This window comes from Ranitomeya imitator, chromosome 4, assembly GCF_032444005.1.
Source record: "Ranitomeya imitator isolate aRanImi1 chromosome 4, aRanImi1.pri, whole genome shotgun sequence".
Lineage (NCBI taxonomy): Eukaryota > Metazoa > Chordata > Amphibia > Anura > Dendrobatidae > Ranitomeya > Ranitomeya imitator.
In genome coordinates, this window is record NC_091285.1 from 688,997,047 (window position 1) to 689,141,225 (window position 144,179).

The 144,179-nt window shown below is 45.9% G+C and overlaps 2 protein-coding genes across 2 annotated transcripts; both read right to left on the minus strand.

The window, feature by feature from the left end:
- Positions 1-449: 449 nt before the first annotated feature.
- On the minus strand, positions 450-9,051 carry WRAP53 (WD repeat containing antisense to TP53). The gene is made up of 11 exons (XM_069767432.1): positions 8,990-9,051; positions 7,459-8,692; positions 7,198-7,296; positions 6,329-6,437; positions 6,166-6,254; positions 2,493-2,583; positions 2,001-2,133; positions 1,693-1,901; positions 1,141-1,244; positions 924-1,058; positions 450-760 (listed from the first exon to the last, which is right to left on the minus strand). The coding sequence occupies exons 2-11, from the start codon at positions 8,679-8,681 to the stop codon at positions 589-591; spliced, it is 2,364 nt and encodes a 787-aa protein (XP_069623533.1). The 5' UTR covers positions 8,682-8,692; positions 8,990-9,051; the 3' UTR covers positions 450-588.
- A 10,401-nt stretch (positions 9,052-19,452) lies between these two features.
- Positions 19,453-114,494, minus strand: LOC138674721 (uncharacterized). The gene is made up of 13 exons (XM_069762538.1): positions 113,593-114,494; positions 91,729-91,764; positions 91,078-91,159; positions 90,172-90,240; positions 88,838-88,864; positions 88,640-88,764; positions 84,858-85,107; positions 64,159-64,406; positions 59,045-59,123; positions 31,158-31,205; positions 30,475-30,593; positions 30,234-30,381; positions 19,453-19,696 (listed from the first exon to the last, which is right to left on the minus strand). Exons 1-13 carry the CDS (start codon positions 113,758-113,760, stop codon positions 19,587-19,589), a joined length of 1,509 nt encoding a protein of 502 aa, XP_069618639.1. The 5' UTR covers positions 113,761-114,494; the 3' UTR covers positions 19,453-19,586.
- Positions 114,495-144,179: the final 29,685 nt, after the last annotated feature.

Genomic DNA, 144,179 nt, shown 5'->3' on the forward strand with positions numbered 1-144,179 from the left:
GATATCAATGTATCATCTTATTCATCTTACTGTAATCTGCCGCCCATGTAGTTGGTTTAGGGGGCATGATCCTACTGACTGATTCCTTTAAAGGGCACCACGTACAGAAAAAGAACTCGGTGAAGTTGGAAAAATAGAAAGAAAATTGCCCTTGGACTTTACTCTTTATGCTGTAGCAGACATGCAGAAGGCGATTCCTTAATCTCTCAGACGTCCTGACACAGGTTTGGTGCATAATGGGTATTGTAGGTATGAAGAGTTGGGTTTGAGCTATATCTTTCCTGTAACGTGGGCGTAAATTGTGGCGCTCGGCCTCATGCTGCCCCCTGGTGGTGAGGCAGCAGAATACACTGCTCCCTAGCTGTCAGTATGGAGACGGTTCTTGCGTTTTGCTCCGGTGATGTCTGATCCCACGATCCCCACCCTGATCCCATATAGCACCACGCAGCTGTTTTGGAGCCTTTATTGTATTCAAAGTATAAACTATATACAGGGATATATATGTACAAAAGTTACACAGCCGTCTATAGGGGCCATCTGCGGCCCCCCATGTGACAGCACGGCGCCATAGTCCCGCCTGGTGCCCATCTACTTGGCGTCACTGCTGCCGCCTCCGCACCACCACAGCTGCAGGGCGTTTTCTCCGGCGCTGCTGCTCTTCGCGCTCGCCTCCGGCGGGGACTCGTCTCCGCTATCTTCAGACTCTGGGAACCTCCGCTGTCCGGATGAGGTCGCCAGGATGGGCAGAGATGGGTGAAGGCTGCGGGCAGGGACAGGAAAACGATCAGTTATTGCTGCGGATCACAGGAGAGCAAGCAGAGATCTTACAAAACTACAATGATCAATGCTGACCCCTACTAGCCAATATGGGAATTACTGCTGTATGTGCAGCATTAAAGGGCCGGTATCAGGTGTGGTCTCACCTGATGCCGTTGACGCAGTCCTTCTGCGCCTGGAATTGCAGCACCGGTAGTAATACGCCGTCTTCGGGGGGCGATATCATGTCCCACACAGAGACCACCCCCTGCGTGTCCCCACTGACCAGGTACCGGCCGGAGCTGTGAGGAGGAGGAGGGGACATGTTAATGACATGATCTAAGGCGACTGCGAACAAATAGCCAATGGGGCGGAGCCACTCACCTTTCCACGTCAAAGTACATCCTCTGGTTGGTGGTGACGTTGCGTCTCAGGGAGGTCAGCACCTTGCCGGGGTGACGGACGTCCCAGCACAAGATCTCGGGGTCCTGCAAGGGGCCGCTATTAATACCTGCCCAGTGTCATCACAGATGAACCTATGGGTACCGGCCCTTTAAGCTAGATACGGATGACATGTCTTTCTTAAAGGGCCAGTAACCCTAAAGCTTATAATAGTGCAGCAGCAATATATGAGGAGTGGTATATAGAGAGCGGGCCGCATATGGCTGATAACAGGAAAGCGGGGGGGGGGGGGGGGGGGGGTGGTCGTCAGCTTCAGTAAATCCTGTAATGGCCGATAACATAGAGCAATAGCATGCAGGGCAAATGAAGTCTATTGTCCCCTGTAATCAGCCACTTCAGAATGCAGGACAGGTGAATACAGTGATCCTCTGCCCAGCGTGGCTGATAACAGGGAATAGATGACACATAAAGGGACACCAGAATTTGATGCAGATTTAAGTCACTAATCCGTCTAAGAAAAGAAGAAGAATTTACCTTTCTGCCTCCGGAGAACACGCAGCGGCCGTCGGCAGAGAAGAGCAGGTGGGTGACGCCGCCGGCGGGGCCGTGCAGGACGGCGAGCGTCACCCCCTCCTGGTAGGAGTAGAGGCCCACACAGCGGGAGTACGAGCCGCAGGCGTAGATGTCCTGAGCGGGGCTGAAGGCCACACAGGAGATGATCCCCGGCTGCCCCAGCTTCTTCTCTGCAGGAGCACAGAGACCAGGCATTATGCGGGCGGAGGCCATATTACCTGCGTACGGCCGCCAGCACAGCCTCCACCCACGGGCGGAGAAACACTTACGGAAAGTGGGGCGACATTCACAGTCTCTGCCGGGACGGGACGTGTCAAACACCCGAACCATCTTATCAAACCCGCAAAACAGCCGAGACCCGTCAGGAGAGAAACACAAGGAGTGCGCGGCGGAGAGCTCATCCTGAGGAAGACGAGAGAGCGGACATTATACAGCCAAGAGCAAAGGTTATCACCCCGCAAAACACAGGAGCAGCTACGAGTCTCCCCCCACAGGGCAAGAGACAGGAGGAGCTACGAGTCCCCTCCCCCAGCGGGGCGACAGACAGGAGGAGCTACGAGTCTCCTCCCCCTGCAGGGCAAGAGACAGGAGGAGCTACGAGTCTCCCCCCACAGGGCAAGAGACAGGAGGAGCTACGAGTCTCCTCCCCCAGTGGGGCGACAGACAGGAGGAGCTATGAGTCTCCTCCCCCTGCAGGGCAAGAGACAGGAGGAGCTACGAGTCTCCTCCCCCTGCAGGGCGATGCAGTCGGTGGCACGTACCAGATGGTTGTAGGCCCGGTATGACGCCCTGAGGTCTCCGGTGAAGGCGTCCCATACATGGATGGGGTTGTCTCGGCTGCTGCTGGCGACACTGTGGAGATATTATAGTCAGTATACGAGACAGTACAGGGTATTGTATGCTGACACATTGTCACAAATCCCCAGCTGGAGTGCAGGACCAGCAGCCACTGACAGTAAGCAGAGATGGGGTCCTGATATGGGGTCACATGGCCACTGACAGGAGCAGACAGTACTGCCCTCCGCAGGTTGCACATGAAGCATTGGGTAGTAGAGCGCCACCTCCAGGTCACTGCAGGTTTTATTGCGGCTGCTCGTTCCCATATCCAGGTCAATGGGTGAAAGAAGAAAAGAAAAAAAAGCTTTTGTTCCTCCCGTACAATCAATTCTTACTGAAGACATGGGGGACACAGGAACGCGGGTACACACCACCACCAGGAGCGAAACCCTGCGACCCGGTGGTCACCAGGAGCGAAGCCTCCCAGGTAAGGACCCTGAGAGACATACCACAAAGCTGCTGGTATGGAGAGGCCTGTAAGAAGTCCAGGACCAGGTGAAGGTTTCGGGGCTCCACCAGCAGCTGGTATGGGCTGGACTTAAATCACAACTGGATGGGTAAAGTGCATTGAAGAAGGATGGAAGAGACAGAAATCTGCTCCTCACTGGTATCAAGATTGAGGACAAAATCCAGTAAGGACTAAATGAAAGTATCATGGTAGTGGAGACCATGTTGTTCACATGTCCAGGTACGAGGGTGGAGCGGATGAGCTTGGTCTGGATAATAGAGACAATGTATCCTGTACAACCGCACCGATAACCATAAGCAGATCGGCGAGGCCAGTCCGGGGTTATGGGAATAGCTGGATTGTCCTCCACCTCGGTCTACTTGAAGACGTGGGCCAGATGGGGGAAGAGATGAGATAAAGCAGAGAATTCTTCCCAAGCTGTGCCTAGAGTTTGCAATATGAAGGCTCAAGGGTCCTGGTGCAGACAGGAAACATGTCAGGAGCCCTCCACCGATGACCGATCTGGCTGAAGATCTTCAGGAGACATCCTGGGACTAGAATCTATTGCCTGAGAAAATCCAGAGCCCATCTGTCTCCTCCAGAGATATGGTCTGCAGAAAGAGCTGCCTAGCAGAGTACCCCCTTCATGGTTGAGGAGCTTATTGTGCCCTTTTGGTGGTTCCAGTAAGCAACCACAATCAAGTTGTTGGTCTGGAATCTGGTTGACCCAGAAGAAGGGAAGACTAGAAGGAGAGAGCTAGAAAAATGGCTCCCAAGAAAGCTCATCTGGAGTTCTGTCTCCTCCAGGATAGAGGTCCTGAGTGGTGTGGGAGGAGAACATGGCCAACCAGTCAGAAATGGGGGAGGACTGACTTGCCCCAAAACAGGGACGGGACAGTGAGCCACCAAAGGAAGACTTTGCAAACTTTTAGGGGACGGCGGATGAAACTTCAAGGAATCTACCAATTTGTTCCATCGAGACAGAATGGACCCAGAAGGTGAAGTGTATTAAATGGAGCATAAGGGACATCTATGCACACAGGACAATCCTGCGAAATTGGATGTAGAAAAGATACCCAGGATCAAATGGATAAATGATTGTCCCCCAAAAAAATGACTATGCCAAAAAGAGTGATGAGAAACATTTCGAGGAAAATCCATGTGTCGTACAGAACGAGACAACTGCAGATGGTTGAAGATCCAACCGTAGAAAGTCCAAGCTAATACGAAGACCGGACAGACTCTCCTCATAAGATGGGGCATTCACCAGGTGAACGTCTCGATTGGCGATGGCAGGTACCACACAGGGAAAGGCTCAAGTTGGGCAAAACCTTCATGCTAAGAAACATATAAAAGTTGGAGAGCTTGGTGTTCTTTGGCCAAGTGTCCCAGTAGGGTTAAGACTTCAATGAAGGACCGCTGGAGTAAGAAGGGCAAGAGGTTTTCTTACCACTGTTGGAGAAACAATAGGGAAAAGACAGAAACTTTTTAAACATTCTGGGGAAAGGGGCAACTTTTTCTGCCGCTAGCGTCTGAAAGTATCTTCTCCAGAAGACAAAGAGTCTACTTCCAATTAAAGTAAGCCAGGTGAGAGCTTCCCTGGATGCTGGTCCCCTGATCTGAGCCAAATGGAGAGGTGAGCAGCAACAAAATTAAGGGCCACCATGTAGAATAGGAGCACAGTGGTCGCCTTAGTCATGTGGCAGACCTGTAGGTCATCAGAGGACCACCATGGGAAAAAAAGGGAAAGAACGTCAAACCGCTTAGTTGATGGGTGCTTCCATTCTTTGAAAGTCATCAAAGTCCTTCTGGTTGAGAACACTGACCATGTTAAAAGAAGAATACCAACTCTTGGGAAGGGGAGATGGATTTTCATACAGAGAGTGGCGAGTTTCCCTTACTGCTTGGGTGAGGTCTTCAGGTCTACGTGGCTGAGGCCAGCTTATCCATCCGTAAGGCTGGGTTCCCATTGCGTTATGGGACCGCGTTAAACGGACAGCGTTGCACGGCGAAATTAACGCCGTGCAACGCGGCCGTTAACGCACCCATTCACGCTAATGGGAACGCGCTTCACTAGCGCGTGCCATGTTCGGCACGCGCTAGTGACGCGCCGGTGATTCCTGGCGCGCCGCGGACGCTGCTTGCAGCGTCCGAGGCGCGCCCGCGGTCCGTTTCCCGCTCTCGCAGATCGGGGATCTGCGAGAGCGGGGACGTTACCGCGACCCCGACCGCAGCCCCATAGAAAACATTGCGTTAGTGCAATCCGTTTAGCGCTAGCGGATTGCGCTAACGCAATGTGATCCTAGCCTAAGAGTTTTTGCAGTGAGCGCAGACTGAATGAATTGCCGCTATGGTGGACCTCCCTAAGGGAGATCATCAAGTTGAGTGCACTATGCCTTGAGCCTGAAGAAGCTTTAATGGATAGAAAAAAAAGCAGAGGGGGCTACCTAGGAGAGAGAAAAGGGCCTAACTCAAGGGGACACTTACCAGAAACCTGTCTTATCTGTCAAGGGAGGCAGAGTGTCAAATGGCCAGAACGCAGCAGGAGCTCTGGAGAAGATGGTGGAGGAGAGATCTGGCAGCACGAGAGGTCACTCAGCCAAAAGTTCCCGCAATTAGGAGGCACGCCACCTTCCAACTAATGGTGAGGGGAAGGAGTGGCCCTCGGCCCATATACTCAAGAGAATGTAGAAATGGAAGCCAGTAGGTTGCATAGATATTGGGTCACCTCAGGCACGGAGGTAGTCAGGAAGGTCCTCACTGGAGGAAAAACTGTTATGATGGCAAGAACATGCAAGGTGCGGACAATCCAGAGCAAAGGAGGTGAAGAAGATGCAGAAGTAATGGGGAAAAGGAGGTAGAGGAGATCACAGGAGAACTGTGGCCTTGCACTACCATGTGCACACCTGTCCCTCCCTACGGGAAAGACAGAACCGGCGGCACAGTGCGAGACCCACTAGTGCCGAATCCACGCTGTGCCCCCAATGTATTCAGTGAGAACCAGTATTTCTCCAGAATGGGCTGCCTCGTAGTCATGGACCCCCCTCCAGCATCCTCCAGATCTGGGACGACCCCCCCAGCATCCTCCAGATCAGGGACCCCCCAGTACAGGACTAGTCCGTCACACCTAACCACATACTGACACTTACAAGCAGGAGGCCGGGTCACAAGAATTCATCAGAGGGAACCAGCAATAGTCGTAAATGGTGTCCCCCTCCGACATGCGGAGGACCGGGCCCTGGAGAGGAGAGGAATGTAAGTGTACAGGGCCACATTGGCCGGTGACGGTGCGCTCCGCCCCGGACGTCGTACCATCTCCGGCAGCAGGTCCCATTCGGCAGAGTACAGCTCCGGAGGGAGGTTATAAATCCGCAGGATGTTGTCATCGCTGTTGGTTAATAGACAGGATCCGTCCGGAGCCCTGGGGGGAAGAACACAACAAACATCATGTAAAATCCAGAGTAAAAGTGTTCTCACAGCTCCGCCTACCAGACTCCTAAGTCCAGGGGGCGGAGACAAGGCGACCAAACAGGAGACTTTTTATGTGCTCCAGGCGCCATCATCAAGCCCCCAGCAGACAATGGCTTAAAAAGAACTCCAGCTCACCACCAGACATGACTAGTGAGGTCTGTGAGCCCTGTAATCTGCAGTGAGGTGACACACACCGACCGTACTGGAGTCCCCCGATACATCACATGTCCGGTATCACACCCCTCCCCCATGTGCCCTCCGATGAGCCCCCCCACCGTGTCCTTAGATGAGTCCCCGACCCTCGTGTCCCTAGATGAGCCCCCCACCCCCGTCTCCTCAGATGAGCCCCCCTCCCCCCCCGTCTCCTCAGATGAGCCCCCTCTCCCCGTCTCCTCAGATGAGCCCCCTCTCCTCAGATGAGCCCCCTCTCCTCAGATGAGCCCCCCTCTCCCCAGATGAGCCCCCCTCTCCCCGTCTCCTCAGATGAGCCCCCTCTCCTCAGATGAGCCCCCCTCTCCCCAGATGAGCCCCCCTCTCCCCGTCTCCTCAGATGAGCCCCCTCTCCTCAGATGAGCCCCCTTCTCCCCAGATGAGCCCCCCTCTCCCCTGTCTCCTCAGATGAGCCCCCTCCCCCCGTCTCCTCAGATGAGCCCCCTCTCCCCCCCCGTCTCTTCAGATAAGCCCCTTCATATCCTTAGATGAGCACTCACCACTTGCAGCCTTTCAGGAAGTTCTCGGGGACGGCGCTGTACTCTGCCCACGCTCCTGTCAGTGCCCATGGCGGCTGGGAGAACTCGTACTGCACCGGCCTGTAAGAGACGACCACGGGTAAGCAGGGGAGGGGCTAGCGTGTGGGCAGAGGGCGGGGCCTAACAGCCTCTAAACTATTAGTCATTCTTTCTTAGAAACAGATGACGCCATCATGTGTCTAGGACAGCGGGGCGACGGCACTGGGTGGAGCCCCTCCATACCTGCCGATGTCCTCGGGGGTCTCAGGGGGGTGTGTGGCCCCATCTTCCTCCTCCCGGCACTCATCACACACCGGCTCTGTCTGCTCCAGGCAGGACTTCTTGGTTGGGGGCTCCTCGTCCTCCATATTTGCATCGGCCGGGTCACCGGAGCCATCCCCGCGCTCCTCTCCACCTCTGGTCTGACAGTCCGGACTCTCCTCTGCGCTCCCTGCTCGCCCCTCGGTCACTGCTGTCTCAGCCTCCTCTCCTGCCAGCCGAGCCTCCCCCATGATAAGCTCCGGATTATCCTCCGCACTCCCCGCTCGGTCTTCAGTCTTTGCCGTCTCAGCCACCTTTCCTGCCCGCCCGACCTCCTCTCCTGCCGGCCCAGCCTCCCCCATGATAAGCTCCGGATTATCCTCCGTGCTCGCCACTCGATCTTCAGTCTTTGCTGTCTCAGCCATCTTTCCTGCCCGCCCGACCTCCTCTCCTGCCGGCCCAGCCTCCCCCATGATAAGCTCCGGATTATCCTCCGTGCTCCCCACTCGATCTTCAGTCTTTGCCGTCTCAGCCACCTTTCCTGCCCGCCCGGCCTCCTCTCCTGCCGGCCCAGCCTCTCCCATAAGCTTCGCATTATCTTCCGTGCTCCCTGCACTGTGCTCAGTCGTTGCCATCTCGGCCTCCTCTCCTGCCCGCCCAGCCGCCTCTCCCATGATAAGCTCCGGATTATCTCCCGCGCTCCCCGCACCGTGCTCAGTCATTGCCGTCTCAGCCTCCTTTCCTGCCCACCCGGCCTCCTCTCCTGCCTGCCCGGCCTCCTCTCCTGCCCGCCCGGCCTCCTCTCCTGCCAGCCCAGCCTCCTCTCCTGCCAGCCCAGCCTCCTCTCCTGCCAGCCAGGCCTCTCCCATGATAAGCTCCGGATTATCTTCTGCGCTCCCCGCACCGTGCTCAGTCGTTGCCGTCTCAGCCTCCTCTCCTGCCCGCCCGGCCTCCTTTCCTGCCCGCCCAGCCTCTCCCATGATAAGCTCCGGATTATCTTCTGCGCTCCCCGCACCGTGCTCAGTCGTTGCCATCTCGGCCTCCTCTCCTGCCCGCCCAGCCTCCTCTTCCATGATAAGCTCCGGATTTTCCTCCATGCTCCCAGCTCGGTCTTCAGTCGTTGCCGTCTCGGCCTCCACCTCTGGGGCCTCCTCCACATTCACCTCAGCCTGTCCCTCCATACTGACGGCTACTCCCCCGTCCATGCTCACACGCCCTGTCAGGAGTCACAAAGTTAATAAGATACATAGAGACCCCGAAATGTAAGCCTTATTTGTGAACAGGGCCCTTGTCGCCTGCAGTAACCAATCAGAACACAGCTTTCATTTCCCACACAAATCCAGCACAATGAGAGCCGTATTGTGATTGGTCGCCATGGGTGACAGACAAGGTTTGTTGACCCCCGCCCCTTTAGAATTTCAATCACTGCTCTTTTCAGGAGCTCTGCTTGCTGTCAGTGAACACATATTCCCAGAGGAGACTCCTCACACTGCGCAGCTATGCAATCACTTACCCGCACACGATCCATGTGCAGCGCGAGGCTAAACAACACACCGGAGACACTTCCGCCCACCACACTCACTGACCAATCAGCGCGCAGGAAACAGGAGGAGGCTAACAAGCGTCCAACAGCAACGAGCCATGCTCAAACAACAGCGAATAAGCACCAAGGGGCGGAGTCTGCTACAGAGAGGTGCGGGAAAAGAGTTAACCAATCAAAAGGCTCAATGGTTTACGTCTTCATTACACCGGATGTTATCAATGTTGGCCGGAAGTTGTTTAGCGGCCATGATTGTTTTGGGAAACATACAGCGTGAGAACTGAATATCTGCGATAAATCATATAGGAAAACATTCTAGGCACTCACAAGTAGGAAAGCAGATGCCATGGGTATCTAATCCTCGCCTGTGTGATACTGACTGCTGAGCCGTGTATCTAATCCTAACCTGTGTGATACTGACTGCTGAGCCGTATATCTAATCCTATCCTGTGTGATACTGACTGCTGAGCTGTGTATCTAATCCTCTCCTGTGTGATACTGACTGCTGAGCCGTGTATCTAATCCTATCCTGTGTGATACTGACTGCTGAGCCGTATATCTAATCCTCTCCTGTGTGATACTGACTGCTGAGCCGTGTATCTAATCCTATCCTGTGTGATACTGACTGCTGAGCCGTGTATCTAATCCCATCCTGTGTGATACTGATTGCTGAGCAGTGTATCTAATCCTCTCCTGTGTGATACTGAATGCTGAGCCGTGTATCTAATCCTATCCTGTGTGATACTGACTGCTGAGCCGTGTATCTAATCCTATCCTGTGTGATACTGTCTGCTGAGCCGTGTATCTAATCCTATCCTGTGTGATACTGTCTGCTGAGCCGTGTATCTAATCCTATCCTGTGTGATACTGTCTGCTGAGCCGTGTATCTAATCCTATCCTGTGTGATACTGTCTGCTGAGCCGTGTATCTAATCCTATCCTGTGTGATACTGACTGCTGAGCCGTGTATCTAATCCTATCCTGTGTGATACTGTCTGCTGAGCCGTGTATCTAATCCTATCCTGTGTGATACTGACTGCTGAGCCGTGTATCTAATCCTAACCTGTGTGATACTGACTGCTGAGCCGTGTATCTAATCCTCTCCTGTGTGATACTGACTGCTGAGCCGTGTATCTAATCCTATCCTGTGTGATACCGACTGCTGAGCCGTGTATCTAATCCTATCCTGTGTGATACTGACTGCTGAGCCGTGTATCTAATCCTATCCTGTGTGATACTGTCTGCTGAGCCGTGTATCTAATCCTATCCTGTGTGATACTGACTGCTGAGCCGTGTATCTAATCCTATCCTGTGTGATACTGACTGCTGAGCCGTGTATCTAATCCTATCCTGTGTGATACTGACTGCTGAGCTGTATCTAATCCTATCCTGTGTGATACTGACTGCTGAGCCGTGTATCTAATCCTATCCTGTGTGATACTGACTGCTGAGCCGTGTATCTAATCCTATCCTGTGTGATACTGACTGCTGAGCTGTATCTAATCCTATCCTGTGTGATACTGACTGCTGAACTGTGTATCTAATCCTATCCTGTGTGATACTGACTGCTGAGCTGTATCTAATCCTATCCTGTGTGATACTGACTGCTGAGCCGTGTATCTAACCCTATCCTGTGTGATACTGACTGCTGAGCCGTGTATCTAATCCTATCCTGTGTGATACCGACTGCTGAGCCCTGTATCTAATCCTATCCTGTGTGATACCGACTGCTGAGCCGTGTATCTAATCCTATCCTGTGTGATACTGACTGCTGAGCCGTGTATCTAACCCTATCCTGTGTGATACTGACTGCTGAGCCGTGTATCTAATCCTATCCTGTGTGATACTGACTGCTGAGCCGTGTATCTAATCCTTTCCTGTGTGATACTGACTGCTGAGCCGTGTATCTAATCCTATCCTGTGTGATACCGACTGCTGAGCCGTGTATCTAATCCTATCCTGTGTGATACTGACTGCTGAGCCGTGTATCTAATCCTATCCTGTGTGATACTGTCTGCTGAGCCGTGTATCTAACCCTATCCTGTGTGATACTGACTGCTGAGCCGTGTATCTAATCCTATCCTGTGTGATACTGTCTGCTGAGCCGTGTATCTAATCCTATCCTGTGTGATACTGACTGCTGAGCTGTATCTAATCCTATCCTGTGTGATACTGACTGCTGAGCCGTGTATCTAATCCTATCCTGTGTGATACTGACTGCTGAGCCGTGTATCTAATCCTATCCTGTGTGATACCGACTGCTGAGCCGTGTATCTAATCCTATCCTGTGTGATACTGACTGCTGAGCCGTGTATCTAATCCTATCCTGTGTGATACTGTCTGCTGAGCCGTGTATCTAACCCTATCCTGTGTGATACTGACTGCTGAGCTGTGTATCTAATCCTATCCTGTGTGATACTGACTGCTGAGCTGTGTATCTAATCCTATCCTGTGTGATACTGACTGCTGAGCTGTGTATCTAATCCTATCCTGTGTGATACTGACTGCTGAGCTGTATCTAATCCTATCCTGTGTGATACTGACTGCTGAGCCGTGTATCTAACCCTATCCTGTGTGATACTGACTGCTGAGCTGTGTATCTAATCCTATCCTGTGTGATGCTGAGCTGTATCTAATCCTATCCTGTGTGATACTGACTGCTGAGCCGTGTATCTAATCCTATCCTGTGTGATACTGACTGCTGAGCTGTGTATCTAATCCTATCCTGTGTGATGCTGAGCTGTATCTAATCCTATCCTGTGTGATACTGACTGCTGAGCTGTGTATCTAATCCTATCCTGTGTGATACTGACTGCTGAGCTGTGTATCTAATCCTATCCTGTGTGATACTGACTGCTGAGCCGTGTATCTAACCCTATCCTGTGTGATACTGACTGCTGAGCCGTGTATCTAATCCTATCCTGTGTGATACTGACTGCTGAGCCGTGTATCTAATCCTATCCTGTGTGATACCGACTGCTGAGCCGTGTATCTAATCCTATCCTGTGTGATACTGACTGCTGAGCCGTGTATCTAACCCTATCCTGTGTGATACTGACTGCTGAGCCGTGTATCTAATCCTATCCTGTGTGATACTGACTGCTGAGCCGTGTATCTAATCCTCTCCTGTGTGATACTGACTGCTGAGCCGTGTATCTAATCCTATCCTGTGTGATACCGACTGCTGAGCCGTGTATCTAATCCTATCCTGTGTGATACTGACTGCTGAGCCGTGTATCTAATCCTATCCTGTGTGATACTGTCTGCTGAGCCGTGTATCTAACCCTATCCTGTGTGATACTGACTGCTGAGCCGTGTATCTAATCCTATCCTGTGTGATACTGTCTGCTGAGCCGTGTATCTAATCCTATCCTGTGTGATACTGCTGAGCTGTATCTAATCCTATCCTGTGTGATACTGACTGCTGAGCCGTGTATCTAATCCTATCCTGTGGGATACTGACTGCTGAGCCGTGTATCTAATCCTATCCTGTGTGATACCGACTGCTGAGCCGTGTATCTAATCCTATCCTGTGTGATACTGACTGCTGAGCCGTGTATCTAATCCTATCCTGTGTGATACTGTCTGCTGAGCCGTGTATCTAACCCTATCCTGTGTGATACTGACTGCTGAGCTGTGTATCTAATCCTATCCTGTGTGATACTGACTGCTGAGCTGTGTATCTAATCCTATCCTGTGTGATACTGACTGCTGAGCTGTGTATCTAATCCTATCCTGTGTGATACTGACTGCTGAGCTGTATCTAATCCTATCCTGTGTGATACTGACTGCTGAGCCGTGTATCTAACCCTATCCTGTGTGATACTGACTGCTGAGCTGTGTATCTAATCCTATCCTGTGTGATGCTGAGCTGTATCTAATCCTATCCTGTGTGATACTGACTGCTGAGCCGTGTATCTAATCCTATCCTGTGTGATACTGACTGCTGAGCCGTGTATCTAATCCTATCCTGTGTGATACCGACTGCTGAGCCGTGTATCTAATCCTATCCTGTGTGATACTGACTGCTGAGCCGTGTATCTAATCCTATCCTGTGTGATACTGTCTGCTGAGCCGTGTATCTAACCCTATCCTGTGTGATACTGACTGCTGAGCCGTGTATCTAATCCTATCCTGTGTGATACTGTCTGCTGAGCCGTGTATCTAACCCTATCCTGTGTGATACTGACTGCTGAGCTGTGTATCTAATCCTATCCTGTGTGATACTGACTGCTGAGCCGTGTATCTAATCCTATCCTGTGTGATACTGTCTGCTGAGCAGTGTATCTAATCCTCTCCTGTGTGATACTGACTGCTGAGCTGTGTATCTAATCCTATCCTGTGTGATACTGTCTGCTGAGCTGTGTATCTAATCCTATCCTGTGTGATACTGTCTGCTGAGCCATGTATCTAATCCTCTCCTGTGTGATACTGACTGCTGAGCCGTGTATCTAATCCCATCCTGTGTGATACTGTCTGCTGAGCCATGTATCTAATCCTCTCCTGTGTGATACTGACTGCTGAGCCGTGTATCTAATCCTATCCTGTGTGATACTGTCTGCTGAGCCGTGTATCTAATCCTATCCTCTGTGGTACTGTCTGCTGAGCCGTGTATCTAATCCTATCCTGTGTGATACTGTCTACTGAGCAGTGTATCTAATCCTATCCTGTGTGATACTGACTGCTGAGCCGTGTATCTGATCCTATCCTGTGTGATACTGACTGCTGAGCTGTGTATCTAATCCTATCCTGTGGGATGCTGACTGCTGAGCTGTGTATCTAATCCTATCCTGTGTGATACTGTCTGCTGAGCCGTGTATCTAATCCTATCCTGTGTGATACTGACTGCTGAGCCGTGTATCTAATCCCATCCTGTGTGATACTGACTGCTGAGCCATGTATCTAATCCTCTCCTGTGTGATACAGACTGCTGAGCTGTGTATCTAATCCTATCCTGTGGGATGCTGACTGCTGAGCTGTGTATCTAATCCTATCCTGTGTGATACTGTCTGCTGAGCCGTGTATCTAATCCTATCCTGTGTGATACTGACTGCTGAGCCGTGTATCTAATCCCATCCTGTGTGATACTGACTGCTGAGCCGTGTATCTAATCCCATCCTGTGTGATACTGACTGCTGAGCTGTGTATCTAATCCCATCCTGTGTGATACTGTCTGCTGAGCCGTGTATCTAATCCTATCCTGTGTGATACTGACTGCTGAGCCGTGTATCTAATCCTATCCTGTGTGATACTGACTGCTGAGTAGTGTATCTAATCCTATCCTGTGTGAACCTGTCTGCTGAGCCATGTATCTAATCCTATCCTGTGCGATACTGTCTGCTGACCTGTGTATCTAATCCTATTTTGTGTGATACTGACAGCTGAGCCATGTATCTAATCCTATCCTGTGTGATACTGTCTGCTGAGCAGTGTATCTAATCCTATCCTGTGTGATACTGACATTTGAGCCGTGTATCTAATCCTATTCTGTGTGATACTGACAGCTGAGCTGTGTATCTAATCCTATCCTGTGTGATACTGTCTGCTGAGCCGTGTATCTAATCCTATCCTGTGTGATACTGTCTTCTGAGCCGTGTATCTAATCCTATCCTGTGTGATACTGTCTGCTGAGCCGTGTATCTAATCCTATCCTGTGTGATACTGTCTGCTGAGCCGTGTATCTAATCCTATCCTGTGTGATACTGTCTTCTGAGCCGTGTATCTAATCCTATCCTGTGTGATACTGACTGCTGAGCCGTGTATCTATTCCTATCCTGTGTGATACTGGCTGTTGAGCTGTGTATCTAATCCTTTCATGTGGTTGAGTGGAACAATTGATCTGATGCCGCTCTGCCAGTATTCCACCAGTTGATGTGAGGACAATAAAGTGTATATAGACGCCATCTTTATTTATCAGCGTGTTTGGAAGCATTTAACATTTCTTTCTGACAAACCACTACACTCTCTTCTTCTTCCTTTATACTTTTATTGTCTTCTCTTTTTGAGAACTCAATTTTGTCTTCCTAAGAGCCATCTTTTCCACGGTTGGATACAGTCATGGTGTCCATGAGGACAGTGTCGCCTGTACTTTACTCCTCCACTTTGGCATTAGCTGATTTCCATCCAGGATAGCACATATGTCACTTTGTGATTTTACAGCGAGTCGTTTCGCTATCATGCACTTTCTGGCTAACGTCCTTCTAGACTGGGAATATACAACACGTCTTTCACTGGGAGGGCTAATTTCTGTCTGATTTTTCACTACACCAAGAGGCTTCTGAATATTCAGGATGGCATGTCATCTGTGTGGCTCTTTTACCCCCTGTCTTTTCATCGCCTGGCAATTATTGGGTGGAATGATTTAGCAAGGCTCCATACACGGCCACTTCAAAGTTAGGAAGCAACGCAAACAAGCCCACTCCGGAAACGCCAGGTGAAAGTTCAGAAGCCACTTCTGATTAGTTGTGCTTCTTCTGGCCTGTTGTGAGTGTGTCCTGTGGAGTTGTGATGCTCAAATGCCTGGGAATTTTTCAAAACAGGCTGCATGATGAAAGGCTTTTCAACAGGTGACCCAGCGGAGGATTCTCCAGGTGACCCAGCGGAGGATTGTCTAGGTGACCCAGCGGAGTATTGTCCAGGTGACCCAGCGGAGGATTGTCCAGGTGACACAGCGGAGGATTGTCCAGGTGACCCAGCGGAGGATTGTTCAGGTGACCCTGCGGATGATTGTCCAGGTGACCCTGCGGATGATTGTCCAGGTGACCTTGCGGATGATTGTCCAGGTGACCCAGCCGATGATTGTCCAGGTGACCCAGCCGATGATTGTCCAGGTGACCCAGCTGATGATTGTCCAGGTGACCCAGCCGATGATTGTCCAGGTGACCCAGCGGATGATTGTGCAGGTGACCCAGCGGATGATTGTGCAGGTGACCCAGCGGATGATTGTGCAGGTGACCCAGCGGATGATTGTGCAGGTGACCCAGCGGATGATTGTCCAGGTGACCCAGCCGATGATTGTCCAGGTGACCCAGCCGATGATTGTCCAGGTGACCCAGCCGATGATTGTCCAGGTGACCCAGCCGATGATTGTTCAGGTGACCCAGCCGATGATTGTCCAGGTGACCCAGCCGATGATTGTCCAGGTGACCGAGCCAATGATTGTCCAGGTGACCCAGGGGATGATTGTCCAGGTGACCCAGCGGATGATTGTCCAGGTGACCCAGCGGATGATTATCCAGGTGACCCAGCCATTGATTGTCCAGGTGACCCAGCCGATGATTGTCCAGGTGACCCAGCCGATGATTTTCCAGGTGACCCTGCAGATGATTGTTCAGGTGACCCAGCCGATGATTGTCCAGGTGAACCAGCCGATGATTGTCCAGGTGACCCAGCCGATGATTGTCCAGGTGACCCAGCCGATGATTGTCCAGGTGACCCATTGCTCTTTCAGATTATCAGAACATGGGTTAAATCTGTGGTTGAGAACTCGGTGAAGAAAAGAAATTTCTGAGGGAGTAGTACGTCCTATTCTAGAAGAGGGGATTCTAGCTCAGAAGATGAGATCTCAGTTTGTGGTGAAATCCTTAGCAGCGATTCATCTGCCTCTTCCGACGAATGATATGGTCGTTCTGGCTTTCTGATAGACACTGAAACATTACTTAAATCTGTTGGATCAATTATGAATGAAGACGTACCTAAGGAATCCCGGTCAGTCCATGATACGATGTTTAGTGGGCAAGAGGACCGGAAACGTTTAGTCTTCCCAGGGCGTTCTATCTCTTCTTAAGAAGGAATGGAGAAAGCCTTGATTTGGGGTTGTCTGATCTGTATTTCACTGTAAAGGTTCTTCAGGATTTGGTCACTCTCTAGAGTTTTTCTTCCTATGTTACTCTCTCTATGGTGCTGTCAGGAAAAAGATGATTTTTTAGAACCATAAAAGCACCTTCTCCTATACCCTTCCTGGTTGTTGAGTGTATTCCATCTCCATTTGGAATGTTTCAGCTCCTTCCTTAGATGTTCAATATGATATAGACCAGGGATCATAGAAGCCACTCCAGGAGAATCCAATGCTTTGCTCTTAGCCATTATTAGATGTTTTGAGCTGTGTTTTTGGTCATCATCGTGTTGGAAGAACCATGACCTGTGACTCAGACCAAGCTTTCTAACAATAAGTAGTACATTTTGCTCCAGAATGACTTGGTAGTCTTGAAATTTATTTGTACCTTGCACAGATTGAAGACCCCTTCTGCCAGATGTGGCAAAGCACCCTCAGAACATAATTGCGCCTCCTCCATGTCTCCCAGTAGGTACAATGTTCTGGTTTTTAAACACATCACATAGGGATTATATACATTAGTTAGGACTGCACTATATGGGTATACCTTGACGATTGGTGGAGCAGCTTAGTATACATTTTTTTTGCAAAAAAACATAACTAAATACCCTGTTTTTTTCCATCTTTTGACTATCACTTGCTTATTACTGTGATTTTTTTTTTAACAACAGTATTTTTGACCTCACTGTGCTCTTTTGTGTCTTCAAGTTTCTTGGTGGTGTGTGAACAGGTTCCTACAGACTTGTTCAATGTGCAAGTAGCCCATGTGTTTCTGGTTCTATAATTGTTCTCTTGTTTCTACAAGACTGGGGAGTCCACCACTCCTTATGGGTCATTTGCATCAAAGCTGTTCCATCCAGCATGTCCACATGGATATTCCCTCTCTGAACCCTGCTTATACAGGTACTATACAGATGATCAGGTTTTTAAATACATCAGATAGGGATTATATACATTAGATAGGACTGCGCTATATGGGTATACCTTGACGATTGGTGGAGCAGCTTAGTATACTTTTTTTGCAAAAAAAGTATCAATAAATACCCTGTTTTTTTTAATCTTTTGACTAGCACTTGCTTATTACTGTGATTTTTTTTTACAACAGAGTATTTTTGACCTCACTGTGCTCTTTTGTGTCTTCAAGTATGATGATGCGTCCATATAGCTATTCAAGTAGGAGAATGTGACGTTTCTGGTTCACTGATGTCTTATATGATGTCACAAATTTGTTTGAGAAAAAGTGACATTTGTGAAAATGAGAAAACGCAAATGTAGTAATACATAAAACATTCCTGGTGGGGGACTCCAATAATGCCACCCCTGTGACCCCTAATGCTTATCTACCACCATGTACATCAATGGTGGTCACTGAGATATGGCGACAGACTAATATACTGTAATAGGAGGCGTATACGTTATATCCCCTCAACCTCCAGACCAACATCAGGATGTGAAGAAGCAAGTTTTATTTTTTGTATTTTTATTGTTCTAAAAACATAATAGAAATATAACTATTACATGTAGTGCAAAAGTGTATGACAATAGGACAGTAACAGTGACTGCAGGAGGAGCGTTAGACTCATAGCTCCCCCTGTCTGTATCACCCCGCAGGGGGCGGGGACTCATAGCTCCTATCTGTATCACCCTGCAGGGAAGGAGACTCATAGCTGCTCCTATCTGTATCACCCTGTAGGGGGTGAGAACTCATAGCTCCTCCTATCTGTATCACCCCGCAGAGGGAGGAGACTCCTAGTTCCTCCTATCTGTATCACCCTGCAGGGGAGGAGACTCATAGCTCCTCCTATCTGTATCACCCTGCAGGGGAGGAGACTCATAGCTCCTCCTATCTGTATCACCCTGTAGGGGGTGGAGACTCATCGCTCCTCCTATCTGTATCACCCTGCAGGGGGAGGAGACTAATAGCCCCTCCTATCTGTATCACCCTGCAGGGGAAGAGACTCATAGTTCCTCCTATCTATCACCCTGTAGGGGAGAAGACTCATAGCTCCTCCTATCTGTATCACCCTGCAGGGGGGGGAGACTCATAGCTCCTCCTTTCTGTGTAACCCTGCAGGGGGCGGAGACTCACAGCTCATATTTGTATCACCCTGTAGGGGGAGGAGATTCATAGCTCCTATCTATCACCCTGCAGGGGAGGAGACTCATAGCTCCTCCTATCTGTATCACCCTGCAGGGGAGGAGACTCATAGCTCCTATCTGTATCACCCTGCAGGGGGCGGAGATGCACAGCTCCTCCTATCTGTATCACCCTGCAGGGGGAGGAGACATAGCTTCTTTCTGTGTAACCCTGCAGGGGGCGGAGACTCGGAGCTCCTATTTGTATCACCCTGTAGGGGGAGGAGATTCATAGCTCCTATCTGTATCACCCTGCAGGGGGTGGACACTCAGCTCTTCCTATTTGTATCACCCTGCAGGGGGCGGAGATTCACAGCTCCTCCTATCTTTATCACTCTGCAGGGGGAGGAGCTGCATAGCTTATTCTGTGTCACCCTGCAGGGGGAGGAGCCTTATAGCTCATTCTGTGTCACCCTGGGTGCCAAGGATCATACTCATCGCTCTCTTTTTGTACCTCTCTGCAGGAGGAGAGTCAGAGTCGTTATTTGATTTTTATTTATGCTGCTCTGTGATATTTTTATCCCATTTCTGGATATTTGTCCTTATAAATAGTTTCCTGTTGGCTGAAGCTTGGCAATCCTGTGGCAGTCTGCAGGGACGGCTATAATTTCACAACACCAAGAAATGTGGCTTGACTGCTGACATCCAGACTGGCGTTTCTCCGTGGTATTACCAAAGTGATTGACTGTCCTTTGACCAGCCTGAAAACACCTGAAAGAAAGCAACGTATACATTTACATAATGTAAATTTACATACTATACTGGAGATGATCGATTTGATGCAAATCTAATTTGTGACAAATTTTATGAAGATTTCCTCTCACTAGATTTGAGCGATTTGCTAATTGATTTGATAAAATTATGCTTGTCGCCATTTTACATATTTCATAAAGTTGCATCAGTTACGGAAGGCTCACATGACCCCAAGCATGGCTGCGCAGGCTCCTCCATAACGCCAGCAGCTATCGCATCACATGGTATAAAACAGACAATCAGTAGAAATTACCTGAATAAAAGCCGAGACAGGGAATGCAGCTGACATTTTCGAGTGATTTAGCCGAGTGAGCGTCCACACTTTATGACGGATCCCACCACCCTCCCCTTATGCTGACATCACTTACTCTGCACCTCATTTTGGTTTCCAGGTCTTGTTCACACAATCACCATCCCTGACTGAACTGACAGTTTCCTCAGTATGAGAAATGTTTTGAGCTCCTTGCCCGAAACTCCCTCTCCCACCCACATGATTCCGACCATGAGATTTGCCCTTACTCAAAGTTCTATTATTGCCCTAGCTATTCCCTTACCACAGCTTACAGAAGCACCAACACAGCTAGGCATTTGAATCTTTTCTTCTGCCTCCACTGGCACCATGTCACCTGAGCACTATGTTGAACACTGACTCAAACTGATACTGTCACTGCCAGAGATAACATTATCTTGATGAGCCAATAATTCCATAATGCTCTTTGCTTCTGCCCCACTAATACACTTGCTGTAGTCACAATTTGTCTCCTTTGCCCTGCGTTTGGTAGTACTTCTGCCTGTGTTCACGGCTGTGAGGGCACAGCATTTTATCTTAATTAAGCAGTTGTCTATTTTCAGTAAGCCAGGAGGAATGGACTTATCTATAAGTTGACTTTTGAATTTATGCGTTTGTTCTTCAATTGGTCAAAAACCATACACTGCTGTCATATGAGTCTTAAACGTTGATTTTTGATATTTTTCTTCAAATTATTTTTAATGTTTGCCTCTTATATCATCTTCTACAACTTATTGTCTGCTATCTTTGCAAGACAGTTAAGGTACCTTCACACATAACGATATTGTTAACGATATCGTTGCTATTTGTGACGTAGCAACGATATCGTTAATGAAATCGTTATGTGTGACAGCGACCAACGATCAGGCCCCTGCTGGGAGATCGTTGGTCGCTGAAGAAAGTCCAGAACTTTATTTCGTCGCTGGACTCCTGCTGACATCGCTGGATCGGCGTGTGTGACACCGATCCAGCGATGTCTTCACTGGTAACCAGGGTAAACATCGGGTAACTAAGTGCAGGGCCGCGCTTAGTAACCCGATGTTTACCCTGGTTACCATGCTAAAAGTAAAAAAAAACAAACACTACATACTTACCTACAGCCGTCTGTCCTCCAGCGCTGTGCTAAGCGCGGCCCTGCGCTTAGTTACCCGATGTTTACCCTGGTTACCGGCATCGTTGGTCGCTGGAGAGCGGTCTGTGTGACAGCTCTCCAGCGACCAAACAGCGACGCTGCAGCGATCCGGATCGTTGTCGGTATCGCAGCGTCGCTTAATGTGAAGGGGCCTTTATACATGGTCATTGAACAATGGATGTTTGCTTATGATGTTGAATGACCGTCGTGTGGGTCCTGTGGCTTGTTGAACTGCAAAACACAGGAGTAAAAACTATGCAAATTGATTAGTCAAACATTGCGTGTTAATCTCATCACATCTTCCTCTTGACCTCTGGATTCTCACTTGAAGAACAACAGTTGTGAGCTATATAAGAGGAATATGCCTCTAACAATGTACATCCAGACAGCCAAGACATCCAGATAGCCAAGAAATCTATAGATCCAAAGCACCAGGTACTCTTTACAAAAACCACAGCTAGGAACACTCTTCAGGATAGCTGCCAGATCATGGCTCCATCACAAGGGACACAGATTTGACATCCTACAGGATGCCAGCTTAGGGAACCACAGCACCGGCTGAAAGAATACAGAAATGCTCCATTGCCCATCACTGAACCATGGATACCTTTGGGGTAGTCAGGATTTGAACCCAGTGGTCACCTGAGCCCCATGGATACTTTTGGGAAAGCCAGGAGTGTGACCCACCGGTCACCTGGCTCCATGGAGATGTTCGGAGAAGCCAGGTTGTGACCCTCCGGTCACCTGGCCTTGTACCTCAATGGACTGTCAGTGTCCTCCTAAGCTTGTCGTTGCCTCCTCTCTGTGCGTGCCACAGGTGGGGTAATCAGCTCTGGAAAAGCTGAAGTCACAACTGCTTTTATCCCAAAGAGTCAGTTGAAGGGTGACACTCTCTAATGTGCACCATTTTGGGAATTTTGCTGGGACTATTCTATGTGTTATTTGCCTGTTTTGTGTTACAGTAAAGTATTGCCACACTGTTTTACCCTCACTCTGCTGTTTGAGCAGCGTTGCACCCAAGGGAAAAGGAGAGCGGGCACTCGGTGGGATGATCCCTGGTCCATGCGGTTTTGGCTAGCTATGGCACCCGCTAACCCCCATGACTTCATAGTGGGGCTTCTGCTGCTGTCAAATTCTAAGCCATAGTATGTTTTTTTTTTTTCCATTTCACACTACCACGCCTATTGCCATTACCACTTTTTCTTCACCATTCATTTTGTACAATATAATAATTCACATCTTTTCAACGCCAATTATTCTACTTTTGCAAAAAAGGACATAAGAACAACTAGGCAGGTAGGTACACTTACAGAAAAGAAAATGAAAAAAAGCAGTCTCTTGCCACAAGTAAGCAGATTGTCTCCCAATAACACTGATTTGGTATTTGTGGGGGTAAAAAGCTTGTTGATGCTTTCTAGTGCATTAAGTATGAACAAAAAATGTAATAGTAATGCAGGACAGATGCCAGCTTCCTAATATAACAGATCAATCATACAACGTCTGGCTATGCTGTTGGCACCTCTCCGATTTCTCTTCCCCAATCAACTGTATTATTCCCTTATTCAATCTTATCAAATGTATTATTCCTTACTACTCTCCTCTTCTTCACTGCCGCAGTTGTACAGCACATTACTGTTTGGAGTGTTTGTACACTGCTTTAGTCCTTTCTCTCCATATCTCTATTGCTGGACTCTATATGTTGAAACCTTTCACGGTGTAATAAAGACTACAACTTATTTGCAAAGGGGTGAGTGTCGCATTTTCTTCTATTTTGCATTCAACTCACTTTTACTATAATGCTGAGCACCAACTACCCGTAATTGTGCAAAGCTGCATGCTGGTTTTGTACACGGATCCACCATCCAATAGTGCAAACTGCCCTGGTTCCGTTCATTCATTCTTCTTCATGTGGATACCAGACATATTTGGACAGTAACACAAGCTTTGGCAATTTAGCTGTTTGCCAAAACATATTCTAGATATAATTATATAATCACTATGGGCATAAAGTGCAGACTCCCAGCTTTGCGACTCTTCACATCCTAATTGAAGTAAGAGTTTAGGAATTGCAGCTCTTTAATATGTAGCTGCTTCTTTTTAAAGTGACCAAAAGTAGTCAGACATTTATCTCTTCAATGGGCTGGAGCTGGAGGTTACATTTGCATTTGGAAGCTGTTGCTGTGAACCCACAACATACGGTCAATGGAGCTTTTGAAGAGAAACAGACCATCATTAGCCTGAAAAAAAAAAGAAATCCATCTGAGAGGTTGCAGAAATGTTAGGAGCTGCCAAATGAACAGTTTGGTACATTGTGCAAAAAAAAAGAGTGCCCTGGTGAGCTCAGGAAATCAAAAAGCACTGGACATCCATGAAAGACAACAGCTTTGAATGATCGCAGAATCCTTTCCATGGTAAAGAAAACTTTCACAACATCCACCCAAGTGAAAAAGACTCTCCAGGAAGAAGGTGCTTCAGGATCTAAGTCTACCATAAAGAGAAGACATCATGAGAGCAAATACAGAGGGGTCACCTCAAGGTGCAAACCATTAATCAGCCTTAAAAATAGAAATGCCAGACTTTAGACTTCTAACAAGTCAGCCCACTTCTGGAATAGCAAAAGTATGATCAGCTTGTACCAGAATGATGGGAAGAAGAAAGTATGGAGATGGCTTGGCACGGCACATAATCCAGAGCACAGCACATCCTCTGTAACACATGGCGGAGGCGGTGTGAGGGCGCGGGCATGTATGGCTTCCAATGGCAATTAAGGCAGAAAGAGCCACAAATAAGCAAAGTGTCACACAGGAGGAAACCCAACGTTTCGTGTCTTCCATGGCTTCCAGATTTCAGACTGTCATTGCTGCAAAGGATTCTCTGCAAAGTATTAGACATTTTATTCATGGTAAAGGTCATTTGCCCAATTGCTTTTGAGCCCTTGAAATGAGGAGGATTTGTAGAAAAATGAGTAAAATTCCTAAATGTCTCATAGGATATTTTTGTTCAACCCCTTTAAATAAACCTTAAAGTCTAACCTTCAATTGCATCTCAATTGTGAAATTTTAGAGCAAAAATAGCAGAGGTGAAATCATGAAGATTCAGTCACTGCCCAAAAAACTGTAACTGTGTGTGTGTGTGTGTGTGTGTATATATATATATACAGTGGGGCAAAAAAGTATTTAGTCAGTCAGCAATAGTGCAAGTTCCACCACTTAAAAAGATGAGAGGCGTCTGTAATTTACATCATAGGTAGACCTCAACTATGGGAGACAAACTGAGAAAAAAAAATCCAGAAAATCACGTTGTCTGTTTTTTTAACATTTTATTTGCATATTATGGTGGAAAATAAGTATTTGGTCAGAAACAAACAATCAAGATTTCTGGCTCTCACAGACCTGTAACTTCTTCTTTAAGAGTCTCCTCTTTCCTCCACTCATTACCTGTAGTAATGGCACCTGTTTAAACTTGTTATCAGTATAAAAAGACACCTGTGCACACCCTCAAACAGTCTGACTCCAAACTCCACTATGGTGAAGACCAAAGAGCTGTCAAAGGACACCAGAAACAAAATTGTAGCCCTGCACCAGGCTGGGAAGACTGAATCTGCAATAGCCAACCAGCTTGGAGTGAAGAAATCAACAGTGGGAGCAATAATTAGAAAATGGAAGACATACAAGACCACTGATAATCTCCCTCGATCTGGGGCTCCACGCAAAATCCCACCCCGTGGGGTCAGAATGATCACAAGAACGGTGAGCAAAAATCCCAGAACCACGCGGGGGGACCTAGTGAATGAACTGCAGAGAGCTGGGACCAATGTAACAAGGCCTACCATAAGTAACACACTACGCCACCATGGACTCAGATCCTGCAATGCCAGACGTGTCCCACTGCTTAAGCCAGTACATGTCCGGGCCCGTCTGAAGTTTGCTAGAGAGCATTTGGATGATCCAGAGGAGTTTTGGGAGAATGTCCTATGGTCTGATGAAACCAAACTGGAACTGTTTGGTAGAAACACAACTTGTCGTGTTTGGAGGAAAAAGAATACTGAGTTGCATCCATCAAACACCATACCTACTGTAAAGCATGGTGGTGGAAACATCATGCTTTGGGGCTGTTTCTCTGCAAAGGGGCCAGGACGACTGATCCGGGTACATGAAAGAATGAATGGGGCCATGTATCGTGAGATTTTGAGTGCAAACCTCCTTCCATCAGCAAGGGCATTGAAGATGAAACGTGGCTGGGTCTTTCAACATGACAATGATACAAAGCACACCGCCAGGGCAACGAAGGAGTGGCTTCGTAAGAAGCATTTCAAGGTCCTGGAGTGGCCTAGCCAGTCTCCAGATCTCAACCCTATAGAAAACCTTTGGAGGGAGTTGAAAGTCCGTGTTGCCAAGCGAAAAGCCAAAAACATCACTGCTCTAGAGGAGATCTGCATGGAGGAATGGGCCAACATACCAACAACAGTGTGTGGCAACCTTGTGAAGACTTACAGAAAACGTTTGACCTCTGTCATTGCCAACAAAGGATATATTACAAAGTATTGAGATGAAATTTTGTTTCTGACCAAATACTTATTTTCCACCATAATATACAAATAAAATGTTAAAAAAACAGACAATGTGATTTTCTGGATTTTTTTTTCTCAGTTTGTCTCCCATAGTTGAGGTCTACCTATGATGTAAATTACAGACGCCTCTCATCTTTTTAAGTGGTGGAACTTGCACTATTGCTGACTGACTAAATACTTTTTTGCCCCACTGTATATATATATATATATATATATATATATATATACACATGCATAAATATATCAATGTATCGTTGAGATGTTGATGTACCTAGAATGAAGGCTAGAGCTGTCCAGCTACCATACCTTATGCCACATCATAGTTCTAAGAAGACCAATGTATCCATCCCCATTGAAGGCTTTTTCATAGTGTTACCCACCCCATGGTGTTCAGACCAATGTCTATCTTTTATCAAATCCAAGACAAAAGCAGGACTCGTGGCTGATGAGGTCAGACCTCCATTCCGGTCTCCATTGCCATCTTGCTTTGCACCATGATAGCCTTTTAGATCGATTGGCTTGAGGTCAGTAGAGCACCTGTAGCTGGTCGTCTAGCTCTTAACCCAATAACTTGCAGATGCCTCCTGATAGTTTGTGTAGACACTGTCTGATGCCTTAGACTTGGTATGTGGCCTCCAATTTCACTTGGAGTACAGAAAGGATCAACCATGGAACCAGCGTTACGACCATTTCTTTACAGTGTCCAAGAAGCCATTTTTCAAAACGACAATCTTAGAATCATAGAATGTTAGAGTTGGAATGGACATCAAAGGTCATCGTGTCCAACCCCCTGCTCAATGCAGGATTCACTAAACCATCTCAGATAGATGTCTATCCAGCCTCTGTCTGAAGACTTCCATTGAAGGAGAACTCACCACCAGCCTGTTTCACTCATTGACCACCCTCACTGTCAAAAAGTTTTTTCTAATATCTAATTTGTATCTTCTTCTCCCTTTCAGTTTCATTCCATTGCTTCTCGTGTTTCCGTGTGAAATACCTGGACGCATGTTGCTGGAGCTACTGTGAGCAGCGTGTGTTGCCCAAACACTCTCCCATGGCTGTAGCATCTCCAAATTGTCTCTCATCGAGAACATCTGGAACGTTATTGGAAAGTGATTACACAGGAGCTGCCAGCAGTGGATCTTGATGATTTGCCCAAGTGTATTCAGTAGTACAATCTTCCTCAGACGACCATTAATAACCTCATTGATAGCAGCTGAGGCTGGAAGTGCTGGGATTTCTGCCCTTGGCGCTCATACATGATACTGAATAAATTGAGATGTTTTTTACATTTTGTTTCCGTTTTTTTCATCATAATTCCACCACTTTTCCTTTGCTGAGTTGCAATTTCAACGTTGAGGAATGTATATACACAATACGTAGAATGCCGACCAATTCAAGTCTAACCTTCGAAGAATTTTTTTTTTTTTGCTGCTCCGCCGTTCTGCATTGTGCTATTTTTTAAATGTGTCTTGTGTATTTTAAGTTGTTTTTTTTTTAATTCCGGATTATCAATTTGTTTAGTAATAAATAAATATTTCTATGGCTTTATAGGATTGGCTGCAGCATGACAAGTCCTGGTTTGGAGATATGTGTCACCTGGGTGGTTAGCCTCAGTGATGTGAAGCCCACAAATTCAGGCTCCAGCACCATTATTGCTGAGGTCCGGGTTTTAGGACCAGCTGTAAGAGTTGGGTGGGACTGGCTGCTCCCATATCTCCAATCAAAGCTTTGGAGCCCATTTAAAAGGAAGCTGACCTGTCTCAGATGTGGTTTGTGTGTGGAGGGAGAAAGACCTTGTTTTTGTGGCTCAGCCAGAGTCTGTGAGTGAAGGACTGACATTTAAACGGGTGAGCCCATGCTCTTTATGGACTGTTTATTTTCTGTTTTGGTTCTGTTGTACCTTTTGGGTACAGGAGAGGCTGCTTTGTTTTGACTTTATCTGGAAGTCTATGGAGATAATAAACTTCACTGGTTTTGGATCCGATCACATTGCTTGCCTGCGTGAATGCTACTGATTACCAAAGAGCTTGACCCCTAATAATCTACATTTATATCTTTTTTAGTTTTTGGCTTGATATATGGTGGGCTTATCCTTAAGAAGACTGAATCTGGTCATAGCTATAAGATAAATGGTAATCAAACCTCTCAATTTCAGCAGGATTGTCAGAAGATCTTATGCCATTTGGACCTCCCAATCCTACCACCGGCACATACTACGTGATCTCTGCATGCTTGGCCCAGTCCTCTGGAAACTGTGATTGGAAGGATTTAAGAGACACAATACGATTGTAACCAACACATGGACCAAGAACCTACCCGATTGTAACCAACACATGGACCAAGAATCTACCTGATTGTAACCAACACATGGACCAAGAACCTACCCGATTGTAACCAACACATGGACCAAGAACCTACCCGATTGTAACCAACACATGGACCAAGAACCTACCCGATTGTAACCAACACATGGACCAAGAACCTACCCGATTGTAACCAACACATGGACCAAGAACCTACCATGGAGAAGCCCTATGTCACAAGAGAAGATACTTAGGCAAACAAAGCCAGGAGTCCAAAATGTTATGAGTATTTTTGCTGGTTGTCCTTCATGTCCTACCCTTATCCCCTCCCTAACAATGGGACATAATAGTATGTCAGTGCAGTTGCTGTGCCCTCTCCATAAACAGCAGTTGTATACTGTTTTACACAGAGATTGCAGGGTGCCAATGTTTTGCCATCTCAGCCGGGATCCTTCTGTGGGCCCTGATAGCTGCCATGTTAGTCCTCCCGTGAAGGCCGTGCTTCCAGGACTCTATGGTTTTTGCTACATACTGCTGTGACGTGATTTTGGAGTATATAGAACAAGCAATGAGACAATTGCTGATTCAAGTTCCCTATAGGGCAAGTTGAAGGCGGGAGAAAAAGGTTTTAAAAATATATACAAAAAAAGAAACGCACACCTATTCTTCTTTTACAAATCAAGATAAGGAAAACAAACACATGCTGTACTACAGTGCCTCTAAATGTCGAAGTATGAAAATGTAAAATTATATACCCCTTATGATAATTGCTGTAAAACAAAAAGGTCAGAATTGACTTTTTTTCGTCACAGCTGACCTAAAAAATGCAATATAAAATGAATAAATATGTCTCTTGGAAGAAGGGGAGTAAAAAACGAAAGTGCAAAAACTAAAGTTGTCCATGGCAAGAAGGGGATAAAGTATTATTTCGAAATAAGAGATGAGACATTCCACAATTGGGGCTACCCTTGACTGCTGTACCCTTCTCGTGGTACGGGCCAATATGATACCGTAATACTATTCCATGTATCCTGTTTTCAGTAATCCACTTGTTCCCCGCTTAGATGACAATGTCTTTTGAACCTGGCTTAACAGTGGCTACTTCAAAATTGACCATTTTGGAGCAGGACATACCTGGCCTTCAAAGGACTATCACCTTGGCATTTCTTCCCCACCCACTCTGGGATCATGGATAGTGGGCCAGCTGTCTCATTTTTTCCATTCATTTCCTCCCAGACTCTTTTATAATACAAACCAAACGACTTTTGAGACAGCTCGCTTGAGTTTGGGTCCTTTAAGACATATTCTATCCTTATCTTATTCCTAGCTGATAGACCCTCCAGACTAGAGACAATGGGAGGATGACTTGGGTCTCTATCGAAAGATCAATGGAGTCAAATTTTCTCTTTGACACATAAAGCGTTGCTTTGCTCTCGTTTTCACGTGGTTCGGTAAAACTGCTATTTCGGTGGTATAGAGTCCCAACTCGCCTTTACTTTATTTTTCCTGAAGCCAACTCCATGTGTTGGAGATGTGGAGATGAGGAAGGTGATCTACTATTGTACATGTTTTTGGTCTTGTAGGCTTCTCGCTCCTTTTTGGGAAAAAGTGGAACTGGTGATACCCAGGATCACTGATCTTGCGCCTGACCTGAATCCTGCCCTCGTTCTTCTCAATCACTGTGAAATCCCTCTAAAAATATGTAAGCATTCTATACTGAGGCACTTAATCGAGCGTGTTTCCCTTTGTCCTGGAAAAAAAAATCCATTCCGACAGTCTCCCTCTGGTTCGCTGAAGCAAATGAAGTAATGTTGATGGAGGAACTCAACATCACATTCAATTATTCCTATGACCGCTTTTATAAAACTTGGCTCTTCAAAAGGAACTTGAAGAAACAAATCTTCTGTCAAGCCTACAATTTGCAGTAACCACCAAACCACTACATGACCAGCTCTGCCCTCACCTACTGTATCCTCACGCATCCCTTGTAGATTGTGAGCCCTCGTGGGCAGGGTCCTCTCTCCTCCTGGACCAGTCGTGACTTGTATTGTTTAAGATTATTATCCTTGCTTTTATTATGTATACCCCTCCTCACATGTCATGAATATTGGCTGGAATTAAGATCTTCTCCCGAATACCGGGCCCACATTGAGAAAAACTAAATTAATAAGTATGGGATTGCAAGATAAGAGTCTTACCAGATGTGTAGCAGGTATTAAATGCCAAACTTTTATCCCCTGGCATACTTTGAACGCAACGGAGAAGAATATTGCTGCCTTTTGAGTCTCCATCTGTCTGCTGTAATACTATATGACCCATGGTGTACGTCGTATCCGTGTAAAACACCTAGGAACGAAGCAAGAGATGCAGAACTTTGGTATGGAGATGGGCAGATTGAAAAGGAATCATGGCAAAACATGGGACTGGGTGGTGTCATACCTGGCTGTAAATTGAGTATATCCCCGAATGCTTCACCTGAACACTTTTGCCTTCAGACTCCAACGATTTACCCTCCTGTAGAGACACTTTCCAAGATATTTCTGTACAGTCCTGGGAGTCTGAGGCAACAGAAGAAGGAAAAAAGGTATTAATGAGAAGGTCCATTTAATGAGAACATTTGACATCACCTCAGAAGATATTTTTTACTGGGAATGTCCATTCAGACAGAAGTCCTCAACCAGTGACTCTCTGGCTGTTGTAATTGAAGTCCCATTTAAGCTGTCATGCTCAAAGTTGAGGTTTTAGAGCACTAGAGAAAATCACTAGTTGGACAACATTTATTGAAGGAAACAAAGTGAATTGACCAATTTCCTTGAAATATGAACAAGCAGAATTAAGTTGCATCTTATTTTGGTAATACGAGAAGATCTCATTAATTGGAGAAGAAGAATTTGGAATAAAGGTATGTAAAGGTTAACGACAGGAGGTCAACCTGTCAGACAAGAAGAATGAAGACCATGATAAAACATGACTAAAAAGACCCAAATGAGAGACAGAGCATTCTAGAGAATGACGTTAGTCTAAGCGAGCCGGCATGACAATAAAGTTTTTACATATAATCTTTCATCTTGCGGTGTGAGGTAAAAAACAGCAAATAGTTGAAATTCCTAAGATTATCTCACCATTGGAATATATCGACTGTGGTACCAGATGAAGGAGAGAACGATTTCCTGAAAGAAATAGCACAATATAGGGTGACCATGCAGAAGAATATTGTCCCAGTTCTTCTTCATCAACTCTTAGAATTAGGGTTATTCCCATCTTCTCTAATTGATAGCAGGAGGTCCCAGTTTCTGGTCCCCTAACACAAACAATTTGAGATCATGGAGCTCCCATCGATTCGACCACCCCAAGATATCACCTATCTTGGTGTGAGAACAAAATCCTTGAAGGTTAGATCTGCAGAGTTAGATTTTTTTTTTCGAGGTCCATGAGTGGGTGGCTTAGATAAGACAAGAACCTATATTTCGACTTTGCCTCCTCTCTGGTTAATCGGGAGCATTTCCTATGATGTCAGCATGCTATAATGGTGCATATGGATAGGTATACAAGCTGACGGATCGTATGGTAGCCATTATCTCTCCTTTCTATTTAGAGATGAGTTTTGGTTAGAGCAGAGATTGACCGGAACCTGCTAAAGCTCAAGAAATGTCATCATACTCATCAGCAGTATAGGGTGGTGGGGGCCACAGGGGCACATGCCCTGGTCAAAAAATTAAATGGGGGTGCAAAATTTTGTTCCACCCATTTCAATGCTGATATTCCTTGGAGTGGCACGAGGGCACAACGAGTGACTGCCTGGGGGCCAATGAACAAAACAGTTAAAGTTTGTCATCTGCTGCTGCATTCTGCATAGGCACCAACCAAAATAACAAAGCTCTCAGTATGGCGGAGTGTGCTTTGTTATCTTGGCAACTACCTATGCAGAGCACAGCAGAGATGCAGAGATTGATATCTCGACTGCTGCGAACTGCTTATCCAGTAATTGGGCTGACAAAGAGGAGGCAGATACCTGCTGTGGGAGGTGTCCCAAAAATAAAAGTTGCCACTTAAAAAAAACACTAATGTTATGTTATAACACTAATGTTATCATAAACGTTAAGTTTTTACATACTTTTTTTAACATTAGTTTAAGACTAGGGTTAGAGATATGACTAAGACTAGGTTTAAGACAAGGGTTAGGGTTAATGTTGGCTGTTAGGGATAGTGTTATGGTTAGGGTAGTGTCATATAAAATATTAAGACCCCTAAAGCCACTAGTGAGGGCGCATTCAACCTCCTCTCTCCTCCTCTCTCACACAGATTTCCAGTAAGGAAAATGAGCTTACATTCTAAAACTCCTTGGTGTAGAATTGTACAATGGACGAAGGGAGGTAGGATATTCCATATAGATGGGAAATGGCAAATCAAATCAAAATTCCTCTTGAAGCCCCGACTCTCTTGTGGGGTCAGGTAATTAAGACAGGATACCTATTGTCCCATCCAGGAAGAACTATTGGTCCTCCAGGATGAAATTACTATGGTGAAAGAACTTCATCCAGACTTGGTGTTTCTAACAAAAAGTTATGAATATTGGGGTTTGTATAGATCAGATATTGATGGGACATACAGTACAGACCAAAAGTTTGGACACCCCTTGTCATTTAAAGATTTTTCTTTTTCTGTATTTTCATGACTATGAAAATTGTACATTAACACTAAAGGCATCAAAAATATGAATTAACACATGTGGAATTATATACTTAACAAAAAAGTGTGAAACAACTGAAAATATGTCTTATATTCTAGGTTCTTCAAAGTAGCCACCTTTTGCTTTGATGACTGCTTTGCACACTCTTGGCATTCTCTTGATGAGTTTCAAGAGGTAGTCACCGGGAATGGTCTTCAAAACAATCTTGAAGGAGTTTCCAGAGATGCTTAGCACTTGTTGGCACTTTTGCCTTCACTCTACGGTCCAGCTCACCCCAAACCATCTCGATTGGGTTCAGGTCTGGTGACTGTGGAGGCCAGGTCATCTGGCGTAGCACCCCATCACTCTCCTTCATGGTCAAATAGCCCTTACACAGCCTGGAGGTGAGTTTGGGGTCATTGTCCTGTTGAAAAATAAATGATGGTCCAACTAAATGCAAACCGGATGGTTGCCGCTGCAAGATGCTGTGGTAGCCATGCTGGTTCAGTATGCCTTCAATTTTGAATAAATCCCCAACAGTGTCACCAGCAAAGCCCCCCCACACCATCACACCTCCTCCATGCTTCACGGTGGGAACCAGGCATGTAGAGTCCATCCGTTCACCTTTTCTGCGTCGCACAAAGACACGTTGGTTGGAACCAAAGATCTCAAATTTCGACTCATCAGACCAAAGCACAGATTTCCACTGGTCTAATGTCCATTCCTTGTGTTCTTTAACCCAAACAAGTCTCTTCTGCTTGTTGCCTGTCCTTAGCAGTGGTTTCCTAGCAGCTATTTTACCATGAAGGCCTGCTGTACAAAGTCTCCTCTTAACAGTTGTTGTAGAGATCTATCTGCTGCTAGAACTCTGGGTGGCATTGACCTGGTCTCTAATCTGAGCTGCTGTTAACCTACGATTTCTGAGGCTGGTGACTCGGATAAACTTATCCTCAGAAGCAGAGGTGACTCTTGGTCTTCCTTTCCTGGGGCGGTCCTCATGTGAGCTAGTTTCTTTGTAGCACTTGATGGTTTTTGCCACTGCACTTGGGGACACTTTCAAAGTTTTCCCAATTTTTCGGACTGACTGACCTTCATTTCTTAAAGTAATGATGGCCACTCGTTTTTCTTTACTTAGCTGCTTTTTTCTTGCTATAATACAAATTCTAACGGTCTATTCAGTAGGACTATCATCTGTGTATCCACCAGACTTCTGCACAACACAACTGATGGTCCCAACCCCATTTATAAGGCAAGAAATCCCACTTATTAAACCTGACAGGGCACACCTGTGAAGTGAAAACCATTCCCGGTGACTACCTCTTGAACCTCATCAAGAGAATGCCAAGAGTGTGGAAAGCAGTCATCAAAGCAAAAGGTGGCTACTTTGAAGAACCTAGAATATAAGACATAATTTCAGTTGTTTCACACTTTTTTGTTAAGTATATAATTCCACGTGTTAATTCATAGTTTTGATGCCTTCAGTGTGAATGTACAATTTTCATAGTCATGAAAATACAGGAAAATCTTTAAATGAGAAGGTGTGTCCAAACATTTGGTCTGTACTGTACATTTTCAACTTCAGGACTAATGAGGGAAGAATATGTATATGTTTTCATAACTGTGACACCTGCCTATGAGCACTAAATCAATAGCGGAATCAAGATGTTAATGTTCGGAATTTCATAAAATCCTGAAGGGCTGAGAACATACCATAACCCAGCCCACATAAGGTCATCAAAGGTGGTGTGGGTGCAACTCAGGTGCTGATAAAAAGTCAAGGTGAATTATGATCTGTGTTCATGTAGAGAGATACATATCAGTGTATGCATGATCTACGTGCACTGGACATTTTTCAATCCAAGTGCTCTCTTTAGCTAATCCAAATAGTCTATATAATCAGCGTAAGTTTCTTTGTTAATCCTGTTTATTTCATGTAATTGTATATGCTGTATTATTTTGTCCCCTTTGTAAAATATTTTGTTTATTTTTTATTAGAAAAATACACTGCCTGTTGTTTTGGATTAAATATAAAACTTAATAGTTCTGTTCCTTTCATTCTGTAAACCGCACTGCGAGGCTGTGAGGGGATCATATGCAAGGGACAATATGTATCCCCCAGAATGCGGACGGAGTCCTATTAAACCCACTGGAGTGCCTTATGTTCATAGCAGGACGCCTGTGAGTCACAAGGCAAAATAAAAGTAAGTGTGGACCTTGTGAAGGATTACCCCTTCCTACCACGTCACCAATCCGTGACGTCACTACACAGGCCCAGCTCTCCGGCGCCCCCCTTTGTCTCTCAGGTCAGTAAAGGAACTGCACCTAGAGCAAATGGCTGCCGGGGAGACTGCCCTGTTACCCACACTGGGTATTCTAAGATTCGCAATCAGAGTAAAAGGATCAGCCCAAAATTAATTTATGATTTAATTGCCTTAAGGGCGCACTAGATAATTACAAGAAATATACAATCACAATATATCAAGAGTTACAGTCAGAGTACAATATAACAACAATAATACAAGGCTTAAAGGTATAAAGCTGGAGGTCAATTTACCAGGTTGAAGGTCGCTCGTGAAAGCTGGGGGGGCGCAGCATTCCGCAGGTCCAAATCTTAGTTGCCGGGCAGCCCCCAGAAAGCATGTGCTTGCTCCCCTCTGGCTGGCATACCCTGTTCCTTAAGATATCATCATCATGTTCTTCTGTGGAGTGAGAGCCTCCCAGTGACCTTCAGCTCTTCTTAAACCTGGCTGTGCCCCCCACCTGCAGCTGGGTGGGCTTAGCAATCTCCACCCCCTCTGCCTCCCTGCAAGATTTATTCCAATATCTAATAAATGGGATAACTTCCCTCAGGATGAGCGGATCAGCACACGGGCAGTACCAGCGCCTGTGGTTTGTTCTGCCGGTCGTACTGGGATCAAACCTGGACCCATTCGGTCCCTGTGGGAGGCTGATCCCTATATCTCGGGTTTCAGACCTCCCACCGCCACGGGAGTCGCACTGTTAGATGCACAATTTCTTTAGGGCAAGGAGAATATTTTTTATGAGCCTGTACCTCGGACGATGCGTTCATAATTCACAATTCCATGTTAAAGACGGTTCGGCTGGGCTGCCATAATAGATGTGTATCCAGTGGCCACTTGGCATGCGTGTTTTAATTAAGCCCCCAAGCATTTCCAAGCCCCCTGGTGGCGTGGTTTCCTCATGGAGCTTTGAAATACCGTCTACATTTTACACTGAGCTCAGCCCGTTAGCATACTAATAGGAACCTTATTCATCAGAAAGGTTGGGGCCAAAAGCACTCGCTGCAGACCTGTGACCAGGAGACAAAATGGAGTCACGCCAATCTGTAGTATGCCTGTCCCAAGATGGCGGCTGTTCCCTCATCACAGACCTGGTCAAGCTATTTGGCTAAGGCAATGTTTTGGAAATCTCATTAAGGGCTTTTATTTTTGGAGAGAACTACAGGATGGTAGTGGGACGGTTCACTCTTACCAGCTGGCTTTTACAATTTGCCCATGGCCACAGATTCCATTTAAAAACATTGTGTCACGGATCCCTTATCCGTGGTGTCACTTATTCGTCACGTGCCCACTCTCACACGTGACTTTGGGTTGTGCCTGCAAGGGTTAATCTATCTCCCCACTCTCAGTCCAGCATTCAACCTCTGTCCTATGCTGTAATGGGAGCATAAATCACACACCGACCCAGGCCACACACCAGCTCATACACGCTGCCACCACTCATGGAATACACGGGCGATGAGTCCTGGAACTAACAATACTAATAAAAATATGTCTATCACTCATAAGGCTCACAGACCTTAGGCTATGGATTATTTTAGAACATTCAAAGTTCAACTTGTTAAAGTTTTATACTTTAATAACAGAAGGTTCAATGCTTACAATAAGAAAAGGTATAAAAATATGATAATAAAAAAGACATACAACTTATGCACAACAGTATCAAAATAAACAGGAGAAACTTACAGAAATTATCTAACTGGTAGTTACTTTCTGCTCCCTGAGGGTAGGAAGAATGTAGATTGGATCACACCAGCTTCTCAGGCTGCCCCCATCATGTGAACCCAATTCTCTGTCTGCAGCCTAAATTTATAACTTTGGTCTGGAGGTCAGGTTTCTAGACTGGCCCCCCAGGTTAATATCATAATTGCGGTCTGTTTGATTGGGCACGGCCGCTCTACTAATGAATATATATTATTTTCCTCTGGAGACACTTGTGAGATGGTTCCCAGGAATAGGTACCTCAGGCCGCAATTAGCATCTCCCCTCCAAGCACTAGGGGGTGTCAAGTGTTCCTTTCTTCTTGACCTTGGCCAGACCTCCTAGCGAGATATGGAGACACAATTTCTACTAGTCCCAAGGAAGTACCTATTAACACCTAGGTGCGACTTGCCTTCAGGGCAGATGTTACATTATCACTAGTCACACATAACCCTAGACATATGTCACTACACACATAGATATATATACACACATTTCACCACACATTATCACTAGTCACACATATAACCCTAGACATATGTCACTACACACAGATATATACACATATTTCACCACACATTGCTTTGAACTTTCCTGTGGTCCTTGCTTATGTGTCACACTGCACCAACCTCGCTGCACTTCATATGGTGGAGAATGCGGGCAGTGTGAACTGAGGCATACCCAAAGCCAGCTACATGTCGGTTATTAAGCCTGCAATGCTACAGCTCAAGTCTGATAACAAAATGGAGGAAATACTAATTGCACACTCCCTTGGAAAAAGCTTAAACGCAAAACGCACGTCAGGGATGCCACAGTCATTTAAAGGTACAGTACTCACTATCTTTACTTCCATTCCTCAGATTTCCTATCCCTGTTCCTTACTATCATGCCCCCTTTTTTTGCTGTATACACCATAATTAGGCACTAATTGAAAACTTTTTCATATTTTTTCTGTGGCTGAATCATGTGGAGACAGTTACCATTATAGGGATTGACAATGTAATATATCTAAAGATATTACAAACACTGTCATGGGGCTTGTTATATTTGGACTACTTCACTATGTATGATATATAAAAAAGAGTTTTGGAAGCTTCATTGCTCCACAAATTTATAAATATTTAATCTTCACTCGAATTCTAATAGCAGCTCCATTCTTAAAGGTGATGATTCACCTGTAATTTGTGAACCTTTTTTTGGCTGTTTTTTTGCATATTGCTGTCCCCATACTAACTGATTTTACATTGAATCTTTTAATATTATATCGATAAAATTTTTCATGTAATTTTACGGCATATAGCTTCCGGTCTATTTTTTTGATTTATGTAATGTTTGGAAGTGCCATGGATCTAGGCATGGTATACACTCTTTGAGAAATACTAAAGCAGTTGGCCCTCACCCAGCAACGGCAGCAGGAGCAGCAGCAGACAAACAATCTGTTGAAGCAGCAGTACAAAGTCCGGTCAGCGCTGAGGAAGATGAGTCCTGAGGACAATATGGAAGCCTTCCTCACCGTGTTCAAACGCACTGCAGAGTGAGAGAGCTTCCGTTTTCCCAGTGGGCTGAAGTGGTGGCCCCCTTCCTGACGGTAGAGATGCCTGGAAGGCCTACTTTGACCTCAGTCGAGATGAAGCCCTGGACTAGTTGAGACGTGAGATCTTTGCCAGACTGGGGGTTAATACATATGTGTGGCCCCAATGGGTAAATTCCATTGGTCATTTGAGGAGTCTCTTCCTGCCAGGTCTCAGGCATATGACTTGTTACAACTGGTAAAAAAATGGCTTCAGCCCGAGACCTTAACCCCTTACCAAATGGTGGAGAGAGTGGTGGTCGACCGGCTAGTACGAACTCTGGCAGCCGCTATAAAGCAATGGGTAGGCCAAGAGTATCCTGGCACCCTAGACCAGTTGGTCAACCTGATTGAGTGATATATGGCCCCTCAGGACTTTATATGGGACTCTGCTCCACTACGGTTATCACGTCGAGACTCGGCAACCCAGGAGCCTGGGAAAGGTCCACGACCCTCTGCTGGGGCCAATCGGGACCGAGCCTGCACTAATGGGGTAACCTGGAGTGAGAGTGACACTAAATCGGCCACAAGGTCCAGTTGTGCTGCAGCTATTAAGTGTTGGTGGTGCCAAGGGCCAGGACATGTGTCTGCCAACTTCCCCCTGACAGCTGAACCCATGGACTTCGGGTATACTCGCCGTATGTCGATTTACGCCGAGGCCATTTTCACCGTGGATCCTTACGTCTGTAATGCTCGCTCCCAGACTGGATGGCGCGAGCGTGGGATTGTGGCCCCACTGTGCCACAAACCAGACTACCCTGGAAAGGGCGTGACTAAGCAGCTACTTTGGTGTTCACTGGAGCAACTGATGGTGAGGTCAGGCTGGTGCGACAGGTAGCTGCCAGCTACCACTCCAGGGAGGTGTCTGGCTGTAGCAGCTGGTCCTACTAGGGGACGAAACACTAGTGTCAGGTGCGAGAAAGTACGGATGAGCATGACTGGTACTCTGGCTGGCAGGCGGGCACGGCTGGCACTCTGGCAGGCAGGTGGGCACGGCTGGCACTCTGGTAGGCCAGCGGGCACGGAACATACTGGAGGAATCAGGATGGTAATGGGTAGGGCAGGAACATAGGCAGGTAAGAGTAGGGAACAGATAGGAACCAGTTCAGACTGGAGGGACAGGAACTGTTAGGAACCAGTTCAGACTGGAGGGACAGGAACTGCTTCAGGAGACACGGGAACACAGGCAGGTACGAGTGGGATAAGGGAACGAGTAGTAACCAGCACAGACTGGAGGGACAAAGAGCCACGGGGTGTAGGGCGAGAGCAAAGCAGAACTGCAGGATGCAGAGGACAGAGCAGGACACGGAGAGCAGAGCAGAACCGCAGGATGTGGAGAGTGGAGCAGAACAGCTAGAAGCGGAGAGCGGAACAGAACCACTGGATGCAGTGAGCAGAGCGGAGCAGAGCCGCAAGTTGTGGCGAGCTGAACAGAGCAGAGCCACAGGTTGCGGCGAGCATACGAGAGTAGAGCCGCAGGTTGCGTCGAGCGGAGCAGAGCGCAGGTTGCACAGAGCTGCTGTTGCAGTAAGCAGAGCTGAGCATAGCTGCAGGTTGTGACGAGCAGAGCCGCAGGTTGCAGCGCAAAGACCAAAGCTGCTGGTTGCGGAGGAAAGAGCAGAAGGAGTGATCACAAGGAAACGCACAGCAGGATAGGAAAGGCTACAGACAGGGATACAAATGGACACAGGCATAGGACTTAGTTCAGACAGGGTCAGGTACGGGATAAGGTACAGGAACAAGGATTCAGACCAGGGTATGCAGCCACCTGGGAGGCAGAAAGGAGAGACACAGGAAACAGGTACAGACCAGGGTATGCACCCCCTTGGGAGGCGGAAATGAGAGATATGGCAAGACAGGACCTGGCAACTCAGCAGCAAGGGACTGACTGAAAGAGATTGTTGCTCAGGCATCCCCCTAGGGGTGGAGATGCCACATGCTGGGAGGGCACTTAGTGGCCAAAAAGACGCAGGAGCGCATGTTGTGCCGTTCTTTTTGGCCTGGGGTCTATTCTGAGGTGCAGAGGTACTGTGATATGTGTCATGATCCCAATGGCAGGGGATCACTAAAGGACAAGCACAGATACAAACAAGCTCTAGGGCGATGGAACCTGAGCTGACCGCGACCCTGAACCTAACACACAAATAAAAGTAGCCGGGGAACGTGCCTACGATGATCCTAGACGTCTCGCTCCAGCCGAAGATCTAACTTCCCCTATTAGAAGAAACACAGACCTCTCTTGCCTCCAGAGAAATACCCCACAGAAATAGCAGCCCCCCACATATAATGACGGTGAAATGAGAGGAAAGCACATACGCAGTATGAAAACAGTTTCAGCAAAATGAGGCCCGCTAAAGCTAGATAGCAGAGGATACAAAAGTGAACTGCGCGGTCAGCGAAAAACCCTTCAAAAAACCATCCTGAAATTATTTGAACTCATGTGCCAACTCATGGTACATGAGGAGCAATTTCAGCCCACTAGAGCAACCAGCAGCAATAATCACATATCTGCAGGCTGGACTAAAAAACCAAATAAAGCAAAACACCAAAACAGGAAAATCCAAACTTAGCTTGACCAGAAGGTTCTAGGAGCAGGGAGCAGAGGTAACAAGACACACTGGATACATTGATAACCGGCGAGGAAATGCCAGCAAAGCCAGGTTAAATAGGAAACTCCCATATCCTGATGGAACAGGTGGAACCCAGAGACCCAGGAAAGACAAGTCACCCAGTACCATCAGTAACCACCAGAGGGAGCCCAAAAACAGAACTCACAACAGTACCCCCCCTTGAGGAGGGGTCACCGAACCCTCACGAGAACCATCAGGGCGACCAGGATGAGCCCTATGAAAAGCGCGAACCAAATCATCAGCATGAACATCCGAGGCAACCACCCAAGAATTATCCTCCTGACCATAACCCTTCCACTTGACCAAATACTGGAGTTTCCGTCTGGAAACACGGGAATCCAAGATCTTCTCCACAACATACTCCAATTCTCCCTCCACCAGCACTGGAGCAGGAGGCTCAAGCGAAGGAATAACAGGTACCTCATACTTCCGCAACAACGACCGATGGAACACATTATGAATAGCAAACGATGCCGGGAGATCCAAACGAAACGACACAGGGTTAAGAATTTCCAAGATCCTATAGGGACCGATGAACCGAGGCTTGAACTTAGGAGAAGAGACCTTCATAGGAACAAAACGAGAAGACAACCACACCAAGTCCCCAACAAGAAGTCGAGGACCCACGCGGCGACGGCGATTAGCAAACTGCTGAGCCTTCTCCTGGGACAACTTCAAATTGTCCACCACATGACTCCAAATCCGATGCAACCTATCCACCACCATGTCCACTCCAGGACAATCAGAAGGTTCCACCTGACCAGAGGAAAAACGAGGATGAAACCCCGAATTACAAAAGAAAGGAGAAACCAAGGTAGCAGAACTAGCCCGATTATTAAGGGCAAATTCGGCCAGCGGCAAAAAGGTAACCCAGTCATCCTGATCATCAGAAACAAAACACCTTAAATAAGTTTCCAAGGTCTGATTAGTTCGTTCAGTCTGGCCATTCGTCTGAGGATGGAATGCAGACGAAAAGGACAAATCAATGCCCATCTTAGCACAGAAAGTCCGCCAAAATCTAGACACAAACTGGGATCCCCTGTCAGAAACGATGTTCTCAGGAATCCCATGCAAACGAACCACATTCTGAAAAAACAGAGGGACCAACTCAGAGGAGGAAGGTAACTTAGGCAAGGGTACCAGATGAACCATTTTAGAAAAGCGATCACACACAACCCAGATGACGGACATTTTTTGAGAGACAGGGAGATCCGAAATAAAGTCCATGGAAATGTGCGTCCAAGGCCTCTTCGGGATAGGCAAAGGTGACAACAATCCACTGACCCGAGAACAGCAAGGCTTAGCCCGAGCACAAACCTCACAAGACTGCACAAAAGAACGCACATCCCTCGACAAGGAAGGCCACCAAAAAGACCTGGCCACCAAGTCTCTAGTACCAAATATTCCAGGATGACCTGCCAACGCAGAAGAATGGACCTCGGAGATGACTCTACTGGTCCAATTATCCGGAACAAACAGTCTCTCAGGCGGACAACAATCAGGTTTACCCGCCTGAAACTCCTGCAAAGCACGTCGCAAGTCTGGGGAGACAGCAGACAAAATCACCCCATCCCTAAGGATACCAGAGGGCTCAGAATTTCCAAGGGAGTCAGGCACAAAACTCCTAGAAAGAGCATCCGCCTTCACATTCTTTGAACCTGGCAGGTATGAAACCACAAAATTGAAACGAGAGAAAAACAGTGACCAACGCGCCTGTCTAGGATTCAGACGCCTGGCAGACTCAAGGTAAATCAAATTTTTGTGATCAGTCAAGACCACCACACGATGTCTAGCACCCTCTAGCCAATGACGCCACTCCTCAAATGCCCACTTCATGGCCAAAAGTTCCCGATTACCAACATCATAATTCCGCTCAGCCGGCGAAAACTTTCTAGAAAAAAACGCGCATGGCTTCATCACCGAGCCATCGGAGCTTCTCTGTGACAAAACCGCCCCCGCTCCAATCTCGGAAGCATCAACCTCAACCTGAAAAGGGAGCGAAACATCTGGCTGACGCAACACAGGAGCAGAAGAAAACCGGCACTTAAGTTCCTGAAAGGCCTCCACAGCCGCAGGAGACCAATTAGCAACATCAGCACCCTTCTTAGTCAAATCCGTCAAAGGCTTAACAACACTAGAAAAATTAGTTATAAAACGATGATAGAAATTAGCAAAGCCCAAGAATTTCTGTAGACTCTTAAGAGATGTAGGCTGCGTCCAGTCACAAATAGCCTGAACCTTGACGGGATCCATCTCAATAGTAGAAGGGGAAAAAATATACCCCAAGAAAGAAATCTTCTGGACTCCAAAGAGACACTTTGAGCCTTTTACAAACAAGGAATTGGCCCGCAGGACCTGAAACACCTTCCTGACCTGCTGAACATGAGACTCCCAGTCATCAGAAAAAAACAAAATATCATCCAAATACACAATCATAAATTTATCCAGATATTCACGGAAAATATCGTGCATAAAGGACTGGAAGACTGAAGGAGCATTAGAAAGTCCGAAAGGCATTACCAAATACTCAAAATGGCCATCAGGCGTATTAAATGCGGTTTTCCACTCATCACCTTGCTTTATTCGTATAAGATTATACGCACCCCGAAGATCAATCTTAGTGAACCATTTAGCCCCCTTAATGCGAGCAAACAAATCAGTCAACAATGGCAAAGGATACTGATATTTTACGGTAATCTTATTCAAAAGACGATAATCTATACAAGGCCTCAAGGAACCATCTTTTTTGGCCACGAAAAAAAAACCTGCTCCCAAAGGGGACAAAGATGGACGGATATGTCCCTTTTCCAAGGACTCCTTAACATAATCCCGCATAGCAGTATGCTCTGGCACTGACAGATTGAACAAACGACCTTTAGGAAATTTACTGCCTGGAATTAAATTTATAGCACAATCGCAATCCCTGTGAGGAGGAAGCGAACTGAGCTTAGGCTCCTCAAAAACATCCCGATAGACAAAAACACAGGAATCTCAGAAGGAGTAGATGAAGCGATAGAAATCGGAGGTGCATCATCATGAACCCCCTGACAACCCCAGCTTAACACAGACATCGATTTCCAGTCAAGGACTGGATTATGAGTTTGTAACCATGGCAGACCAAGCACTAGGACATCATGCAAATTATACAGTACCAGGAAGCGAATCACCTCCTGATGAACAGGAGTCATACGCATGGTCACTTGTGTCCAGTACTGAGGTTTATTCATAGCCAAAGGTGTAGAGTCAATTCCCTTCAAAGGAATAGGGACTTCCAGAGGCTCCAGACTAAACCCACAGCGATTGGCAAATGACCAATCCATAAGACTCAGGGCAGCGCCTGAATCCACATAGGCATCGACGGAAATGGATGATAATGAACAAATCAGAGTCACAGACAGAATGAACTTAGACTGTAAAGTACTAATGGCAACAGACTTATCAACCTTTTTTGTGCGTTTAGAGCATGCTGATATAACATGAGCTGAATCACCACAATAAAAGCACAACCTTTTTTTCCGCCTATAATTTTGCCGTTCACTTCTGGACTGAATTTTATCACATTGCATTATCTCAGGAGACGGTTCAGACGACACCGCCAAATGGTGCACAGGTTTGCGCTCCGGTAAACGCCGATCAATCTGAATAGCCATAGTCATAGACTCATTCAGACCAGTAGGCGCAGGGAACCCCACCATAACATCTTTAATAGTTTCAGAAAGGCCATCTCTGAACCTTGCAGCCAGGGCGCACTCATTCCACTGAGTAAGCACCGACCACTTCCGAAATTTTTGACAATAAATTTCTGCTTCATCTTGCCCCTGAGAGAGGGCCAACAAAGCTTTTTCAGCCTGAATCTCTTGGTTAGGTTCCTCATAGAGCAAACCCAATGCCAGAAAAAACGCATCCGCATTAAGCAACGCAGGGTCCCCTGGTGCCAATGCAAATGCCCAATCCTGAGGGTCACCCCGCAGGAAAGATATAATAATCTTGACTTGCTGAGCAGGGTCTCCAGAGGAGCGAGATTTCAAAGAAAGAAACAACTTGCAATTGTTCCTAAAATTCAGAAAACGAGATCTATCTCCAGAAAAAAACTCTGGGACAGGAATTCTAGGTTCAGACATAGGAGCATGTACAACAAAATCCTGTATATTTTGAACCTTAGCGGCAAGATTATTCAGGCTGGAAGCCAAACTCTGGACGTCCATGATAAACAGCTGGGATCAGAGCCATTCAAAGATTAAGAGGAGGAGGAAGTAGCCACGCTGCAATAAGGCTAGGCAGCAAACTCTGAGGGAAAGAGAAAAAAAAAAAAAAAAACCTTCCTCAGACTACTTATCCTCCTACTTCAGCCAATACAATTAACACTTTGTGGGCCGGTTATACTGTCATGATCCCAATGGCAGGGGATCACTAAAGGACAAGCACAGATACAAACAAGCTCTAGGGCGATGGAACCTGAGCTGACCGCGACCCTGAACCTAACACACAAATAAAAGTAGCCGGGGAACGTGCCTACGATGATCCTAGACGTCTCGCTCCAGCCGAAGATCTAACTTCCCCTATTAGAAGAAACACAGACCTCTCTTGCCTCCAGAGAAATACCCCACAGAAATAGCAGCCCCCCACATATAATGACGGTGAAATGAGAGGAAAGCACATGCGCAGTATGAAAACAGTTTCAGCAAAATGAGGCCCGCTAAAGCTAGATAGCAGAGGATACAAAAGTGAACTGCGCGGTCAGTGAAAAACCCTTCAAAAAACCATCCTGAAATTACTTGAACTCATGTGCCAACTCATGGTACATGAGGAGCAATTTCAGCCCACTAGAGCAACCAGCAGCAATAATCACATATCTGCAGGCTGGACTAAAAAACCAAATAAAGCAAAACACCAAAACAGGAAAATCCAAACTTAGCTTGACCAGAAGGTTCTAGGAGCAGGGAGCAGAGGTAACAAGACACACTGGATACATTGATAACCGGCGAGGAAATGCCAGCAAAGCCAGGTTAAATAGGAAACTCCCATATCCTGATGGAACAGGTGGAACCCAGAGACCCAGGAAAGACAAGTCACCCAGTACCATCAGTAACCACCAGAGGGAGCCCAAAAACAGAACTCACAACAGATATGTGTCCTGAGTGCCAGCTAACCTCACCCACCGCAAACTACTGGAGTCCGTTGGTATCTCTACCCATTATAGAAGTACGTTTCAAACGGATTGTGATGGATCTGGTAGTGCCGATTGTAAAATCAGCACAGGGCCACCAACATATATTATTGGTCGTAGACTGCACCACCTGTACCCATAAGCCATTCCGCTTTGGCACACCTTGGCTAAGCTTATCTCCCGGGAGTTTGCCATGTTCTGTCACCTTGGGCTACCGAATTAGATCCTTACTGATCAGGGGACTCCTTTCATGTCCAAGGTGACAAAGGAACTGTGCAAGTTTCTCAAAATAAAACAGTTGCGCACGTTGGTGTATCACCCCCAGACCAATGGACTAATCGAGCGCTTCAACAAAACCCTCAAATCCATGTTGAAGAAGGTAGTTTCTAAGGATGGAAGGGATTGGGACATGTTGCCCTATTTGATGTTCACGATTCTTGAGGTACCACAGACTTCCACAGGATTTTCACCCTTTGAGCTACTGTATGGCAGGCATCCTAGGGGTCTACTGGATATAACCAAAAAGACATGGGAGCAGGAACCTACGCCACATAAGAGTGTCATTGAGCACGTGGCCAATATGCAGGACTGGATTGCAGCGGTCGTGCCGATAGTAAAAAAGCATTTGTTGGATGCTCAGGCAGCACAGGGTCGCATATATAACAAAAAGACCACGGTCCGCTCCTTTAAAGAAGGAGATCGGGTTTTGGTTTTGGTACCCACTGCCGAATGCAAGCTTATGGCCAAGTGGCAAGGGCCATATGAAGTTTGGGAAAAAGTGGGGGGAAGTAAACTACCAAGTTTACCAGCCTGGGAAAGGAAAACCCAAACAGTGGTATCATCTCAATCTTTTGAAAGTGTGGAAGGATCGGGAGTGTATGCTTACAGAAGCGACTTCAGATGTATCATCTAGGGACCATCCGATATCGGCCCGGACAGAGGCTGAGTGAGCAGTAAAGATAGGAGACACACTCTCAAATCAGCAGCATTGAGAGCTGCGGAAATTAGTACAAGAGAATACGGATGTATTTTTTAAACTATCCGGTCGTATCTCTGTCATCCAGCATGACATGTCAACCAGCCTCATGTAAGGGTGCAAATGAAACCATACCGTGTGCACGAGGCCCAGAGACAAGCCATCGCAAGTGAGGTAAGACAAATGCTCCAGCTAGGAGTAATTGAGGAGTCCCGGAGTGACGGTTCTGTAATGATATCTGTAAGCTGAACGAGGTGTCGAAGTTCAACCTTTATCCAATGCCCCGGATGGATGAGCTGATTGAGCGACTGGGGCAGGCCCAGTACTTTACCATACTCGATCTCACCAAGAGTTACTGGCAGGTACCTCTCATGGAATAAGCAAAGGAGAAGACCGCCTTCATAACACTGGAAGGTCTGTACCACTATGTCATCTTGCCCTTTGGACTACATGGGGCACCAGCCACATTCCAGAGGCTGATAGACATATTCCCCATTGCAGCAGTAGTGAATTCGCTCAGAGCCGCAGGCTTGACGGCGAATGCCAAGAAATGTGCGATAGGGCTTAAGGACGCCTGGTATTTGGGATACGTGATCAGCCATGGGGTTATCAACCCCCAAATAAATAAAATCGAGACCATACCGAACTGGCCTCGACCTTTTACCACCAAACAGATGAGAGCGTTTCTGGGCATCATCGGGTATTACCTAAGGTTTATACCTAATTTCTCTGGGAGAACAACACTCCTAACCGATCTCCTAAAGGAAAAAAAAAATCGGTCATGGTGCGGTGGAACCCTCAAGTGGAGGAAGCATACCAGTCTATGAGGGTGGCGCTGTGTGGACAGCTCGTCCTCATCAGCCCCAACTTCAAGAGAGAATTCATCGTGGAGATGGATGATTATAACATGGGCCTAGGAGCGGTCCTGTCGCAGGAGGTGAACAGAGACGAACATCCGGACACATACCTAAGTAGGAGATAGGGGGCAGTAGGACACTGTTCATGACAAAAATATATGAGCGTGGTGGGTAGCTTGACCCCCTCTGATGTCATCTTTGACAAATTGGTGGTAGCGGTGGGATCTGCGTGGTCTCTCTGGTGTCCTGCCCTTGATAGGTAGTAAAATATAGCGCTGCATTATTTTATCTTAAAATTTGTTTAATGGTTCAACTGTCTTTTCCTGCCCTGCCCGGGGCACTGGTAATCCAAGCCATGCCAATGATACCCCTAAATAAAAATGTGCTCAAATGACTGATTTTGGTGGGTGTCACGATTCACACCGTTTTTTTTTTGTTAGGGAGTTATAAGGGTTAAAAGTTGACCAGCAATTTCTCATTTTTACAACACCATTTTTTTAGGGACCAAATCTCATTTGAAGTCATTTTGAGGGGTCTATATGATAGAAAATACCCAAGTGTGACACCATTCTAAAAACTGCACCCCTCAAGGTGCTCAAAACCATATTCAAGAAGTTTATTAACCCTTCTGGTGCTTCACAGAAATTTTTGGAATGTTTAAATAAAAATGAACATTTAACTTTTTTTTCACAAAAAATTTACTTCAGCTCCAATTTGTTTTATTTTACCAAGGGTAAGAGAAGAAATTGGACCCCAAAAGTTGTTGTACAATTTGTCCTGAGTACGCTGATACCCCATATGTGGGGGTAAACCACTGTTTAGGCGCATGGGAGAGCTCGGAAGGGAAGGAGCGCCGTTTGACTTTTCAATGCAAAATTGACAGGAATTGAGATGGGACGCCATGTTGCGTTTGGAGAGCCACTGATGTGCCTAAACATTGAAACCCCCCACAAGTGACACCATTTTGGAAAGTAGACCCCCTAAGGAACTTATCTAGATGTGTGGTGAGCGCTTTGACCCACCAATGGCTTCACAGAAGTTTATAATGCAGAGCCGTAAAAACAAAACAAAAATTTTTTCCCACAAAAATTATTTTTTAGCCCCCAGTTTTGTATTTTCCAGAGGGTAACAGGAGAAATTGGACCCCAAAATTTGTTGTCCAATTTGTCCTGAGTGCACTGATACTCCATATGTGGTGGGGAACCACTGTTTGGGCGCATGGAAGGGCTCGGAATGGAAGGAGCGCCATTTGGAATGCAGACTTAGATGGAATGGTCTGCAGGTGTCACATTGCGTTTGCTGCTATGATTAGGTAATTCAGAACCACAATGGACCTTGAAGTTCAGCGCACACAAAGTGACCTGACATTTACCAAAAACATATGACGAGCTCTGAGACGTGGAAACTCTGCTGACCGCAATCCCTAATCCTATCACACCACACTAGAGGTAGCCGTGGATTGCGCCTAACGCTCCATATGCAACTCAGCACAGCCTGAGAAACTAACTAGCCCTGAAGATAGAAAAATAAGCCTACCTTGCCTCAGAGAAATTCCCCAAAGGAAAAGGCAGCCCCCCACATATAATGACTGTGAGTAAAGATGAAATACAAACACAGAGATGAAATAGATTTAGCAAAGTGAGGCCCGACTTACTGAATAGACCGAGGATAGGAAAGATAGCTTTGCGGTCAACACAAAAACCTACAAACAACCACGCAGAGGGGCAAAAAGACCCTCCGCACCGACTAACGGTACGGAGGTGCTCCCTCTGCGTGTCAGAGCTTCCAGCAAGCAAGAAAAACCAATATAGCAAGCTGGACAGAAAATATAGCAAACAAAAATAACATAAGCAGAACTTAGCTTATGCAGGATAGACAGGCCACAGGAACGATCCAGGAGGAAGCAAGACCAATACTAGAACATTGACTGGAGGCCAGGATCAAAGCACCAGGTGGAGTTAAATAGAGCAGCACCTAATGACTTAACCTCATCACATGAGGAAGGAAACTCAGAAGCCGCAGTACCACTCTCATCCACCAAAGGAAGCTTATAGACAGAACCAGCCGCAGTACCACTCACGACCACAGGAGGGAGCTTGGCCACAGAATTCACAACAGTACCCCCCCCTTGAGGAGGGGTCACCGAACCCTCACCAGAGCCCCCAGGCCGACCAGGATGAGCCACATGAAAGGCACGAACCAGATCGGCAGCATGGACATCAGAGGCAAAGGCCCAGGAATTATCTTCCTGACCATAACCCTTCCACTTAACCAAATACTGGAGTTTCCGTCTCGAAACACGAGAATCCAAAATCTTCTCCACAATATACTCCAATTCCCCTTCAACCAAAACCGGAGCAGGAGGATCAATAGATGGAACCACAGGTGCCACGTATCTCCGCAACAATGACCTATGGAACACGGTATGGATGGAAAAAGAAGCTGGAAGAGTCAAACGAAAAGACACAGGATTAAGAACCTCAGAAATCCTATATGGACCAATGAAACGAGGCTTAAATTTAGGAGAGGAAACCTTCATAGGAATATAACGAGATGACAACCAAACCAAATCCCCAACACGAAGTCGGGGACCCACACAGCGCCTGCGGTTAGCAAAACGTTGAACATTCTCCTGGGACAAAGTCAGATTGTCCACTACATGAGTCCAAATCTGCTGCAACCTATCCACCACAGTATCCACACCAGGACAGTCCGAAGACTCAACCTGCCCTGAAGAGAAACGAGGGTGGAACCCAGAATTGCAGAAAAACGGCGAAACCAAAGTAGCCGAGCTGGCCCGATTATTAAGGGCGAACTCAGCCAAAGGCAAAAAGGACACCCAATCATCCTGATCAGCAGAAACAAAACATCTCAGATATGTTTCCAAGGTCTGATTGGTTTGTTCAGTCTGGCCATTTGTCTGAGGATGGAAAGCAGAGGAAAAAGACAAATCAATGCCCATCCTAGCACAAAAGGCTCGCCAAAACCTTGAAACAAACTGGGAACCTCTGTCAGAAACGATGTTCTCTGGAATGCCATGTAAACAAACCACATGCTGGAAAAACAACGGCACCAAATCAGAGGAGGAAGGCAATTTAGACATGGGCACCAAATGGACCATCTTAGAGAAGCGATCACAAACTACCCAAATGACCGACATTCTTGGAGAGACGGGGAGATCCGAAATAAAATCCATAGAGATATGTGTCCAAGGCCTCTTCGGGACCGGCAAGGGCAAAAGCAACCCACTGGCACGAGAACAGCAGGGCTTAGCCCGAGCACAAATCCCACAGGACTGCACAAAAGAACGCACATCCCGCGACAGAGACGGCCACCAAAAGGATCTAGCCACCAAATCTCTGGTACCAAAGATTCCAGGATGACCAGCCAACACCGAACAATGAACCTCAGAGATAACTTTATTCGTCCACCTATCAGGGACAAACAGTTTCTCCGCTGGGCAACGGTCAGGTCTATTAGCATGAAATTTTTGCAGCACCCGCCGCAAATCAGGGGAGATGGCAGACAAAATTACCCCCTCTTTGAGAATACCCGCCGGCTCAGACAAACCCAGAGAATCGGGCACAAAACTCCTAGACAGGGCATCCGCCTTCACATTTTTAGAGCCCGGAAGGTACGAAACCACAAAGTCAAAACGGGAGAAAAACAGCGACCAACGAGCCGGTCTAGGATTCAACCGTTTGGCAGACTCGAGATAAGTCAAGTTTTTGTGATCAGTCAAGACCACCACGCGATGCTTAGCTCCTTCAAGCCAATGACGCCACTCCTCGAATGCCCACTTCATGGCTAGCAACTCTCGATTGCCAACATCATAATTTCCCTCAGCAGGCGAAAATTTCCTGGAAAAGAAGGCGTATGGTTTCATCACCGAGCAATCAGAACTTCTCTGCGACAAAACAGCCCCTGCTCCAATTTCGGAAGGATCAACCTCGACCTGGAACGGAAGCGAAACATCTGGTTGGCACAACACAGGGGCAGAAGAAAAATGACGCTTCAACTCCTGAAAAGCTTCCACAGCAGCAGAAGACCAATTGACCACATCAGCACCCTTCTTGGTTAAATCAGTCAACGGTTTAGCAATGCTAGAAAAATTAGCGATGAAGCGACGATAAAAATTAGCAAAGCCCAGGAACTTCTGCAGACTCTTCAGAGATGTCGGCTGAGTCCAATCATAAATGGCCTGAACTTTAACAGGGTCCATCTCGATAGTAGAAGGAGAAAAAATGAACCCCAAAAATGAAATCTTCTGAACACCAAAGAGACACTTTGACCCCTTCACAAACAAAGAATTAGCACGCAGGACCTGGAACACCATTCTGACCTGCTTCACATGAGACTCCCAATCATCCGAGAAGACCAAAATATCATCCAAGTATACAATCAGGAATTTATCCAGGTACTCTCGGAAGATGTCATGCATAAAGGACTGAAACACTGATGGAGCATTAGAAAGTCCGAATGGCATAACCAGGTACTCAAAATGGCCTTCGGGCATATTAAATGCTGTTTTCCATTCATCGCCCCGTTTAATACGCACAAGATTATACACACCACGAAGATCTATCTTGGTGAACCAACTAGCCCCCTTAATCCGAGCAAACAAATCAGACAGCAGCAGCAAGGGGTACTGAAATTTGACCGTAATTTTATTTAGAAGGCGGTAATCAATACAAGGTCTCAGCGAACCATCCTTCTTGGCCACAAAAAAGAACCCCGCTCCCAATGGCGACGATGACGGGCGAATATGACCCTTCTCCAAAGACTCCTTCACGTAACTCCGCATAGCGGCGTGCTCAGGTACAGATAAATTAAACAGTCGACCCTTAGATAAATTAAACAGTCGACCAGGAATCAAATCGATAGCACAATCACAATCCCTATGCGGAGGTAGGGCATTGGACTTGGGCTCATCGAATACATCCCGGTAATCAGACAAGAACTCTGGGACCTCAGAAGGGGTGGATGATGAGATAGACAGAAATGGAACATCACCATGTACCCCCTGACAACCCCAGCTGGACACAGACATTGATTTCCAATCTAATACTGGGTTATGGACTTGTAGCCATGGCAACCCCAACACAACCACATCATGCAGATTATGCAACACCAGAAAGCGAACATCCTCCTGGTGCGCAGGAGCCATGCACATGGTCAGCTGGGTCCAATACTGAGGCTTATTCTTGGCCAAAGGCGTAGCATCAATTCCTCTCAATGGAATAGGACACTGCAAGGGCTCCAAGACAAACCCACAGCGCCTAGCAAACTCCAAGTCCATCAAATTCAGGGCAGCGCCTGAATCCACAAATGCCATGACAGAATAGGAAGACAAAGAGCAGATCAAAGTAACGGACAAAAGAAATTTCGACTGTACCGTACCAATGGTGGCAGGCCTAGCGAACCGCTTAGTGCACTTAGGACAATCGGAGATAGCATGAGTGGAATCACCACAGTAGAAACACAGCCCATTCAGACGTCTGTATTCTTGCCGTTCAGCTCTGGTTAAAGTCCTATCGCACTGCATAGGCTCAGGTTTATGCTCAGATAATACCGCCAAATGGTGCACAGATTTACGCTCGCGCAAGCGTCGACCGATCTGAATGGCCAAAGACATAGACTCATTCAGACCAGCAGGCATAGGAAATCCCACCATGACATCCTTAAGGGCTTCAGAGAGACCCTTTCTGAAAATAGCTGCCAGCGCACATTCATTCCATTGAGTGAGCACGGACCACTTTCTAAACTTCTGACAATAAATCTCTATCTCATCCTGACCCTGACACAGAGCCAGCAAATTTTTCTCTGCCTGATCCACTGAATTAGGTTCGTCGTACAGCAATCCGAGCGCCCGAAAAAACACATCAATATTACATAATGCAGGATCTCCTGGCGCAAGGGAAAATGCCCAGTCTTGAGGGTCGCCACGTAATAAAGAAATAATGATTTTAACTTGTTGAACTGGGTCACCAGAGGAGCGGGGTTTCAAAGCCAGAAATAGTTTACAATTATTTTTAAAATTCAAAAACTTAGCTCTATCTCCAGAAAATAACTCAGGAATAGGAATTTTAGGTTCTAACATAGGATTCTGAACCACTAAATCTTGAATGTTCTGTACTCTTATAGTGAGATTATCCATCAAAGAGGACAGACCCTGAATGTCCATGTCCACACCTGTGTTCTGAACCACCCTGATGTAAAGGGGAAAAGAAAGACAGAACACAGTGCAAAAAAAAAAATGGTCTCAGAACTTATCTTTTCCCTCTAATGAGAAGCATTAGTACTTAGGCCTCCAGTACTGTTATGATCAGGTAATTCAGAACCACAATGGACCTTGAAGTTCAGAGCACACAAAGTGACCTGACATTTACCAAAAACATATGACGAGCTCTGAGACGTGGAAACTCTGCTGACCGCAATCCCTAATCCTATAACACCACACTAGAGGTAGCCGTGGATTGCGCCTAACGCTCCCTATGCAACTCGGCACAGCCTGAGAAACTAACTAGCCCTGAAGATAGAAAAATAAGCCTACCTTGCCTCAGAGAAATTCCCCAAAGGAAAAGGCAGCCCCCCACATATAATGACTGTGAGTAAAGATGAAATACAAACACAGAGATGAAATAGATTTAGCAAAGTGAGGCCCGACTTACTGAATAGACCGAGGATAGGAAAGATAGCTTTGCGGTCAACACAAAAACCTACAAACAACCACGCAGAGGGGCAAAAAGACCCTCCGCACCGACTAACGGTACGGAGGTGCTCCCTCTGCGTCTCAGAGCTTCCAGCAAGCAAGAAAAACCAATATAGCAAGCTGGACAGAAAATATAGCAAACAAAAATAACATAAGCAGAACTTAGCTTATGCAGGATAGACAGGCCACAGGAACGATCCAGGAGGAAGCAAGACCAATACTAGAACATTGACTGGAGGCCAGGATCAAAGCACCAGGTGGAGTTAAATAGAGCAGCACCTAACGACTTAACCTCCTGAGGAAGGAAACTCAGAAGCTGCAGTACCACTCTCATCCACCAAAGGAAGCTTATAGACAGAACCAGCCGCAGTACCACTCACGACCACAGGAGGGAGCTTGGCCACAGAATTCACAACAGTTTGCAGAGCCCCTAATGTACCTAAACAGTAGAAACCCCCCACAAGTGACACGATTTTGGAAAGTAGACCCCCTAAGGAACTCATCTAGATGTGTTGTGAGAGCTTTGAACCCCCAAGTGTTTCACTACAGTTTATAACGCAGAGCCGTGCAAATAAAAAAAAAAACTTTCAACAAAAAATTATTTTTTAGCTCCTAGTTTTGTATTTTCCCGAGGGTAAGAGGAGAAATTCGACCCCAAAAGTTGTTGTCCAATTTGTCCTGAGTACGGTGATACCCCATATACGGGGGGGAACCACCGTTTGGGTGCATGGGAGGGCTCGGAAGGGAAGGAGCGCCATTTGGAATACAGACTTAGATGGAATGGTCTGCAGGCGTCACATTGCGTTTGCAGAGCCCCTAATGTACCTAAACAGTAGAAACCCCCCACAAGTGACCCCATATTGGAAACTAGACCCCCCAAGGAACTTATCTAGATGTGTTGTGAGAACTTTGAGCCTCCAAGTGTTTCACTACAGTTTATAACGCAGAGCCGTGAAAATAAAAAATCTTTTTTTTTCCCACAAAAATTATTTTTTAGCCCTCAGTTTTGTATTTTCCCAAGGGTAACAGGAGAAATTGGACTCCAAAAGTTGTTGTCCTATTTGTCCTGAGTACGCTAATACCCCATATTTTGGGGTAAACCCCTGTTTGGGCACACGGGAGAGCTCGGAAGGGAAGGAGCACTGTTTTACTTTTTCAACGCAGAATTGGCTGGAATTGAGATTGGACGCCATGTGGCGTTTGGAGAGCCCCTGATGTGCCTAAACAGTGGAAACCCCCAATATAACTGAAACCCTAATCCAAACACACCCCTAACCCTAATCCCAACAGTAACCCTAACCACACCCCTAACTCTGACCACCCCTAATCCCAACCCTATTCCCAACCGTAAATGTAATCTAAACAATAACCGTAACTTTAGCCCCAACTCTAACCCTGACTTTAGCCCCAACCCTAACTGTAGCCTTAACCCTAGCCCCAATCCTAACCCTAGCCCTAACCCTAACCCTAGCCCTAACCCTAGCCCTAACCCTAGCCCTAACCCTAACCCTAACCCTAATGGGAAAATGGAAATAAATACATTTTTTTAATTTTTCCCTAACTAAGGGGGTGATGAAGGGGGGTTTGATTTACTTTTATAGCGTTTATTTAGCGGATTTTTATGACTGGCAGCCGTCACACACTGAAAGACGCTTTTTATTGCAAAAAATATTTTTTGCGTTACCACATTTTGAGAGCTATAATTTTTCCATATTTTGGTCCACATAATCATGTGAGGTCTTGTTTTTTGCGGGACAAGTTGACATTTTTATTGGTAACATTTTCGGGCATGTGACATTTTTTGATCGCTTTTTATTCCGATTTTTGTGAGGCAGAATGACCAAAAACCAGCTATTTATGAATTTCTTTTGGGGGAGGCGTTTATACCTTTCCGTGTTTAGTTAAATTGATAAAGCCGTTTTATTCTTTGGGTCCGTACAATTACAGCGATACCTCATTTATATTTTTTTATGTTTTGGCGCGTTTATACGATAAAAACTATTTTATAGAAAAAATTATTATTTTTGCATCGCTTTATTCTCAGGACTATAACTTTTTTATTTTTTTGCTGATGATGCTATATGGCAGCTCGTTTTTTGCGGTACAAGATGACGTTTTTAGAGGTACCATGGTTATTTATATCCGTCTTTTTGATCACGTGTTATTCCACTTTTTGTTCGACGGTATGATAATAAAGCGTTGTTTTTCGCCTCGTTTTTTTTTTTTTCTTACGGTATTTACTGAAAGGGTTAACTAGTGGGCCAGTTTTATAGGTCGGGTTGTTACGGATGCGGTGATACTAAATATGTGTACTTTTATTGTTTTTTTGGTTTTTTTTATTTAGATAAAGAAATGAATTTATGGGAATAATATATATATTTTTTCATTATTTACGTTTTTTTTTTTTTTTTTACACATTTGGAAATTTTTTTTTAACTTTTTTACTTTGTCCTGGGGGAGGGCGGGGACATCACAGATCGATGATCTGACAGATTGCACAGCACTCTGTTAGATCAGCGATCTGTCTGAGAGCAGTGCAGGCTTACCAAGCGCCTGCTCTGAGCAGGCACTTGTTAAGCCACCTCCCACCCTGCTGGATCCGGATGCCGTGGCCATCTTGGATTCGGGCCTGCTACAGGGAGGGAGGTAAGGAGACCCTCGCAGCAACGCGATCACATCGCGTTGCTGCGGGGGTCTCCGTGAAGCCCGCAGGGAGCCCCCTCCCTGCGCGATTCTTCCCTGTACCGCCGGCACACCTCGATCATGTTTGATCGCGGTGTGCCGGGGGTTAATGTGCCGGGGGTGGTCCGTGACCACTCCTGGCACATAGCGCCGGATGTCAGCTGCGATAGGTAGCTGACACCCGGCCGCGATCAGCCGCGCTCCCCCTGTGAGCGCGGCCGATCGCGTATGACGTACTATCCCGTCGGTGGTCATATGGGCCCACCCCACCTTGACGGGATAGTACGTCATATGTCAGAAAGGGGTTAACACAAATTTGTATAATGCTCGTATCTCCGCTACAGAACATGTCAGAATCCCAGCACACCCCTCATTCTTCTTATTTTACAATTGGCTTTCTATTGGTACCAAGTTCGGGCTAGTTGGCGCACACAGTTCCTGAGAAATCCGTACTGTTTTACCTGTTGGAATTAGAGGCTCGCGCTTACAGTGGCTGATAGATCCGCCGACGGAGATTCGCAAGATGGTCTTATTATTTTCCTAGCCCAAATTGTTGGCCCAATATCTCACTATAACAGGACAAAGAACCGCATATCTTGAATGGGATATTAGACTAGCTGCACAACTGTCTACTGCAGCTATAGCGGACGTAAAAATTCCTCTTCTACACAAACATTCCAGCAAGCAAAACACAGAGTGAAGGGGGGTCAACGCCCACCCTATATGTGCTGGCAAGAGAAACTAAAACTTATATTATACATTATCCTCACAGTGGGGTTGGTGAACAGTAGTGATGAGCGAATATACTCGTTACTCGAGATTTCTCGAGCACGCTCGGGTGTCCGACGAGTATTTTTTTAATGCTTGGAGATTTAGTTTTCCTCACCTCAGCTGAATGATTTACATCTCTTAGCCAGCTTGATTACATGTGGGGATTCCCCAGCAACCAGGCAACCCCACATGTACTTACGCAGGCTAATAGCTGTAAATCATTCAGCTGCGGCAAGAAAAACGAAATCTCCGAGCACTAAAAAATACTCGGAGGTCACCCAAACGTGCTCGGGAAATCTGGAGTAATGAGTATATTCGCTCATCACTAGTGAACAGTAATGGTGGAAACCCAACCCAACAAGCCTCCAGAAACAAGGATTGAGCATGTGTTATATGTTTCATAACGCCCCATCGTTTCTCCCTTGAAGATAAGCAGCTACCAGAGGAATCACATAAAGGCTTATCATCGTATTGAAGTAAGCCTACACACCAAGCTAATTTTCTAATCCAACCCTGCACAATTATGGGGTAATTTGAGAGGAGTTAGTGGCAGCGAAAAGGCATTTTGTGGACCGCTATCTCATGTGTATAATCTCTCAAGTATGTCAGATGCTCAATTAGTGCTAATTGCGAGCTTGTCTCTGTGCCACGATGCACTTTAGGCTTCAATAAACACTGCTCCATCTGTGGATGGACATTGAAGCTGTCGTCCCGTGCTCGGAATCGTTATCCTGTTTAGTCCGTGAGATCTTTGTATTCGTTGGCACCATGACACGGAAACATCTGACGGGATTTGATGTCTCTATAACAATACTCCTTACTGGCTTTTAGCTGACAATTTTGTTTTATGTGATGGTTGCACAACCTCTTCTGCGTGCCAAGGGGAAGAATGAAATGTGAAAAGAAAATGTTAAGCCGTGAACTATGAGGAAGAGCATAAGCACAAGGCAAAAACATCCTGCCTGTCATCTCACCAGCGTCTCTCCGTTTTTTGGTTCTCGGGACGTCTCTCTTTTGCCGGGAGCAGAGTTGAGTCTCACAGAGCCTTTGAACCTGTAATGGAAATGGACCTGTAAAACACTGATAACTGGTCTACTTGCTAAAATAATCCATTAGCAGATCCCCGACACATTAATGTGCCCATAGACATTCGGCAAGATTCAACTGACAATCTTCATGGGGCCCACTCCTTCCGAAAGAAGGATTAGGTATGTTGGACCTCAAAATGCCTAATCCCATCAACTTATGCTAGATATAAATGTTAGTCGACAGGTAAATGGATATTCCCATTTTTAGATGTTTGGATATGCCATCAATATCTGATAGAGGTGGGTCTCATCCATGAGAGTTGCATCTATCTCTAGACCAGGGACAAGGGCATGTGTGTAACTCTCACCATTCACTTACATGAGAGTTACTGACTTTTGGGCTCCAAACACCACCGCATGTGATGTCCTGACCCACGAGACAAACATTCTGACCCATGCAAGAAAGAGGAGCCTAGTTGGCAGAGGAGGAGCTGGGAGTGAGGAGACATGAGTACGCATTATTAGCTGGTACTAACTGGGTGTGATGTTGTCCTTCGAAAATACTTATGGCCTTGGTAAATTCGAGTATTCATAACTGGAATCCAGTGGCAGTGTCTGATCGAATTTCCTTTGAAGACCAGAAGAATTTTCCCCAGAGGTTATAAGTAAATTGTCTCTTCAGAGAGGAAGAGGACTAGAACTCTAGTGCCACGTATTGGAAGTAGCAAACCTAACAGTCAATGTCGACTCTTTAACGAGCCTTGTCACATGAACTAGGATAATAGCCAAACCAGAATCTCAATTTGCAGACACTGTGTTTCGGGGTACTGCCCCTCGTCAGTGCAAAGTGGAGATCTGGTTTGGCTGATTGAGAGGCGTGCCAAACCAGATCTCCACTTTGCACTGACGAGGGGCAGTACCCCGAAACACAGTGTCTGCAAATTGAGATTCTGGTTTGGCTATTTAGGGGCTTCATAGCAAAAGGGGTGATTACATACGCACATACCAATTTTTAGCTATTTGAAACCATAAATGTAATGTATGCCAATATTCTTCTCACTTCACCAATTTAGACTATTTAATGCTGATGCATCACACAGAAATCAGATTACAAAAATATTTACACACAAGTAGGTAAACAGCCAAGGGGGTGAATACTTTCGCAAGACACTGTATAAATTGTTAAAAAAAACTTTTATCAGCTCATTATGGGAAGGAATATAAGAAAACTAGCAAATCTACCATTGCTTTTTTTTGCATCTTTCATTGAGCTTTCATTGCTCATATTTTGTGGTAGTGGTGACTTTTTTGATCACTTTTAAGCTCTTTGGGAGGCAAAAATGCACAAAAATAACAGCAATATTATATATATATATATATATTTTTTTTTTAAAACATCGATCTCCGAAAAATCTAATTGTCATGTTCTCTTTATTCTGACAGTAGTTTTTTATTTCATATTGTCACTTTTGCAAAAGAAAATCTTTTTTTTTTTTTTTTGAGTCAACACATTTTTTTCTTGCACATCTTTTCGTATATGGATCTATATGTGGACGTGTGTTTTTGTAGGACAAGCTGTACGTTTTTCTGGTACGATTTTTGGATTTACGAATGACGGATCAATTTTTATTTATTTTTTGGTGTAAAAAAATCATTCAATCTAGACTAGGTTTTTTCTTATTTTAATTTTTTGACATATGACCTTTATTCTATATAATAATACATATAATTGCGGTGACTCCCAATTTACTGCTACCTTTGCACAAGAACAGTCTCTTTTTGCGCCATCGTACAGAGAGATCCCTACGTTTTTCATCTTTCCCTTTATTGAGCTGTGTGTTTTTCGTGGAATGATCTGTAGTTTTTATTGGTACCATTTTGGGACACCTACGACTTTTCGACTCCTCCTTTTTTTTAGGCAAGATGAACCAAAACTGCAATTATGGCATAGTTTTTCTTTTTTTTTTTTTTTAACATTGTTCCCCGTGAGAGAGAAATAATAGTATAATGTTGTAATATGGGATTTTCTTTTAATTTTTGCAATTAAAAACGAAAGGGGCTCTCTCATGCTTGTTAGAATGGTGCGGATGAGCGCATGTTTGACCACTGCTCCATTCATTCCCAACGGGGCTGCCGAGCGCTGCTTTTACCGGCAGCCCCATAGAAAATGATTGCAATGGCAGTAGGGGCATCCTCCCTGCCGATCGGTGCGGGTTCCAGTGATCAGACCTCCACTGATCCCCTTTGGAGGACTCGTCCTATCCTGCATTACACGGAGAGACCACTGGGACACTGAGTGATGCTTCATTTGCCCTGCGGAGGCACTGCAGGGAAACTGAACACAGAATCTTAGGTGTGCCAACAACCTACACTTGTGATCATACCATTGTCGAGGGACGCTTATTAAGTAGCAATTATAGAAAAGTGGAGAAATACTTTAAGGCTTTAATGGGATAAGATACTAATAATATATTATTACTAATATTATTTATATATTATGCCAATAATATATATACAGTCATGGACAAAAATTTTGAGAATGAGACAAATATTAATTTTTCCAAAGTCTACTGCTTCATTTTTTCTAATGGCAATTTGCATATACTCCTGAATGTCAGAGTGATCAGCTTAACAGCAATTACTGTACTTGCAAAGTCAATATTTGCCCAGAAAATGAACTTTAACCCCCAAAACACATTTCAACATCATTGCAGTCCTGCCTTAAAAGGAGCAGCTAACATCGTTTTAGTGATTGATCCATTAACACAGGTGTCGGTGTTGATGAGGACAGGGCTGGCGATCAATCAGACATGAATAAGTAAGAATGACATCACTGGACACTTTAAAAGGAGGCTGGTGCTTGGTATCATTGTTTCTCTTCAGTTAACCATGGTTATCTCTAAACACGTGCAGCCATCATTGCACTGCACAAAAATGGCCTAACAGGGAAGAGTATCGCAGCTACAAAGATTGCACCTCAGTCAACAATCTATCGCATCATCAAGAACTTCAAGGAGAGAACTTCCATTGTTGTCAAAAAGGCTCCAGGGCGCCCAAGAAAGACCAGCAAGCGCCAGGACCGTATCTTAAAACTGTTTTAGCTGCGGGATCGGACTACCAGCAGTGCCAAGCTTGCTCAGGAATGGCAGCAGGCTGGTGTGAGTGCTTCTGCTCGCACTGTGAGGCGGAGACTCTTTGAGCAAGGCCTGGTTTCAAGGAGGGCAGCAAAGAAGCCACTTCTCTCCAGAAAAAACATCAGGGACCGACTGATATTCTGCAAAAGGTACAGGGAGTGGACTGCTGAGGACTGGGGCAAAGTCATTTTCTCTGATGAATCCCCTTTTCGATTGTTTGGGACATCTGGAAAACAGCTTATTCGGAGAAGAAGAGGTGAGCGATACCACCAGTCTTGTCTCATGCCAACTGTAAAGCATCCTGAAACCATTCATGTGTGGGGTTGCTTCTCAGCCAAGGGAATTGGCTCACTCACAGTCTTGCCTAAAAACACAGCCATGAATAAAGAATGGTACCAGAATGTCCTCCAAGAGCAACTTCTCCCAACCGTCCAAGAGCAGTTTGGTGCCCAACAATGCCTTTTCCAGCATGATGGAGCACCTTGCCATAAAGCAAAGGTGATAACTAAATGGCTCATGGAACAAAACATAGAGATTTTGGGTCCATGGCCTGGAAACTCCCCAGATCTTAATCCCATTGAGAACTTGTGGTCAATCATCAAGAGACAGGTGGACAAACAAAAACCAACAAACTCTGGCAAAATGCAAGCATTGATTATGCAAGAATGGACTGCTATCAGTCAGGATTTGGTCCAGAAGTTGATTGAGAGCATGCCAGGGAGAATTGCAGAGGTCTTGAAGAAGAAGGGTCAACACTGCAAATATTGACTTGCTGCATTAACTCATTCTACTTGTCAATATAACCTATTGGTACTCATAATATGATTGCAATTATATTTCTGTATGTGATATAAACATCAGACAAACACTAATAAAAACCAGAGGGCAGCAGATCATGTGAAAATATAATTTTGGTGTCAGTCTCAAAAATTTTGGCCATGACTGTATATATATATATATATATATATATATATATATATATATATATATATATATATATATATATATATATATACACAAAATAATATTACTAGCGATGTGAATATAATAAGTGTCTAATGTATGATTTTCATTTTTATATATTTTTTGCTAGTGTTTTGTATGGTGATTTTAATTAGTTTGAATATTAGCATTAGTATATTTCCTACAATCACATAATAAACTTTGTAAATGGTATTTTATTTATATATATTATTTTTTAAACTGTAAAGTATTTATTATTATTAGTATTATTATATGATTGATTCACTATAATGTTTCATCAACATTATTCTTATTTTTTTGTTTTATTTTTGTATTTTGTTTTTGTTTGTTTTTTATTATGAGACAACAATGTAAACTTTTTAGATACTTTTTTTTTTCATAAAATTTATTCTCGTTTTCGTTAAATTTAGTGCTGTTGTTTTTATCAAATTAAATTTTTAACTAACGGCTATTTTTTATTACGCCACAATATTATGTTTGTGTTTGTTCCTAGTAATGATTTTGTATTTTTAGTACATTATTCTTCTTGGTTTTTATATGTTTAGTCTTAGTTTTTAGTAGTTATTGCTGTTGTTATTGCTATTATTATCGCTGTGCTTCTTTTTATTCGCTATGTCTTTTATCATTATTATAATTACCAGCTGTCGACATTGTATTTTATTACAGAACCGTCAGAGCAAATTTCCCCATTTCCTGTGCTCTCGAATGTTAATATTTGCTGGAGATGACCTATCAGTTACAAGCAGATTATATTACAGCCAAGTCCTACGTAATATTAGATAATGGAGTCATTATGCTCCGTTCATAGCGGCTCGTACAAACGAAGCATTTTCACTTGGCAGTCATCAATAGATGCCTGGATTATTTCTCCGCAAAAATTTGTGAAAACAAATCTGGAGAATGACTACCTTCTAAGCAGAAGATCCTGAAGAAGACACTTACCTCCAGCCTGGACTGCTCCTTACTCTTCTGAAATATAGAAAGTTCTTTCTGCAGCTCCCCGAGATGAATGGATTGGTAGACCAAAGCAATTAGGCAAAGGAGAACCCCCAACCAAGACCCTGTCCCACCCCACAATCCCCGCACCAAGGTTGGAACTGCGTTGACCGTCATGGGGTGAGACATGACGTTCTTGGCAATCAAGTGGACAAATTCTCGATAGTAGGAAGGTATTGAGAAGGCAAAGTTAGCTCATGACCTGGAAATTATTGGATTAATCCATCAAAAAAACAAACAAAATCCCGGTAAAATTGGTGGTGTAGAATGTTCTCCGAAGACGAGTAGGAATGAGACACCCAAGGTTTGTGCCGGAAACCATGAAAGAAGAGAAACAAAACTGAGCCGAAAGAGTGAAAGTCAGTTAACGAGCAATGAAACTGAAACTGTCTGGCACAAAAAAAAAAATGGGATTACCCGAAATGATAAAATGTAGAGAGGGGAGAAAGTGAAATGTTCTCGAAAGAGTCAGAGGAAGAGCGATATATGGTGCAATGCTACAGACTCAAGATGCTGAGGAGACCTGACAAGTCCAACACCGGGCTCTGGGAATGGACAGAAGACCTCCCAATCGCCTCCCCACGGGGAGTTTCCGATTGTCTCTCATTAAAGCGATATGGTCGCGTTCCTCGTCCTTTCACCTCCATCAATCCACTATATCCAAGGAGCGCAAGGAGTTAAATGACTCACCAGGAAAATCCGAATATGCAAAGCAGGTAATTTTTTTTTTCCCCGAGAAAGGCAAAGCTCTGCCGAAGGCGATCGCTCCTGCCAAAAAATATGGTCATAAGATTTAGGTAATGCAAGGATTAAGTGTTGTGGACGCAAGGTGTGACGTCCATTCAGCGAAGTGCCAGCTCCGAGGACGAGACACGAGCGAGGCACCAAGAGAAGTAAGTGATGTTCCTACTTTATCGTGTTATGCATCCTTTCCATCTTCTTTATTACACTGTTATACTTTATCATTATATATACTTTTCACTCTATCTTTATGATATTTTTATTATCTGTTTTTATTTTTTTTTACTTTATTTTTACACTGCAGAACATTAATTTTATATTTTTTATCATATTTGTAGTTTATCGTTACTTTTTTTTACTATATAAAACATATTTTAAATTTGTTTTTATTATATTTTTATTTGTTGTATATTTTATTTATTTTTACTATATTTTTATTTACTGTATTCTGTAGATATATAATTTTTAATGTACAGGGTGGGCCATTTATATGGATACACCTAAATAAAATGGGAATGGTTGGTGATATCAACTTCCTGTTTGTGGCACATTAGTATATGGGATGGGGGAAACTTTTCAAGAAGGGTGGTGACCATGGCGGCCATTTTGAAGTCGGCTATTTTGGATTCAACTTTATTTTTTCCGATGCAAATAGGGTCATGTGACACATCAAACTTATTGAGGATTTCACAAGAAAAACAATGGTGTGCTTGGTTTTAACGTAACTTTATTCTTTCATGAGTTATGGGCAGCATTTTGAACACATTTTATCAGTGGTCATAAACTTGTAAATAACTCATGAAAGAAGAAAGTTACGTTAAAACCAAGCACAGCATTGTTTCTTTTGTGAAATTCTCAATAAGTTTGATGTGTCACATGACCCTATTCCCATTGGAAAAATTAAAGTTGGATCCAAAATGGCTGACTTCAAAATGGCCCCTATGGTCACCACCCATCTTGAAAAGTTTCCCCCTCCCACATACTAATGTGCCACAAACAGGAACTTGATATCACCAACCATTCCCATTTTATTTAGGTGTATCCATATGAATGGCCCATCCTGTATTATGTAGGTATTTTATTTACTGTGTTTTACAGTTTTTTTAGAAAAATATTTAGAATTGAGAGTCCTCAGTGGTTGATACCTTTTAATGGCTAACTGAAAAGATGGTAACAAATTGCAAGCTTTCGAGACCACACAGGTCTCTTCATCAGGCAAAGACTAAAAGAAATTCTGAAGAATCACATATTTATGCACAACATGGCATAGAAAAAAAAAGGAAAAACCATGGATAAGACAGGTGACATGAAGCAGAATTACCATGGGTGATAAACAGTTATGTCCATAAATATTGGGCCAGTTCTTAGATGTTGTAATGAGGGGCAAGTTCCTTAGTTGATGTAAAAAGACGTAAATCCGTGCGACACATTCATTCCTGCATTAACAGGAGACTGGCACAGCAATGGGAAGTAAAATGGCCCCACAGTATGCAAATCTTTTCATGGCCAAGCTTGGAAGCGACTTTTTGTCCTCATGTCCCATCAGGCCTCTGGCGTACTACCGCTACATTGATGACATTTTAATCATCTGGACGGAGTCTGAGCCGCAGCTAAAGACGTTCCATGAACAGTTTAATCAATTTCATCCTACCATCAACTTGACACTCAACTACTCCGGCACTGAAATTAACTTTTTGGACACCATCATTAAGCTGCAGAACAATAAAATAGAGACATCCCTGTATCAGAAGCCAATCGACCGCCCAACATACCTTAAATGGGACAGTTTCCATCCAAAACACATAAAAAACTCCACTGTCTACAGCCAAGCCATCAGATACAATCGCATATGTTCCAACCCAATGGATAGCGATGAACACCTGGGTCGCCTCAGAAATACCTTTTTGAATCAGGGCTACCATCCAAGAACAATTGAAAATCAGATCACAAGAGCCACCAGAATATCAAGGAATCACCTCCTACATTACAAAGCTAAAGAAGAAAATAACCCGGTACCTCTAGTAGTTACCTACAATCCAAATCTGGAGGCGCTAAGTGGAGCTACATGGAAATTACAACCTTTACTGCAAAAAGATGCCTGATTACAATCCATTTTTCCAGACCCCCCCACTGCTGTGTTTTAGGCAGCCCCCAAATCTAAGAAGCTCCTTGTCCTCTCCCACAGCTGCAGGAACCTTTCCTTGCAATCAGAAAAAATGTAAAACCTGTCCATTTATAATGACCACGGACAAGATAAAGATCCCCAATTCACATCAGGACTACAAGATCCCAGATACTTTCAGCTGCGTCACTTCTAATGTGGTGTACCTAATTATTTGTACTAAATGTCCAACTGGGGGTCTGTATGTGGGGGAGACAGGGCAAAAGCTTAGAACAAGAATGAATTCTCACCGCCATACAATAAGAGAAAAAAGAATGGATCTACCTGTGGCAATACATTTCTGTCTCCCAAATCATAACATTATGGACATGAAATTACTTGTGTTAAAAGGTAACTTCAAATCTCAGAGAGACAGAAGAGTCTGGGAATATAAACTGATGACGACCTTTGACACTCTCAGTGCAGGAATGAATGTGTCGCATGGATTTACGTCTTTTTACATCAACTAAGGAACTTGCCCCTCAGACTATGAGGAGTCATCACATCAGAGACCCTAATCACAGGACAATAAAACAATCCTTATCTAAGAACTGGTCCAATATTTATGAACATAACTGTTTATCACTCATGGTAATTCTGCTTCATGTCATCTGTCTTATCCATGGTTTTTCCTTTTTTTTTTCTGTGCTATGTTGTGCATAAATATGTGATTCTTCAGAATTTCTTTTAGTCTTTGCCTGATGAAGAGACCTGTGAAGTCTCGAAAGCTTGCAATTTGTTACCATCTTTTCAGTTAGCCATTAAAAGGTATCAACCACTGAGGACTCTCAATTCTAAATATTTTTCTATTTTTCTATCTACTGGCTAACACGGTACCAAGATACATATCTTTACAGTTTTTTTTAGACATTTTACATTTTTATTTACTGTATTATGTAGATATTTTATAGATTATACATTTGTATTCACTGTGTTATGTAGATATTTTATATATTATATTTTTATTTACAGTACTTTGAAGATATTTTATAGATTTTATATTTTATTCACTGTATTGTGTAGATATTTTATAGATTTTATATTTTATTCACTGTATTGTGTAGATATTTTATAGATTTTATATTTTCAGTGTATTTTGAAGATATTTTATATTTTTATTTACTGTATTACTTTGTTATATATATTTATATATTTATAATACTTCAATAATTCCCAACCAAAGCCGAGGAAAATTATCTTTCTGCTGTGATTTATACACGAGGGTTCTCCGCAGCGCACACCCCTAGATGATGTCCATAAGGCACAGGGTGAATCTCGGTGTGTTCTTCAAAATGCACAACCGTTATAAAGTGGGATGCAATTTTTGCCAAGTTTGGAAATTGTTGGCAAATTGTAAATGTGAATTCCTGAACCAGTGGGATCTTTCTTGCAGGTTAAGAAGACTGGTTATCCTACAAGGCAATGCAAAATTGTAGTGGACTTTGATGGCTGATTTAATATTGCACTCTGTACCTTTAAATAATCAATAGTAATAAATTTGAAGTTGTGTTGGACAATGCACCTATGAGAAAACTGCTGTATTCACTATCAGAAACCTTGTAAGGTACGTGATGTGGAGCATGTAATTATAGTGTAATAACCTTATAATCCAACTACCCAAATTGCATCACTGATCCTGAATTACCTCCTGTAGATCTTTTTGTCACGATTCACACCGTGACCGTCACCCCCACGTCACGGGTCGGGGTGACTTTAGGCCAACAGACGGCTATCACGTGCAGGGGGGCTTATCTTAGTTATCCCTCCACTCCACAATGTGATAAAAAAACACACACAACTGCACGAACTGCAGGGATTTATGTATATGCCACTTACAGTTCCACTTGAAACTTGCAGCTCTCTGGTGCCCCCCTTTACTCTCAGGTCAGATTAGGTACTGCACCTAGGGTAATTAGTTGCCAGAAAGGCTGCCTGCTATGTACTGGCTATTGGGCACGCTGCAGCGACGCGATTAACTACTCCCACTCGGGCAGGAACAATAATTATCAACGCTGCAGTCGCTACAACGACACCCAAAGGCCCGCACACAGTATGCCGCCACCAGCTTCGTTTAAACGGGTCCGAAGCTACCCCAAAACAGTAGCGTAATTCCCTTCAGAAGACTTAGGGTACGTTTTAGAGCAGGAAGAACGAATCTAGTATTAAATATTATACTCCGTCAAAGGTTTCAGGCAGTGTTTATAAACAGTTATATAAAGATGTTACAATATGAGACAATTGAAAATATGTACAGAGGTAATTATAAAAATAACAGGGGTTAAATGAGAAATAACACTTACATGTGTTCAGAGCATTGCAGGCAACCAGGCTAGGTCCATATGTCCCAATGCATTAGGACTGGCAGTCAGGGCTTCCCAGGTAAAAACTCAGACTCACTCTGAGGGCTGGGCAAAGTGGAGTCACTTAAATAACCACAGCCTGTGACATCACCAACAGGGCTGGTTTACTCAGACCCTCCTCTATCTTCAGCCTTCTAGTTTTCTCCAACAATTCTTATAATTTGTGTATTTTCGGTCCAGAACATGTCAGAATCATAACACACCCAGCATTCCCCTTATTTTAACATTGGCGTTCTAAGGACACCAAATTTGAGCTGGATGCGATGCATTGTTCCAGAGAAATCCATACTCTGTCCCTGTTGGAACTAGAAGCCCGCGTTTACCGTGATGGATAGATGCGCTGATGGACTTTAGCAATATGTATTTAAAGGGACTCTGTCACCTGAATTTGGAGGGAACAATCTTCAGCCATAGGGGCGGGGTTTTCGGGTGTTTGATTCACCCTTTCCTTACCCGCCAGCTGCATGCTGGCTGCAACATTGGATTGAAGTTCATTCTCTGTCCTCCGTAGTACAAGCCTGCACAAGGCAATCTTGCCTTGCGCAGGCGTGTACTATGGAGGACAGAGAATGAACTTCAATCCAATATTGCAGCCAGCATGCAGCCGGCGGGTAAGGAAAGGGTGAATCAAACACCCAACAACCCCGCCCCTATGGCTGAAGATTGTTCCCTCCAAATTCAGGTGACAGAGTCCCTTTAATATTCTCTTAGCCCAAGTCATTGGCCCAATATCTTATCATATTAGAACAAAGACCCTCATGGATTTTGGACAACTTCTATACCAGTTTCTGCTAGTGCAATTGGGAGGGGGACGAGTAACTTTCTTCGAGCCTGGAATTTATGGACAGGGCAATAAGACCCCCTTATACACATAGATTCAGAAACACAGAGGGAAGGGAGGGCTGTTTAGCCCGCAGCATGAGTTTGACAGGCAAACTCCAAAATCATATTATATTTCATACAATCTCGTGACAGCCAACTGATAGTTCAACCAGAAGAGCTCAAGCCCCTCCGGCCAAACAAAGCTGACATCATACTCAGGTGTGGAATAGGGATGTATCAAGGCATAGATGTCAATCACCCTGAAGCCCATCCTCAGCAGGAGCTCCTCAACTTTAGACCTTGGAGGACACGCATCACGACCACAACCCTCTGCGCTGGCTAAACGCCATGTGTGGATCCAACGGCAGGTTGCTGTGCTGGAGCCTTGCCCTTTAGCAATTTGACTTCACCATTAAACACAAAGTGGGCAGGGAGCATGGGAATGCAGATGGACTGTCCCACCAGGGTTAACCTACTGATGTGCGCATGGAGGCATACCATGGGGTTCTACCTCCCTAGCGCACACCAAAATGGGGAGGTGTCACGATAGGGTATGAAATATCATACAAATAGTTTCTCTTGTTAGCAGGCTGCCGGCTAAAAAGCCCCCCTTCCCTTTCACTCAGCCAAGAGCTGCCGTGTCAATGTACTGGGGGGAGTTTTATGGCCGAAAGGTATTTACGACTAGGCTCAAATCTTCCTCTAGCCGAGAACTGTTTAGAAGTGTCTAGAAGTTTCCAGAAATCCATGGAAGTTCTTTGTTCTGTTTTTGTAAGATATTATGCAAACCGTTTACGTTAAGAACACGAAAATATATATTCTTACTCTCCCTCGGTGGATCTGCCCATCCCTCTAAACACGGGCTTCTAACTCCATCTGGTAAAGAAGTAGGGATTTCTCTGTAAATATGTATCCCAGATAGGACATATTTGATCTCATTAGAATGCCCACGTTAATCCGAGATGAATGCTGGGTTTGTTATGACTATGACATGTTTTGTAGCGAAGTTATAGAAAGTAGATAAAATAGTTTAAAGTTTAGTTAGACTGAAGAGGTAGGAGGAACGAGGTGATCCAACCCCTTTCTGAGATGTCACAGGCTGAAGCTATAACTGTCTGCCAAGATCCCCAGCTCAGTCTTCTTCTTCTTGTCTTCTCGTGGAGAGCCCTGAGCACGTCCAATGAACTGGGACGTATGGTTGCCTGCAATGCAATGAACTGAGAACATGTGAGTGTTATCTTTTCTCCTTTAATCCCCTTTATGTTATAATTACCTTGTACATATTTGCAATTGTCTCATTTGTAACATCTTTTTATATAAACACTGCCTGAAACTTTTGATGGGGTATATCATTTAATATTAGTTCGTTCTCGTGTTCTAAACCGTACCCTAAGTCTCCTGAAGGGAAATACGCTACTGTTGTTTTTGGGTTAGCTTCGGACCCGTTTAATCGAAGCTGGTGGCAGCGAGAGTGTGCAGGCTTTTGGAGTAATGTTGTAGCGACTGCGGCGTTGATAATTATTGTCCCTGTCTGAGTGGGAGTAGTTTATCGCATCGCTGCAGCGTGCCCAATAGCCAGTACATAGCAGGCAGCCTTTCTGGTGACTAATTACCCCAGGTGCAGTACCACATCTGACCTGAGAGTAAGGGGGGTGCCAGAGAGCTGCAAGTGTTAAGTGGAACTGTAAGCGGGATATACATAAATCCCTGCAGTTCGTGGTATATTGCAGAGCAGTGGGATACCTAGAATAAGCCCCTGCTGTAAACTAAGAGGTCAATAGCCTTGTGTGTGTTTTTTTCATCACATTGTGAAGTGGAGGGATAACTAAGATAAGCCCCCCTATACATGTGATAGCCGTCTGTTGGCCCAAAGTCACCCCGATCCGTGACGTAGGGGTGACGGTCACGGTGGGGATTCCTGACAAATTGGTGGCAGCGGTCAGGGAATCCTGACAAATTGGTGGCAAGGCAGTGGGATATTAGAGCATTAGTGATTTGGTTTGAGCAATCATTCCTCTCACTAAAAACTTGCAAAGTTCTTGCGAGGACTCTGCGCAAATAAGTTTGGAGAATGAACTCAGTGTTTTATTAGTCTTGAGACAATTGTGTACTGGTAATTATCCCCTCCCTTTCTCTTCGTTTTTCTATCCTATCTTTTATTTGGCAACCATGGCTGGGAAAGGAGAAGCCTGGTACGCACAGCAGAAGAGGGACACTCTGGCTGGGATATGCATGTACCATGGCCTGAACTCCCAGGGAAAGACCAAGATTCAAATGGTGCAATTTGAAGCAGACCAAGCCAGGTCACAGAGCCCAGAGGCCGCAGAAGCCAGCACAAGTGAACATGCTGCTGCAGCAGAGGTCCAACCACTGAATATGGGCTCTACTGGCAACCAGGGGGCGCAGACCTCCTCCTGCAGCTGGCTCTGCATCAAGGCTCCGCAGATGACCTAGAGAGATGTCTGCAGCTGATCCAGCAATACCAGCGAGCCGAGCGGGAGGCTGAGAGAGCCGAGCACCAAGCCCAGCGAGCACATGAACTGGAGATGCTCCGGCAGGGGGGGATGCCCTCCACCGCCCAGAGACGTGAGCCCAGCAGCGCTCAGATACCTAAGCCCCGGCCCAATCACTTTCCTGTTATGGAGAAGGACGGAGACTTGGACACTTTTCTGCGGGCCTTTGAGAAAGCCTGCAGACAGTACCGGCTGCCTACAGATGAATGGGCACGATACCTGACACCAGGGCTGAGAGGCAAAGCTCTGGAGGTGTTTGCTGCCCTCCCTCAAGAACAAGATGGAGACTATGAGGCCATCAAGCAGGCCCTGATAGCAAAGTACCAGCTTACACCTGAGGTGTACCGTAGAAAGTTCCGGACCCTCCAACGTGGCCCACACGACAGTTACAGTGATGTGGTGCATGGACTGGGGACCCACTTTGACCAGTGGACCCAAGGACTGTCAGTGACCACCTTTGCACAGCTGCGAGACCTGATGATCAAAGACCAGTTCTTTCATCTTTGCCCAGCTGAGGTGCGACAGTTCGTGATGGACAGAGAACCCAAAGACGTGACGAAAGCCACGCAGATTGCCGATGCCTATGAGGCCAACCGTAGATCGGAAGCGCGGAAGCCAGTCACCACCAGCTGGAGAGGGGGTAAGCCTGCAACCAACGCCAGTACTCCTGCCAGCCAACACACCAGAGGTCCTGGCCCTGTGGCCAACAACACCAGACCTACCACCGACCCTCGCCTGTGTTTCCACTGCAATCGACCTGGTCATATCAGTACCTACTGTCCAGCCAAGCAGAAGAACCCCTCATCCAAGGCCCCAGGGCCTAATGCAGCAGTTCTTTTGGTGGGTGGTGTGGTTGGGAGGGTGTGTGACAACGTACAGCACGTCACGGTGGGAGGCCATGTTGCTACAGGCCTCAAGGACACCGGGGCTGAACGAACCCTCATCCGACCCGAACTGCCGGCCCCTGAAGAAATCATTCTGGGGAAAACCTTAACTGTCACGGGGATTGGGGGCATCAGCTGTCCCTTACCGATGGCCCGGGTTTATATTGATTGGGGTGCTGGGAGCGGGGTGAAGGAAGTGGGGCTGTCTGATAATTTGCCCACTGATGTTTTTTTGGAGACTGATTTGGGGAGGATGGTTGCATACTACGTTCCTGACACCCCTCCCCAATCTGCTAATAAGGGTAACGTTAACCCTGATGATGATGATGATGATGGGAAATCGCATGTGTTACCTGACCATGCCTTATCTTGTAATCATCTAATAACCATTTTTTCCCTAGGATTGATGGTGAAAATGTTGTACCTGTGCCAACTGAACCTGATAATGATTTTTCTGTGAAGGTTAATGTGTCCATAGGTACAGGCGTGCCCAGCCACATCGCTCTGCGGAGTGAGACGGCTGAGGAACCCCTAACAGGGGCAAGTGTCGGTGCTACAGGAAATGGGGAGATGCATGGGAACCGTGAGAAAGGTGATGCCATGAAAGTGACCAGTGCCACCGAGGAAGGTAACTGGCCCATAAGTAGCACTGCCCCTGGAGTGTTGGGGGTGGATGGGGAGGTAGAGCCCATAGCAGCGCCGGCTGATGGGTCTGTAGAAATCCCCGGGGAGACAGCCTACGTAGCTGCTGTCACCCGCAGTCAGAGTGCCCGGAACGCAGATGCCTGTCGGCCTTCCGGACCCTCCTCAGTCACCAGTGTGACTGAACCAGAGGTGGACACAGAGCAGGTCCAAGAGGGTTCCCGTGGGGAATGGACCCTGACATCGCTTCTGGCTTCCCCTAGCCAGGAGTTTCAGGCCGCTCTGCACACAGATGCAAGCCTAGAGAGTTTGAGACAACTCGCCGGGACGCACTTCTACGAGACTGATAAGGAGAAGGTGTTCTGGGAACGAGGAAGGTTGTACCGGGAGACAGTACCCGGAGAATCACAAAAGGAGTGGTTGAGGGAAAGACAGCTGGTCGTCCCGCAGCAATTCCGGGGTGAGTTGTTGCGGATTGCCCATGAGATCCCGCTAGCTGGACACTTTGGGATCAGCAAAACTAAGGCCCGGCTGTCTCAACACTTCTATTGGCCTAAGATGGGGACAGATGTGTCAAACTACTGCCGCTCCTGTATCACTTGTCAAAGAGTGGGGAAGGCGGGGCCTGCTCTTAAGGCTCCCCTGATTCCTTTAGCAGTGATAGAGGAGCCTTTCCAGAGGATCGCGGTGGACATTGTGGGCCCGCTGGCCGTCCCCAGCAGCTCTGGAAAGCGATATATCCTTACTGTGGTAGACTACGCTACCCGGTACCCAGAGGCAGTAGCTCTGTCGTCAACTAGGGCAGATAAGGTGGCGGATGCCCTGTTGGCCATCTTTTCACGTGTCGGATTTCCGAGGGAAATGCTTACTGATCAAGGGACCCAATTTATGTCTCGCCTAATGCAGGCTCTCTGTAAGAGAATGCAGGTGAAGCACCTGGTATGGAGTGCGTATCACCCACAGACCAATGGCTTGTGTGAACGCTTCAATGGTACCCTCAAACAGATGTTACGCATGCTGGTTGAGACTCAAGGGCGCGACTGGGAGCGGTACCTCCCACACCTGCTGTTCGCTTACCGAGAGGTTCCGCAGACCTCGACGGGGTTCTCTCCCTTCGAGCTCCTGTATGGCAGGCGAGTCCGGGGACCCCTTGGGTTGGTAAGAGAATCCTGGGAAGAGGAGCCGAACCCTTCTGAAGTGTCCATAGTGGAGTATGTCATGCGCTTCCGTGACAAGATGCAGACCTTGACGCAGTTGGTGCATGACAACATGACGCAGGCTCAGGCTGACCAGAAGCACTGGTACGACCAGAACGCCCGAGAGCGGACCTACCACGTGGGTCAAAAGGTGTGGGTGCTGGTCCCCGTACCAACGGATAAGCTTCAGGCAGCCTGGGAGGGCCCGTACGTCGTCCACCAACAGCTCAACCCGGTCACCTACGTGGTCACGCTTGACCACGCTTGGGGTAGGCGAAAGGCCTTTCACGTCAACATGATGAAGGCTCATTTCGAACATGAACCTTTCGTCCTACCGGTCTGCAGCGTGCCCGAAGACGGGGAGGAAGACACCCTCCTGGACATGCTGGCCCAAGCCAAGGCCAATGGGTCCATCGAGGACGTGGAGGTAAGCGCCTCGTTAACTGAACCCTAGCGGTTGCAGTTGCAAACCACACTTGAACCCTTCCGGGTCGTGTTCTCCAACCGACCTGATAGGACTCAGTTAGCAGTCCACGAGGTGGACACCGGGAATCACGCCCCACTACAGCGAACACCCTATCGAATCTCTAACCAGGTGCAGCAGATTATGCGCCAAGAGATCGATGAGATGTTACAGCTGGGGGTGATTCGATGGTCAAAGAGCGCGTGGGCCTCACCTGTAGTTCTCGTGCCAAAGAGAGACCAGACCACCCGGTTCTGCGTGGACTATAGGGGGCTCAACGCCATCACAGCCTCTGTCGCGCACCCAATGCCGTGCATCGAGGAGCTGCTGGATAAGTTAGCTGGCGCAGATTACCTAACAATAATGGATCTGAGTAGAGGATACTGGCAGATTCCCCTGAGCCCCGAGGCGCAGGAGAAGTCTGCCTTTATCATGCCCTTCGGACTGTACGAGTCCACGGTCATGCCCTTCGGCATGAAGAATGCCCCTGCCACTTTCCAGCGGATGGTCAACCTCCTGCTTCAGGGACTGGAGAAGTACGCCGTGGCGTACTTGGATGACATTGCCATCTTCAGTTCTTCCTTGGAGGAACACCTGCAGCATCTCGAGGAGGTGCTCAGGCGAATTCACCAAGCAGGACTGACTATCAAGCCAGGAAAGTGCCAGATGGGCATGAGGGAGGTTCACTACCTGGGGCACCGGGTAGGCGGAAACACCCTAAAGCCAGAGCCTGAGAAAGTGGGCGCAATCGTGAACTGGCCCACTCCCGTGACCAAGAAACAGGTGATGTCCTTCCTGGGCACTGCAGGGTACTATAGGCGCTTCGTACAGCACTATAGTAGCCTGGCAAAATCTTTGACGGACCTCACCAGGAAGAAGCTACCCCACATCATCAACTGGACAGATGGCTGTGAGGGGGCCTTCCAGGTGTTGAAAACCGCACTGTACAACGCCCCTGTGTTGAAAGCAGTCGACAGCAGTCAACCGTTCTTGGTGCAGACCGACGCCAGCGAGTTTGGCCTTGGTGCTGTGCTCAGCCAAGTTGACTCGGAGGACCAAGAGCACCCCGTGTTATACCTTTGCCGAGGGAAGTGGCCTATTCCACCATCGTGAAGGAGTGCCTGGCCATAGTCTGGGCCCTGCAGTGCTTGCAGCCCTACTTGTACAGTCGCCCCTTCTCTGTGGTGACCGACCACAACCCTCTGCGCTGGCTAAACGCCATGTGTGGATCCAACGGCAGGTTGCTGTGCTGGAGCCTTGCCCTTTAGCAATTTGACTTCACCATTAAACACAAAGTGGGCAGGGAGCATGGGAATGCAGATGGACTGTCCCACCAGGGTTAACCTACTGATGTGCGCATGGAGGCATACCGTGGGGTTCTACCTCCCTAGCGCACACCAAAATGGGGAGGTGTCACGGTAGGGTATGAAATATCATACAAGTAGTTTCTCTTGTTAGCAGGCTGCCGGCTAAAAAGCCCCCCTTCCCTTTCACTCAGCCAAGAGCTGCCGTGTCAATGTACTGGGGGGAGTTTTATGGCCGAAAGGTATTTACGACTAGGCTCAAATCTTCCTCTAGCCGATAACTGTTTAGAAGTGTCTAGAAGTTTCCAGAAATCCATGGAAGTTCTTTGTTCTGTTTTTGTAAGATATTATGCAAACCGTTTACGTTAAGAACACGAAAATATATATTCTTACTCTCCCTCGGTGGATCTGCCCATCCCTCTAAACACGGGCTTCTAACTCCATCTGGTAAAGAAGTAGGGATTTCTCTGTAAATCTGTATCCCAGATAGGACATATTTGATCTCATTAGAATGCCCACGTTAATCCGAGATGAATGCTGGGTTTGTTATGACTATGACATGTTTTGTAGCGAAGTTATAGAAAGTAGATAAAATAGTTTAAAGTTTAGTTAGACTGAAGAGGTAGGAGGAACGAGGTAATCCAACCCCTTTCTGGGATGTCACAGGCTGAAGCTATAACTGTCTGCCAAGATCCCCAGCTCAGTCTTCTTCTTCTTGTCTTCTCGTGGAGAGCCCTGAGCACGTCCAATGAACTGGGACGTATGGTTGCCTGCAATGCAATGAACTGAGAACATGTGAGTGTTATCTTTTCTCCTTTAATCCCCTTTATGTTATAATTACCTTGTACATATTTGCAATTGTCTCATTTGTAACATCTTTTTATATAAACACTGCCTGAAACTTTTGATGGGGTATATAATTTAATATTAGTTCGTTCTCCTGTTCTAAACCGTACCCTAAGTCTCCTGAAGGGAAATACGCTACTGTTGTTTTTGGGTTAGCTTCGGACCCGTTTAATCGAAGCTGGTGGCAGCGATAGTGTGCAGGCTTTTGGGGTGATGTTGTAGCGACTGCGGCGTTGATAATTATTGTTCCTGCCTGAGTGGGAGTAGTTTATCGCGTCGCTGCAGCGTGCCCAATAGCCAGTACATAGCAGGCAGCCTTTCTGGCGACTAATTACCCCAGGTGCAGTACCACATCTGACCTGAGAGTAAGGGGGGCGCCAGAGAGCTGCAAGTTTTAAGTGGAACTGTAAGCGGGATATACATAAATCCCTGCAGTTCGTGGTATATTGCAGAGCAGTGGGATACCTAGAATAAGCCCCTGCTGTAAACTAAGAGGTCAATAGCCTTGTGTGTGTTTTTTCATCACATTGTGAAGTGGAGGGATAACAAAGATAAGCTCCCCTGCACATGTGATAGCCGTCTGTTGGCCCAAAGTCACCCCGATCCGTGACGTAGGGGTGACGGTCACGGTGTGAATCGTGACAGGGGGCATTATACTGTGTGAGGAGGACAGTGGGGGCATTATACTGTGTGAGGAGGGTAGTGGGGGCATTATACTGTGTGAGAAGGGCAGCCGGGGCATTATACTGTGTGAAGATGGCAGTGGGGGCATTATACTGTGTGAGGAGGGCAGCCGTGGCATTATACTGTGTGAGGAGGGTAGTGGGGGCATTACACTGTGTGAGGAGGGTAGTGGGGCATTATACTGTGTGAGGAGGGCAGTGGGGGCATTATACTGTGTGAGGAGGGCAGTGGGGGCATTATACTGTGTGAGGATAAAAATAGATGTTCCATACCGTTCATTATTGCTCCATAAGATGCTCCATTTAAAGCTGTGCCACATATAATGCTCTGCACCTTTCATTATTGTCCCATAGCTGTGCCATATAGTGCCCTGCACCGTTCATTATAGCCCCATAGCTGTGCCATATAGTGCTCTGCACCGTTCATTATTGCCCCATAGCTGTGCCATATAGTGCTCTGCACCGTTTATTATTGCCCCATAGCTGCCCCATATAGATTGCTCTGCACCGTTCATTATTGCCCCATAGATGTACCATAGAAAGCTGTGCCATTGCTGCTGCTGCTGCAATAAAAAAAAAAAGCCATACTCCCCTTTCTTGCTTGCAGCTCCTCAGCGTCCCGTCTCGGCGTCTCTCTGCACTGACTGATCAGGCAGAGGGCGGCGCGCACACTATACGTCATCGCGCCCTCTGACCTGCACAGTCAGTGCAAGAGGACGCGAAGACAGAGCGGCGCCCGGTGGGTGGAACGCGGACAGGTGAATATGACATACTTACCTGCTCCCGGCGTCACGCTCCTTCTCCCGGACAGCTGGTCTTCGGTGCCGCAGCCTCTTCCTCTATCAGCGGTCACCGTTATCGCTCATTAGAGAAATGAATATGCGGCTCCACCCCTATGGGGGTGGAGTCCATATTGATTACTTTAATAAGTGGTCCCACGTGACCGCTGAACAGGGGAAGAGCTGCGGCACCCGGAGACCGTGGGACTGCAGGGACAGCGCCAGGAGCCCCGGAAGCAGGTGAGTATGCCTCAGCGCCCTCTCCCCCTCACCCGCCGACCGTGACTCGAGTATAAGCCGAGAGGGGAACTTTCAGCCCAAAAATTTGGGCTGAAAATCTCGGCTTATACTCGAGTATATACGGTACATTACATTACTGATCCGGAAGCTCCCCGTTTCACCATTCAGCCCATGCACATAAATCTTAGCACCGCAGTCATGATGACATCACTAGATTGATTCTTATTCTGCACACAGCACAGACTGTAGCCATTCATTATAATGTGCGAGGAGGGCAGTGGGGGCATTATACTGTGTGAGGAGGGCAGTGGGGGCATTATACTGTGTGAGGAGGGCAGCCGGGGCATTATACTGTGTGAGGATGGCAGCGGGGGCATTATACTGTGTGAGGAGGGCAGCAGGGGCATTATACTGTGAAAGGAGGGTAGCGGGGGCATTATACTGTGTGAGGAGGGCAGTGGGGGCATTATACTGTGTGAGGAGGGCAGTGGAAGCATTATATTGTGTGAGGAGGACAGCGGGGACATTATACTGTGTGAGAAGGACTGTGGGGGCATTATGCTGTGGGAGGAGGGTAGTGGGGGCATTATACTGTCACAGTATAATGCCCCCACTGCCCTCCTCACACAGTATAATGCCCCCACTGCCCTCCTGAGGAGGGCAGTGGGGGCATTATACTGTGTGAGGAGGGCAGTGGGGGCAGTATATTGTGTGAAGAGGGCAGTGGGGGCATTATACTGTGTGAGGAGAACAGTGGGGGCATTATACTGTGTGAGGAGGACAGTGGAAGCATTATACTGTGTGAGGAGGACAGAGGGGACATTATACTGTGTGAGAAAGACAGTGGGGGTACACTGTGTGAGGAGGGCAGTGGGGGCAGTATACTGTGTGAGGAGGACAGCGGGGACATTATACTGTGTGAGAAGGACAGTGGGGGCATTATACTGTGTGAGGAGGGCAGTGGGGGCATTATAGTGTGTGAGGAGGGCAGTGGGGGCATTATACTGTGTGAGGAGGACAGAGGGGACATTATACTGTGTGAGGAGGGCAGTGGGGGCATTATAGTGTGTGAGGAGGACAGTGGAAGCATTATACTGTGTGAGGAGGACAGAGGGGACATTATACTGTGTGAGAAAGACAGTGGGGGCATTATACTGTGTGAGGAGAGAAGTGGGGGCATTATACTGTGTGAGAAGGACAGTGGAGGCATTATACTCTGTGAGGAGGGCAGTGGGGGCATTATACTGTGTGAGGAGGGCAGTGGGGGCATTATACTGTGTGAGGAGGGTAGTGGGGGCATTATACTGTGTGAGGAGGGCAGTGGGGGCATTATACTGTGTGAGGAGGGTAGTGGGGGCATTATACTGTGTGAGGAGGGCAGTGGAAGCATTATACTGTGTGAGGAGGACAGCGGGGACATTATACTGTGTGAGAAAGACAGTGTGGGCATTATACTGTGTGAGGAGGGTAGTGGGGGCATTAGACTGTGTGAGGGCAGTGGGGGCATTATACTGTGTGAGGAGGGCAGTGGGAGCATTATACTGTGTGAGGAAGACTGGGGACATTATACTGTGTGAGGAGGGCAGTGGGGGCATTATACTGTGTGAGGAGGGCAGTGGGGGCATTATACTGTGTGACGAGGGTAGTGGGGGCATTATCCTGTGTGAGGAGGGCAGCGGGGACATTATACTGTGTGAGGACAGAGGGGACATTATACTGTGTGACGAGGGTAGTGGGGGCATTATACTGTGTGAGGAAGGCAGCGGGGACATTATACTGTGTGAGGACAGAGGGGACATTATACTGTGTGAGGAGGGTAGTGGGGGCATTACATTGTGAGGAGAGCAGTGGGGGCATTATACTGTGTGAGGAAGACAGTGGGGGCATTACATTGTGAGGAGGGCAGTGGGGGCATTATACTGTGTGACTAGGCTAGTGGGGGCATTATACTGTGTGAGGAGGGCAGTGCGGGCATTATACTGTGTGAGGAGGGCAGTGGGGGCATTATGTGTGACGAGGGTAGTGGGGGCATTGTACTGTGTGACGAGGGTAGTGGGGCATTGTATAATGTGGGGGTCATGGTTATGGCATCATACTGTATTGAGGGTCATTATGGGCACTATATAATGTCTGTGGGACCTATGGAGAAATAATGTGGGAATTCACGTGTGTGGAGGCACCTTTAGGGCATGATATTGTGTTCTCGGTCTGTGGTGACATATTATTGTGTTGTGGGGCACCGTGTAGTATCATACTGTACATGTAGGGAGGACTGCGGGGGGTAAATTGTGTGGGGGACTTCACTGCCAGGTTATCAGGCTGAGTGTGGGGGGCATCATACTCTATGGGGACCAGGACAGAAGCATCTTTGTGGGGTGAGAAAACAAAGGGGCTTCAATAGAAGCACCATTTCTTTGCACGTAAAAAGTCACTTATTAAAAATTGAATGAATCCTCATCTTTCAAGCATTTAAAAAACACATCCCCCAATATTACACCAACAAAGTTCTTTCGAAAGTCCTGGCATGCTCAGACTGACCTGCAGAATAGTGTTTTCAAGCCCTTACATCTCTTTGTAGGTGTCAAAATCAAAACTCAAAAAGCAATTGTGAAAAAGGTGATCTTTTTACCTCTTCGTCGCCCCCAAAAATCTAATCAAATTTATAAAAAAAATAAAATGGATCAATTTAGAAAATTAAACTCACCCTGCAAAAAAAAAGCCCTTATGTCGACTGAAAAAAAATGGCTTTTGAAATGTGTAGTTGAATAAAAAAAAATAGAAAATTGTGCTTAGAGGATACTTTTTATAGATTTTGTAGATATTCTGTATTGTACGAGCCCAATACAATGTTTTAATAATAAGCAATGCCAAAACCTGACCGTGACCCCAGTATAAAATGTATTTTTATTTGACAGTGATCAGTGTTATATAAATGCAGACAGTATTGGGTTATGACCTGTACAGATAATTATAAATCGGTGGTGAGGAAGAGTTCACACAGTCTGTAAGATTTGGAGTAAGGTTTCAGTGAAATCAAGAAAATTGTTCTACATAAAGTCCACTTGTTCTTGCCTAAATCAAACCTGTAGGCACTTTGTGATCCCCAATGTTCAGTGCACATACTGAACCCTGTTTTCCTGCAGTAAATTGCACTTTGTATGAGTAAGCTGCATGTTGTCTCTGTAGAGTTGTTGAGTTTGGTCTTCACAACAAAGGAATTTGGTCAGAACACCATGGCCATAGGATCAAATGCCAGATCATTGAGAAAATTAGGTAGAACTATCCTCTTAAAACCCAACTTTATTGTGTTTGAGGCGCTCAACTCATTCTTAAAGACTATAATTGCTTGGAAGAGTTTAAGGCTTCATTGAAAAGTCAACTAAGTCATGGAAACCAGACTCATCGAGAGGCTTGAAGGCCAAACCTCAAGACAGGAGAGGAACACTGTTTGGGTGTGGGTCGACTGGACTCCTCAATGATCTAGCACAACATTCAGAGGTGTTCTACTTTATGTTAAGGAGAACATGGACTAGTAGTCGGCCATGTCATCTTGATGCTGTTTGGGTTTATGGACCATTTGTTCACGAATCACGTAGACATCTTCAGATGTGTGTAGGCTTGTAAGTTCTGCTTTATTCGATCAAGAGAGTCATTATTTGAAGATACAATGTAAAGATAGGAAAAGGATCACTGGTTGTATCATTGTGGGTCAACAGGACTCCAGTCAATGGTCCAACACAACAATCTACTTAATAGGACCGAAAAAATGGATTAGTAGTTGACTATGCCATTTTTAATGGTGTTTGGACTGATGGATTGTATTGTTCGCAAATCTTCTAGACATCTTCTGTTGTGTGTAGACTTGTAAGTTCTGCTCTCTTCAATCAGTAGAGTCAGGTAAGTCATGATCTAGAGACCAAACCTAAGAAAGGGAAGGTATGACCAGAGCCCTGTCGAACCATGGTGACCATACAATGAATACTCTAACACAACACACAGAGGTGTTCTACTGTATGTGACCTAGAACATGGATTAGTAGACGACTATGGCATATTGATGGTTTTTGTGTCAATGAGCTATTTTGTTTGCAACTCTTATAGACATTTTCTAATGTGGGTAATCTTTTAAGTTCTGCTTTCTTCAGTCAAGAGAGTCAAGTAAGTCATGGCTTGACAAACCAACCTAAAGACAGTTGAGGAACACTGATCATACTGTTACCTTGGGTTGACTGGACTCTGGTCAATTATATAGAACAACATATAGAGGTCTTCTACTCTACATTCCTAGTATATGGACAAATAGACTATGATATATTGATGTTTTCTTGATAGATGGACTGTCTCAATGACAAATCTTGTACACATCTTGTCCATTCTACTTTCTTTCACCAAGAGAATCTTGGATACCATAGTCCTTAATAGACTTGAAGAAAACCCAACCTTAAAACGGGAGGAACGCTAAACATATGGGCGCCATGGGTTGATTGGACTCTGGTCAATTGGCTAACACAACACTTAGAGGGGTTCTATTGTATGTGACAAAGAATATGGACTAGTAGTTGACTATGGCATACTTTCTGGATCAATGGGCTGCTTGGTTTACATATCTTGTAGACATCTACTGATGTGGGTAGTCTTGTTAGTTCTGTTTTCTGGTCTTTTTTTATCGTAACTGTCTCAGCTTCCTGCAAACAGCAATATTTCCTGTAGGTTTTTACTTCTCTTTCTTTATGATGTATGTATCTGTGGAAAGTTCTGCTTTGTTGTTGACTCGGGATTTTCAGTGGCTGGTAACATCATAGTCTTTGTTTGTGGCATGAAATGTATCTTTGTTTAAAATCGAGAGGTTGGAACTGTCTATATATCCTCCTGTTGAGAATATATACACAATTCATTTCCATAGTGGTTTTTGGTGGTAGCATTGACCTCCAGAACCAGGCATATGGTGTAATAATGAGCAAGGGTAAGGAAAGTGCTCCTGGTTTTCCTTACCCCACCAAACCAACGTTCTCAGTGAACCTGGAAAAGACCAAAGTATGTGAGGAAATGGTCTATCCTCAAGCTGACTTTGGGAAGAGTTTTGATGCGGAGGGAATTGCCGGGACGCAGGATCACAAGCCCGGAAACACTGCAGGTCTTCAGTGTGGGATCACGGATGCTGGCGGCAGTAGTAGAAAACTCTTGCAAGCAGCGAAATATCAGTTTGCTGTCTAGAAGTAGATCCAACTTGATGTAGCTGCTTCGGTCCTCATTGAAGTGCACCTTGGAAGGAAGGAGAAGGAAGCTTAACTGGAAAACATTAAGACCAATGGAAGGACAATAGTATGTGACTGAAGAAGATGTAGACCATGTCGGAAAAAAGTTTGTGAAGATACCACTTCAGAGATTAGGAGTATGTGGTAGATCGATAAGATAAGGAGACTATTAGAAGACACTGTGAGCATTCAGACATCACTCATGATTACACACGAGGAGAGGAGAAAAAGATGCTCTCTAAATAAACAAAAATGTCGAATGTCTTCTGTTATCAGCCGGCCAGTACAATATTTAATTATTTTAAGTTTCTATTTATCTCCCACAAAACCACACATTCCTGACTTGTTTTTTACCCATTTCATAATCCAACTTGCATGCCCTGTGCACACTTATTCAAAACCTCAACTTCTCCACACTCAACCACATTCTCCAAATGATTCACATCACAAAATCATCTCCTCTTGTTTTCTGTTCTTTGACCCTACAGGTGTCCATACACTTTAGATGTGATTCAGCCAAAGTCAATAATTTTGGTGGGAATCGGTGATCTTCCAAGTCAACGTCACAGCAGATATTGGTGAAAGGGGGATCGAGTATGATAGATTTCATCTTGACTGAACCTTAGAGGCTAGGTCAATGCCAAAGTAGTCCAGGAGGAAATGTAGAAGTCAAAGCAACTGAAGTGTTCATAGAGGATTCTCGAATAGAAAAAGGAGTCTAGAGGGGACAGAGATGTTTGAAGGAGGTATAGGAGTCTGAACAGGATTTTGACAAAGACGAATTTGGAAGGGAAAGAAGAGTCTATAGATGACATGGGAGTATGGGGGATATATACGTGTTTGGAGAGAACAGTGCTTTCTGGAGGGGACACAGAAGTCTGAAGTGGACAAGGGAATCTTGGGGAACAGAGAAATCTAAAGGGGACAAAGGAGTCTGGAGGATCAAAAAAGTATGGAAGGGATGGTCGTGTATGGAGGGAATAGGTAAATCCTGGGAGTTATGTATTTCTGGAGGGGTCAGAATTGTTAGAGGGGCTGGGAAGTCTTGAAAAGATTGTAGTCTGGAGGGTATAGAGAAGTCTGGAGAAGTCTCCAGGGGACTGGGGACTCTGGAGGGCACAGAGTAGTCTGGAAGGGACTTACATGTTTAGAGGGGACAGGAAAGTCAGGATGATACTGAAGTCTTGAAGGGGCTGAAAAGTTTGGAGGGGACAGAAGTGTGTGAATAAGGACACAGCTGTCTGGAGGGGCAGAGGGGTCTGGAGGGGACAGCTAAGTCTGGAGGGGATAGAGGATTCTAAAGGGGATTGCGGAATTTGGAGAAAACAGGTGTGAAGGCTACAGAGTTTTGCGGGGACTCAAGGATATGGAGGGGGACAGAAGGGACTGAAGGCAAGAAAGTCTGGAGGGGAGAGAGCAATCTGGAAACGAACTGGAGAGTCTGTAGGGTACAAAGTAGTCTGGAACAGGACAGAAAAGTCTGGGGGGAGCAGAAGAGTCAGGAGGTGATAGAGTAGTTTGGAGAGTGCAGAGAAGAGACCTGACTTTTGGGGGGAGAAAGGGATCTGTAGGGGCAAACAAGGGTGTGAAGGTGATTGAGGAGTCTTGAGATGACTGAGGAATCTGTAGGGGGTCAAAGGGATCTGGAGGGGACTTTTGAGTCAGAGGAGTCTGGATGGGACAGGTAAGTCAGGGTGGCCTGCAGTGGGGACAGACGGATCTGGAGGGGACAGTGGTGTCTGGAAGGGGACAGGAGTCCGTAGGAGTACAAAGCAGTCTGCCAGTGGCGTATTGCCTTTTTACCATGTAGTTTATTCCACTCTCTCCATTGATAATACACACAGAAGCTTCGTGTGGGTGAGGGGAGAGCCGCCGTCAGCCGAATGCTGTAATGGAGGAAGTGCTGACTTCTCTATTACTTAATCAGGCTGCAATTCCTCAGTTTTCCCCTCATTCATAGTAAGCACATACAATGCCATTCTGGACATATCCCTGACTCCTTTCCACAAGGCTGCACTGTCATATCCTCTGCCAATTGCCTTCAACTGGAGTTGGACTTCGCCTGGATCATTATTTATTTTACTTGCTTATATGGCACCAATAATTCCACAGCGCTTTACAGACATCATAACACTGTCTCCATTGTAGGAACCCGGAGGAAATGCACGCAAACATGGAGAGAATATACAAACTCCTTACACATTTTGTCCCTGGTGGGATTTGAACCCAGGACCCCAGTGCTGTAAAGCAACAGTGCTAACTACTGAGCAACCTTAAATTGTTACCACTGAGCCAACGTACAGTGCTAACCACTGAGCCAACGCACAGTGCTAACCACCTAGCCAACATACAGTGCTAACCACCGAGCCACCGTACAGTGCTAACCACTGAGCCACCATACAGTCCGTGCGGTGATAACCACTGAGCCACCGTACAGCACTAACCAGAGTCACCTCATACAGTGCTTACCACTGAGCCACCATACAGTGCTAACCACTGAGTCACCCCATACAGTGCTAACCACTGAGCAACCTTAAATTGTTACCACTGAGCCAACGTACAGTGCTAACCACTGAGCCAACGTATAGTGCTCACCACCGAGCCACCGTACAGTGCTAACCATGGAGCCACCGTACAGTGCTAACCACTGACCCACCATACAGTGCTAACCACTGAGCCACCATACAGTGCTAACCACTGAGCCACCATACAGTGCTAACCACTGAGCCACCATACAGTGCTAACCAGAGTCACCCCATACAGTGCTCACCACTGAGCCACCATACATTGCTAACCACTGAGCCACCATACAGTGCTAACCACTGAGCCACCATACAGTGCTAACCAGAGTCACCCCATACAGTGCTCACCACTGAGCCACCATACAGTGCTAACCACTGAGTCACCCCATACAGTGCTAACCACTGAGCCACCATACAGTGCTAACCACTGAGCCACCATACAGTGCTAACCAGAGTCACCCCATACAGTGCTCACCACTGAGCCACCATACAGTGCTAACCACTGAGCCACCATACAGTGCTAACCACTGAGCCACCATACAGTGCTAACCAGAGTCACCCCATACAGTGCTCACCACTGAGCCACCATACAGTGCTAACCACTGAGTCACCCCATACAGTGCTAACCACTGAGCCACCGTGCAGTGCTAACCACTGAGCTTAGCAATTAATGTAAGTCAGGCAGCCATTCCCATTCATAAACATCACCGGTCCCATGGAAACAAGAAGCGGACGTTCTCTCCTAATAAAATGGTTTCACGACAATGGTCCTTCCTAGGGCAGGAGAACAGTTATGGGAGCAGGTACTCTAGGTGTTGAGTCCACGAATCATGCTTGATTGTAGACCTTCCTATTATGATGATGATGATCTTGTGATGGGCATACGAAGAAAGATAGAGAAAGTGAATGCGGGGAATAAATATGACTAAAGACGTGGTAACCAAAGGAGAAGATGAAGACAAGATGTGGGGGGGGGGGGGGGTAGTGAAGAACTTGGCATATGCAGATCCTACTCACCTGGCAATACAAATAGAACAATCCCTTGACATTGACTACAAACTCCCCCCTTCCATCATCATATCTGACCGGACTGGTAGAGTTTCGTTGAACTTCCGTCCAGTCCAGGATTGTGCCATTATCATCTGCCAAAGAAGAAGATTATCAGCTGGTGTCACACAATGGAAAGAAAGGAAAAGACATCTGTCATCTTCTTACCCGCATTCTTCTGTCCTCCACTCTTAACTGCAAAGCACAAAAAAAAAAAACATTGAGGTCGGCCAAAATCCTACCTAAGATCAATGAATTCATTCCCTATTCACACATTCACATTCAAAGGGTTTCTGGACCACAAGATCTAAAAGAATATCGTGAGATCGGCAGAGAAAATCCTGGTGGACCTATCTAGCCTTGCACTTTATCGATCTTCCTAGAAGAGCACTCATCCACCAAGTTGCAATGGCTCGAGGTCGAGCCGAAGACCGTTACATTAAATAATTAAAGTGTGGACTTGGTGACCACTTGGGTAGGGCTTTCCATGCCAAACTTCCGAATTTTTTGTTATGGTATCAAGATACTAGCCCATGTTGACTTGATATCTTTGTTGGCTGTCGTTCCACCCATACTTTACATTCTACCATATTGGAAAGGTCTTCTATTGAGATAATGTACGCTTCCAACCTCCAGAATGTGTAGATTAGTAGACTATAGCCATCATCAGCATCAAATGGGATTGTCTTATCATAATCACTTACATAACTGTGCTGCTATGGGCATCAGTTAGTTGGCAACTCCAGTTCTGGCAAAAAAAAAAGACTTTGCTAGTCATTGGCAATTACGGATAACACATTGACACCTTGATTCCACCAGTGTAGTTCTGCATCTTGGTCCAATGAGAAGGATCGTAAGTTTAGGGACCCTTTTTTATTACGTCCACACGCCTGTTAGATCATATCGATAAGCAAGAAATTACGTGAGGGGCTGCGATTGTTGCTGTAGACTCAGTCAGGGTCTTCATTAACTAATTTTTTTTTAAGGAGACTAATATGTGTCAAGATTACTCTCCAACATTGGACTGGGACATAAGGCTGGAGCTATGTGTTTTCAAAAAATTCTGTGTCCACCATCTGAGAGTCTTAGGATCTAACGGCATTTTTCTTTTTTTCGGTTTTAGAGCCTGGTGCACACTACATTTGATTTGCTGGTCTTATCTAACAAGAGTGAAAACTGTTGATTTCCAGTGGTGTTATGTATTCGGAGATGTTCTTTTGTAGACCACCCATGGTCATTTCAACCACTTTTGTCATAGTCCGTTGATCTTTCTAAAGAATAGGTTGTTTGATTAATATCTTTAGATATGAACATACACATCCCTATCTAACTAAAATTTACATTCACTCACACCACACTTTTTCCCTACATGCCTCTTGTACTACAATCAAGGACTTAGATTAGAACATTTCTGGTCTTTGAAGGCATTCTGTCCCTTCCCGCTCATTGCCAGATTGGCCTTGACCTGAACATGTAAGTGGTCCAGACTTCTGACGCATCACCTTCGTAATGAGCTGCGGTGACTGTTGAAGATTTACGATTGTTCTGTTTATTTTTTCTGTTCCCATTCGCTGGAAAAAAAAGATGAATAATTAGGATAGAATGCGACAAAAAAGTGAAAAACCTGGACTGTTTCTCATACAAAGCCGACAACTTTGTGGCCAACTCTCAATGAAGATCCAATTTTGGGGCAAATTACACCAAACATTTTTTACTAACTTACAATAATGTTCTAATTTATTTTGGCAAATTGTGTCAAATTTCAACATTTTAGGCAATTTAAAGTTCAACTTCACTTTTTGGGCAAATTATATCGAAGCTTAACTTTTTGGGGGGTAAAGTACAATAAACCCCTTGTTTATGGACAATTTGAAGTGAAGCCTAACTTTTTCGATAACTTACAAAACTCCATTTTTTTAGTAAAAATTACAGCGAACTTCAACATTTTGGTCAACTTACCGAGATGCTTCACTTCCTGAACAAATCATAATGCAGCTCAACCATTTGGGCGTAAACTACAACGAAGTCCCATTTTTGACCAAGTGTAGCTCAGATTTTTGGATACCTTACAAAGAAGCTCCATTTCTTTTGGGGGGGGGGTAAATTCAGTGAAGTTCAACTTTTGTGGCATCTTATAGTAAAGCGCCACATTTTGGACAACTTCCAGTGAAGATCGAAATTTTGGACAACTTTCTGTGAAGCTCGAAATTTTGGACAACTTTCTGTGAAGCTCGAAATTTTGGACAACTTTCGGTGAAGCTCGAAATTTTGGACAACTTCCGGTGAAGCTCGAAATTTTGGAGAACTAAAAGTGAAACTAATCTTTTTGTCCAATTGACAGTGAAGCTCCACTGGTTGGACGACAGACAGTGAACCGCTATTTTATTATAATTTATCCGTAGCATTACCTGAACGTCTGTGCCGGCTCCGATCCTCCGTCAGCTTCTGATACAGTAGTTGATGTTTTTCCCAAATATTCTGATAATAGATCTAAAAAAAAAAGATTTGGTTGATTAATAGGATTGAGCCTCATTCCAAGCAACATAACTGTGAAGTCCATATTGAATATCGGTTACATCGAGCAAAGATTCTTTTTTCGATCTCCGTGTTTGCCACCTGAAGAGATCATCAAGGAATCCATCTAGTGTAATCCAAGACGAGGTGAAGGGGGATGCAGCTGCAGCTCATCCATCTCATACTGTAAAAGGGGAGGAAGAGCTGCAGACTCAGCACTCACAACACACGAACAATAGCCTGCCCACTATGGAAAGCATGGAAAGAGTAAAAAGAGGGAAGGAAATCATTTTTGGATCCTTCGGAAATATTTGCGTCCATAGAACTACTGGAAGCCCCTCGATTTTGCAAGTTTTGTGAGAACCACAACTCTGTTTCTCCAAGTCCCTCTACACAAAGGCATATTCAGAGAAAGATATTGAGCGACCAGTGTAGCAGATAGGAGCTCTTTGTCCTGGCGCCAGTCCTATGAAAGGCGCTATTCTTATATGGCAGTGCAGCAGGGGAACGGGGCGACCATACAAGTCACGCAGTACAACTCTTACCTGGGTATCAGCACTGGGCTCTCGCACTGGATGCATCTGCAGTACAAACAAGCAAGATGGAAATGTGTTATTGCCTTATGCTCCAGTTACATCCAGAGCTGCACTCACACTTCTGATGTCAATACAATCATTATAGTAACATAGTTAGTAAGGCCGAAAAAAGACATTTGTCCATCCAGTTCAGCCTATATTCCATCATAATAAATCCCCAGATCTACGTCCTTCTACAGAACCTAATAATTGTATGATACAATATTGTTCTGCTCCAGGAAGACATCCAGGCCTCTCTTGAACCCCTCGACTGAGTTCGCCATCACCACCTCCTCAGGCAAGCAATTCCAGATTCTCACTGCCCTAACAGTAAAGAATCCTCTTCTATGTTGGTGGAAAAACCTTCTCTCCTCCAGACGCAAAGAATGCCCCCTTGTGCCCGTCACCTTCCTTGGTATAAACAGATCCTCAGCGAGATATTTGTATTGTCCCCTTATATACTTATACATGGTTATTAGATCGCCCCTCAGTCGTCTTTTTTCTAGACTAAATAATCCTAATTTCGCTAATCTATCTGGGTATTGTAGTTCTCCCATCCCCTTTATTAATTTTGTTGCCCTCCTTTGTACTCTCTCTAGTTCCATTATATCCTTCCTGAGCACCGGTGCCCAAAACTGGACACAGTACTCCATGTGCGGTCTAACTAGGGATTTGTACAGAGGCAGTATAATGCTCTCATCATGTGTATCCAGACCTCTTTTAATGCACCCCATGATCCTGTTTGCCTTGGCAGCTGCTGCCTGGCACTGGCTGCTCCAGGTAAGTTTATCATTAACTAGGATCCCCAAGTCCTTCTTATAGTTATCTGTACATCTTCAATATGCACCATTCTGTGCAGAACTAGAATCAGCAGGGGCTGCGCTCAGAGGTCAGGTGTTATCTGCTATTCAGTCGAAGCGGAAAACTACTATGGGGTTCCCTAGGATGAGTTTGACACTAGTGATTGATGGCAAACTGTGAAGTGTCAACCTAAAGCCACCACTAGAGGGAGCTATCTACCTAGAGATTTATACAACTACCACTATGGGGACGTTCACTACATACAGATTTATGCAGTCAGAGGGAGGGCACTACATTCAGATTTATACAGCCGCCACAAGGGGGAGCTCACTACATAGATTTATACAGCCACCTCTAGGGGGAGCTCACTACATACAGATTTATACAGCCTCCACCAGGAAGAGCTCACTACATACACATTTAGACAGCCGCCACTAGGGGGAGCTCACTATATAGATTTATACAGCCACCACTAGGGGGAGCTCACTACATACAGATTCATACAGCCGCCACAAGGGGGAGCTCACTACATAGATTTATACAGCCACTTAGGGGGAGCTCGCTAAATACAGATTTATACAGCCACCATTATAGGGAGCTCACTACATACAGATCTATACAGCCACCATTATAGGGTGCATACAGATTTATCCAGACACCATTAGAGGATCTCACTACACACAGACGTATATAGCCACAACTAAGGGAAGTTCACTACATATAGATTTATACAGCCACCACTAGAGGGAGCTCGCTACATACAGATTTATACAGCCACCACTAGGGGGAGCTCACAACATACAGATTTATACAGCCACCACTAGGGGGAGCTCACAACATACAGATTTATCCAGACACCACTAGGGGGAGCACACTACATACAGATTTATCCAGACACCACTAGGAGGATCTCACTACATACAGTGCCTACAAGTAGTATTCAACCCCCTGCAGATTTAGCAGGTTTAATAAGATGCAAATAAGTTAGAGCCTTCAAACTTCAAACAAGAGCAGGATTTATTAACAGATGCATAAATCTTACAAACCAAAAGTTTTGTTGCTCAGTTAAATTTTTATAAATTTTAAACATAAAAGTGTGGGTCAATTATTATTCAACCCCTAGGTTTAATATTTTGTGGAATAACCTTTGTTTGCAATTAAAGCTAATAATCGTCTTTTATAAGACCTTATCAGGCAGGCACAGGTCTCTGGAGTTATCTTGGCCCACTCCTCCATGCAGATCTTCTCCAAGTTATCTAGGTTCTTTGGGTGTCTCATGTGGACTTTAATCTTGAGCTACTTCCACAAGTTTTCAATTGGGTTAAGGTCAGGAGACTGACTAGGCCTCTGCAACACCTTGATTTTTTGCCTCTTGAACCAGGCCTTGGTTTTCTTGGCTGTGTGCTTTGGGTCGTTGTCTTGATGGAAGATGAAATGACGACCCATCTTAAGATCCTTGATGGAGGAGCGGAGGTTCTTGGCCAAAATCTCCAGGTAGGCTGTGCTATCCATCTTCCCATGGATGCGGACCAGATGGCCAGGCCCCTTGGCTGAGAAACAGCCCCACAGCATGATGCTGCCACCACCATGCTTGACTGTAGGGATGGTATTCTTGGGGTCGTATGCAGTGCCATCCAGTCTCCAAACGTCACGTGTGTGGTTGGCACCAAAGATCTCGATCTTGGTCTCATCAGACCAGAGAACCTTGAACCAGTCAGTCTCAGAGTCCTCCAAGTGATCATGAGCAAACTGTAGACGAGCCTTGACATGACGCTTTGAAAGTAAAGGTACCTTATGGGCTCGTCTGGAACAGAGACCATTGCGGTGGAGTACGTTACTTATGGTATTGACTGAAACCAATGTCCCCACTGCCATGAGATCTTCCCGGAGCTCCTTCCTTGTTGTCCTTGGGTTAGCCTTGACTCTTCGGACAAGCCTGGCCTCGGCACGGGAGGAAACTTTCAAAGGCTGTCCAGGCCGTCGAAGGCTAACAGTAGTTCCATAAGCCTTCCACTTCCGGATGATGCTCCCAACAGTGGAGACAGGTAGGCACAACTCCTTGGAAAGGGTTTTGTACCCCTTGCCAGCCTTGTGACCCTCCACGATCTTGTCTCTGATGTCTTGGAATGCTTCTTTGTCTCTCCCATGCTGACCATGTATGAGTGCTGTTCACAAGTTTGGGGAGGGTCTTAAATAGTCAGAAAAGGCTGGAAAAAGAGATAATTAATCCAAACATGTGAAGCTAATTGTTCTTTGTGCCTGAACTACTTCTTAATACTTTAGGAGAACCAAACAGAATCCTGGTGGGTTGAGGGGTTGAATAATAAATGACCCTCTGAAAAGACTTTTCACAATTTAAAAAAAAAAAATAAACAAAGAAATAACATTCTTTTTTGCTGCAGTGCATTTCACACTTCCAGGCTGATCTACAGTCCAAATGTCACAATGCCAAGTTAATTCCAAATGTGTAAACCTGCTAAATCTGCAGGGGGTTGAATACTACTTGTAGGCACTGTACATAGTTGTGTTTTTATATGTGCGGTGATACAGGAAGAGCAGCTCATTGCACATATAAAAGCAGATCCACTGCCACCTATGCCCCTACACCACCACCCTTCCACCACACTGCAGCCCAGTACCACTAGGCCACCAGGACCCACATCCCAGGTTAGTGTTAACTCCGAGCCCGGATCCCATTATTATTATAGTCCATTTTTGCGTTTCACAGCTCTTCCCCCTGTTTTGGGAGCCCTGTAGCAGCACCCCAATCTACAGTAAAGTTGCAGTCTGCTTTATACTCTTTATCCCATGCTATCTGTTTCCCCATATTTTTACCCCATGCTTTTTGCCTACATTCTGGCACTCTCTAGCACGGGTTCCATGATTACAATTAATTTCCCGTATTTCTCTCCCGGTTTGTTCTCCAGTCCGCTTCCTCCCCCTATTTTGGGAGCAGTAGTACATCTTCCCAGCCTACACTTAAGTATATGTCTGTAATCTTTCTTTCCTCATTATATACCATTTAGTTATACGTAGACTCTCCAGGACTCATGATTGTTTTAACCCATTGCTCTTTGCCTTTCCTTCACAACATTCTCTTCGCTCCCCATGAGATTCTCCATGTTACACTTCTTCAGCGAGCCCACGCTCTGCTTATGTATCTTTATTTAGGCTTTTCTGTGTTCATTTATGTATGTTGGTTGCCAATTTTCTGATAAGTCCTTTTTGTTCATTCTTATAGATACTACTTAGGGTTTATATTAGTGCTTATATTGTTCTATCTATGCCATTATCTGTAAAAAAACAAAAAAACTCCTCCTAACTTATGTCCTCATTTGTTTATATTTTTTAATATAACAGACCGGACATTCAGCGTCTCCCACTCACACACCACCTCCTCACCTCGCCCCCTATCTGTCGGAGTCCCACAAGGTTCAGTCCTAGGGCCCCTGCTCTTCTCCATCTACACCTTTGGCCTGGGACAGCTCATAGAATCTCACGGCTTTCAGTATCACCTCTATGCTGATGACACACAGATCTACATCTCTGGACCAGATATCACCTCCCTACTAACCAGAATCCCTCAATGTCTGTCCACTATTTCATCCTTCTTCTCCGCAAGATTTCTGAAACTTAACATGGACAAAACAGAATTCATCATCTTTCCCCCATCTCACGCGACCCCCCCAACGAACTTATCCATTACAGTAAATGGCTGCCCACTCTCCCCAGTCCCACAAGCTCGCTGCCTCGGGGTAATCCTTGACGCTGATCTCTCCTTCAAACCACATATCCAAGCCCTTTCCACTTCCTGCCGACTTCAACTCAAAAATATTTCACGAATCCGTTCATTCCTCAACCATGAATCTACAAAAACCCTAGTCCATGCCCTCATCATCTCTCGCCTTGACTACTGCAACCTCCTGCTCTGTGGCCTCCCCTCTAACACTCTCGCACCCCTCCAATCTACTCTAAACTCTGCTGCCCGACTAATCCACCTGTCCTCCCGCTATTCCCCGGCCTCTTCCCTCTGTCAATCCCTTCACTGGCTCCCCATTGCCCAGAGACTCCACTACAAAAGCCTAACCATGACATACAAAGCCATCCACAACCTGTGTCCTCCATACATCTGTGACCTTGTCTCCCGGTACTTACCTACACGCAACCTCCGATCCTCACAAGATCTCCTTCTCTACTCCCCTCTTATCTCCTCTTCCCACAATCGCATACAAGATTTCTCCCATGCCTCCCCCCTACTCTGGAACTCTCTACCACAACATATCAGACTCTCGCCTACCATCGAAACCTTCAAAAAGAACCTGAAGACCCACCTCTTCCGACAATCCTACAACCTGCAGTAACCACCGATTGACCAAACCGCTGCATGACCAGCTCTATCCTCACCTACTGTATCCTCACCCATCCCTTGTAGATTGTGAGCCTTCGCGGGCAGGGTCCTCTCTCCTCCTGTACCAGTTGTGACTTGTATTGTTTAAGATTATTGTACTTGTTTTTATTATGTATACCCCTCCTCACATGTAAAGCGCCATGGAATAAATGGCGCTATAACAATAAATAATAATAATAATTTTTTAGCGATGTTCCAAGCGTTACTCGCTGCTTCACATATTACTGCTCACCGATAGTGCAGTATTTTGATTGTGGTGTAATTTCCTAAACATACAGATTAGGCGATGTGTACACGGTGTGGATTTTCTGCACAGATTATTCCTCTCTTGGCAGAAAACTCAAGTGGAAATCCACACGGATTTGAATTTGCTTTTGTAAGCTAAATAAAGATCTATTATTTAAGAAAAAAAATTGTGATGTCGTTTCTTGTCCAACCTCTTCATTTACATTCTCCATTGATGACCATAATATCATCACATATAATGTTTACACACAAAACACAGATAGATAGATAATAGATAGATAGATAGATAGATAGATAGATAGATAGATAGATAGATAGATAGATAGATAGGTAGATAATAGATATATAATAGATAATAGATAGATAGATAATAGATAAATATAATAGAAAGATAATAGATAGATAGATAATAGATGATAGATAGATAGATCGATAGATAGATAATAGGTAGATAGGTAGATAATAAATAAATAATAGATAGATAATAGACAGAAAGGTAGATATAAAATAGATGATAGAAAGATAGATAGATAATAGATACTAGATATATAGATGATAGATAATAGATAGATAGATAGATAGATAGATAGATAGATAGATAGATAGATGATAGATAGATATGTAATAGATGATACGTAGATAGATAACAGATGATAGATAGATAATAGATATGTAATAGATAAATAGATAATAGGTCGATAATAAATAGATGGATAATGGATAATAGATAATAGGTAGATCATAGATAGATAATACCAAGCCCGATGTTTAGTAATGAACATAATAAAATGGTACATAAAGAGTTAAAGACACACACACAAAATCTGCTTTATGTTTCCATGTGTCGTATTTCGAGCGCTTTGGACGCAGCGGACACCTTTGTATTGTCAGGTGACATCAAGCTGGCTTAGTAATGGAGAGGCGTCAATAAGATACCTATCCATTACTAATCCTATATATGTTAAAGGGTTAAATAAAGACACAGCCAGAATAAAGTATTTTAATGAAATAAAACACAACAGTTTCCCATCTTTATTGTCCAGCTAATCCATGCGAAGCCCTCGTTCTCCTGAATAAAATGAAATAATAAACCAACACACATACTCCTTGTTCCGATGTAATCCATTTAATAATGAGTGTCCCACGACGATCTCCTGTGTAGAGCGGTCACATCAGGAGATGTGACCGCTCTACAGGAGCCTCTGATGATACACTGGAGATAATACTCCAGTCGGTGTGCCGCTCCCACTTTACGGCAACGCTGCGTGGGAATATTCTCACACAGCGGTGCCGCAAGTGACCGCATGAACTCCAGTGACCTCTGACGGCGGAGTGATACAGTGCAGGAGGAGAGCTGCCGTCAGTGTATCACCATAGCTCCTGGAGAGCGATCACATCTGCCGATGTGACAGCTCTACACGGGGGATCGTCGTGGGACGCTCGTTATTAAATGGATTACGTTGGAACAGGGAGTATACTGTTGGTTTATTTTTATTTTTTGCAAGTGATCGAGGACGTCAGGGATTAGCTGTTTGGTGAGTATATACTGTATGTGTGTATGTATGTACTGTATGTGTATATGTGTGTACTCTATCTGTATATGTGTGTACTGCAAGTGTGTATGTGTGTGTACTCTATGTGTATGTACTGTATGTGTGTATATGTGTACTGCAAGTGTGTATGTGTGTGTACTGTATGTGTATGTGTGTACTGTATGTGTATATGTGTGTACTCTATCTGTATATGTGTGTACTGCAAGTGTGTATGTGTGTGTACTCTATGTGTATGTGTGTACTGTATGTGTGTACTGCAAGTGTGTATGTGTGTGTACTGTATGTGTATGTGTGTACTGTATGTGTATATGTGTGTACTCTATCTGTATATGTGTGTACTGCAAGTGTGTATGTGTGTGTACTCTATGTGTATGTGTGTACTGTATGTGTGTATGTGTGTACTGCAAGTGTGTATGTGTGTGTACTGTATGTGTATGTGTGTACTGTATGTGTGTATGTGTGTACTCTATCTGTATATGTGTGTACTGTATGTGTGTATGTGTGTACTGTATGTGTGTATGTGTGTTGTTATGAACAGGTGATTCAGAACCACAATAGACCTAGTGGTTAAGAGCACACAAGTGACCTGTTTAGTTACTAAATAGGACGAGCTCTGAGACGTGGGAACTCTGCTGACCGCAATCCCTGATCCTATCATACCACACTAAAGGTAGCTGTGGAGCGCTCCTGACCAGAACCTAGGCGCCTCGTCACAGCCTGAGAAACTAGCTAGCCCTGAAGATAGAAAAATAAGCCTACCTTGCCTCAGAGAAATTCCCCAAAGGAAAAGGCAGCCCCCCACATATAATGACTGTGAGTAAGATGAAAATACAAACACAGAGATGAAATAGATTTTAGCAAAGTGAGGCCCGACTTACTGAATAGACCGAGGATAGGAAAGATAGCTTTGCGGTCAGCACAAAAACCTACAAACAACCACGCAGAGGGGAACAAAAAGACCCTCCGCACCGACTAACGGTACGGAGGTGCTCCCTCTGTGTCTCAGAGCTTCCAGCAAGCAAGAAAAACCAATATAGCAAGCTGGACAGAAAATATAGGAAACAAAAGTAACATAAGCAAAACTTAGCTCATGCAAGGCAGACAGGCCACAGGAACGATCCAGGAGATAGCAAGGCCAATACTGGAACATTGCCTGGAGGCCAGGAACAAAGAACTAGGTGGAGTTAAGTAGAGCAGCACCTAACGACTTAACCTCGTCACCTGAGGAAGGAAACTCAGAAGCCGCAGCCCCACTCACATCCACCAGAGGAAGCTCATAGACAGAACCAGCCGAAGTACCACTCATGACCACAGGAGGGAGCTTGACCACAGAATTCACAACAGTACCCCCCCCCCCCCTTGAGGAGGGGTCACCGAACGCTCACCAGAGCCCCCAGGCCGACCAGGATGAGCCAAATGAAAGGCACGAACCAGATCGGCAGCATGAACATCAGAGGCAAAGACCCAGGAATTATCTTCCTGACCATAACCCTTCCACTTAACCAGGTACTGGAGTTTCCGTCTCGAAATACGAGAATCCAAAATCTTCTCCACTATATTCTCCAACTCCCCCTCAACCAAAACCGGGGCAGGAGGATCAACGGATGGAACCACAGGTGCCACGTATCTCCGCAACAATGACCTATGGAACACGTTATGGATGGAAAAAGAAGCTGGAAGGGTCAAACGAAAAGACACAGGATTAAGAACCTCAGAAATCCTATACGGACCAATGAAACGCGGCTTAAACTTAGGAGAAGAAACTTTCATAGGGATATAACGAGATGACAACCAAACCAAATCCCCAACACGAAGTCGGGGACCCACACAGCGCCTGCGGTTAGCGAAACGCTGAGCCTTCTCCTCAGACAATGTCAAATTGTCCACCACATGAGTCCAAATCTGCTGCAACCTATCCACCACAGTATCCACGCCAGGACAGTCAGAAGACTCAACCTGCCCTGAAGAGAAACGAGGATGGAAGCCGGAATTGCAGAAAAACGGCGAAACCAAAGTAGCCGAGCTGGCCCGATTATTAAGGGCGAACTCAGCCAAAGGCAAAAAGGACACCCAATCATCCTGATCGGCACAAGCAAAACATCTCAGATATGTTTCCAAGGTCTGATTGGTTCATTCAGTCTGGCCATTTGTCTGAGGATGGAAAGCCGAGGAAAAAGACAAATCAATGCCCATCCTACCACAAAAGGCTCGCCAAAACCTCGACACAAACTGGGAACCTCTGTCAGAAACGATGTTCTCCGGAATACCATGTAAATGAACCACATGCTGGAAGAACAATGGCACCAAATCAGAGGAGGAGGGCAATTTAGACAAGGGTACCAAATGGACCATCTTAGAAAAGCGATCACAAACAACCCAAATGACCGACATTTTTTGAGAGACGGGGAGATCCGAAATAAAATCCATAGAGATATGTGTCCAGGGCCTCTTCGGGACTGGCAAGGGCAAAAGCAACCCACTGGCACGAGAACAGCAGGGCTTAGCCCGAGCACAAATCCCACAGGACTTCACAAATGAACGCACATCCCGCGACAGAGACGGCCACCAAAAGGATCTAGCCACCAAATCTCTGGTACCAAAGATTCCAGGATGACCAGCCAACACCGAACAATGAACCTCAGAGAAAACTCTACTCATCCATTTATCAGGGACAAACAGTTTCTCCGCTGGGTAACGGTCAGGTCTATTAGCCTGAAATTTTTGTAGCACCCGCCGCAAATCAGGGGAGATGGCAGACAAAATTACCCCCTCCTTGAGAACACTCGCCGGCTCAGACAAACCTGGAGAGTCGGGCACAAAACTCCTAGACAGGGCATCCGCCTTCACATTTTTAGAGCCCTGAAGGAACGAAACCACAAAGTCAAAACGGGAGAAAAACAGCGACCAACGAGCCTGTCTAGGATTCAACCGCTTGGCTGACTCGAGATAAATCAAGTTCTTGTGATCAGTCAAGACCACCACGCGATGCTTAGCTCCTTCAAGCCAATGACGCCACTCCTCGAATGCCCACTTCATGGCCAGCAACTCATGATTGCCAACATCATAATTACGCTCAGCAGGCGAAAACTTCCTGGAAAAGAAGGCGCATGGCTTCATCACCGAGCCATCAGAACTTCTTTGCGACAAAACAGCCCCTGCTCCAATCTCAGAAGCATCAACCTCGATCTGGAACGGGAGCGAAACATCTGGTTGGCACAACACAGGGGCAGAGGAAAAACGACGCTTCAACTCTTGAAAAGCTTCCACAGCAGAAGACCAATTGACCACATCAGCACCCTTCTTGGTTAAATCATTCAACGGTTTAGCAATACAAGAAAAATTATTGATGAAGCGACGATAAAAATTAGCAAAGCCCAGGAACTTTTGCAGACTCTTCAGAGATGTCGGCTGAGTCCAATCATGAATGGCTCGAACTTTAACAGGGTCCATCTCAATAGTAGAAGGGGAAAAAATGAAACCCAAAAATGAAACCTTCTGAACACCAAAGAGACACTTAGACCCCTTCACAAACAAAGAATTCGCACGCAGGATCTGGAACACCATTCTGACCTGCTTCACGTGAGACTCCCAATCATCCGAGAAGACCAATATATCATCCAAGTATACAATCAGGAATTTATCCAGGTACTCTCGGAAGATGTCATGCATAAAGGACAGAAACACTGATGGAGCATTAGAAAGCCTGAATGGCATCACCAGGTACTCAAAATGGCCCTCGGGCGTATTAAATGCTGTTTTCCATTCATCGCCCCTTTTAATACGCACAAGATTATACGCACCACGAAGATCTATCTTGGTGAACCAACTAGCCCCCTTAATCCGAGCGAACAAATCAGACAGCAAGGGCAAGGGTGTTGTGAATTCTGTGGCAGAGCTCCCTCCTGTGGTCACAAGTGGTACTTCGGCTGATTCTCTCTGTGAGCTTCCGTTGGTGGAGGAAAGTGGTACTGCAGCTTCTGAGTTTCCTTCCTCAGGTGATGTGGTGAAGTCGTTAGGTGCTGCTCTATTTAACTCCACCTAGTGCTTTGATCCTGGCCTCCAGTCAATGTTCTAGTATTGGACCTGTTTCCTCCTGGATCGTTCCTGTGGCCTGCTGCTCTGCATAGCTAAGTTCTGCTTTGCTATTTTGTTTGCTGTATTTTTCTGTCCAGCTTGTCTATTTGTTTTTTCCTGCTTGTTGGAAGCTCTGGGACGCAGAGGGTGCACCTCCGTGCCGTTAGTTCGGTACGGAGGGTCTTTTTGCCCCCTTTGCGTGGTTTTTGTAGGGTTTTGTGTTGACCGCAAAGTTACCTTTCCTATCCTCGCTCTGTTCAGAAAGTCGGGCCTCACTTTGCTAAATCTATTTCATCTCTACGTTTGTCTTTTCATCTTAACTCACAGTCATTATATGTGGGGGCTGCCTTTTCCTTTGGGGTATTTCTCTGAGGCAAGGTAGGCTTATTTTCTATCTTCAGGCTAGCTAGTTTCTCAGGCTGTGCCGAGTTGCATAGGGAGCGTTAGGCGCAATCCACGGCTGCCTCTAGTGTGGTTGGAGAGGATTAGGGATTGCGGTCAGCAGAGTTCCCACTTCTCAGAGCTCGTTCTATGTTTTTGGGTTATTGTCAGGTCTCTGTATGTGCTCTGACCTCTATGTCCATTGTGGTACTGAATTACCTTATCATAACAGTACTGGAGGCCCAAAGTACTAATGATTCTCAATAGAGGGAAAAAAGAAGTTCTGAGACCATTTTTTTTTCTCTGCACTGTGTTTTGCCTTTTTTTTCCCCTAGACATTTGGGTGGTTCAGGACACAGGTGTAGCGATGGACATTAAAGGTCTGTCTTCATGTGTGGATCAGCTCACGGCAAGAGTACAAAATATTCAAGACTTTGTGGTTCAGAATTCTATGTTAGAACCGAGAATTCCTATTCCTGATTTGTTTTTTGGAGATAGAACTAAATTTCTGAGTTTCAAAAATAATTGTAAACTATTTCTGGCTTTGAAATCTCGCTCCTCTGGTGACCCAGTTCAACAAGTTAGGATCATTATTTCTTTTTTGCGTGGCGACCCTCAGGACTGGGCATTTTCTCTTGCGTCAGGAGATCCTGCATTAAGTAATATCGATGCGTTTTTCCTGGCGCTCGGATTGCTGTACGATGAACCTAATTCAGTGGATCAGGCAGAGAAAAACTTGCTGGCTCTGTGTCAGGGTCAGGATGAGATAGAGGTATATTGTCAGAAATTTAGAAAGTGGTCCGTACTCACTCAATGGAATGAAGGTGCGCTCGCAGCTATTTTCAGAAAAGGTCTCTCTGAAGCCCTTAAGGATGTCATGGTGGGATTTCATATGCCTGCTGGTCTGAATGAGTCTATGTCTTTGGCCATTCAGATCGGTCGACGCTTGCGTGAGCGTAAATCTGTGCACCATTTGGCGGTATTACCTGAGCTTAAACCTGAGCCTGTGCAGTGCGATAGGACTTTGACCAGAGTTGAACGGCAAGAACACAGACGTCTGAATGGGCTGTGTTTCTACTGTGGTGATTCCACTCATGCTATCTCTGATTGTCCTAAGCGCACTAAGCGGTTCGCTAGGTCTGCCACCATTGGTACGGTCCCTTCAAAATTTCTTCTGTCCGTTACCTTGATCTGCTCTTTGTCATCGTATTCTGTCATGGCATTTGTGGATTCAGGCGCTGCCCTGAATTTGATGGACTTGGAGTATGCTAGGCGTTGTGGGTTTTTCTTGGAGCCCTTGCAGTGTCCTATTCCATTGAGAGGAATTGATGCTACGCCTTTGGCTAAGAATAAGCCTCAGTACTGGACCCAGCTGACCATGTGCATGGCTCCTGCACATCAGGAGGTTATTCGCTTTCTGGTGTTGCATAATCTGCATGATGTAGTCGTGTTGGGGTTGCCATGGCTACAAGTCCATAATCCAGTATTAGATTGGAAATCCATGTCTGTGTCCAGCTGGGGTTGTCAGGGGGTACATGGTGATGTCCCATTTCTGACTATTTCGTCATCCACCCCTTCTGAGGTTCCAGAGTTCTTGTCTGATTACCGGGATGTATTTGATGAGCCAAGTCCGATACCCTACCTCCGCATAGGGATTGTGATTGTGCTATCGATTTGATTCCTGGTAGTAAATTCCCAAAAGGTCGACTGTTTAATTTATCTGTGCCTGAGCACGCCGCTATGCGGAGTTATGTGAAGGAGTCCTTGGAGAAGGGGCATATTCGCCCGTCATCGTCGCCATTAGGAGCAGGGTTCTTTTTTGTAGCCAAGAAGGATGGTTCACTGAGACCTTGTATAGATTACCGCCTTCTAAATAAGATCACGGTTAAATTTCAGTACCCCATGCCGTTGTTATCTGATTTGTTTGCTCGGATTAAGGGGGCTAATTGGTTCACCAAGATAGATCTTCGTGGTGCGTATAATCTTGTGCGTATTAAACGAGGCGATGAATGGAAAACTGCATTTAATACGCCCGAGGGCCATTTTGAGTATCTAGTAATGCCATTCGGACTTGCCAATGCTCCATCAGTGTTTCAGTCCTTTATGCATGACATCTTCCGAGAGTACCTGGATAAATTCCTGATTGTGTACTTGGATGACATTTTGATCTTCTCGGATGATTGGGAGTCTCATGTGAAGCAGGTCAGAACGGTGTTTCAGTTCCTGCGTGCTAATTCTTTGTTTGTGAAGGGATCAAAGTGTCTCTTTGGTGTTCAGAAGGTTTCATTTTTGGGGTTCATCTTTTCCCCTTCTACTATCGAGATGGACCCTGTTAAGGTCCAAGCCATCCATGATTGGACTCAGCCGACATCTCTGAAAAGTCTGCAAAAGTTCCTGGGCTTTGCTAATTTTTATCGTCGCTTCATCTGCAATTTTTCTAGTATTGCTAGACCATTGACCGATTTGACCAAGAAGGGTGCTGATGTGGTCAATTGGTCTTCTGCTGCTGTGGAAGCTTTTCAAGAGTTGAAGCGTCGTTTTTCTTCTTCCCCTGTGTTGTGTCAACCAGATGTTTCGCTTCCGTTCCAGGTCGAGGTTGATGCTTCTGAGATTGGAGCAGGGGCTGTTTTGTCGCAGAGAGGTTCTGATTGCTCGGTGATGAAACCATGTGCCTTCTTTTCCAGGAAGTTTTCGCCTGCTGAGCGTAATTATGATGTGGGCAATCGAGAGTTGCTGGCCATGAAGTGGGCATTCGAGGAGTGGCGTCATTGGCTTGAAGGAGCTAAGCATCGCGTGGTGGTCTTGACTGATCATAAGAACTTGACTTATCTCGATTCTGCCAAGCGGTTGAATCCTAGACAGGCTCGTTGGTCGCTGTTTTTTGCCCGTTTTGACTTTGTGATTTCGTACCTTCCGGGCTCTAAAAATGTGAAGGCGGATGCTCTGTCTAGGAGTTTTGTGCCCGACTCTCCGGGTTTATCTGAGCCGGCGGGTATCCTCAAAGAGGGAGTAATTGTGTCTGCCATCTCCCCTGATTTGCGGCGGGTGCTGCAAAAATTTCAGGCTAATAAACCTGATCGCTGCCCAGCGGAGAAACTGTTTGTCCCTGATAGGTGGACGAATAAAGTTATCTCTGAGGTTCATTGTTCGGTGTTGGCCGGTCATCCTGGAATCTTTGGTACCAGAGAGTTAGTGGCTAGATCCTTTTGGTGGCCATCTCTGTCGCGGGATGTGCGTACTTTTGTGCAGTCCTGTGGGATTTGTGCTCAGGCTAAGCCCTGCTGTTCTCGTGCCAGTGGGTTGCTTTTGCCCTTGCCGGTCCCGAAGAGGCCTTGGACACATATCTCTATGGATTTTATTTCAGATCTTCCCGTCTCTCAAAAGATGTCAGTCATTTGGGTGGTCTGTGATCGCTTCTCTAAGATGGTCCATTTGGTACCCTTGTCTAAATTACCTTCCTCCTCTGATTTGGTGTCATTGTTCTTCCAGCATGTGGTTCGTTTACATGGCATTCCAGAGAATATCGTTTCTGACAGAGGTTCCCAGTTTGTTTCGAGGTTTTGGCGAGCCTTTTGTGGTAGGATGGGCATTGACTTGTCTTTTTCCTCGGCTTTCCATCCTCAGACTAATGGCCAGACCGAACGAACCAACCAGACCTTGGAAACATATCTGAGATGCTTTGTTTCTGCTGATCAGGATGACTGGGTGTCCTTTTTGCCTTTGGCTGAGTTCGCCCTTAATAATCGGGCCAGCTCGGCTACCTTGGTTTCGCCGTTTTTCTGCAACTCTGGGTTCCATCCTCGTTTCTCTTCAGGGCAGGTTGAGTCTTCGGACTGTCCTGGTGTGGATACTGTGGTGGACAGGTTGCAGCAGATTTGGACTCATGTAGTGGACAATTTGACCTTGTCCCAGGAGAAGGCTCAACGTTTCGCTAATCGCAGACGCTGTGTGGGTCCCCGACTTCGTGTTGGGGATTTGGTTTGGTTATCTTCTCGTCATATTCCTATGAAGGTTTCCTCTCCTAAGTTTAAACCTCGTTTCATTGGTCCGTATAGGATTTCTGAGGTTCTTAATCCTGTGTCTTTTCGTCTGACCCTTCCGGATTCTTTTTCCATACATAACGTATTCCATAGGTCATTGTTGCGGAGATACGTGGCACCTATGGTTCCATCTGTTGATCCTCCTGCCCCGGTTTTGGTGGAGGGGGAGTTGGAGTATATTGTGGAGAAGATTTTGGATTCTCGTGTTTTAAGACGGAAACTCCAGTATCTGGTTAAGTGGAAGGGTTATGCTCAGGAAGATAATTCCTGGGTCTTTGCCTCTGATGTCCATGCTCCGGATCTTGTTCGTGCCTTTCATATGGCTCATCCTGGTCGTCCTGGGGGCTCTGATGAGGGTTCGGTGACCCCTCCTCAAGGGGGGGGTACTGTTGTGAATTCTGTGGCAGAGCTCCCTCCTGTGGTCACAAGTGGTACTTCGGCTGATTCTCTCTGTGAGCTTCCGTTGGTGGAGGAAAGTGGTACTGCGGCTTCTGAGTTTCCTTCCTCAGGTGATGTGGTGAAGTCGTTAGGTGCTGCTCTATTTAACTCCACCTAGTGCTTTGATCCTGGCCTCCAGTCAATGTTCTAGTATTGGACCTGTTTCCCCCTGGATCGTTCCTGTGGCCTGCTGCTCTGCATAGCTAAGTTCTGCTTTGCTATTTTGTTTGCTGCATTTTTCTGTCCAGCTTGTCTATTTGTTTTTTCCTGCTTGCTGGAAGCTCTGGGACGCAGAGGGTGCACCTCCGTGCCGTTAGTTCGGTACGGAGGGTCTTTTTGCCCCCTTTGCGTGGTTTTTGTAGGGTTTTGTGTTGACCGCAAAGTTACCTTACCTATCCTCGCTCTGTTCAGAAAGTCGGGCCTCACTTTGCTAAATCTATTTCATCTCTACGTTTGTCTTTTCATCTTAACTCACAGTCATTATATGTGGGGGCTGCCTTTTCCTTTGGGGTATTTCTCTGAGGCAAGGTAGGCTTATTTTCTATCTTCAGGCTAGCTAGTTTCTCAGGCTGTGCCGAGTTGCATAGGGAGCGTTAGGCGCAATCCACGGCTGCCTCTAGTGTGGTTGGAGAGGATTAGGGATTGCGGTCAGCAGAGTTCCCACGTCTCAGAGCTCGTTCTATGTTTTTGGGTTATTGTCAGGTCTCTGTATGTGCTCTGACCTCTATGTCCATTGTGGTACTGAATTACCTTATCATAACACAAGGGGTACTGAAATTTGACCATGATTTTATTTAGAAGGCGGTAATCAATACAAGGTCTCAGCGAACCATCCTTCTTGGCCACAAAAAAGAACCCTGCTCCCAATGGTGATGACGACGGGCGAATATGACCCTTCTCCAAGGATTCCTTTACGTAACTCCGCATAGCGGCGTGCTCAGGTACAGACAAATTAAACAGTCGACCTTTAGGAAACTTACTACCAGGAATCAAATCGATAGCACAATCACAATCCCTATGCGGAGGTAGGGCACTGGATTTGGGCTCATCAAATACATCCTGGTAATCTGACAAGAACTCTGGGACCTCAGAAGGGGTGGATGATGAAATAGACAGAAATGGAACATCACCATGTACCCCCTGACAACCCCAGCTGGACACAGACATTGATTTCCAATCCAATACTGGATTATGGACTTGTAGCCATGGCAACCCCAACACGACCACATCATGCAGATTATGCAACACCAAAAAGCAAATATCCTCCTGATGCGCAGGAGCCATGCACATGGTCAGCTGGGTCCAATACTGAGGCTTATTCTTGGCCAAAGGTGTAGCATCAATTCCTCTCAATGGAATAGGATGCTGCAAGGGCTCCAAGGAAAACCCACAGCGCCTAGCATACTCCAAGTCCATCAAATTCAGGGCAGCACCTGAATCCACAAATGCCATGACGAAATAGGATGACAAAGAGCAGATCAAAGTAACTGACAAAAGAAATTTCGACTGTACAGTACCAATGGTGGCAGACCTAGCGGACCGCTTAGTGCGCTTAGGACAATCGGAGATAGCATGAGTGGAATCACCACAGTAGAAACACAGCCCATTCTGACGTCTGTGTTCTTGCCGTTCAGCTCTGGTCAAAGTCCTATCGCACTGCATAGGCTCAGGTACATGCTCAGATAATACCGACAAATGGTGCACAGTTTTACGCTCACGCAAGCGTCGACCGATCTGAATAGCCAATGACATAGACTCATTCAAACCAGCAGGCATAGGAAATCCCACCATGACATCCTTAAGGGCTTCAGAGAGACCCTTTCTGAAAATTGCTGCCAGAGCACATTCATTCCATTGAGTGAGCACAGACCACTTCCTAAACTTCTGACAATATATCTCTACCTCATCCTGACGCTGACACAGAGCCAGCAAATTTTTCTCTGCCTGATCCACTGAATTAGGTTCATCATACAGCAATCCGAGCGCCAGAAAAAACGCATCAATATTACATAATGCAGGATCTCCTGGCGCAAGAGAAAATGCCCAATCTTGAGGGTCGCCGCGTAATAAAGAAATAATGATATTTACTTGTTGAACTGGGTCACCAGAGGAGCGGGGTTTCAAAGCCAGAAATAGTTTACAATTATTTTTGAAATTCAGAAATTTAGCTCTATCTCCAGAAAATAACTCAGGAATAGGAATCTTAGGTTCTAACATAGGATTCTGAACCACTAAATCTTGAATGTTCTGTACACTTATAGCGAGATTATCCATCAAAGAGGACAGAGCTTGAATGTCCATCACAACACCTGTGTTCTGAACCACCCAAATGTCTAGGGGAAAAGAGAGACAAAACACAGTGCAAAGAAAAAAAATGGTCTCAGAACTTCTCTTTTCCCTCTATTGAGAAGCATTAGTACTTTGGGCCTCCAGTACTGTTATGAACAGGTGATTCAGAACCACAATAGACCTAGTGGTTAAGAGCACACAAGTGACCTGTTTAGTTACTAAATAGGACGAGCTCTGAGACGTGGGAAATCTGCTGACCGCAATCCCTGATCCTATCATACCACACTAAAGGTAGCCGTGGAGCGCTCCTGACCAGAACCTAGGCGCCTCGTCACAGCCTGAGAAACTAGCTAGCCCTGAAGATAGAAAAATAAGCCTACCTTGCCTCAGAGAAATTCCCCAAAGGAAAAGGCAGCCCCCCACATATAATGACTGTGAGTAAGATGAAAATACAAACACAGAGATGAAATAGATTTTAGCAAAGTGAGGCCCGACTTACTGAATAGACCGAGGATAGGAAAGATAGCTTTGCGGTCAGCACAAAAACCTACAAACAACCACGCAGAGGGGAACAAAAAGACCCTCCGCACCGACTAACGGTACGGAGGTGCTCCCTCTGTGTCTCAGAGCTTCCAGCAAGCAAGAAAAACCAATATAGCAAGCTGGACAGAAAATATAGGAAACAAAAGTAACATAAGCAAAACTTAGCTCATGCAAGGCAGACAGGCCACAGGAACGATCCAGGAGAGAGCAAGACCAATACTGGAACATTGACTGGAGGCTAGGAACAAAGAACTAGGTGGAGTTAAGTAGAGCAGCACCTAACGACTTAACCTCGTCACCTGAGGAAGGAAACTCAGAAGCCGCAACCCCACTCACATCCACCAGAGGAAGCTCATAGACAGAACCAGCCGAAGTACCACTCATGACCACAGGAGGGAGCTTGACCACAGAATTCACAACAGTGTGTACTGTATGTGTATATGTGTGTACTGCAAGTGTGTATGTGTGTGTACTGTATGTGTGTGTGTACTGTATGTGTATGTGTGTACTGTATGTGTGTTTGTTTTTTTTACTATTGAACACAGTAGCCGGATGATGGGAATATTGTTCCATCATCGGCTAGCTGTCACTGTAGCAGGCATAGCTGGATGGGACTAGTAGTCCCATAGGACGATGCCTGCCTACACACACACACAGAAACACACACAGATACACAGCCACGCACACACCCGCAGACCCCCGCATCTTCTCCACACACACACAGTCTGTGCCCACACACACAGTCTCCACCCACACATATAGTCTCCGCCCACATACTCTTACTTTCCTTTCTACAACGTTTTTCACACGCACATCCGCAGCAAATCCGCAAATCTTTTTACACCTTTTTTTTGCTGTGGATTTGACTGACTCAAGGGAAGTCAATGGGTGCAGAAATGCAGCAGATCCGCAAAAAGAATTGATATGCTGCAGAAAATAAAATGCTGTGAATCAGCGCTGATTTTTCCACAGCATGTGCACAACAAACGTCAATTTCCCATTGACTAACATTGGTTTTGCACTACACTGTGGATTTGATGTAATTCCACGCGTCCAAAAATGCTGCGGATCCGCATCAAAAGCCGCAACGTGTGCACATAGAATTATACAGCCACCACTAGAGGGAGCTCACTACATACAGATTTATACAGCCACCACTAGAGGGAGCTCACTACATACATATTTATACAGCCACCACTAGAGGGAGCTCACTACATACAGATTTATACAGCCACCACTAGAGGGAGCTCACTACATACATATTTATACAGCCACCACTAGAGGGAGCTCACTACATACATATTTATACAGCCACCACTAGAGGGAGCTCACTACATACATATTTATACAGCCACCACTAGAGGGAGCTCACTACATACATCTCCTCTTCACTACAATCCTAACACTATGAATCTGCACAGTGCAGAAGGCAGAACAAGAAACATGGCCTCTCTTGCTCATGTGATTGTAACCCGGCATCAAGTGTTTTTTAATGGCCAACAGCTAAGGAAATAAATGTATCACACACATGAATCAGAGGGGTCTAAAGCACATGATGATGACGGTCACCATAGAAACTATTGAGACAATGTCTGCTGAGCTGTGTATCTAATCCTCTCCTGTGTGATACTGACTGCTGAGCCGTGTATCTAATCCCATCCTGTGTGATACTGACTGCTGAGCTGTGTATCTAATCCTATCCTGTGTGATACTGACTGCTGAGCCGTGTATCTAATCCTATCCCGTGTGATACTGACTGCTGAGCCGTGTATCTAACCCTATCCTGTGTGATACTGACTGCTGAGCCGTGTATCTAATCCCATCCTTTGTGATACTGACTGCTGAGCCGTGTATCTAATCCTATCCTGTGTGATACTGACTGCTGAGCCGTGTATCTAATCCCATCCTGTGTGATACTGTCTGCTGAGCCGTGTATCTAATCCCATCCTGTGTGATACTGACTGCTGAGCTGTGTATCTAATCCTATCCTGTGTGATACTGACTGCTGAGCTGTGTATCTAATCCTATCCTGTGTGATACTGACTGCTGAGCTGTGTATCTAATCCCATCCTGTGTGATACTGATTGCTGAGCAGTGTATCTAATCCTCTCCTGTGTGATACTGAATGCTGAGCCGTGTATCTAATCCTATCCTGTATGATACTGACTGCTGAGCCGTGTATCTAATCCTATCCGGTGTGATACTGACTGCTGAGCCGTGTATCTAATCCTATCCTGTGTGATACTGACTGCTGAGCTGTGTATCTAATCCTATCCTGTGTGATACTGACTGCTGATCCGTGTATCTAATCCTCTCCTGTGTGATACTGACTGCTGAGCCGTGTATCTAATCCTATCCTGTGTGATACTGACTGCTGAGCCGTGTATCTAATCCTACCCTGTGTGATACTGACTGCTGAGCCGTGTATCTAATCCTATCCTGTGTGATACTGACTGCTGAGCCGTGTATCTAATCCCATCCTCTGTGATACTGACTGCTGAGCCATGTATCTAATCCTATCCTGTGTGATACTGACTGCTGAGCCATGTATCTAATCCTATCCTCTGTGATACTGGCTGCTGAGCCGTGTATCTAATCCTCTCCTGTGTGCTGATCTGTGTATTTAATCCTCTCCTGTGTGATACTGACTGCTGAGCCGTGTATCTAATCCTATCCTGTGTGATACTGACTGCTGAGCCGTGTATCTAATCCTCTCCTGTGTGCTGATCTGTGTATCTAATCCTCTCCTGTGTGATACTGACTGCTGAGCTGTGTATCTAATCCTCTCCTGTGTGATACTGACTGCTGAGCTGTGTATCTAATCCTATCCTGTGTGATACTGACTGCTGAGCCGTGTATCTAATCCTATTCTGTGTGATACTGACTGCTGAGCCGTGTATCTAATCCTATCCTGTGTGATACTGACTGCTGAGCCGTGTATCTAATCCTCTCCTGTGTGATACAGTCTGTGTGGTACAGGAGGAGTCGGATACCTGAGTTGTGTGCTGTGGGCTCCTCGGGGGCGGGGACAGATGACCTGTCAGGTGATAGATGCCCTTACCCGCTGGTGCTGCGCCCGTCCGTGGCACAGGTTGTGGCCCCAGGAGGTGGTGGTCAGGAGTAGATTCAGAGATGCCAGGACCAGAGAGGTGCCCCCTAGTGCCAGCGCCAGGAGTAGCAGCGGAAGCAGAGCCCCTCGGCCAGGTCCTTTCTTGCTCCAGCGAGACATGGATGTCGCTCCGTCCCCTTATTCCCACCTCATTCTATGGTCGCACCGACTGCGCCCCCTCCTGCTTCCAAACACTAAATTAAGCCCTAGAAGACCCCGACTGACGCCCCCTCTACATCTCGCCAACGGCCGAGAAAAACTCAAATTTTATATTTAAAAAGAACATTTTGAAAAATCTAAATTTTCTTGAGGAATGTGAATCATTCCTTCCGAACTTCCGCGGAGAGACGACAACCTTCGGGAGGGCCGCCGTCCGTCGCCCATGTGACAGAGACTGGAGGGGCCGCGACTAGGAAAGAAAATCCAAAAATCAATCCAAGAAAAAAAATAAAAAATGTGAGACTTATTCAAAAAGTGTCACGTAATAGTGAGCTGGCGAGCCGGCGTTGGCCAGAGAGCGGCCATATTGTCTAGTCCTGCTGCACCGCCGCCGATGTGGACAATGGAGGGTTACAGGGATGTTCGGACCCCCGTCCCAGAGGGCCAAAACAAGAGTCCACTGTGCCTGAAGGATGACGGTGGTGATGATCCCCCCGATTATAAAGAGTAGAGGAGAAAGACAACCCGAGGAGGACCAGGCTGGAGGTCTGGAGGAGAAGGACAACCCGAGGAGGACCAGGCTGGAGGTCTGGAGGAGAAGGACAGGCGAGTGGCCGCTCGGAGGAGTCGCACTCCGCACTTCGCACTCGGCTCCTCTGTTTTTCTTGCCTCTGGATGAGCTCCAGAAAAAGGAGAAAAATAAAGAATGACAGGAAATAGAAGGAGAGGAGGGAAGGAGGAGCGAGAGGGGGTGAGGGCCAGAGAAAGAAGCCCTGACAGGAGGAGAGGGGAGGACGGACAGGAACACCAACAAGACACCACACAGGGTCCTCACACGTGACGGTGGTGGTAACAGTCCATGTGGAAACCTGTGGCCCTCGACACTTAATCACATCATTACTGGGGAGTTCAGCTCCGATGTTGGAGGACCCAAAGGGGAACTGCGGCATGTCGACGAGTGGTACTGTGCAGTGTATATATACAGGAGGAGTGGTACTGTGCAGTGTATATATACAGGAGGAGTGGTACTGTGCAGTGTATATATACAGGAGGAGTGGTACTGTGCAGTGTATATATACAGGAGGAGTGGTACTGTGCAGTGTATATATACAGGAGGAGTGGTACTGTGCAGTGTATATATACAGGAGGAGTGGTACTGTGCAGTGTATATATACAGGAGGAGTGGTACTGTGCAGTGTATATATACAGGAGGAGTGGTACAGTGCAGTGTATATATACAGGAGGAGTGGTACTGTGCAGTGTATATATACAGGAGGAGTGGTACTGTGCAGTGTATATATACAGGAGGAGTGGTACTGTGCAGTGTATATATACAGGAGGAGTGGTACTGTGCAGTGTATATATACAGGAGGACTGGTACTGTGCAGTGTATATATACAGGAGGAGTGGTACTGTGCAGTGTATATATACAGGAGGAGTAGTACTGTGCAGTGTATGTATACAGGACAGGAGGAGTGGTACAGTGCAGTGTATATATACAGGACAGGAGGAGTGGTACTGTGCAGTGTATATATACAGGAGGAGTGGTACTGTGCAGTGTATATATACAGGAGGACTGGTACTGTGCAGTGTATATATACAGGACAGGAGGAGTGGTACTGTGCAGTGTATATATACAGGACAGGAGGAGTGGTACTGTGCAGTGTATATATACAGGACAGGAGGAGTGGTACTGTGCAGTGTATATATACAGGACAGGAGGAGTGGTACTGTGCAGTGTATATATACAGGAGGAGTGGTACTGTGCAGTGTATATATACAGGAGGACTGGTACTGTGCAGTGTATATATACAGGACAGGAGGAGTGGTACTGTGCAGTGTATATATACAGGACAGGAGGAGTGGTACTGTGCAGTGTATGTATACAGGAGGAGTGGTACTGTGCAGTGTATATATACAGGACAGGAGGAGTGGTACTGTGCAGTGTATATATACAGGACAGGAGGAGTGGTACTGTGCAGTGTATATATACAGGACAGGAGGAGTGGTACTGTGCAGTGTATATATACAGGACAGGAGGAGTGGTACTGTGCAGTGTATATATACAGGAGGAGGAGTGGTACTGTGCAGTGTATATATACAGGAGGAGGAGTAGTGGTACTGTGCAGTGTATATATACAGGACAGAAGACGTGGTACTGTGCAGTGTATATATACAGGAGAGGAGGAGTGGTACTGTGCTGTGTATATATACAGGACAGGAGGAGTGGTACTGTGCAGTGTATATATACAGGACAGGAGGAGTGGTACTGTGCAGTGTATATATACAGGACATGAGGAGTGGTACTGTGCAGTGTATATATACAGGACAGGAGGGGTGGTACTGTGCAGTGTATATATACAGGACTGGAGGAGTGGTACTGTGCAGTGTATATACAGGACAGGAGGAGTGGTACTGTGCAGTGTATATATACAGGACAGGAAGAGTGGTACTGTGCAGTGTATATATACAGGACAGGAGGAGTGGTACTGTGCAGTGTATATATACAGGAGGAGCGGTACTGTGCAGTGTATATATACAGGACAGGAGGAGTGGTACTGTGCAGTGTATATATACAGGACAGGAGGAGTGGTACTGTGCAGTGTATATATACAGGAGGATTGGTGCTGTGCAGTGTATATATACAGGACAGGAGGAGTGGTACAGTGCAGTGTATATATACAGGACAGGAGGAGTGGTACTGTGCAGTGTATATATACAGGACAGGAGGAGTGGTACTGTGCAGTGTATATATACAGGACAGGAGGAGTGGTACTGTGCAGTGTATATATACAGGACAGGAGGAGTGGTACTGTGCAGTGTATATATACAGGACAGGAGGAGTGGTACTGTGCAGTGTATATATACAGGAGGACTGGTACTGTGCAGTGTATACATACAGGAGGAGCGGTACTGTGCAGTGTATATATACAGGAGAGGAGGAGTGGTACTGTGCAGTATATATATACAGGACAGGAGGAGTGGTACTGTGCAGTGTATATATACAGGACAGGAGGAGTGGTACTGTGCAGTATATATATACAGGACAGGAGGAGTGGTACTGTGCAGTGTATATATACAGGAGGACTGGTACTGTGCAGTGTATCCATACAGGAGGAGCGGTACTGTGCAGTGTATATATACAGGACAGGAGGAGTGGTACAGTGCAGTGTATATATACAGGACAGGAGGAGTGGTACTGTGCAGTGTATATATACAGGAGGACTGGTACTGTGCAGTGTATACATACAGGAGGAGCGGTACTGTGCAGTGTATATATACAGGACAGGAGGAGTGGTACTGTGCAGTGTATATATACAGGACAGGAGGAGTGGTACTGTGCAGTATATATATACAGGACAGGAGGAGTGGTACTGTGCAGTGTATATATACAGGAGGACTGGTACTGTGCAGTGTATACATACAGGAGGAGTGGTACTGTGCACTGTATGTATACAGGACAGGAGGAGTGGTACAGTGCAGTGTATATATACAGGACAGGAGGAGTGGTACTGTGCAGTGTATATATACAGGACAGGAGGAGTGGTACTGTGCACTGTATGTATACAGGAGAGGAGGAGTGGTACTGTGCAGTGTATATATACAGGACAGGAGGAGTGGTACTGTGCAGTGTATATATACAGGAGGAGCGGTACTGTGCAGTGTATACATACAGGAGGAGCGGTACTGTGCAGTGTATATATACAGGAGAGGAGGAGTGGTACTGTGCAGTATATATATACAGGACAGGAGGAGTGGTACTGTGCAGTGTATATATACAGGACAGGAGGAGTGGTACTGTGCAGTATATATATACAGGACAGGAGGAGTGGTACTGTGCAGTGCATATATACAGGAGGAGCGGTACTGTGCAGTGTATATATACAGGAGGAGCGGTACTGTGCAGTGTATATATACAGGAGGAGTGGTACTGTGCAGTGTATATATACATGAGGAGTGGTACTGTGCAGTGTATATATACAGGAGGAGGGGTACTGTGCAGTGTATATATACAGGAGGAGTGGTACTGTGCACTGTATATATAAAGGACGGGATGAGTGGTACTGTGCAGTGTATATATACAGGAGGAGGGGTACTGTGCAGTGTATATATACAGGAGGAGTGGTACTGTGCAGTGTATATATACAGGACAGGAGGACTGGTACTGTGCAGTATATATATACAGGACAGGAGGAGTGGTACTGTGCAGTGTATATATACAGGACAGGAGGACTGGTACTGTGCAGTGTATATATACAGGACAGGAGAACTGGTACTGTGCAGTGTATATACAGGACAGGAGGAGTGGTACTGTGCAGTGTATATATACAGGAGGAGTGGTACTGTGCAGTGTATATATACAGGAGGAGGGGTACTGTGCAGTGTATATATACAGGAGGAGTGGTACTGTGCAGTGTATATATACAGGACAGGAGGACTGGTACTGTGCAGTATATATATACAGGACAGGAGGAGTGGTACTGTGCAGTGTATATATACAGGACAGGAGGACTGGTACTGTGCAGTGTATATATACAGGACAGGAGAACTGGTACTGTGCAGTGTATATACAGGACAGGAGGAGTGGTACTGTGCAGTGTATATATACAGGACAGGAGAAGTGGTACTGTGCAGTGTATATATACAGGACAGGAGAAGTGGTAACCACCAAGTTATGTGTCAACAATGATGCTTAACTGCCAAGTTCTGTGCCTCATTTCTGATATTTAAAGACCAATGTCTGTAACTCAACTCTGATCTGTAGCCTCCGAGCTCTTTGCATCCACAATCATGCTCAACTACCAAGATTTGTCCTTAATCTCTGATGCACAACTTTGAAGCTCTGTGCCTCCACTGTGATGTGTGTTTTGAATTCCGCTCTTGGGCTCCCTCCGGTGGTTGTAAGTGGCACTTTTGTGAGTTCTGCTCTTGGGCTCCCTCCGGTGGTTTTAAGTGGTATGGCTGCTCCTTGGATTTAGCAGTCAGCAGCTGCTTCCACTGATTGTCTATTCTGCTCGGCTATTTAGCCTGGCTCTTTCCTTCAGCTTGGGCCACTTGTCAATGGTTCCTGGTTGGATTCACATCTCTTTGGATTTCCCTGTTATCCTGACCAGTTCAGCAAAGCTAAGTCCTTGCTTGCTCTTTTCTGTCCACAGGTTGTGGACTTATCCGTTCTGTGCTTTCTATGTTTGTCCAGCTTGTCAGTGTGAATTAATTCAGTTAAGCTGGAAGCTCTGGGAAGCAGATTTACCCTCCACACCTTTAGTCAGGTGTGGAGATTTTTGTAAACTCTGTGTGGATATTTTGTAGTGTTTTATACTGACCGCACAGTATTCCATCCTGTCCTATCTAGCTAGACTGGCCTCTTGTGCTCATCCTGGTTTCATTCTGTGTATGTCCTTTCCCTCTCCACTCACAGTCATTATTTGTGGGGGGCTAATCTATCCTTTGGGGATTTTCTCTGAGGCAAGATAGTTTTCCTGCTTCTATCTTTAGGGGTAATTAGCTCTTAGGCTGTGACGAGATGCCTAGGGAGTGTTAGGAGCATCCCACGGCTACTTCTAGTGTTGTGTTGAGCTTAGGGACTGCGGTCAGTACAGGTACCACTTCCTTCAGAGCTCGTCCCATGTTGCTCCTAAACCACCAGATCATAACAGTACAAGTGGCCAAAAATGAATTAAATGCATCTCAAAAGAAGGAAAAAATTCTGAGCCATTTTTTTTTCTGTGCTTTGTTTTGTCTTTTTTTTCCTCTTGATCTCTGGGTGGTTCAGGATTTATGCTCTGGCATGGATGTTCAGGGTTTGTTTTCTCGTGTGGATCAACTTGCTGCAAGAGTACAGAGTATCCAAGATTATGTTGTCCAGACTCCGGCTTTGGAGCCTAGAATTCCTACTCCTGATTTGTTTTTTGGGGACAGATCCAAGTTTTTGAACTTTAACCCCTTTACCCCCAAGGGTGGTTTGCACGTTAATGACCGGGCCAATTTTTACAATTCTGACCACTGTCCCTTTATGAGGTTATAACTCTGGAACGCTTCAACGGATCCCACTGATTCTGACATTGTTTTCTCGGGACATATTGTACTTCATGATAGTGGTAAAAATTCTTTGATGGTACCTGCTTTTATTTGTGAAAAAACGGAAATTTGGCGATAATTATGAATATTTCGCAATTTTCCAACTTAAATCACAGAGAATCAGGAAATGGAGAACTATGAGTCAACACTAGCCACAAAGTATAATAAAAAAGTAATATTTTATTAAGTAAATTTAAACAAAAATACAAATAAATCAGTAATAATCACTGGTATCAGGTGCACAGTAACTATATCCTAAGGCACATCTGTGTCAACCAGGTATGTAGGACAGGGCCCAGTTAGTAATATTAAAATGGTATATATGATGACAGCTCATCAGAAGTAAAGTGCTAGCTATACATGGGCTGCATTGTGTGGGGCATGTGGTAATCTCATTACAAGTCTACTATTGGTATCCGTATGCAAAGATCAACACACACACCTAATGTAACAGCAGAACAATCAGAAGAGTGAATTACCCATGTGAGCAGAAAGAGTCCTATCCGGTTCCTGGGTGACAATTATTACTGATTTATTTGTATTTTTGTTTAAATTTACTTAATAAAATATTACTTTTTTATTATACTTTGTGGCTAGTGTTGACTCATAGTTCTCCATTTCCTGATTATCTGATATCGAGTCGCCATATATGTGCATTTCATTGTACTCATTACTGACACTCATTGTGCTTAAATCACAGAGATATGTCACACAAAATACTTAATAAGTAATATTTCCCACATGTCTACTTTACATCAGCACAATTTTGGAACCAACATTTTTTTTTGTTAGGGAGTTATAAGGGTTAAAAGTTGACCAGCAATTTCTCATTTTTATAACACCATTTTTTTTTAGGGACCACATCTCATTTGAAGTCATTTTGAGGGGTCTATATGATAGAAAATACCCAAGTGTGACACCATTCTAAAAACTGCACCCCTCATGGTGCTCAAAACCATATTCAAGAAGTTTATTAACCCTTCTGGTGCTTCACAGGAATTTTTGGAATGTTTAAATAAAAATGAACATTTAACTCTTTTTCACAAAAAAATTTACTTCAGCTCCAATTTGTTTTATTTTACCAAGGGTAACAGGAGAAAATGGACCCCAAAAGTTGTTGTACAATTTGTCCTGAGTACACCGATACCCCATATGTGGGGGTAAACCACTGTTTGGGCGCATGACAGAGCTCGGAAGCGAAGGAGCGCCATTTGACTTTTCAATGCAAAATTGACTGGAATCGAGATGGGACACCATGTTGCGTTTGGAGAGCCCCTGATGTGCCTAAACATTGAAACCCCCCACAAGTGACACCATTTTGGAAAGTAGACCCCCTAAGGAACTTATCTAGAGGTGTGGTGAGCACTTTGACCCACCAAGTGCTTCACAGAAGTTTATAATGCAGAACCATAAAAATAAAAAATCATATTTTTTTACAAAAATTATCTTTTTGCCCCCAATGTTTTATTTTTCCAAGGGTAAGAGAAGAAATTGGACCCCAAAAGTTGTTGTACAATTTGTCCTGAGTACGCTGATACCCCATATGTGGGGGTAAACCACTGTTTGGGCGCATGGGAGAGCTCGGAAGGGAAGGAGCGCCGTTTGATTTTTCAATGCAAAATTGACAGGAATTGAGATGGGACACCATGTTGCGTTTGGAGAGCCACTGATGTGCCTAAACATTGAAACCTTCCACAAGTGACACCATTTTGGAAAGTAGACCCCCTAAGGAACTTATCTAGAGGTGTGGTGAGCACTTTGACCCACCAAGTGCTTCACAGAAGTTTATAATGCAGAACCGTAAAAATAAAAAATATTTTTGCACAAAAATTATCTTTTTGCCCCCAATGATTTATTTTCCCAAGGGTAAGAGACGAAATTGGACCCCAAAAGTTGTTGTACAATTTGTCCTGAGTACGCTGATACCCCATATGTGGGGGTAAACCACTGTTTGTGCGCATGGGAGAGCTCGGAAGGGAAGGAGCGCCGTTTGACTTTTCAATGCAAAATTGACAGGAATTGAGTTGGGATGCCATGCTGTGTTTAGAGAGCCACTGATGTGCCTAAACATTGAAACCCCCCACAAGTGACACCATTTTGGAAAGTAGACCCCCTAAGGAACTTATCTAGATGTGTTTTGAGCGCTTTGACCCACCAAGGGCTTCACAGAAGTTTATAATGCAGAGCCGTAAAAATAAAACAAAAATTTTTTCCCACAAAAATTATTTTTTTAGCCCCCAGTTTTGTATTTTCCCGAGGATAACAGGAGAAATTGGACCCCAAAATTTGTTGCCCAATTTGTCCTGAGTGGGATTATACACAATATGTGGGGGTAACCACTGTTTGGGCGCATGGGAGGGCTCAGAAGGGAAGGAGCGCCATTTGGAATGCAGACTTAGATGGAATAGTCTGCAGGTGTCACATTGCGTTTGCAGAGCCCCTAATGTACCTAAACAGTAGAAACCCCCCACAAGTGACACCATTTTGGAAAGTAGACCCCCTAAGGAACTTATCTAGATGTGTGGTGAGCGCTTTGACCCACCAAGGGCTTCACAGAAGTTTATAATGCAGAGCCGTAAAAATAAAACAAAAAATTTTTCCCACAAAAATTATTTTTTAGCCCCCAGTTTTGTATTTTCCCGAGGGTAACAGGAGAAATTGGACCCCAAAATTTGTTGTCCAATTTGTCCTGAGTGCGCTGATACCCCATAAGTGGGGGGGAACCACTGTTTGGGCGCATGGGAGGGCTCGGAAGGGAAGGAGCTCCATTTGGAATGCAGACTTAGATGGAATGGTCTGCAGGTGTCACATTGCGTTTGCAGAGCCCCTAATGTACCTAAACAGTAGAAACCCCCCACAAGTGACACCATTTTGGAAACTAGACACCCTAAGGAACTCATCTAGATGTGTTGTTAGAGCTTTGAACCCCCAAGTGTTTCACTACAGTTTGTAACGCAGAGCCGTGAAAATAAAAAAAAATAAACTTTCCCCAAAAAATTACTTTTTAGCCCCCACTTTTGTATTTTCCCGAGGGTAAGAGGCGAAATTCGACCCTAAATGTTGTTGTCCAATTTGTCCTGATTACGCTGATACCCGATATGTGGGGGGAACCACCGTTTGGGCGCATGGGAGGGCTTGGTAGGGAAGGAGTGCCATTTGGAATGCAGACTTAGATGGAATAGTCTGCAGGCGTCACATTGCGTTTGCAGAGCCCCTAATGTACCTAAACAGTAGAAACCCCCCACAAGCGACCCCATATTGGAAACTAGACCCCCCAGGGAACTTATCTAGATGTGTTGTGAGAACTTTGAACCCCCAAGTGTTTCACTACAGTTTATAACGCAGAGCCGTGAAAATAAAAAATCTTTTTTTTTCCTACAAAAATTATTTTTTAGCCCCCAGTTTTGTATTTTCCCAAGGGTAACAGGAGAAATTTGACCCCAAAAGTTGTTGTCCTATTTGTCCTGAGTACACTGATACCCCATATGTTGGGGTAAACCCCTGTTTGGGCACACGGGAGAGCTCGGAAGGGAAGGAGCACTGTTTTACTTTTTCAACGCAGAATTGGCTGGAATTGAGATCAGACGCCATGTCGTGTTTGGAGAGCCCCTGATGTGCCTAAACAGTGGAAACCCCCCAATTATAACTGAAACCCTAATCCAAACACACCCGTAACCTTAATTCCAACAGTAACCCTAACCACACCTCTAACCCTGACACACCCCTAACCCTAATCCCAACCCTATTCCCAACTGTAAATGTAATCTAAACCCTAACCCTAACTTTAGCCCCAACCTTAACTGTAGCCCCAACCCTAACCCTAACCCTAACCCTAGCCCTAACCCTAGCCCTAACCCTAGCCCTAACCCTAACCCTAGCCCTAACCCTAACCCTAGCCCTAACCCTAACCCTAGCCCTAATGGGAAAATGGAAATAAATACATTTTTTTTATTTTTCCCTAACTAAGGGGGTGATGAAGGGGGGTTTGATTTACTTTTATATCGAGTTTTTTGGCGGATTTTTATGATTGGCAGCCGTCACACACTGAAAGACGCTTTTTATTGCAAAAAATATTTTTTGCGTTACCACATTTTGAGAGCTATAATTTTTCCATATTTTGGTCCACAGAGTCATGTGAGGTCTTGTTTTTTGCGGGACGAGTTGACGTTTTTATTGGTAACATTTTCGGGCACGTGACATTTTTTGATCGCTTTTTATTTCGATTTTTGTGAGGAAGAATGACCAAAAACCAGCTATTCATGAATTTCTTTTGGGGGAGGCGTTTATACCGTTCCGCGTTTGGTAAAATTGATAAAGCAGTTTTATTCTTCGGGTCAGTACGATTACAGCGTCACCTCATTCATATCATTTTTTTATGTTTTGGCGCTTTTATACAATAAAAACTATTTTACAGAAAAAATAATTATTTTTGCATCGTTTTATTCTCAGGACTATAACTTTTTTATTTTTTTGCTGATGATGCTGTATGGCAGCTCGTTTTTTGCGGGACAAGATGACGTTTTCAGCGGTACCATGGTTATTTATATCTGTCTTTTTGATTGCGTGTTATTCCAGTTTTTATTCGGCGGTATGATAATAAGGCGTTGTTTTTTGCCTCGTTTTTTTTTTTTTTTCTTACGGTGTTTACTGAAGGGGTTAACTAGTGGGCCAGTTTTATGGGTTGGGTCGTTACGGACGCAGCGATACTAAATATGTGTACTTTTATTGTTTTTTTTTTTATTTAGATGAAGAAATGTATTTATGGGAATAATATTTATTTATTTTTTTTCATTACTTAGGAATATTTTTTTCTATTTTTTTTTTAACACATTTGGAAAAATTTTTTTTAACTTTTTTATTTTGTCCCGGGGGGGGACATCACAGATCAATGATCTGACAGTTTGCATAGCACTCTGTCAGATCACTGATCTGACTTACAGTGCTGCAGGCTTCACAGTGCCTGCTCTGAGCAGGCTCTGTGAAGCCACCTCCCTCCCTGCAGGACCCGGATCCGCGGCCATCTTGGATCTGGGGCTGGAGCAGGCAGGGAGGGAGGTAAGACCCTCGCAGCAACGCGATCACATCGCGTTGCTGCGGGGGGCTCAGGGAAGCCCGCAGGGAGCCCTCTCCCTGCGGGAAGCTTCCCTATACCGCCGGCATGTCGCAATCATCTTTGATCGCGGTGTGCCAGGGGTTAATGTGCCGGGGGCGGTCCGTGACCGCTCCTGGCACATAGTGCTGGATGTCAGCTGCGATAAACAGCTGACACCCGGCCGCGATCGGCGGCGTTCCCCCCGTGAGCGCTGTTGATTGCATATGACGTACTATCCTGTCGGTGGTCATAGGGGCCCACCCCACCTCTACGGGATAGTACGTCTAATGTCAGAAAGGGGTTAAAAATAACTGCAAATTGTTTTTTGCTTTGAAACCCTGTTCTTCTGGTGATCCCATTCAGCAAGTTAAAATCATCATATCCTTGCTGCGTGGTGACCCTCAGGACTGGGCATTCTCCCTTGAATCAGGGGACCCGGCATTGCTGAATGTAGATGCATTTTTTCAAGTGCTCGGATTATTGTATGACGAACCTAATTCTGTGGATCATGCAGAAAAAACCCTGTTGGCCCTGTGTCAAGGTCAGGAAGCGGCAGAATTATACTGCCAGAAATTTAGGAAATGGTCTGTGCTCACTAACTGGAATGAGGATGCGCTGGCTGCTATTTTCAGAAAAGGTCTTTCTGAAGCCCTTAAAGATGTTATGGTGGGCTTCCCTACGCTTACTGGTTTGAGCGAATCTATGTCTCTAGCCATTCAGATTGATCGGCGTCTGTGCGAGCGCAAAGCTATGCACCATATGGCAGTGTCCTCTGAGCAGAGTCCTGAACCTATGCAATGTGATAGGATTTTGACTAGAACAGAACGGCAGGAATTCAGACGTCAGAATAGGCTGTGTATTTACTGTGGTGATTCTGCTCATGTTATTTCTGATTGCCCTAAACGTACTACGAGGGTCGCTAGGTCTGTTACCATCAGTACTGTACAGCCTAAATTTCTTTTATCTGTGACCCTGATTTGCTCATTGTCGTCCTTTTCTGTCATGGCATTTGTGGATTCAGGCGCTGCCCTGAACTTAATGGACTTAGAATTCGCCAGGCGCTGTGGTTTTTCCTTGCAGCCTTTGCAGAGCCCTATTCCTTTGAGGGGCATTGATGCTACACCATTGGCCAAGGATAAACCTCAGTACTGGACGCAGATGACCATGTACATGGCTCCTGCACATCAGGAAAATTGCCATTTTCTGGTGTTGCATAATCTGCATGATGTTGTTGTACTGGGTTTTCCATGGTTACAGGAACATAATCCGGTGCCGGATTGGAAAACTATGTCTGTGACTAGTTGGGGTTGTCAAGGGGTACATAGTGACGTTCCTTTGATGTCAATTTCCTCTTCCCCCTCTTCTGAGGTCCCTGAGTTTTTGTCGGATTTCCAGGATGTATTTGATGAACCCAAGTCCAGTTCCCTTCCTCCACATATGGACTGTGATTGTGCTATTAACTTGATTCCTGGTTGTAAGTTCCCTAATGGCCGACTTTTCAATTTGTCTGTGCCAGAGCATGCCGCCATGCGGAGCTATGTTAAGGAATCTTTGGAGAAGGGACATATTCGGCCGTCTTCGTCACCATTGGGAGCGGGTTTCTTTTTTTGTTGCTAAGAAGGATGGCTCCTTGAGACCCTGTATAGATTATCATCTTCTTAATAAGATCACGGTCAAATTCCAATACCCCTTGCCTTTGCTTTCTGATTTGTTTGCTCAGATTAAGGGGGCTAGTTGCTTTACTAAGATTGACCTCTGAGGGGCATATAATCTTGTTCGTATTAAACAGGGTGACGAATGGAAAACTGCATTTAATACGCCCGAAGGCCATTTTGAATACCTTGTGATGCCATTCGGGCTCTCTAATGCTCCATCTGTGTTCCAATCCTTCATGCATGATATTTTCCGCAATTTTCTTGATAAATTCATGGTTGTATATTTGGATGATATTTTGATTTTTTCCGATGATTGGGAGTCTCATGTGAAGCAGGTCAGGATGGTGTTCCAGAGCCTTCGTGATAATGCTTTATTTGTGAAGGGGTCTAAGTGCCTATTCGGAGTTCAGAAGGTCTCTTTTTTGGGTTTTATTTTTTCTCCCTCGTCTATGGAAATGGATCCTGTTAAGGTCCAAGCTATTCATGACTGGATTCAACCCACATCTGTGAAGAGCCTTCAAAAATTTTGGGCTTTGCTAATTTCTATCGCTGTTTCATTGCCAACTTTTCCAGTGTGGTTAAGCCCCTTACTGATTTGACGAAGAAAGGCGCTGATGTGACGAATTGGTCCTCTGCGGCTGTTGAGGCCTTTCGGGAGCTTAAGCGCAGATTTGCTTCTGCCCCTGTGTTGCGTCAGCCGGATGTTTCTCTTCCTTTTCAGGTTGAGGTTGACGCTTCTGAGATTGGGGCAGGGGCCGTTTTGTCTCAGAGGGATTCTGATGGTTCTTTGATGAAACCGTGTGCTTTTTTTTCCAGAAAGTTTTCGCCTGCGGAATGCAATTATGATGTCGGCAATAGGGAGTTGTTGGCTATGAAGTGGGCGTTTGAGGAGTGGCGACATTGGCTTGAGGGAGCTAAGCACCGTGTTGTGGTCTTGACTGATCATAAGAATCTGATTTACCTCGAGTCGGCCAAGCGGCTGAATCTTAGACAGGCTCGATGGTCCCTGTTTTTCTCCCGTTTTGATTTTGTGGTCTCGTATCTTCCGGGATCTAAGAATGTTGAGGCTGATGCCCTCTCTAGGAGTTTTTTGCCTGATTCTCCTGGAGTCCTTGAGCCGGTTGGCATTCTTAAGGAAGGGGTGATTCTTTCTGCCATCTCCCCTGATTTGCGGCGGGTGCTTCGGGAATTTCAGGCTGATAGGCCTGACCGCTGTCCAGTGGGGAAGCTGTTTGTTCCTGATGGATGGACAAGTAAGGTGATTTCTGAGGTTCATTGTTCAGTGTTGGCTGGTCATCCTGGGATTTTTGGTACCAGAGATTTGGTTGCTAGGTCCTTTTGGTGGCCTTCCTTGTCGCGCGATGTGCGTGCTTTTGTGCAGTCCTGTGGGACTTGCGCCCGGGCCAAGCCTTGCTGTTCCCGCGCTAGTGGGTTGCTTTTGCCTTTGCCGGTCCCTGAGAGGCCCTGGATGCATATTTCCATGGATTTTATTTCGGATCTTCCTGTTTCCCAGAAGATGTCTGTTATCTGGGTTGTTTGTGACCGGTTCTCTAAAATGGTCCATCTGGTACCTTTGCCTAAGTTGCCTTCCTCCTCAGATTTGGTTCCATTGTTTTTTCAGCATGTGGTTCGTTTGCATGGCATTCCGGAGAATATTGTGTCTGACAGAGGTTCTCAGTTTGTCTCTAGGTTTTGGCGGGCCTTTTGTGCTAGGATGGGCATTGATTTGTCTTTTTCTTCGGCGTTTCATCCTCAGACTAATGGCCAAACTGAGCGAACTAATCAGACCTTGGAGACCTATTTGAGATGCTTTGTGTCTGCTGATCAGGATCATTGGGTGGCTTTCTTGCCGTTGGCCGAGTTTGCCCTTAATAATCGGGCTAGTTCGGCTACTTTGGTTTCACCTTTCTTTTGTATTTTTGGTTTTCATCCTCGTTTTTCTTCTGGGCAGGTTGAGCCTTCTGATTGTCCTGGTGTGGATTCTGTGGTGGACAGGCTGCAGCAGATTTGGACTCATGTGGTGGACAATTTGACGTTGTCTCAGGAAAGGGCTCAACGTTTTGCTAACCGCCATCGGTGTGTTGGTCCCCGGCTTCGTGTGGGGGATTTGGTTTGGTTGTCTTCTCGTCATGTTCCTATGAAGGTTTCTTCCCCTAAGTTTAAGCCTCGGTTTATTGGTCCTTATAAGATTTCTGAAATTATCAATCCGGTGTCTTTTCGTTTGGCTCTTCCAGCCTCTTTTGCCATTCATAATGTTTTCCATAAATCTTTGTTGCGGAGATATGTGGTGCCCGTTGTTCCCTCGGTTGATCCTCCTGCCCCGGTGTTGGTTGAGGGAGAGTTGGAATATGAGGTTGAGAAAATTTTGGATTCTCGTTTTTCGAGGCGGAGGCTTCAGTATCTTGTCAAGTGGAAGGGTTATGGCCAGGAGGATAATTCTTGGGTTATTGCCTCTGATGTCCATGCCACCGATTTGGTTCGTGCTTTTCACTTGGCTTGTCCTGATCGGCCTGGGGGCTCTGGTGAGGGTTCGGTGACCCCTCCTCAAGGGGGGGGGGTACTGTTGTGAATTCCGCTCTTGGACTCCCTCCGGTGGTTGTAAGTGGCACTTTTGTGAGTTCTGCTCTTGGGCTCCCTCCGGTGGTTTTAAGTGGTATGGCTGCTCCTTGGATTTAGCAGTCAGCAGCTGCTTCCACTGATTGTCTATTCTGCTCGGCTATTTAGCCTGGCTCTTTCCGTCAGCTTGGGCCACTTGTCAATGGTTCCTGGTTGGATTCACATCTCTTTGGATTTCCCTGTTATCCTGACCAGTTCAGCAAAGCTAAGTCCTTGCTTGCTCTTTTCTGTCCACAGGTTGTGGACTTATCCGTTCTGTGCTTTCTATGTTTGTCCAGCTTGTCAGTGTGAATTAATTCAGTTAAGCTGGAAGCTCTGGGAAGCAGATTTACCCTCCACACCTTTAGTCAGGTGTAGGTTTTTTTTAAACTCTGTGTGGATATTTTGTAGTGTTTTATACTGACCGCACAGTATTCCATCCTGTCCTACCTATCTAGGTAGACTGGCCTCCTGTGCTCATCCTGGTTTCATTCTGTGTATGTCTTTTCCCTCTCCACTCACAGTCATTACTTGTGGGGGGTTATCTATCCTTTGGGGATTTTCTCTGAGGCAAGATAGTTTTCCTGTTTCTATCTTTAGGGGTAGTTAGTTCTCAGGCTGTGACGAGGTGTCTAGGGAGTGTTAGGAGCATCCCACGGCTACTTCTAGTGTTGTGTTGAGCTTAGGGACTGCGGTCAGTACAGGTACCACTTCCTTCAGAGCTCGTCCCATGTTGCTCCTAAACCACCAGATCATAACAGATGTGTAACCATCAAGTTTTGTGCCTCAAAAATGATGCTATGCTCTGCGCCCCAATTATGATGTGTACCGAACAATCTCTGTAATTCAACTTGGATATGTAGCCACCAAGCTCTTTGCATCCACAATCATGCTCTACTACCAAGATGTGTCCCTCAACTTTGTTGCACAACTACGAAGCTCTGTGCCTTCGCTGTGATGTGTAACCACCACGTTTTGTGTGTCAACAATAATGCTTAACTGCCAAGCTCTGTACCTCAGTTCTGATATGTAACTACTAATCTGTGTAACTCAACTCTGATCATATACAACAACTTTTTTGCCTCCACAGTCGTGCTCTACTATCAGAATTCGTCCCTCACCTCTGATGCACAACCACAAAACTCTATGCCTCCATTGTGATGTGTTTTGCGCCTCAATGATTCTTAACTGCCAAGCTCTGCTTCTCAATTCTGATGTTTAAAGACCAATCTCTGTAACTCAACTCAGATATGTAGCCACCAAGCTCTTTGCATCCACAATCATGCTCTACTAACAAGATTTGTCTCTCAACTTTGTTGCACAACTACGAAGCTCAAAGCTCTGTGACACCACTGTGATGTGTAACCATAACCACCAAGTTTTGTGCCTCAACAATTATGCCATGCTCTGTGCCCAAATTCTGATGTTTAATGAACAATCTCTCTAATTCAACTCTGATATGTAGCCACCAAGTTCCCTGCATCCACAATCATTCTGTACTACAAGATGTGTCCTTTAACTTTGTTGCACAACTACGAAGCTCTGTGCCTCCACTGTGATGTGTAACCACCAAGTTTTGGGTGTCAACAAGAATACTTAATTGCCAAGCTCTGTACCTGAATTCTGATGTGTAACTTCCAATCTCTGTAGCTCAACTCTGATCATAGACACCAAGTTTTTTGCCTCTGCAATCATGCTCTACTACCAGGATTCGTCCCTCACCTCTGATGCACAACCACAAAGCTCTTTGCCTCCATTATATGTTTTGTGCCTCAGTGATGCTTAACTGCCAAGCTCTGCTTCTCAATTCTGATGTGTAAAGACCAAGCTCTGTAACTCAACTCTGATCTGTAGCCACCAAGCTCTTTGCATCCACAATCATGCTCTACTACCAAGATTTGTCTCTCAACTTTGTTGCACAACTACGAAGCTCAAAGCTCTGTGCCTCCACTGTGATGTGTAACCACCAAGTTCTGTGCCTCAACAATGATTCTTAGTCACCAATTTCTGTGCCCCAATTCCCAAGTGTAATGTCTGATCCAGTTGAATCTTTCTGAGTCCGTGTGTGAGTCTCGGCACCATCCTTTAGTGGGCAGCAAAGTTAATAGTCATAGATCTTACCCCTGGTATAGTCAAATAGTGTTGTTAGGGTGTCCAGTGGGAGAGGGTCATCCACCCTATATGGTCACTGGCAACCGCTGTCAATCATACAAGGACCAGCACTGGGGGAGACATGATTGTACAGATTTATCATTGTTTTTAAAAAAAAAAAAATTAAAGATGCCAGTGTGAACAGGACCAACAAGTAGAAAAATGTAGAAGGAGAGCTCACAGAGAAGTAGCTAAGTTTAGGTTCTTGTGCAGGATCCGAGACTAGACCAACCCTACACCTGCACAGCAATCCTCTGCGGGCCGTAGTGGGAGCAGCAATGAATGATACTCTGACTGCCAAACATTCCGGCCCTCGGCACATGGCGGGTGCGGTGCAGGCGGAGCAGGCAGTCTGTTACTAGAATAGATATATAGTCTGGATGTCACGGATTGTAATCTACCTGTAGGGAGTGTAACGTCAAGGGGGTCCTGGATGACATGACCAGAAATCGCCTGCAGAAGACACTTCATATAGCGGCTATTTTCAGCAGTTATGTTGCATTCGTTTAGTCACAGGGTCACTCGGGCTGAATAGAAAGGCACAGCTCTGCTCTGGCGGAAACTTTCACAAAGAAATGACTTGGTAGTTGGGGCCACCGGGGAAATGTTTCTGAGAGCCCAGTAGTAATATAAATCTGCAAATTGTGAGGTGCATTTGTATTCGGCCCCCTGTAGCCTGATGCCCCTAAATAAAAAATAAAGCCTACAAAATTACAGAAATCAAATAAAAAACAAGTCTTTATTGAAACAAATTGTGAGGAAAATGTATATGTCAGGATTCCCTGACTGCTGCCACCAATTTGTCACGATTCACACCGTGACCGTCACCCCTACGTCACGGGTCGGGGTGACTTTGGGCCAACAGACGGCTATCACATGTGCAGGGGGGCTTATCTTAGTTATCCCTCCACGCCACAATGTGATGAAACAACACACCCAAGGCTATTGACCTCTTAGTTTACAGCAGGGGCTTATTTTAGGTATCCCACTGCTTTTCCATATACCACGAACTGCAGGGATTTATGTATATCCCGCTTACAGTTCCACTTAACACTTGCAGCTCTCTGGCGCCCCTTACTCTCAGGTCAGATTAGGTACTGCATACTGGGTAATTAGTCGCCAGAAAGGCTGCCTGCTATGTACTGGTTATTGGGCACGCTGCAGCGACGCGATAAACTACTCCCACTCAGGCAGGAACAATAATTATCAACGCCGCAGTCGCTACAACATAATCCAAAAGTCAGCACACTATCGCTGCCACCAGCTTCGATTAAACGGGTCCGAAGCTAGCCCAACACAACAGTAGCATATTTCCCTTCAGAAGACTTAGGGTACGGTTTTTAGAGCATGGAGAATGAACTAACATATAATAGTATATCCCATAAAAATTAGGCAGTGCTTTATCAAAAATATTTTATAAAGATGTTACAAATGAGACAATTGCAAATATGTACAAGGGTAATTATGAAATAAACAGGGATTAAATAAGAAAAGGTAACACTCACATGTTCAAAGCATGGTAGGCAACCATACGTCCCAGCTCATTGGACGTGCTGCTGGCTTCAGGAGAAGACAAGAAGTCAAGAAGAAGTGACTGCTCAGAGCCTGCCAGACACTTAAAACCTTAAGGCTGTGACATCATAGAAAGGCTGGTTTATCCAGACCCTCCTCTCTCTACATTCTGAGTAAACTTTAAACTATTTTCTCTAATTTCTATAACTTCGCTACAAAACATGTCATAGTCATAACAAACCCAGCATTCATCTCGGATTAATGTGGGCATTCTAATGAGATCAAATATGTCCTATCTGGGATACATATTTACAGAGAAATCCCTACTTCTTTACCAGATGGAGTTAGAAGCCCGTGTTTCGCGGGATGGGTAGATACACCGAGTGAGAATACGAATATATATTTTCGTGTTCTTCACGTAAACATTGTGCATAATATCGTACAAAAACCAAACAAAGAATCTTTCATGGATCCTAGAAGTTTCTAGTTCACTTGTAGCTGGACAAGAGCTTACACGCCAGGAAATGCCGGTCGTAAATACCTTTCGGCCATAAAAATTCCCCCAGTACATTGGCAAAGCAGCTCTTGGCTGAGTGAAAGGGAAGGGGGGCTTGTTAGCCCACAGCCTTGAGCAAGAGAGCTACTTATATGATATTTCATACCATATCGTGACAACTCCCCCTTTTGGTGTGCGCTAGGGAGGCAGAACCCCACGGTATGCCTCTATGGGCACCTCAGTAGGTTCACCCTGGCAGGAGAATCCATCTGCATTCCCATGCTCTTTGCCCATTTTGTGTTCAATGGTGAAGTCAAACTGCTGAAGGGCAAGGCTCCAGCGTAGCAACCTGCCGTTGGTTCCACACATGGTGTTTAGCCAGCGCAGAGGGTTGTGGTCGGTCACCACAGTGAAGGGGCGACCGTACAAGTAGGGCTGCAAGCGCTGCAGGGCCCAGACTATGGCCAGGCACTCCTTCTCTATGGTGGAGTAGGCCACTTCCCTCGTCAAAAGTTTCCGGCTCAGGTATAACACGGGGTGCTCTTGGTCCTCCGAGTCAACCTGGCTGAGCACAGCACCAAGGAAAAACTCGCTGGCGTCGGTCTGCACCAAGAACGGTCGACTGCTGTCAACTGCTTTCCACACAGGGGCGTTGCACAGTGCGGTTTTCAACGTCTGGAAGGCCCCCTCACAGCCCTCTGTCCAGTTGACGATGTGGGGTAGCTTCTTCCTGGTGAGGTCCGTCAAAGGTTTTGCCAGGCTACTATAGTGCTGTACGAAGCGCCTATAGTACCCTGCAGTGCCCAAGAAGGACATCACCTGCTTCTTGGTCACGGGAGTGGGCCAGTTCACGATCACTCCCACTTTGTCAGGCTCTGGCTTCAGGGTGTTCCCGCCTATCCGGTGCCCCAGGTAGTGAACCTCCCTCATGCCCATCTGGCACTTTCCCGGCTTGATAGTCAGTCCTGCTTGGTGAAGTCGCCTGAGCACCTCCTCGAGATGCTGCAGGTGTTCCTCCCAGGAGGAACTGAAGATGGCAATGTCATCCAAGTACGCCACGACGTACTTCTCCAGTCCCTGAAGCAGGAGGTTGACCATCCGCTGGAAAGTGGCAGGGGCATTCTTCATGCCGAAGGGCATGACCGTGGACTCGTACAGTCCAAAGGGTGTGATAAAGGCGGACTTCTCCTGCGCCTCGGGGCTCAGGGGAATCTGCCAGTATCCTCGACTCAGATCCATTATTGTTAGGTAATCTGCGCCAGCTAACTTCTCAAGCAGCTCCTCGATGCGCGGCATTGGGTGCGCGTCAGAGGCTGTGATGGCGTTGAGCCCCCTGTAGTCCACGCAGAACCGGGTGGTCCGGTCCTTCTTTGGCACAAGAACTACAGGTGATGCCCACGCGCTCTTTGACCGTCGAATCACCCCCAGCTGTAACATCTCATCGATCTCTTGGAGCATAATCTGCTGCACCTGGTCAGAGATTCGATAGGGTGTTCGCCATAATGGGGCGTGATTCCCGGTGTCCACCTCGTGGACTGCTAACTGAGTCCTCCCAGGTCGGTTGGAGAACACGACCCGGAAGGGTTCCAGTGTGGTTTGCAACTGCAACCGCTGGGGTTCAGTTAACGAGGCGCTTACCTCCACATCCTCGATGGACCCATTGGCCTTGGCCAGGAGGGTGTCTTCCTCCCCGTCTTCGGGCAAGCTGCAGACCGGTAGGACGAAAGGTTCACGTTCGTGATGAGCCTTCATCATGTTGACGTGAAAGGCCTTTCGCCTACCCCGAGCGTGGTCAAGCGTGACCACGTAAGTGACCGGGTTGAGCTTTTGGTGGACGACGTACGGGCCCTCCCAGGCTGCCAGAAGCTTATCCGTTGGTACGGGGACCAGCACCCACACCTTTTGACCCACGTGGTAGGTCCGCTCCCGGGCGTTCTGGTCGTACCAGTGCTTCTGATCAGCCTGAGCCTGCGTCATGTTGTCATGCACCAACTGCGTCAATGTCTGCATCTTGTCACGGAAGCGCATGACATACTCCACTATGGACACTTCAGAAGGGTTCGGCTCCTCTTCCCAGGATTCTCTTACCAACCCAAGGGGTCCCCGGACTCGCCTGCCGTACAGGAGCTCGAAGGGGGAGAACCCCGTCGAGGCCTGCGGAACCTCTCGGTAAGCGAACAGCAGGTGTGGGAGGTACCACTCCCAGTCGTGCCCTTGAGTCTCAACCAGCATGCGTAGCATCTGTTTGAGGGTACCATTGAAGCGTTCACACAAGCCATTGGTCTGTGGGTGATACGCACTCGATACCAGGTGCTTCACTTGCATTCTCTTACAGAGAGCCTCCATTAGGCGAGACATTAATTGGGTCCCTTGATCAGTAAGCATTTCCCTGGGAAATCCTACACGTGAAAAGATAGCCAACAGGGCATCCGCCACCTTATCTGCCCTAGTTGACGACAGAGCTACTGCCTCTGGGTACCGGGTAGCGTAGTCTACCACAGTAAGAATATATCGCTTTCTAGAGCTGCTGGGGACGGCCAGCGGGCCTACAATGTCCACCGCGATCCTCTGGAAAGGCTCCTCTATCACTGGTAAAGGGATCAGGGGAGCCTTAAGAGCAGGCCCCGCCTTCCCCACTCTTTGACAAGTGATACAGGAGCAGCAGTAGTTTGACACATCTGTCCCCATCTTAGGCCAATAGAAGTGTTGAGACAGCCGGGCCTTAGTTTTGCTGATCCCCAAGTGTCCAGCTAGCGGGATCTCATGGGCAATCCGCAACAACTCACCCCGGAATTGCTGTGGGACGACCAGCTGTCTTTCCCTCAACCACTCCTTTTGTGATTCTCCGGGTACTGTCTCCCGGAACAACCTTCCTTGTTCCCAGAACACCTTCTCCTTATCAGTCTTGGAGAAGCGCGTCCCGGCGAGTTGTCTCAAACTCTCTAGGCTCGCATCTGTGTGCGGAGCGGCCTGAAACTCCTGGCTAAGGGAAGCCAGAAGCGATGTCAGGGTCCCTTCCCCACGGGAACCCTCTTGGACCTGCTCTGGGTCCACCTCTGGTTCAGTCACAGTGATGACTGAGGAGGGTCCGGAAGGCAGACAGTTCTCTGCGTTCCGGGCACTCTGACTGCGGGTGACAGCAGCTACGTAGGCTGTCTCCCCGGGGGTTTCTACAGGCCCATCAGCCGGCGCTGCTATGGGCTCTACCTCCCCATCAACCCCCAACACTCCAGGGGCAGTGCTACTTATGGGCCAGTTACCTTCCTCGGTGGCACTGGTCACCTTCATGGCGTCACCTTCCTCACGGTTCCCATGCATCTCCCCATTTCCTGTAGCACCGACACTTGCCCCTGTTAGGGGTTCCTCAGCCGTCTCACTCCGCAGAGCAACGTGGCTGGGCACGCCTATACCTATGGACACATTAACCTTCACAGAAAAATCATTATCAGGTTTAGCTGGCACAGGTACACCATTCTCACCATCAATCCTAGGAAAAAAATGGTTATTAGATGCATCATTACAAGATAAAGCATGGTCAGGTAACACATGCGATTTCCCATCATCATCATCCTCATCAGGGTTAACGTTACCCTTATTAGTAGATTGGGGAGGGGTGTCAGGGACGTAGTGTGCAACCAACCTCCCCAAATCAGTCCCCAACAAAACATCAGTGGGCAAATTATCAGACAGCCCCACTTCTTTCACCCCGCTCCCGGCACCCCAATCAATAAAAACCCGGGCCATCGGTAAGGGACAGCTGATGCCCCCAATCCCAGTGACAGTTAGGGTTTTCCCCGGAATGATTTCTTCAGGGGCCGCCAGTTCGGGTCGGATGAGGGTTCGTTCAGCCCCGGTGTCTTTGAGCCCTGTAGCAACATGGCCTCACACAGTGACGTGCTGTACGTTGTCACACACCCTCCCAACCACACCACCCACCAAAAGAACTGCTGCATTAGGCCCTGGGGCCTTGGCTTGGGTGTTCTTCTGCTTGGTTGGGCAGGAGGGACTGATATGACCAGTCTGATTGCAGGTGTAACACTTGCGAGGTTCGGTGGTAGGTCTGGTGCTGTTGGCCACGGGGCCAGGACCTCTGGTGCATTGGCTGGCAGGGGTACTGGCGTTGGTTGCAGGCTTGCCCCCTCTCCAGCTGGTGGTGACTGGCTTCCGCACTTCCGATCTACAGTTGGCCTCATAGGCATCGGCAATCTGTGCTGCTTTCGTCACGGATTTGGGTTCTCTGTCCATCACGAACTGTCGCACCTCAGCTGGGCAAAGATGAAAGAACTGGTCTTTGATCATCAGGTCTCGCAGCTGTGGAAAGGTGGTCACTGACAGTCCTTGGGTCCACTGGTCAAAGTGGGTCCCCAGTCCATGCACCACATCACTGTAACTGTCGTGTGGGCCACGTTGGAGGGTCCGGAACTTTCTACGGTACACCTCAGGTGTAAGCTGGTACTTGGCTATCAGAGCCTGCTTGATGGCCTCATAGTCACCATCTTGTTCTTGAGGGAGGGCAGCAAACGCCTCCAGAGGTTTGCCTCTCAGCCCTGGTGTCAGGTATTGTGCCCATTCATCTGTAGGCAGCCGGTACTGTCTGCAGGCTTTCTCAAAGGCCCGCAGAAAAGTGTCCAAGTCTCCGTCCTTCTCCATAACAGGAAAATGATCGGGCCGGGGCTTAGGTATCTGAGCGCTGCTGGGCTCACGGTTGGTCTGGGACGACCCCTGCATTTGCAGTTGGGCTAACTGCAGCTGGTACTCCCGCTCCGCTTGCCGCTCGGCTCGCTGGGCCGCTCAGCTCGGGCCTCTCTCTCAGCTTGCTGGGCCTGGGCCTCCTGCCGGTATTGCTGAATCAGCTGCCGACGTCCCTCATGGTCGTCAGTGGGGAATTCTTTCAAGGCCGCCTGCAGGTGGGGGTCCAATTCGCCCGGATTGCTAACAGGGCCAGCATTCAGTGGTTGGACCTCTGCTGCAGCACCACGTTCGCTGGTGCTGGCTTCTGCGGCCTCTGAGCTCTGAGAGCGGTCTAGAGCGGCTTCCCATTGCACCAGATCTGCGACCAGTTGGGCTTTGTTTTTGATTGCAAAGTCAATGTGCTGTGTCTTGCATAAGGCAATAAGGGTGTCTCTGGTCTGCTGCTCATAAAAGGTTTCTCCCAGCACAACCATGGTTGCCAAATAAAAGATAGGACAGAAAAACGAAGAGAAGGGGAGGGGATAATTACCAGTACGCAATTGTCTCAAGACTAATAAAACACTGAGTTCGTTCTCCAAACTTATTTGCGCAGAGTCCTCGCAAGAACTGCTCTAAGATATCCCACCGCCTTGCCACCAATTTGTCAGGATTCCCTGACCGCTGCTACCAATTTGTCACGATTCACACCGTGACCGTCACCCCTACGTCACGGGTCGGGGTGACTTTGGGCCAACAGACGGCTATCACATGTGCAGGGGGGCTTATCTTAGTTATCCCTCCACGCCACAATGTGATGAAACAACACACCCAAAGCTATTGACCTCTTAGTTTACAGCAGGGGCTTATTTTAGGTATCCCACTGCTTTTCCATATACCACGAACTGCAGGGATTTATGTATATCCCGCTTACAGTTCCACTTAACACTTGCAGCTCTCTGGCGCCCCCTTACTCTCAGGTCAGATTAGGTACTGCACCCTGGGTAATTAGTCGCCAGAAAGGCTGCCTGCTATGTACTGGTTATTGGGCACGCTGCAGCAACGCGATAAACTACTCCCACTCAGGCAGGAACAATAATTATCAACGCCGCAGTCGCTACAACATAATCCAAAAGTCAGCACACTATCGCTGCCACCAGCTTCGATTAAACGGGTCCGAAGCTAACCCAACACAACAGTAGCGTATTTCCCTTCAGAATAATATAATAATAATAATAATTTTTATTTATATAGCGCCAACATATTCCGCAGCGCTTTACAAATTATAGAGGGGACTTGTACAGACAATAGACATTACAGCATAAAAGAAATACAGTTCAAAACAGATACCAGGAGGAATGAGGGCCCTGCTCGCAAGCTTACAAACTATGGGGAGAAGACTTAGGGTCAGAAGACTTAGGGTACGGTTTTTAGAGCATGGAGAATGAACTAACATATAATAGTATATCCCATAAAATTTAGGCAGTGCTTTATCAAAAATATTTTATAAAGATGTTACAAATGAAACAATTGCAAATATGTACAAGGGTAATTATGAAATAAACAGGGATTAAATGAGAAAAGGTAACACTCACATGTTCAAAGCATGGCAGGCAACCATACGTCCCAGCTCATTGGACGTGCTCCTTGCTTCAGGAGAAGACAAGAAGTCTAGAAGAAGTGACTCCTCAGAGCCTGCCAGACACTTAAAACCTTAAGGCTGTGACATCACAGAAAGGCTGGTTTATCCAGACCCTCCTCTCTCTACTGTTGTGAATTCTGTGGCAGAGCTCCCTCCTGTGGTCACAAGTGGTACTTCGGCTGATTCTCTCTGGGAGCTTCCGTTTGTGGAGGAAACTGGTACTGCTGCTTCTGAGTTTCCTCCCTCAGGTGATCTGGTGAGGTCGTTAGGTGCTTCTCTACTTAACCCCACCTAATGCTTTGATTCATGCTTCCTGTCAATGTTCCAGTGTTGGACTTGTGTTTCTCTGGATCATTCCTGTGGCCTGCTGCTCTGCATAGCTAAGTGCTTCTTTGCTATTTGTTGCTATTTTTTCTGTCCAGCTTGTCTATTTGTTTTGCTGGAAGCTCTGGGACGCAAAGGGTGTACCTCCGTGCCGTTAGTTCGGTACGGAGGGTCTTTTTGTCCCTTTGCGTGGTTTTCTTTAGGGTTTTGTGTAGACCGCAAAGTTATCTTTCCTATCCTCGTTCTGTCTAGAATATCGGGCCTCACTTTGCTGAATCTATTTCATCCCTACGTTTGTCTTTTCATCTTACTCACAGTCATTATATGTGGGGGGCTGCCTTTTCCTTTGGGGTATTTCTCTGAGGCAAGGTAGGCTTATTTTTTCTGTCTTCAGGCTAGTTAGTTTCTCAGGCTGTGCCGAGTTGCATAGGTAGCGTTAGGCGCAATCCACGGCTGCCTCTAGTTGTGTTTGGAGAGGATCAGGGATTGCGGTCTGCAGAGTTCCCACGTCTCAGAGCTCGTTCTATTATTTTGGGTTATTGTCAGATCACTGTATGTGCTCTGACCTCCATGTCCATTGTGATACTGAATTGCCTTTCATAACAGTACAGGAAGCCCAAAGTACTAATGATTCTCAATAGAGGGAAAAAAGAAGTTCTGAGACCATTTTTTTTTCTTGGCTTTGTGTTTTGTCTTTTTTTTCCCCTAGACACTTGGGTGGTTCAGTACACAGGTGTAGCGATGGATATTAGAAGTCTGTCTTCATTTGTGGATCAGCTCTCGGCAAGAGTACAAAAGATTCAAGACACTATTGATCAGAAATCTATGTTAGAACCAAGAATTCCTATTCCTGATTTGTTTTTTGGAGATAGAACTAAGTTTCTGAGTTTCAAAAATAATTGTAAGTTATTTCTGGCCTTGAAACTTCGTTCCTCTGGTGATCCAGTTCAACAGGTTTTGATTATTATTTCTTTTTTACGTGGCGACCCTCAGGACTGGGCATTTTCTCTTGCGCCAGGAGATCCTGCATTGAGTAATATCAATGCGTTTTTCCTGGCGCTCGGATTGCTGTACGATGAGCCTAATTCAGTAGATCAGGCAGAAAAGAATTTGCTGGCTCTTTGTCAGGGTCAGAATGAGATAGAGGTATATTGCCAGAAATTTAGAAAATGGTCAGTGCTCACTCAATGGAATGAATCTGCGCTGGCAGCTATGTTCAGAAAGGGTCTCTCTGAAGCCCTTAAGGATGTCATGGTGGGATTTCCTATGCCTGCTGGTTTGAATGAGTCTATGTCTTTGGCTATTCAGATCGGTCGACGCTTGCGTGAGCGTAAATCTGTGCACCATTTGGCGGTATTACCTGAGCTTAAACCTGAGCCTATGCAGTGCGTTAGGACTTTGACCAGAGTTGAACGGCAAGAACACAGACGTCTGAATGGTCTGTGTTTCTACTGTGGTGATTCCACTCATGCTATCTCTGATTGTCCTAAGCGCACTAAGCGGTTCGCTAGGTCTGCCACCATTGGTACGGTACAGTCAAAATTTCTTCTGTCCGTTACCTTGATCTGCTCTTTGTCATCATATTCTGTCATGGCGTTTGTGGATTCAGGCGCTGCTCTGAATTTGATGGACTTGGAATATGCTAAGCGTTGTGGGTTTTTCTTGGAGCCCTTGCAGTGTCCTATTCCATTGAGAGGAATTGATGCTACGCCTTTGGCCAAGAATAAGCCTCAATACTGGACCCAGCTGACCATGTGCATGGCTCCTGCACATCAGGAGGATATTCGCTTTCTGGTGTTGCATAATCTGCATGATGTGGTCGTGTTGGGGTTGCCATGGCTACAAGCCCATAATCCAGTATTGGATTGGAAATCCATGTCGGTGTCCAGCTGGGGTTGTCAGGGGGTACATGGTGATGTTCCATTTTTGTCAATTTCGTCATCCACCCCTTCTGAGGTTCCAGAGTTCTTGTCTGATTACCGGGATGTATTTGATGAGCTCAAGTCCAATGCCCTACCTCCGCATAGGGATTGTGATTGTGCTATCAATTTGATTCCTGGTGGTAAATTCCCAAAAGGTCGACTGTTTAATTTATCCGTGCCTGAGCACACCGCTATGCGCAGTTATGTGAAGGAATCCCTGGAGAAGGGGCATATTCGCCCGTCATCGTCGCCATTAGGAGCAGGGTTCTTTTTTGTAGCCAAAAAGGATGGTTCGCTGAGACCTTGTATAGATTATCGCCTTCTTAATAAGATCACTGTTAAATTTCAGTACCCCTTGCCGTTGTTATCTGATTTGTTTGCTCGGATTAAGGGGGCTAGTTGGTTCACCAAGATTGATCTTCGTGGTGCGTATAATTTGGTGCGAATCAGGCGAGGCGATGAATGGAAAACTGCATTTAATACGCCCGAGGGTCATTTTGAGTATCTAGTGATGCCATTCGGACTTGCCAATGCTCCATTAGTGTTTCAGTCCTTTATGCATGACATCTTCCGAGAGTACCTGGATAAATTCCTGATTGTGTACTTGGATGACATTTTGATCTTCTCGGATGATTGGGAGTCTCATGTGAAACAGGTCAGAACGGTGTTTCAGGTCCTGCGTGCTAACTCTTTGTTTGTGAAGGGATCAAAGTGTCTCTTTAGTGTGCAGAAGGTTTCATTTTTGGGGTTCATCTTTTCCCCTTCTACTATCGAGATGGATCCTGTTAAGGTCCAAGCCATCCATGATTGGACTCAGCCGACATCTCTGAAAAGTCTGCAAAAGTTCCTGGGCTTTGCTAATTTTTATCGTCGCTTCATCTGCAATTTTTCTAGTATTGCCAAACCATTGACCGATTTGACCAAGAAGGGTGCTGATTTGGTCAATTGGTCTTCTGCTGCTGTGGAAGCTTTTCAAGAGTTGAAGCGTCGTTTTTCTTCTGCCCCTGTGTTGTGTCAACCTGATGTTTCTCTTCCGTTCCAGGTCGAGGTTGATGCTTCTGAGATTGGAGCAGGGGCTGTTTTGTCGCAGAGAGGTTCTGATTGTTCAGTGATGAAACCATGCGCTTTTTTTTCCAGGAAGTTTTCGCCTGCTGAGCGGAATTATGATGTGGGCAACCGAGAGTTGCTGGCCATGAAGTGGGCATTCGAGGAGTGGCGTCATTGGCTTGAAGGAGCTAAGCATCGCGTGGTGGTATTGACTGATCATAAGAACCTGACTTATCTCGAGTCTGCTAAGCGTTTGAATCCTAGACAGGCTCGTTGGTCGCTGTTTTTCGCCCGTTTTGACTAATTAAAGCTGCCAAAAAGGAAACAGAGAAGCACATTGCTAAGGAGAGTAAAACTAATCCCAAACTGTTCTTCAACTATATCAATAGTAAAAGAATAAAAACTGAAAATGTAGGCCCCTTAAAAAATAGTGAGGAAAGAATGGTTGTAGATGACGAGGAAAAAGCTAACATATTAAACACCTTCTTCTCCACGGTATTCACGGTGGAAAATGAAATGCTAGGTGAAATCCCAAGAAACAATGAAAACCCTATATTAAGGGTCACCAATCTAACCCAAGAAGAGGTGCGAAACCGGCTAAATAAGATTAAAATAGATAAATCTCCGGGTCCGGATGGTATACACCCACGAGTACTAAGAGAACTAAGTAATGTAATAGATAAACCATTATTTCTTATTTTTAGGGACTCTATAGCGACAGGGTCTGTTTCGCAGGATTGGCGCATAGCAAATGTGGTGCCAATATTCAAAAAGGGCTCTAAAAGTGAACCTGGGAATTATAGGCCAGTAAGTCTAACCTCTATTGTTGGTAAAATATTTGAAGGGTTTCTGAGGGATGTTATTCTGGATTATCTCAATGAGAATAACTGTTTAACTCCATATCAGCATGGGTTTATGAGAAATCGCTCCTGTCAAACCAATCTAATCAGTATTTATGAAGAGGTAAGCTATAGGCTGGACCACGGTGAGTCATTGGACGTGGTATATCTCGATTTTTCCAAAGCGTTTGATACCGTGCCGCACAAGAGGTTGGTACACAAAATGAGAATGCTTGGTCTGGGGGAAAATGTGTGTAAATGGGTTAGTAACTGGCTTAGTGATAGAAAGCAGAGGGTGGTTATAAATGGTATAGTCTCTAACTGGGTCGCTGTGACCAGTGGGGTACCGCAGGGGTCAG

Coding starts and splice junctions, on each gene's coding strand:
- WRAP53 (XM_069767432.1), bottom strand. CDS start 8,681: ATGGACGGGGGAGTAGCCGTCAGTATGGAGGGACAGGCTGAGGTGAAT. Junction 7,297..7,458: donor ACCCCCGAGGACATCGGCAG/GTATGGAGGGGC, acceptor CGTCTCTTACAG/GCCGGTGCAGTACGAGTTCT. Junction 1,059..1,140: donor ATGTACTTTGACGTGGAAAG/GTGAGTGGCTCC, acceptor TCCTCCTCACAG/CTCCGGCCGGTACCTGGTCA.
- LOC138674721 (XM_069762538.1), bottom strand. CDS start 113,760: ATGTCTCGCTGGAGCAAGAAAGGACCTGGCCGAGGGGCTCTGCTTCCG. Junction 90,241..91,077: donor GAGCCGGCACAGACGTTCAG/GTAATGCTACGG, acceptor TTTTTTTTCCAG/CGAATGGGAACAGAAAAAAT. Junction 85,108..88,639: donor TGTTCTATTTGTATTGCCAG/GTGAGTAGGATC, acceptor CTTCCTTCCAAG/GTGCACTTCAATGAGGACCG.